This window comes from Melanotaenia boesemani, chromosome 12, assembly GCF_017639745.1.
Source record: "Melanotaenia boesemani isolate fMelBoe1 chromosome 12, fMelBoe1.pri, whole genome shotgun sequence".
NCBI classification, from domain to species: Eukaryota; Metazoa; Chordata; class Actinopteri; order Atheriniformes; family Melanotaeniidae; genus Melanotaenia; species Melanotaenia boesemani.
In genome coordinates, this window is record NC_055693.1 from 5351889 (window position 1) to 5478249 (window position 126361).

General features: G+C 39.9%; 2 protein-coding genes across 2 annotated transcripts; both read left to right on the forward strand.

Annotated features, from left to right (window-relative positions):
• Nucleotides 1–16344: 16344 nt before the first annotated feature.
• Nucleotides 16345–73425, forward strand: LOC121650223 (SH3 domain-binding protein 4). The gene is made up of 5 exons (XM_042001620.1): nucleotides 16345–16831; nucleotides 47050–47269; nucleotides 49096–51461; nucleotides 68900–69088; nucleotides 69710–73425. Exons 2-5 carry the CDS (start codon nucleotides 47149–47151, stop codon nucleotides 69932–69934), a joined length of 2901 nt encoding a protein of 966 aa, XP_041857554.1. The 5' UTR covers nucleotides 16345–16831; nucleotides 47050–47148; the 3' UTR covers nucleotides 69935–73425.
• Nucleotides 73426–103740: 30315 nt separating this feature from the next.
• Nucleotides 103741–106908, forward strand: LOC121650243 (ADP-ribosylation factor-like protein 4C). Its single transcript, XM_042001640.1, has one exon. The coding sequence runs from the start codon at nucleotides 104276–104278 to the stop codon at nucleotides 104852–104854; it is 579 nt and encodes a 192-aa protein (XP_041857574.1). The 5' UTR covers nucleotides 103741–104275; the 3' UTR covers nucleotides 104855–106908.
• Nucleotides 106909–126361: the final 19453 nt, after the last annotated feature.

The following is a 126361-nucleotide window of genomic DNA, read 5'->3' on the forward strand; positions in this document are numbered from 1 at the left end:
GGGAGACATAATGATAGTTTATGTATGTTCACAGCAGAAATCCTTCTAGGTTTACTATGAAGAAGAGGTGCAGCTTGTAAAAGACCAAGAAATATTGAAAGTTTCCTTCAGAAAAGAAGATGCCAAATTACTCATAAGAAAAGAAGCAGTTAGGAGGAGAAATGGGATACAGATATCAAAGGAGGACATTATTATAGTCATACAGAAATCAGCTCAGTGAAATATTTTAGAGGAAAATGCTGGAGAGATGAAGTAATAACTTGTAAGATTGAAGCTTGGTACTGGGTTAAATCAACCTTATATTTAATATGAAGTGTGAATCAGATAAATGTGATGTTTTTAATGTTCATGAAAGTGTGAGACACATCATAATGAAATATTTTTATATTCTGGAGAAAGGGAGAGCTTGGAATTTGGATGAATTCTAGCCATAAGGATTACTTTCCCCAGAGAAACAAGAGTTCAGGAAGTGTACCAAAAGGGTTTTATTTGTTCTGTTTTTACCTTGATGTATGAACGCCCTGACGTTACACACTCCAGTACAGTAGGTGGCGGTGTGCACTTAGTTGTTGGTTTACAATCCACCATAATGTAAGAAGGTGAATCTCTTGTATAAGATTATACACATATACACTCACCCGCCTTTTTATTAGGTACACCTAATTACAGGTTAACAGAACTATCTAACCAGCCAATCACAGGTCAGCAACTCAGCACATCTAATCATGCAGACAGACGATTTGCTGAAGTTCAAACTGAGCATCAGAATGAGGACGAAAGGAGATTTAAGTGACTGAATATGTCATGGTTGTTGGTCTGAGTATTTACTGGGATTTTCACACACAGCCGTCTCCAGGCTTTCCAGAGAATGGTCTGAAGGAGAGAAAATATCCAGTGAGCAGCAGTTCTCTGTACCAGAAAGTGTTGTTGATTTCAGAGGTCAGAGCAAAATGGGCAGACTGGTTGGAGATGATAGAAAGGCAACAGGAAGTCAAATCAGCACTGGTTCCAACCAAGGTCTGCAGAATAGCATTTTTATTATTATAGCAAATTTTCTTGGCCCACTATGGGCCTCTTGTACCAACGTGGCCTGGTTTTACCACAACAGCCTACCTGAGTATTGTTGCTGATCATGTCCATCCCTTTATGACCACAGTGTAGCATCTTCTGATTTTACTTTCAGCCAATTCCAGGGTACATCCTGGAGAGGTTACCATTCCATCACCGGGCCAATGCAGAGAGACAAATAACCACTCATGATCACACTTTCTCCCAGGGAGACATGAGAAACGCCAGTCAACCTAACATGCATGTTTTTGGACTATAGGAAGAAGCTGACGTACCCAGAAGACTACATAGAAAGACCTCAGCCAAGGCTCGAACCAGCAAACTTTTTACTTCTATTCCACCGTGTCGCCCCAAAGCCAAAACCGTCCATCTTCAATGTCAGAGGACAGCTTCTGTCAGAGGACAGCACTTCAGCACCAGCTTACTTTTAGTTTTCAGTTATCATCAATGTCCAAACACCAACAATAAAATAATCAAATCCCTGCATTTGTGCATTATGTAATGATGTAAAAACACAGATGAATGTATGCAGTTTGCTTCCTGTGTGAGTCATGATGACCTTCACTACCACAGAGTGAAAATTGTTTGCATCTGGAGGCTCTTTGCTGTTTATGGGGAAATATTTATCATGGGTCATTGTTTCAAAATACTGCAGGTGACTTTTGGAAAACTAAAGCTTAAGCGGTGACTTTGTAGCTATCTCTCTTTATTTTACAATCAAGACTGTAAGAGGGGCAGATGTACTAGAGGCCAATTTAGATTGTTTGCTATTTATTTTGTCCTCTTTTTTGCATCTTTTCCTCATCTTTTAGCTCTTCCTATTGCGGATCTGAAACGAGAAAAAAACCTCTTTGCTCCAACATTTTAGGGACCAGTTTAGTTTGATTAGATTTAAATAGGTTATGTTGAGTTTGGTTTAAGTCATGTAGGTTGCGTTGAGCCCAGTAATCATGTTTTGTCTTATATAAGAGTTCCATACAAATAGAGCATTGCAGTTACTTATTAACTGTATTATTACACAATAAGAGAGCATCTTATGGTTCAGACATACTGGGGAAATTTTCATCCTTTTCACATGTTTTACAATACAACACATTTTCTGCTGACATTTTTCTTTCATTTCACATCACTTTATGTTATAAAAAGACAATGATTTATATACACAACAGAGTGTGTTATGTTTTATGGATGTGGGCTGATGACATGGGAACATATTATATAGAATAATATTACAGTCCCAATTTGATGGTCTCAGGTGTTATAACAGAGAAATAGACTGGAGATAGACCTGTATAAAAACCCAGAGGAAAAGTTACATTTCTCATACCATCATAAAGCAGAATATAACACTACAAGCTGTGATGATGTTCTGGTAGACAGATTACATGGTTGAAAATATTTAATATGTATTTTTATTTATTCAAATATCAAAGCCTGATAAATTTTGCTCTATGTTTCAACCTGGTGTTATTTTGTAGCACTGGCAGCCATCCATTTGTTAAACTGCTTCGTCCATTAAGGGTCACAGGGAAGCTGAAGCCGGTGAGAGGCAGAGTACACCGTGGACAGGTCAGGGAAAGACAAGCAACCATTCACGCTCACACTCACTCCTAGGGAGAATTTAGAGTGACCAATTAACCTAACATGCATGTCTTTGGACGGTGGAAGGAAGCTGGAGTATCCGGAGAGAGCCCACGCACACGGAGAACATGCAGACTCCACACAGAAAGGCCGCTGGTCAAATACCCCCCAAGCCGGGACTCGGAGCAGTGACCTTCTTGCTGTGAGGCCACAGTGCTAACCACCACACCCGGTGCAGCCCGGGCTGCACAGGGAATAAATAATATTTACTAAACTAAACTAAATCAAATTAAATGAAATTGTATTGTTGTAAATTCAACAAAGATAAAGAAATTAATAGAATAAAAACAAAAAAAATGATTAATTGTTTAGTTTGTAGTATGGTAACATACGCAATAACTGGCTACTTTCTGCATCTCGAGGCATTTTTAGAGACGCAGTCCAAATCAATTCCATGAACTGTGGTCGAATTACAGTTCAATTACGACAAATCCGTTATGTGATCCACATTACTCAAACTTATGATAACTGTGTTCAAATAAACCATGAAAAATAATTAGGCCTACATAGCTAAGAAAACCATTCAGTTCCCCATCTTGAACATTAAACCTTACTAGTTCATGGCCCCTGGCGGTCTGATCCTCGGCTGCAAAAGCTAGCTCTAGGGACGTGGAATGTCACCTCTCTGGCGGGTAAGGAGCCTGAGCTGGTGCGCGAGGTTGAGCAGTTCCGGCTAGATATAGTTGGACTCACCTCGACGCATAGCTTGGGCTCTGGAACAACTGCCCTCGAGAGGGGCTGGACCCTCTTCCATTCTGGAGTTGCTCCCGGTGAGAGGCGCCGAGCAGGTGTAGGCCTGCTCATTGCCCCCCAACTTGGCGCCTGTACGTTGGGGTTTACCCCGGTGGACGAAAGGGTAGCCTCCCTCCGCCTTCGGGTGGGGGGACGGGTCCTGACTGTTGTTTGTGCCTATGCACCAAATAGCAGTTCAGAGTACCCACCCTTTTTGGAGTCCTTGGGGGGGGTGTTGGAGAGCACTCCTTCTGGGGACTCCCTCGTTCTGCTGGGGGACTTCAATGCTCACGTGGGCAATGACAGCGAGACCTGGAGGGGCGTGATTGGGAGGAACGGCCCCCCTGATCTGAATCCGAGTGGTGTTTTGTTGTTGGACTTCTGTGCTCGTCATGGATTGTCCATAACGAACACCTTGTTCAGACATAAGAGTGTCCACATGTGCACTTGGCACCAGGACACTCTAGGCCGCAGTTCGATGATCGACTTTGTAGTCGTGTCGTCGGACTTGCGGCCGCATGTCCTGGACACTCGGGTGAAGAGAGGGGCGGAGCTGTCAACTGATCACCACCTGGTGGTGAGTTGGCTCAGATGGTGGGGGAGGATGCCGGTCAGGCCTGGCAGGCCCAAGCGTGTTGTGAGGGTCTGCTGGGAACGTCTGGCAGAGTCCCCTGTCAGAAGGAGTTTCAACTCCCATCTCCGGCAGAGCTTCAACCAAGTCCCGGGTGAGGCGGGGGACATTGAGTCTGAATGGGCTGTGTTCCGTGCCTCTATTGTCGAGGCGGCCAGCCGCAGCTGTGGCCGTAAGGTCGTCGGTGCCTGTCGTGGCGGTAACCCCCGAACTCGTTGGTGGACACCGACAGTAAGGGATGCCGTCAAGCTGAAGAAGGAGTCCTATCGGGCCTTTTTGGCCTGTGGGACTCCAGAGGCAGCTGATGGGTATCGGCGGGCTAAGCGGAGTGCGGCTTCGGCGGTCGCTAAGGCAAAAGCTCGGGCGTGGGAGGAGTTTGGAGAGGCCATGGAGAATGACTTCCGGACGGCTTCGAGGAGATTCTGGTCCACCATCCGGCGGCTCAGGAGGGGAAAGCAGTGCTCCGTCAACACTGTGTACAGTGGGGATGGGGGGCTGCTGACCTCGACTCGAGACGTTGTGAGGCGGTGGAGGGAATACTTCGAAGACCTCCTCAATCCCACCAACACGTCTTCTGATGAGGAAGCAGAGTCTGGGGTAGCTGGTGCTGGCTCGCCTATCTCTGGGGCTGAGGTCGCTGAGGTGGTTAAAAATCTCCTTGGTGGCAAGGCCCCGGGGGTCCGCCCAGAGTTCCTTAAGGCTCTGGATTCCGTAGGGCTGTCTTGGTTGACACGCCTCTGCGGCATCGCGTGGACATCGGGGGCAGTCCCCCTGAACTGGCAGACTGGGGTGGTGGTACCCCTCTTCAAAAAGGGGGACCGGAGGGTGTGCTCCAACTACAGGGGGATCACACTCCTCAGCCTCCCCGGTAAGGTCTATTCAGGGGTGCTGCAGAGGAGGGTCCGTCGGATAGTCGAACCTCGAATTGAGGAGGAGCAGTGTGGTTTTCGTCCCGGTCGTGGAACAGTGGACCAGCTCTACACCCTCTTTGGGGTCCTCGAGGGGGCATGGGAGTTTGCCCAACCAATCTACATGTGTTTTGTGGATTTGGAGAAGGCATTTGACCGTGTTCCCCGGGGACTCCTGTGGGGGGTACTCCGGGAGTATGGAGTGCCGGACTCGCTTGTAAGAGCTGTCCGGTCCCTGTACGACCGGTGTCAGAGCTTGGTCCGCATTGCCGGCAGTAAATCAGAATCGTTTCCAGTGCGGGTTGGACTCCGCCAAGGCTGTCCTTTGTCACCGATTCTGTTCATAACTTTTATGGATAGAATTTCTAGGCGCAGCCGAGGTGTCGAGGGGATCCGGTTCGGTGGCCTCAGGATTGGGTCTCTGCTCTTTGCAGATGACGTGGTTCTGTTGGCTTCATCGGGACGTGATCTTCAGCTCGCACTGGAGCGATTCGGAGCCGAGTGTGAAGCGGCTGGGATGAGAATCAGCACCTCCAAATCCGAGACCATGGTCCTCAGCCGGAAAAGGGTGGAGTGCTCTCTCCGGGTCTGCGATGGGGTCCTGCCCCAAGTGGAGGAGTTTACATATCTCGGGGTCTTGTTCACGAGTGAGGGAAGGATGGAGCGAGAGATCGACAGGCGGATCGGTGCGGCGTCCGCAGTGATGCGGGCTCTGCATCGGTCTGTCGTGGTGAAGAGAGAGCTGAGCCGAAAGGCAAAGCTCTCGATTTACCGGTCGATCTACATTCCTACCCTCACCTATGGTCATGAGCTGTGGGTAATGACCGAAAGAACGAGATCTCGAATACAAGCGGCCGAAATGAGTTTCCTCCGCAGGGTGGCCGGGCTCTCCCTTAGAGATAGGGTGAGAAGCTCGGTGATCCGGGAGGGGCTCAGAGTAGAGCCGCTTCTCCTCCACATCGAGAGGAGCCAGATGAGGTGGCTCGGGCATCTGGTTAGGATGCCTCCTGGACGCCTCCCTGGTGAGGTGTTCCGGGCACGTCCCACCGGAAGGAGGCCCCGGGGCAGACCCAGGACACGCTGGACAGACTACATCTCTCGGCTGGCCTGGGAACGCCTCGGGATCCCTTCGGATGAGCTGGTGAATGTGGCCGGGGAGAGGGAAGTCTGGGTTTCCCTGCTTAGGCAGCTGCCCCCGCGACCCGACTCCGGATAAGCGGAAGAGAATGGATGGATGGATGGATAGTTCATGGCTGGACCCCTTTTTCCTTCAAAACTGCCTTAGTTCGTGGTGTCAGATTCAACAAGGTGTTGGAAAGATTCTTTAGAGGTTTTGCTCCATATCGACATGACAGCCTCACATATTTGCTGCAGATTTGTCGGTTGTATCCTTGATGAAGGGATTAATAAAGTATTTCTGATTTCTGAGAATCTCTCATTCCACCACATCCCAAAGCTGCTCTACTGGACTGAGATCTGGTGACTGTGGAGGCCGTTGGAGACCAGAGAACTCATTGTTATGTTCCAGAAAGCAGGTGGAGATGATCTGAGCTTTGTGACATGGTGCATTATCCTGCTGGAAGAAGCATCAGAACACTGTGGTCATAAAGGGATGGATGTGGTCAGCAACAACACTCAGGTAGGCTGTGGTAGTTGAACTAGTCTGTGTTGGTACTAAGAGGCCCAAAGTGGGCCAAGTAAACATCCCCGACTCCATTATCAGCCTGAAACACTAATACAAGTCAGGATAGGTCCATGCTTGGAATGTGGCAGCTGAAATTGTGACTCAACAATGTTTTTTCAATCTTCTATTTTCAAGTTGTAGTGAGAGAGATTGGAGGAAAAACTCAGAACTTTTAGTTGACAATCACATGAGCAACCTGCAAACAGACTGTTCCTGTTAAAGTTGCTCTACTACGACCTCTATCTCACATCCCGTCTCTTCTCTGAGCTCTGTCCAGCCTGTAAAAGTCAGTCTGATGTTGACTCTAATTTATTGTTCTATCACTTTCTCCCTTTCAATTCTTCTCATTGTGCCATCAAAATGAGTCAGTAACAAATATTTTTCAATTAGAAAATTACCTAGTGCCTCTTTAGAGTTGATAATCATTCCCTTTTAGGCATTTTAATGAAATGCAGTGAGAATGTTTTGTTATTGTTATTTTGTTGCCAAGGTGCATGAAAATAGATGCATTTATCTCTCAGAACATGTTAGAGATGGTTTGACTGTAAGTTTGTCTTAAATGGAGACAGACTGCTTGTTTATGAATAAGTATAGTTTTATAAATCACTGTTAAGTTAAGCTTGAGATATTTTGCAGTTTGTGTTAAGCAGCATTAGAGAAGGATATCTGCCTGAGAAATTTAAAGCTCCAACTTCAAGTATTTATACAGAAGCCGATCTAACAGGGGAGAGAAATTCATTTTTACTCCTGAGCTTCATGTCTAAGGCAGACTTGCCTTCAAGCCAGGCTGCTTTCACCATCTTTTACATTCATTATCTGTGTTTTTAAAGTCTTACACTTGAATTTCAATACAGCTGCAGCTGCATGTTTGCTCATAATGTGATGTGTCACACTTCTGTGCTGTAAGCATTTTCATTTGAAGCCACACAAATCTTAAATGTCAACATCACTTGAAGTAGAACTACAAAGTTAGGCTCAGATGAGTGTATGCATTTGAAAACATGTAATTATAAGAGTGTGAGGTTGTAATTTCATGCTGGCAGGCTTCTGGAGTGATGAGCCCTGACAGCAAAGATGAAGCGCTGTGTGTGTTGACCTTTGAGAAACGCAGTTCAACGTGGTGGAATATCTCATGTCACCTCATTTTCAGCAGCATGGTTCCCCACGGCTCAAATACCCAGTAAAGACGCCAGGAGCTGAGTCATGATCAGTTGTTATGAGAGGAGACAGACTCTGCTACCACTTGCTGCTCATGACGCTGTCACTCCAGGCTCCGACCAGATCTGTGCGGGAAAAAAGACCCGTTTTAGTAACTGCCATGTGTAGACAATCAGCTACAGCAGTGATTTGTTTTCTTCGTTCCTATACTGTGTTGATTCTATTGCTACTTGGCACAATCGAGCTGTAGTGATACTTCTTACTGCAGGACACTTTGTCCACAATAACAATAACGCCTGACATTGTACATTACTTCATTGTCGCTTTATCTCATTTGTTTCATCTGTTTGTTTTCTCAGCATTTAGTACAATGTGCTGTGCTCTGTTAACTCATCTGGCTTCGGAGAGGATCCTCTATTCATTTTCAACACATTAAACAACTTTTTCAACAAAAAAAACCCAAATTCAGCACATTTTTAAAAGCAATCAAGTTATTTTCATATCTATAATGAGCTTAATTCAGGACATGAGTGAATGGTTGCTTTGAAAACTAAAATCTGAGACAGTTTTTGGATAGTCTGTAAACAGTCAGCACAACGTGTTTACAGTTGCTTTACACTTCCAGCAGAAGTGATTGCTGCTGGATCACTTGTTAAATATTTTATGCTGTGCACAGCACATTTCCTTTCATGCAGACGCTCCTTCTGCACTCGCCACTGCTGATGAAAAGTTCATCAGACCAGTACTGTCTCAATGAAAGTTTTTACACAGCCTCCTAACTGTAGCGCTATCACAGCCGGAGATTTTCCTCGCTTGAATCGTCGCTTTGATCAAATCAAATCAAACTTTATTTATATAGCACCTTTCATACATAAAAATAGCAACTCAAGGTGCTTTACAGAGAGTAAAATCCCCCAGAACCCCAACCCAAGAGCAGCAAGCCCACCCCCCACCCCTTCCCATCAAACACACACACAACACAGAGGGTAAAAGCAAGTTAAAAGGACTGATCCAGAACATTTACATGCAGTCTTGTCTGTCCTGCAGCTGTGAGAGTGGGCTTCCAGTACGAAAAAGCAAAATGTGTGCAACTGAACACATGCTGCTCTAAAGTGAGTGGGACACTTTACACATCTGTCATCAAGGGAACCTTCATATCCTGTCCAAACTACTACTACTGATCTACATGGATGCTACGGTAACTATAAACTGATGTTGCAGATATAGCATCCAGACAGAAGATAAAAACTAACTTTTTGTGGGAAGTTTAGGCAAATGAAGTGTTTGTCACATGTCAAAAGCAGCTCAGAGGTTGGTGTTCCTTCCTTTGTTACACTACTTCCACCATTTCTTTCAGAGGAACAGCTGGCTGTTGGGAGTTGAGTTTTAGTACGTATTAGTGAGATAAACTGTTGGTTTATAGTGAGAATTCATCGGCGCCTTCACTGTTACAGTATGTTCACTCTGCTTCTACATATTTTCCAGTCAGCAGCTTTTATTGTTTTGAACGATAAAGCAAGATAATTTATCTGTTTACACTTTTATCAGCGGTTGCTCGTGACAGTGTGTCTAAACTGCAGAGCTACAGTGAAAGATGCAAAGGTTTGGTGTTTCTTACTCGTTAACAAACTAGAAATCCTGCATGATATTATAGTATTGTGTAAATATTTAGAGCTACTCGTCATTTCTTTGTATGCTGTATTGCCGTAAAGAGGGAAAGATGGGGTTATTTAATGAAACATACACAAACATAAATAGAAAATCAGTAAATGAGAAAAGTCAGAATTTGGTCTGAGCAGCTTTATTTGTCAGAACTTCCATGTCATTTCTTTAAATAGTCTTCAGGAATAATTCTCCAGGCTTCTTCAATGATTTTCCAAAGTTTTTCTTTAGAAGTTTTGTTCAGTTCTCCTTCCAGATGATCCCATACTCCTTTAATAATGTTGATGTCCGGGCTCTGGGGGGATTCATCCTATGACCTGTTGCCACTGATTTTCAGTCCAGTTCTTGTGGCATACCTCAGCCTTTTCTCCTTGTTTCCCTTCTAAAGAATAACTTCTTGACAGCCACCTTTCTATAAAGACCATTTCCTCTCATGTTTTAAGGACACACTGCACACCATGCTGAGATGTGCCAGGTTGCCAAGCTACAAAAATGCTGTTTTCAGTCAGATTGTTTTATCTTTGGCATTTTTTAAAGATGCAACAAAAGAAATGGGAACAAATAGTGTGTCTTTGTGACAGGTAGCTTAAAACAAAAGCCTAAAGATACCATTTAAAATTGATTCTTTCCTAAGAAGTTTATTATGTATCAACACGGCACTGGTTAACCCTTTTTTTACATTTATATAATGGAAGGATTTTTACATCAGGGTGAGGAAACTTGCACAAGAAAGTCATTACTCTGAAAATGTTCGGGTACAATGACTTGCCTGAAAGAGCGAAGAATCAGCCAAAGTCATTAGAGCCCAAAGACTTTTTAAAGAAGCACTACTTAACTTTGGCAGAGTTTCTCAGGGACGTACAACCTAATGCTTCAATTCAGCATTCATCTAGGCAGCCACACACTGAGCCTGGTCTGGTAACCTTTTTTCTTTCAGTTAAATCATTTTATTTGTAATATTTACCATTTCCTTTATATTTCACATTTTTCTTAGCAAGTTTGGCAGGGGGGGTTAACTGATTGGGTGCACACTTTTAGTTGACTCATTCTTGTCACCTTGTTAATTTGGCTTATTTTCAGTTAATATGCATTTTCTTTGAGTTACTAGTTCCTGGGGAAGTTGCTGTGTGGGAGGCCCAAGCCTGCTAAGAGTCCCAGCTGAGGTGGATCTCCATTGACGAGGCTACAGCCTAATTGGATTCATCCATCTTGCAAAAAGATAGTGGGAGAGGGGTTTAGATTTTCTGTTGTTTTGTATTACTTTGTTTATTCTTTATGTAGAAGTATGATTATTTAGATTTCTGTTTCCCTAATGAGTTATGAGTCTAAATTGTTTAAGTTCTGTTGTGAATTAAGTTTATTAAGTTAGCTGAAGATGGTTATGTTATGTATTTCCCTCTTGTGTCAAAATGGTCTGATCAGCCAGTGTATATAGTTTCCCTTGTGCGTCAGTTTGTTAGGTCAGTTAGTTTTCAGTTCCTTATGTTGATGTTCTGTTTATTTGACCTCTTTTATGGGCCCAGAACTTTTACTTAGGAATTTGTATTTTTGTTGTTTTTTTGTAAAATTAAATGTCAAAAGACTTTTTCTTTAAAAAAACCTCCTGTGCTCTCGTCATCCTTGGCCTCGGTCCCTCACAGAGCCCAAAGACTTTTTAAAGAAGCACTACTTAACTTTGGCAGAGTTTCTCAGGGACGTACAACCTAATGCTTCAATTCAGCATTCATCTTCATCCCGTCTCTTTAGTCATACTTGAAATAAAGCAGTTTGTTTGGGTCTTGTTTTGGTCTTGGAAAACTTTGAAACAGGGTTTACGTCTGTCTTATGCCTCTTCATGTAATCCCAGTTTGAGTTAAGTTCAGGGCTGTGGAAGGTCCAGACTTCCTGCTGCAGGACTCCTTGGTCTTCCTGTGGCTGAAGCCAGATATTTATGGCTGTGTTTGTTTTCCTACTGCAGAATAAATTTAAAAACAATCAGACGCCTCCTTGTTGGCAATAGATCAGAAAATGAAGTGTTGAAATTTTCTCCATAGCTCAGTAAATGTTATGAAAGTCACAACATTTTATGAAGAATATGACGTTCATTGAATAAAAAACCTCTTTATTTCTGCTGCTCACTTGTGGCACAGCTGCTCCTCTGGGTTTGCAGAAATGGACGCTTGCTTTTATTTGTGAAACATAAAACAACGCCTAAGGTGTTGTGAGTGATTATACAGGGAATATTAGCTGCCAGCTCTGTCATCTGTAAGGTAATCTGGTTTCCAAGGTGCACTTTGCCTGCTTGTTAATCTCTCAGAATGCGGCGCCAGGTGTGAATCCAAACTCTGCATCTCACTGATTGATTTTGCAAACCGGCTGTCATCATATGCCTTTCAATCTGTCTGATGCAGCTTTTGTTCCCTTCCATGTGTTTATTTTTAGCTTCATTGCCAACTCATTATTCACCGATACTTGATCCAGGAAGTTTTGCATCATTTTATAACACATGCAAACTCTGTTTATCCTCAATTTCTAACATATGGGAACTGCTCTTCAAATGCATACCACCAGTGATCCATCTGTGGTGGTGAGTGAAGTTCAGACTGAGCCGGTAGTAAACAGTGACAGGAAATGTCACTCTGCAGGACACCGCAATCAGAAACTAAAACAAACTTAAGTTTGAGACTCCTGATTGAGAACAATCTGGAGACATTTTTCTTACGTTTTCATGTTTAACCTGTATTTCTTTTTAAGGTGGGGAGGTCATCATGGTTTGATGCTAAATGTACAATAAAAACATTAACTCATGCAACTGCAGAAAGTTTCTCCAAAATTTTCCACATCATCATGGTAACAAATCTTGCATCTGTCATACAAACTCAGGAAATCGTGTACATTCAGTAATGATGCTGTGTAGGTACCCAGTATGTTTAAAACTGGCACAACAGGCTAATGACTATCTTAAAATTTTAACTCAGCTTTTTAATGCAATGAATCTTTCAAAAATAAGGATAACTCTTTGTTTGCAAGTACTTATTTTGAAAGAGAACCTCAAAATTTTTTATTTTGTTTTTGGTTGTTTTATACCAGTGGCTCAGTTAAGCTTCAGACATTTTACATGTGGTTTATGAAACACAGAAAAAACTTTTGCATAAGTCATTTATGAGCTTTTCCAACTTTGTTTAACAAATATCTGTCTGGTGATTTCCTGCTGTTTGTGTTCCATCAACTAAAAGGTCATAATCATAATCTGTACACTGTTTAAAAGTGGATGTAAGGTTGCGTTTCCCAGCATGGAAAACAAATTTGAAGGTTATACACCAGCATTTCCAGAAGTTTCTATTACCCAGATTTTATTTACCAGGGTAAAATATTCCTGATTATCTGCATGGGGAAAGTTTGGGGATGAAAGAAAGTTATTTTTACCAGGTAATGTTGGTGGAAGTACATTGAGGTTTTTTAATATCTGGGTAAATGAAAAAAGTTCCTGCAGTTGAAAAAGTGCTTTATTGAATTGTAGTGAAGTAATATGACTAAATATTGTTCTTCAAGTATAAAACTGATGTTTGTGTGATTTATCTGAGTATTCCCAGCATTTGATATTGCTTCAAATCCACCACATTTGAGGAAAAAAATCTTTTACTTCACTAAATATAGTTACCGGTCACTTTATGTCACATGTGGCGGCGGAGGTGAGGACCCAAATGCAGGCAGTTCAGGCAGGAGGCAGAAAGGTGCTGGTATCAAGATTTATTTCCCAACAACTCAGGAACAGGGAAACACATGTTACAGGGGATGAACCACATATAAGGATCTGACAACCAACATTGAAAACCGTGGGGTATTTATACAGAGTGGGAAAAGTCAGGAGCAGGTGAATGAGGGAAAGCTACCAACAGGAAACTAAACCAAACATGACCAACACCTAAACCATGATACTAACAGAAACTAAAGATGACAAAAACCAGAACGATAAACCAAAATCATGACAAACTAACACATGACACAAACCATGATCATGATAGAACCCAAACCCAAAGACAGCCCATGATCATGACACTTTATGGTTCAGGAAAGAGTTGATTACAATCTGCAGGCCTAATAGTGAAGGTCCCATTACATCCCACACACTGGACGCTTTAATACGGGACTCATATTAGACTTTAAAAAGTTAAAAATTACATTTCTCATTATTTTTAGAAATAATAAAATCAAATTTTTGCGAAGTTTGAGCAATAACTTTTCAAACTTTGTAATGAACCTACAGTTTTATATATATATATATATATATATATATATATATATATATATATATATATATATATATATATATATATATATATATATATATATATTAACAGTCATATATATATAATCAGCAGTTAAAAGCAAATCTTTGCAAACCTTGAGAAGGGCCGTTTCTGTGCTGTGACAAGACTTACAACCAGACTGAAACTTCTCATGGAGATCATGTAGTTCTAGACGATCCTGTAACTGAAAATAAACCACCTTCTCTAAAATCTTAGAAAGAAAAGGCAGCTTAGAAATTGGCCTAAAGTTTGAGAGGACGTTAGGAACCAAGTTAGTCTTTTTAAGAAGACGTTGTACAGCAGCATGTTTAAAAGCAGCTGGAATGCAACCCAGGAGAAGGCCGGCATTAACAAACCTGATTACCAGGGACCTACAGCACAAATACCTCCATCAAGAGTCTGGGAGGAATAGTGTCACCTGGAAAGTATGAAGACATTTCATGATTAAGTAGATGCATGAAAACAACAACAGTTTCACCTTCATGCTTGAAAGAGGAGGGTGATGAACCACTAGATGTTACTGGATCCTTCTGTGTCTGCAACTCACATTCCATTAATACTTAAGAAAACAATAAATAATAATAATAATAAAAAAATAGATTTTATTATGTGGTAGAACTACAAACATGAACAGACTTACTGTAGTGGTGCTTATTACCATGGGATAGAGGATTGCTTGGGGAGTTTAGCAGGTACTGTAAATGTAAATGTTCATATAAAAAGTTTACTTTTAATACATCAAACTTTACTACAAGATTTAAAAGCTTTCTCTATTGTTGTTGTAGTGTTTGGTGATTCCTAAAGATCTGTTTTACTGAACTTAGTTTGACAGTTAACAGCAGATGCTGACAGTTGCTTCAGTCTGTTCGTGTCTGTCTGTGGACTTCCATATAAGGATATTTGACTGTCAGTAAAAGGGCTATGTAGAGCTACAGAATGTTGGCAAAAGTCTGAAGAGTCGTCTTTTTTGGGACAAGGTACAGCAGAAGAATGGGCTTGTGTGTGTTTAAACAGTCCTAGTCCCAGTCTGGGGCAAAAACAAGAGCAGAGGTTCCTCCATCCTGATTTACAATCTCTCCAGACGTAAGAGCACTTGAGTTAAAATTCTGATGCCTGATTAAAAAAAATAAAGTCTGCTTTTTGTTGAGCAAGTTTGTGTCAGCTGAGTCATGTCCTGGGAGCATTTTCACGTCGGCTGTTTAAAGGTCACCAACCCCTAGAAATTACATTATCAAGTCTTGGTTAAATTTTAGCTACAACTGCAACCATAACTCCAGCTATTCACTATTTGTGTAAACAAGCTGGACAGTCGAGTGCTGCTGCAGGAGGGCCGTCCATATGATTTGTATGTCTGCTTGTTGCAAGGATTATGCAACATGTTATGCACATTCACATGGTGAAGGTGGGTCATGGCCTAAAGAAATAAAACTTTATAGTCTGAAAGGTAATTGGGAAAATTAAGTTTTCCAATCTAGAAAGCAAGGTAAGTCTTACCCAGACTCTGTTACCATAGTAACTGACTCTGTGAAGTGAGCCTCCTCGCTGGCAGTATCACCATAAGTTAACCTTTTCTTTTTAGACTCAGTTAGTCAAACCTCCTTTCTGGAACAGGCCCCAAATCTTCCCAACATCTACAGTTCTTATTGTTACTGAATTACTCCAAGAATATAATCTATAGCATAATCTTTAGAGCACTGACTGATAATATAATAGACACAGATGTTTTTACCAGCACTCTCCAAAACCACTTTCCAGCTTGCTGTCTTGCAAAGAGAAGCTCAGAAAAGTTGCTTACACTCTTAGTTCATAGGGACTGATGAGCCTGATGTGCAACAGAAACAGGACATTACATCATCCTGTTGCAAAAGATTTATATTCTGTCAAATCACAAGTAAGGCTGAAAATATACTTGTTTTAAATTACATGTAAGTATGGTTATCATGGCTGCCCCAAGTATTTTGTGTTTGTTTGAAGGGTTGTTTGTGTATGTACTGAGAATTTATCGCTCTGCATTTGCAAGCTGCAATATGCAAGTAACCGCTAGAAGCAGTGTAGAGACCAATTTGACTGAATGTGTGGTCACAGGGTCGAAGATGGTACGAATGACGGGCTAACATACCATCTATGACATCACTGCTGTTGTTTTGCCTGGCTTAATCTCAAAATGAACCAAATGGTAACCTCTTTTATTGTTGCCAATAAACCGTTTTGTTTACACCCTAAAAATTCTGAGTTGTCCAACACAGTGTTTCTCAATCCTGCTCTGCTTGTTTGAGATGTAGCAATGCTTTGACACATCTGACTCAGATGACTGGCTCGTCAATGGGTTTTAAAACTTTTTTTTTTTTTTTTTTTTTGCAAAATTATGTTTTGTCTTATGTTGTTGTGTTTTGCACCTCGGGACAGATATACATTGTCCAAATTAAAGGTTTTGTATCAGGTTTCTTATCTTATTTTAGCTCGTGAAACAGAAACATTTACAAATAATGACTAATAAGTCCAAGAAAAGACATGTTTCTGATGCTTGAAATGAGATTTTACAGTTTATTTGTGAATGGTACGTGACTGAAACTAGTTTTTGGTACTGTTTTACAAAGAAACTACTTATTATGAAAGAGTTGAAATATTTAACTGAGCTTTAACTAAAGCAGTGTCATGGTGAGTGTGGGTGCTTGCAAAGTGAAAGCCAAGATCAGCTGTAGTACAAGCTTGTTAAAGCCTGCTGGTCCGAATAAAGTGAACTTACACAAAGATAAAAATTACGTTTTGGTGCTAGGAGCATTTTACCATCAAATATTAGTTTAAGGTAACCTTTTTAAAGTAATAGCTAACGTGTGAGGAAAATGAGTGACAACGTGACATCACACCCTTATGGAAATATGCCCCGGTGAGGCCCCTCCCCACCCGGGTGACATCAGCCGGAGCTCCGCTGCTTTCCTCCAGGATCCGCGCACACATCCAGCACCGCCACCGGGAGAGCTCGACGGAAAACGGCGACTGCTCGGCTGTTGTCGCTTCTCTTCTTTCATGGGACAAAACAAGACTTCTCATTTGTCAGGTAGGGCTGCCATCTTCCTCTTGTCCTCATCTTCCTCAGAGTGTGCGGGGTTAGGTGGATTATTTCTCTCTTTTTTGTCTGAGGGAGGAGAAAATTGACTCCACCTGGGAGCGACAGTAACTTTTCACTGTGGGAAAGGCAGCGCATTTTTCAGCTGTAGCTGGAAAAACGACAGTTGACCGACGTCTGTTATATTTCCACCGTCTTTCTGAGTCCTGTATGCGTTCTGACTTTAACAAAGAGTCTTTATTTGGTTTATTGTTCCAGTGCCGATGTGAGTTGGACCGTTGGCTGCAACTGTACCCTACCTGCTGTAAAACTACAGTAACGGTTGTTTTCTCTCGAAAGCAGCTGGTGTTTTTATTTTTTTGCCTCGACGCCCTCAAACTATTTTCTAAATCCTTCTTAAGCTTAAAAACCCGATTGTAAGAGAGCTTAACCCCCGCAGATCTGTAATAAATGCCAGCTGTGGTAGGGTGTCACAAACTGATGGTCTCTGTATGCTAATGGTCTGTCCGTAGCTCAAGTAAGACTGTTGAGGGGGGGCGACGACACTGGTTGCCATGACAACGACTGAAACATTAGACTCATTTCAAGTGACGACTTAAAATAATCAGCATCTTTTCCACCATCATCATCATGGTATCAACAATATGCTGGTTTCTATGTGAGTTTTCACAATCCTTGTAGCTGGCTTGCCCACCCACCCAAGTCTCAGTCCCCCAGGGGCCCTAAATGCCCCAGCATTACTCTGCTTTATCTAAACATGATTTAATCTGGCAGATATTATGCCAAGTCCTCCACCCTCCCATCTTCAGGGCTTTTAAAAACTACTTTTTCTTCTATTTATTGACAAAGCTATTTTGGAGCAAAATATCGCAAAATTGAAATAAGTACAATATCAGTCAAAAGTTCGGACACACTTTCCCATTAATTCAGCGTGAAAGTGTGTCAAAAACTTTATATGTGTGTATTTAACACCGTTGTCACAATGCTAAAATTTTAAACTTGATACAGATACTAGGGATGGTCCTTGATGCTAGATTCCATTTAAACTGCATAAACTTTACTTTTTAAAAAAATCTAAGCGAGAACACCACAAAAAACAGCACAAACAACACAGTAACATGATATTAATGTATATTAGAAGATACATTAACATTGTGAAATAAATAGGTTATTTTAAAACTATTAGCTCTTGCAAAAAGATACATTATCCTCAGGCTGTTTGCTCATTGTAGAGCAAAAAATACAAAACTAGAAAAACTTTAACCACTAGTTAGTGTACCTATTAACATAAGTGTCCTTTTCCTCCATAATACTGGAGAACAGATGAAGTAAACAACAGAACAAACAAGCTAGTTTATTTATTTATTTATTTTGCTTAGATTAATTAATTAATAAACACTTAAAGGATTAACTTTAAATGTTTTTTGTCTACAGTTTACATTATTAGGCATTAATATCTGACTGTAAGCCAGGGTGGGACCAGTCGCCAATAACACCAGAAAAAGATGCTAGATTTGTTTCTAGTCGCTTTTGTGTGTGTGTGTGTGTGTGTGTGGCTACAGGGGTTTGAACACTTGCTAAAGTCGCTAAGTTTTAAACAATGGGTCCACGTGGTAGCTGCTGTAGGGGAGGGGCTTCCTGCTGCAGTGCCTGTTGAAAATGGCTAAAGGCGAATGGTCCCGTCTGTGAACCAGCAGACGCCAATGCAGCTTCTCAGTATTGATACCCGTGCTAATTAATGTATAACTAGATACTAAACTTAGTAAGTCTCGATTACTATCTGAGAATTGATTTTGTTGACAGCACTAGTGTATATTGCTTCTATTTTTTTCTTTTAAAGGCAAAAGAGGTGCTGTCTCGGAAATTACAATGGCTGAAAGTTAGATGAAACACAAACTACCGTAATATGTGAGAAATACTTTTTCTACAAAGTTAACCTGAGTTCAAAATAAAATTTTGTGGAAATACTTTCAAATTAAGTATTGGACAGCTGCTCATGTGTAGCTGGACCGAATCCAAATCTAAATTCAAGCCTCAACTTATTTATCACTACAAAGAAAAAACAAGGTAGTGCAAGACATGAGTCCCAGTAAGGTTGTTTGTCCTCCTCGTGTTCACTAGCACATATGTTGTTGCAGCTTGTTGCTGCCACCAGGGGGCAGTCTAAAGTATGTGATTCAATCTGAGGTTTAGGCTAATTTTTCTTGTGATGGAGTAATTATTTCTTTAGCTTTGCCTTGCTGTGAAATACACAACGGTAACAGTGGATAAGGAGCTGCTTCGTCTCTGCTTTTGGCTCAAGCTAACTTTAAGTCATCATACGAACATTTGACCAGCATTTTTCAGGACCACATACTGTTAGGTTGGATTTCCACAATTCCCCACCCTGCAAAGTAGTAAAAGATGGATATGCACATAAATAAAAAACAAAACAAAACAACTGTACTGACTGAAATGCACAAGTGTTACAAGTGTAAATTGAAATGATAAACTATTAATATAAATTTCAAAGATGTCTATTTATTATTATAACAAATACTTTAAAGATAGTGCTGAAACTTCATTTTGGGATTAAAAGAGTTTTTCAGTTCAGTTTAATTGAATTCAGATAAATGGCAAACATAGTCTATATCAGCTGAATGATTACTTTTTTATGGTGGTATTGCATTTGGCCCAGAATTCTTGCAGCAAGTCTTTGAATAAGTGTGAATTTTCCTGGAATGTAAACGGCTTTTCCAACATTAAAGTGACGTGTTACTACAAGTAGAACATGCCTGAACGTTGCTGACAGTTTCATCTCTGCAGAGGCAGATTTGGATGCTGATGCTTTTTATGCTTATTGAACATCATACCCGTCAATGCACATTTTCTAAGAAGCATCTTCAGTATTTACATCATTATAGTGCAGGAACTGCTGCAGTGTTTGCTCTGTGTCCTGGTGCATACAAAGAGAAAGATTATCTCTAAAGACTAAAGCTTGTATATATTTTTTTATTTGTGTGTGTGTGTCTTTTTCATATTGCCAACAGATTCCATGAATTTAGCAAATCCAACAATCTTTCTGTAAATACTTTGTGACACCACTGACATGTTTGCATCTCTGTGAGCTTTGATCCAGCTGTTTCCTAGAGGAAATCAGTCACAAATATGCAGCTTAACTTTTAAGAGACACAAACTGTGTCTGTTGGGGCCTTTTTACCATATTGTTTAAGTACAGTATTTATTTGGCTCTGTCCTACATGCATTTTTAACAGAAATGCTCAGTGTTTCCCCTGGGTTTATAGCTTTGAGATGGTCAGACACCACACTCAGATATAGTACATTAATTTAGGGTTGTCACAATTTTAAAATTTCATACTCAATACTGTTGTTAAGGATGCTGCTCAATACCATTTTCAATAGTATAGAGGGACAAAAAAAACTTTTTTTAAAATCAAAGTCAGAACACCACAAAAACAGAATTATTTAAAAACTCTATTAGCTCTGGCAAAGATGCTTCCTCTCAGATTGTTTGCTCATTGTAGAGCAAAAAATACAAAATTAGAAAAACTTTAACCACCAGTCAGTGTACTCATTAACATAAGTGTCCTTTTCCTCCATAATACTGGAGAACAGATGAAGTGAACAACAGAACAAGCAAACTAGTTAAGATGACCTAGTTTTTAGTTGCTCTAGACTAAATTTTATATATATATATATATATATATATATATATATATATATATATATATATATATATATATATATATATATATAAATATGACTGTGATGATGGTGGAAAACTGAATGTTGGTATAAACTGTGTTTGTCAAGACTTTTCTAGTACTGGCTCTTTATCACAAAGTAATAAGATTGATGCTTATAATAAATGCTATAACAGTCAGTTAAGCAGACTGAAGGATAGCAACAGGATGTTGAAGAGGTATCCTTGAATACAGAAATTACATAATGTACTTTTTCCTCTGCAGCTACAAAACTAGGAGAACAGTTCCTTCATCAAGCAGCTGTATCAGTTAAGTTACCGTGACGATTACATGTTGTCTGTTATTAGTTGGACCATTTCTTGCTTCTTTTGATGCATCTGTCTCCAAGCTGTCCTTCCCTGGTAACGACATACTGAGCTCTCCAGCGACAGTCTCGTGGTTGATTGAAAAATAAATTTGATTAACGCAGCTGGTGGCTGAGCCCGAGGCCGAGCTGTAGCTGCAGGTTTGTAAGAATCTGTTTGCAGACAACTAGGCATCTTATCATCCTTACTTCATCGAAGGCCTCATCTTGTGTTTCAGCTGAACTTGAATGGACTTCTTTGTGTGAATGAGTGCATGTGATTCCAGATAAGCACCCCCACCCCCTCCCCCTTCCTTTTACTTCACAACCTCCAGGGGTGAACGTGCGGGTCCTGGTGTCGCTGAAACTCTGTTCCAGCTGATTACAGCAGCAGTTATGACAGCGAGGGCACGGCTGCTGATGGCATCAGACCAGCAGCTGGTCCCCGTCCCACCACCATCGCCATCACCCAACCCCCAGCTCAGGGCTACCCTCATCAACTTTATTTGCCAGGAAAAGAATCCTGCCATTATACCCAGAGTGAGTCATCCTGGAGTTCAGTCTTTTCCCCACCAGCCTTTCCCCCTTCCTTCACATTCAGTCTGTCAGCTGACTGTTGCCTGATGCCTGCGAGTCACCACTACCTGCTTTCAGGAAGGAAACAGGCTGTTTATCAGTTTGATTTGCATCCCTGATGGGCAGTGAGCATCACTTTCCCTGCACAGTTGTCTTAACAGCAGCTTTATTTTCAGCATGTTAGCAGTGTGACTCCAGGACCAGGAGTATGATGATGTTTCTGGCACAACTTCAGCTAAATTTCAAGTTCCTGTAATGGAGAAAATGGGTCTAAGACCCAGTTGATACATCCCTAGCATTTGATTTTCCTCGGCATGTGTCTGCTGTCTATTGATTATCTGTGTTGCTCTCTACAGCTCTCTGCTAATAGCAGCCTCGATTGTGCTCAGCAGTAATGTCACTCTCAGTTGTTGTCACTTTTGTGTGTCGCATTGCGAGTGAAGCAAAAGACACTTTGATTTTGGGCATCCAGAGCTTCCAGTTTACGATGCATCTGCAGAAATAAGCTCCAAACAGCATTTTAAACAACTGCTTTGATTTAGTTTGCAAAAACTAGACGTCATGTAGTTTCTTTTGTCCAGGTTATTCATTTGAGTTGAGTTTGAGCAGTCTGACCCAGAACATAGAGATTAATTCTTACACTGACTTAGCCCAGAGAAATATCAAGTTAAGATTCATTATAGTTCATCTTGTCTTGCATGTAGATTGGATTAAAGATGAAAGTATTCACTCGATCTGAGACATGAAGCCAGGAAAGGCCTAGCTTGATAACATCTTTCCCATTAAATACTAAAAGAAATATATTTTTCCCACAAGCAATGATCAGTGTGGTGGTCTTTCTGAAAATAATTCTATGTTTAAATAGATATTAGTTCTTTAAGGTTCAACTTTTAGTCAAATCAGTTGTAAAGTAAGACTTCAGCTTCATCCTCCTCTTCAAATACGATCACTTCTGCTTTCAAAATGACCAAAATGCTGAAGGCGAAGTCACAGATGCTACATACCGTCTTTCACACACACTGTAGATGAGCATTATGCTTGTAGGAATAAAGATGCAGGGTTCAAGCATAAAACAAGAATATAAACATACAGGTGAAATTCAGAAAAAAAATTTTTCAGTAATTTCAGTAATTTAACTTAAAAAGGGAAACTAATGTACATAGACTCATTACATCCAAAGTGAGATATTTCAAGCATTTATTTGTTATAATTTTGATGATTATGTCTTAAAGCCTATAAAAACTTAAAAATCAAAACATCAGAAAATTAGAATATTAGATAAAATTAATAATAAAAAAAGGATTTTTACAACAAATCTTTGAAGAGTGCAGTCGTGCATATGAACTCAGTACTTGGTTTTGACCCCTTTTTTCATGAATTACTGCCTCACTGCCTTTTCCTGACAGTCCTCTCCAGGCTGCTTCATCCGTGCTGGTTGTTCCACCTTTTTCTTCCACACGTTTCCCTTCCAGTCAACTTTTTATTCATGTGCTTTGATGCAGCACTTTGACAGCATCCAACTTCTTTTGCAATTACCTTGTGAGGCTTTCCCTCCTTGTGGAGGGTGTCAGTGATGGTTTTCTGCACAACCGTCAGGTCAGCAACCTTCCCCATGATTGTAAATTCTAATGAAATAGACTGACCCCAGATTTCCACCGGGTGTGTGTGCGCCACATTTTGGCCGCACCACGGTTTTGTTCCGACCTCCATGGCGTTGCAGTCTACACCGTTAGCATGTCAGGTGTGGAGCGCCCGCGAGTGCTGTCCACCTAGAAGGATCCACGAGATCACGAAATTACAGGAGAATTGGAGAATCTTGTGATTCTCCACTTCCAGGATAAACATCTCCTCATCCATGATGGTAAAAAAAAAACAAAAAACAAAAAACGACCCCCCTGACCAGCTAAACACGTAATGTTTTCATGGTTCAGCAGCGCACATCAGCACAGGGCTTTTATTTTGAAAAATACTGGAAGCTTTTACACTGCTCCCGTGTCTGATTTTCTGTTTGCCCCTATCTGAACTGTGGAAATGAATGCATTCTGGGTGCGTGGAGCATCAAAAAGAGACTTGGCGCGTAAATTTAGTGGAGCGCCGTGACAACGTGCTTCTGGGACGCTTCTGATACACCCGGTGGAAATGAAAACCATTTACTAAAACGGCCGCCAATAGCAGCGGAGGCGGCGACGCAGCCGTAACATGCCACACACTCAGCCAGTGGAAATTGGGGTGAGAGACAATTTAAATGCTCAGGAGTCCTTTGCAGGTGTCTTGTAGTAATTAGTTGATTAGTGTGGCACTTAGATGCTACAACATTGAACCTTTTCACTCTTTAAATTTACTGAGATTTAGATTTTTGGGTTTTCATAAGCGGTAAGCCATAATCATCAAAATTATAACAAATAAATGTTTGAAATATCTCACTTGGCATGTAATGAATCTATGATATATTAGTTTACCTTTTTAAGTTCAATTACTTAAATGAAGTTTTTCGCAATATTTAAATTTTTTGAGTTTCACCTCTACCGTGTTGCCTCGTTTCTACCAATCATTCCAGTCAGTACATGTTTTTTTTACCTTTCCACTGGCAGAAACTGGGAAGTTTTGTGAGTTAAACTTGTTTAAAGTTGAAGCAGCGCTCTTTAAATTTTTTTTCTCATACAGAGTCGTCCCATATGTCTGCCTCTAAGTGTCTGTTACACAGTTTGTAACCACAGAGCTGTTTGTGCCAGTTGCAGACATGACCTTCCTAATATCATCCAGCCCCTATTGTTCCCTCTACTCGAAACAAACTGTATCAATCAAGCTAAATGTTTGTAATAAAGAGCTCTTATTAATGGTTCTGAGTTATTAATGAGAGGTATACCAAGCGGGTCATGTCTGCAACTGGCACAAACAGCTCTGTGTAACAGAGACACTTAGAGGCAGACATACGGCAGCCTGTCTGTAATAAAGTTCTGCAACCAAACAAAATGCCCTCTCTCAGGAGTGTTGAAGGCAAACAAAACATTGTGAGTATGACATGCATTTATCCCACAAAATTAATTTCCAGAGGGCACAGAGGATGTTGAAGTAGATGCTGGGAAGCCAGTCATTCAGCAGGTTTCATACTCGTTTTGGTTACATGTACAGTAAAGATGACCTGGCAGTTCCTGCCTCTGTGCAGGAATGTTTGTTGCTGATATAATTCTGCATTTCTTTTATGTCTTAGTTAATTTAAGAGGGGACTCTGACGCTATGGGAACCACCCCTTCCTGTCCCAGTAAAGAAAAGGAGAGTTTTGCCAATTTGTTGGTATGTTTTCTGATGAGTAATGAAGACGTGTTTCACATCTCGCTGTCAGCTGGAGTTCAGATGGTGGACATGTTCATGAGAGCAGAGGGAGTGAAGCGTGGGTTTGTATATGAGTGGGATAGATGGGTGTGTGTATGTGTCTGTGGGTGTGTACGTAGTGTAATTGTCTTTATGTTCGTGACAAGACTGGCAACACTCAAAGGAGCCCAATGAATTTCCTGATAAAGGCTCAGAGTAGCAGTTGAATATGATCTCTAACCTCGTCTTTGTCATCGCAGGAATGATTAAGTTTTCCCTTCTTTTTCTTCTTTTTTCCCAGCTCCTTCACTTGAATAATGCAGGATTTCATTTGGGGGGCTGTGCATTCCTCACATTCCTCCTCTCTTATTCCCCGCAGCCCAATTTCACCTCGGTGTGTTTACATAGTGAAGTAAAAGGATGAGTGATGGCTGCGGCAGCACAGTCCAAAACCACACAAAATACATCTCTGGCTCAAGAAGGAGAACATTTCAGGTGAAAACATCTAGTATTTGTGCTACAGTCTAAGCAAAGGCACTTTTTAAATGGTGTAAATTGATCAAAAAGGGCTAAATGTCCCACACTTACCATTGCCTCTTTCATATTTCTGTTTTCACTTCATCTAACAAATGATGAGGAGAAATTAGACAGCAGCAGTTTTCACGCTCAAGGAAACAGACTGTTTTACTGCTGTTTGATTACTTGTTCATTACACTCATTCAAATATCTGTTTACTGCTAATCTGCTTTAGATGGTAACTGCAATGAAAACCAGCAGCTTTCTTCCTATGCTTCCATCTCCAGCTCCACTCCTCCTTTAACTACTCTTTATTGAAGCTATACACAAGCTGCAGCAGCTGCGTTAGGAGCGTTTAATCAGAAATAGCTGTTTTAATAGCAGATTTTCTGTATTTATTAAAAGGTTCTGTTTCCAGGAAGTGATTGATAAAAACTGACTGTTTTTAGTTTTTTTTTATTAAGTGAGGTATTTTCGATTGGTATTGGGAAAAAGCATGAACTACAAGTTTTTGCCATGTTATTATACATTGTTTTCATATTCTATTTTACATCGACTCACATGGAGTATCACATAATTAAATATAACTTATATTGGGTGTAAAAGGTTAACAGATCTCAAGGACACAGAACATAAAAAAGGTTGGTTAAGATGAGTTGATCAGGGCATATCAGACTGAAACGCATAATAAACATGTTACTCAGGACTCTTCACATGAACAATCAGCTGTTTCTGCTTCAAGAGAAGAAACATCTCTAATTCTTTACATCAGAGCGTTGTTAAAGGAACTGGTAGTTTGTTCAGAAATGGGTCAGTAACAGTGAACAACTTCCTAAAAACCCCTCTCCATCCTGGGTATGCTCAGTCAGGAAGGTTATTTTAACAAATATGTTCGAACTCCTGGATCAAGCAGGATCCTTACCATTAGTTTTACCGTTAAACTCTGGTTGAATCAGGTTGGCTGTAGATCCTGCAGATAGTCTTCAGATTGAACATAAGAGTGGGTCCACACTTAATTTACTGGCACCTGTTTAGAGTCTGACCACACTGGCACTGTTCAAAATACAACATCAAGTTTAATGTCAGGAAATCATTTGGATTTTATAAGAAGCAAGAAACATCAGACAAAGGAGTATTAATTAAGCATTAATTAAATGGAGGCATGGCACATCTGGACACTCATTTGGCAAGACACTATGGAGACACCTGGACGCTAAAACTACTAGCACATGCAACAAAAACACAAGACAAAGGCCTGGATGTTGGCGACTGTTTCCACCCACAACTCAGCAAAGTCACAGGTGATCACAGTGTCTATTTTCTGATTTACTGCACAAGATTTACAAACTTAGTGTGTGTTTAAGACTGAGATCATTACACTGCACATATATCAGAGCCAAGGAACAATATATTATTATTATTTCAGTGGCAAATATGTTTGCCAGACTAGTATATAAAAAACAAATAAAACAACTATCAAATTCTTAAGAGGCACCAAAACAACCCTCTCGATTGTAGCTGATGGCCTGAATTGTAAGAAGCAGGTCTGGGAAAGGGATGAATAAATAAGCATCTCTGCATTTAGAGGGATGGCTTTGTTTAATTTAGAATAAATATTTGTGAACTGTATCAAAATCCATCAAACCAAAGCAAACCGGTGAATTTAAAAATAGTCTGAATCATAAATAAATTTTGATAAGTGACATTTCAACTCTATAAACAGCTTCACCAGTGATCCTTTTGTCTCCATGTTTCCACGTAACACTCAAGTATATTAAAAGTTTTACTTTTTCTTTACCTTGGTGTTTTTGTGCAAGATAAAGAAATATACATCATGCAATAAAATGAGTTAACATCTGCATCCTTGTCAGATCTTCTTAAAGGTGTGGTTGTGAGTATGCAGATGCACTGAAACGTTCTGTGTGACGTGGGTGTTTGCTCTGCAGCGTAGCTCCGCTTCGCTGCAGGACACGAGATTGTGGAGCTTTGCTTTTGAACACTGGAGGCCTTGGCGGTGTTGACTCAGTGTGGGACTATTTGTGTTCTTATGTTTCTCACTGGGCTGCTGCTCGAGAACGCAGCATCTGGGTTTATCTCATTAGCTGACGAATTCACCAGATAATTCACTCTGAGAGCTTGTTTAGCAGCTGAGAGTAGTCCGTTGCTGAAACCTCCCTCCCTCGCTGGAGACAATCTGCATGCTAAGTTGTAAGATATGAATCAGCTCTGGGATCTGTTTAACTTTTGTCCTTTAGTGTCTCCAAAACAAATAATATGAGTTAGTTTATTATTGCTGCCTGTAGTGATTCTGTTTCTCTTTTCTGCTATCTTTTGTTGAGGTTGAAGCAATCTTCTCGACTGTGAGGAAGCAGATGAGAACAATGTGTTGAAGGTGGTGCTTTGAAGGAAATGTAGCAGGCAGGGAGAGTCAGCAGAGATCTAGCAGCTTCTCATCACAAAGGCATTTCCTCCTCAGCCACTTCCTGTTAAGGCACTGTTGTCCTTTACACTCGCGGCAGAAGCCCGGCCTGTTCTGGAGGCTAATGCGAAGGCAGTCGTTTGGTCCTCAGGATGCTTTTATTGCTACAGGAGGAACGTTGGTGTGCCTTTGACCTTGTAGAGTGAGCAGCTTTAAAGCCTGAGCTTCATCGCTGTCTCTCACTGTAATCTTCTGCTCTGCACAGATACACACTATGCATCCTGTTGAAATAAGCAAGAGCGTGACCTGAACATAATGTGTAAGCAGAAATGTAATGAACTAAAATCTTATCACTGGCACAAGACAACAAGTTACCTAAATTATTTATTTACTCTTATGCTATTATATAAAATGTTTGCCATTGAATGATTTAAATACCTTGCTGACAGCTTTTATTAAGTGTCATGTTTGCATGAGGCACTTTTTTGTTACCTGGGGCCTGTGCCATGGAGCAGAATTAGTGGCTTATTGAGGTAGCTTCAGGTTTAGCTCTGGATGTTTGGTATTGTAAAGTTGGCTCACTCCTTAGGGCTCATTTATGTTCCCTTTATGAGCGTAAATTGGTGTGTCCATTTCAAATGTTGTCAAGCATCACTGCCCACATGCTTCCCTGTGTCCTTTATGGTTGTTAGGCAATACATCCACTAGAGGGCAGTGTTCAGAGTTCACTTCCGAGTTCCAATGTCAGTCTGGGACAATAGCAAACGCTGTGACATCGGAGATCGTAATAACGTACGTTCTTAGAAAGAGACATAAAAAGAAACAGCCCAGTTAAATATTAACACAATTAAATATGTCACAGCTGCATCTTTGTGCTTTTCGCTGGTCGCAAGTGAGCTATACTTCGCAACATTGTCCCCCATGGTTCATGCTGATACTGTCCCGTTTGCTATGTCTGGTTTTCTGCAAGCTCACTGAAAACAGACTGAAATATGCAGAAAATGAACGCAGAAGACGGACAAAAGACTCCATCCGTATGTGAGCGCTTACTGGGTTTTATCACCATGGCAACTCCTGCTGAAAACCTAACCTGCTCCAGTGTTGAGACTGATTACTCAAACATTTTCCTCTTGACTTTTAATGATTCAAATTTGACATTTTAGATATTTAAAAACACTTCCCGTTTTTTCTCTCAAAGTAAGTACTCAGTGTCTCAAAGTCACAGAATTCCACCAAAACATGTTTGTATGTTTACTTTAATATGCATTAATCTAATAATGTGCTTTAAAACTAGGCTAATTAAACTTGTTGGGACTATGAAACTCTTTTCTGTTGTTTTAGAGCCTGAATGACAGAAAATAGACTTGAATATTTACATTAACCGACTCCTTTCAATCACATTTCTCTCTGTGCTAGTCTCAGAATAAGACTGGAACTTGCCACAATAATGAACCTGCAGCACAATCGTTTAAGAAAATACACAACGATAAATCATCAGATCTGCTTTTCATGAGGTGACACCTGTATTGATCAGATGATTGATTCATGTGTTTACATAGTTGGCATTCTGGTTTTTGTATTTTTTTTGTCATTGTCAGCTTTTCTTCCTGTCTTGGCTACAGCAGCTGTGTTACTTTTCAACCTGCTAAAATATTTGATTGTAATCGGGTCGTTTGCTGCCAACTCTGCTGATGTTACATGAAGCTGCACATACCCAGAGTCAGACGACCTGGCTGGACTTACAGAGTTTATAACCAGCGTGCACTCATAGCTACCTTTTTTTTTGCTTTTATTCTTCAAGATTGCAGTTGCTGAGCAAGAATCCAATAAAACCCACGTGTTGAACTAGAGCTAATTTAACTTAAGCTACTCTTTTTTCTTCCTTCCGTAGGATTCCCCAACAATCTTTAGGATGATGACATAAGGGTGTTTTCCACCAACACTTCCAGGAATTTTTATTACCTGGATTTTATTAATCGGGGTAAAAGAATTCCTGGTAGTCTGCGTGATTTGCATTTCCACCACAACACAAAGTTCCAGAAAATGTATTCCCATGTCTGTAACCACTTGTTGGTACGGCGGTCTGATCCCCTTCAGGTGTTGTGGTCCTTCAGCTTCTTTAATCTGGTTTCAGTTTCCCGGATTTGCTTCTGTGTTTGCCCTACATTCAGCTCTGCCAGCTTGTCGACTTTTCTTCTAAACACTCCATCATTTTGAGTTGCTGACTTGAAACTTGAAGTTACACTGAATGTTGTCCTTCATAAATATGCTCAAAGGAGCCTGGACCTTGTTGTCCGTCCACTTTTCATAGCTCCATTTTTAAAAGAGTCAAGATGAAGTTAAATTTGTTGGAGTTGTTTGTTTCTTGAAGTAAAATGTTTGACATGTTTGCAGCTGCACTCTGGCTTAAACACCACCTCCAATCAGAGTTCTTCAGCACACAGCCCCACCCATCAAGAGTTCCAGTCCCTCATTCCCAAACGTTTAGAGAAAGTTTGGGGATCAGGAAAAGTTGTTTTTATTCAGGTTATGGTTCTGGAAATGCACCAAGCTTTATTAAAATCCTGGGTTAATGAAAGAAGTTCCCAAGTTGGAAAAGGGGTCACAGACTGGGTTCCCAAATCTTCTCCAATGACATCTTTAGGAATAGACTTTCTTTAACACATGCAAGTGTGCCATCATAACGAGTCAGAAGGACAGAATTTTAAGGTTGTAAAGTTATACAAAGTTACATAAAACTGCATGGGAAGATCGGTTTATTAAGTTTATTTTAACACAAAAGCAAACAAAGTAAAATGAGAAGAAAAAAGAAAGTTCACACTTAATAACAAATAGACAAAACAAATACGAACAAATACTTAATATTTTCAGACATTTCCATTTAAATTTTTGTGGTTTGACAAAAGGAATAGGCAGAAGTAAGAACTTTTCGAGGCCAACCCCTATTTCTATATTAAAAGTGTGTCCTTATAAATGAATAGCTAAAATTAGCTTCTAAACAAATACATGTTCCTATGTTGAACACTAGGGAGCATAATCTATTTTTAAGATGGAGTTGCAACTAAAAACATGTGAAAGAGAGGCTTGAGTGTGTTGTCACACCTGACAGGCTGTGAATGTTATCATCTGAGCCTTTTCCACACCAAACAAGCGATACACTCACAATTTGATTGAAATGCAAACACAACATTGACCAAAGACATTTAAACTTAGACTTTTTATTTAGTCTCAAACTCATCCAGTTATTTTACATGTGATGGCTCTATTGGTCGTTAGTGTTCACTAGTCTAATGTTTAGGTTAGGTTTATTGGTCACTCTAAATTCTCCCAAAGAGTGAGTGTGAATGGTTTTATCTCTGTGTTGGCCCTGTGATGGACTCCAGACCTGTCCATGACCTACTAATTTCTGGGATAGTTTCAAGCTCCCCCATGACCCTGACTTAAATAAGAATAAGAGTTCTAGAAAATAAATGGATGGATGGATGAATGGATGGATGAATGGATGGATGGATGGAAAAATTCTGTAAAACTGTCCAATCAGGGGCGTGAGTCTCCTAATCTTTTATAAGATTTTAAAAAATGACATTGTGAGTGAAAATATAAACCCAGATTGAAAGGTGGGGCAGGTTTCTATTTTCACAAGATTGTGGTGTTTGCTGAAATGAGACCTGAAGGGACATCTAATCAGTAGGGATGTCTTTAAGTATACACTGCTGGTTGAGGTACATGATGATTGTTGAACATCATCTCATGCTTTGGTCAGATTGGTCAAACCTGACGACCTTCCTATGGTTCAGTGTTTTTCTCTGTGCGGTTACGCTTGGCTGCCTGTTAGTACAGCGTAAATTATTGATCATCTTTAGGTCGGATGATCCCCAGACCTTGTACCAACCTCATGAGAGATAAAGAATTAGAGAAAGCAGAAAGAACTAAATGCTCGTTTCATAACTAAAACCTGTTAGAACGGATTAGAAGCTCTTGTCTGTCCTCTTACATGAAGGTGAACGCCTACTGTGCCCTGTCAGCTGTTCAAAGGGGCTTTACGTTCTCCTCGTGAGTCTGTAATAAAACCCATTTGCCACCAGCCTTGTCCTGGGGGGCATCCACCCGACGGTAAGTGGACAGCTGAATGAAAGGAGGGGCACGGATGACAGCCTCACAGCGCACTTCCTCTGTGGGGACCGTAAAGGAAAGGCTTCTTTTTTTTTTTTCTCTACTAAAACCTGGGACGTTCTCCTACAGCTTTTCCGGTGAATTGAAGTGTGGAAATTGGTTTACTGTGTCTCAACAGGGTCAACTGGCTGTTGCTCCTTCTGCCACCTGACAGTGACCACCTCACAGCCCAGACAGGAAATGAGGACAGAAGGTGGACAGTGACAAACCTGATTCTAATTTTATATTCATAGCTTTCGTTTATTGGGAGGCCCTTTTCAGTCCTGTGGTGGGGTTAACTCAGCAGGGCCTCTCTTCTTTTCTTCCTCTTCTTGCTGCACATAATTTAAGAGGCAGAGTTACATCCAGCCTCAGGCTGTCTGAGCGTAAATCCATATTGACCTGATGTCTCCATGTTTATGTCTGAAGCCTGCTTCCAGTTTTAATGGGTTAACAGGGCCGTTGGTGGATCTGTACCGTTTAATAACTGCAGATAAAAGCAGCAAACAAAAGATATGACCAAATTATCAAGCAGCAGCCTGCAGCACACTCCTCTGCAGCAAAGTTATTGTACAATCAGGCTGCTGTTAAACGTTCTGTGTAAATAATTTAAGGTTTATTGCTTCTTTTTCCAACTGTGAAGATGTATTTGTTGTGCTTGAGTCCTAAAGAGAGAGGGCAAACTATTGTTGAAGGGATAACGAGTCGTTCTAGAGAACAGGTGTGATTATGGTGATCAGCCAGAAAATTTGAGCCACCAGTACATTAACTTTTCAGGTCTCCATTGCTTCATCAAAACAATTCTCACCCCTTGTGGGCATGGACACAGGGCCTCCAAATGGTGCTTGGCACTGGGACATGGGGGTTGTGGAATGGGGCCTCCATGGGCTGGACTTGTTCCAGCACATCCAAGAAATATTTGATCAAATTGGAATCTGGAGAGTTGGGAGGCTGGACTCTTTTGTTATGTCCCTTTAAGCTCCTGTTCAGTTTTACGCTAGTGTGGGGGAAACAATTTGAAGAGGCCTTTCCTGTCAGATCACTGTGATGGGGCCAAAATCTACTGTAGGGTGATTTCTATGTACAGCCTCAGGGTCATGCTTAAATGTACTAGAAGAATTGAAGGTTAAGAGTTTAAAAACTCTAATGTACATTTGTCACTAATAAATGGCTGACTGTGAAAGTGCATTAAAATACATCATTTAATTCAACTGCTGTGAATCGATTCGATTTGATTTTAATTAAATTTGATTCAATATTGATTCATTTACAGCTAATTGTGTAACACCACTTGCTTTTCTTAAATATTAAAGACATTCTCAGGTAAATATTTTTATAGAATAATCAGTGCATATACTTGAAAATAAAAAATCAGTTATCTGGTAGTAATCAGATTACTGTAATAATCTGATTTGACACATCTACATACATTTTTGAAATATAAACAATAGTGTTTCCCAAGATTCAGAGCCAGAAATGCTGTAATGAAGAAGAAAAAAAAAAGATGAAAGCATTTCATTCTGTGGAGTCGCTCTAAATATTCTTAAAGTTCAGATCTCAGATAACGCGTTGATGTTAAAATCTACAAAGAATATTGGATCCATTTAAAGCTGTGGTAGTATGACTAAAATTCCTACAATGGCGTAGATTCAGCTTGTTCAGCTGTGCACGTTGCCGTGACGACCGTGACTATCGGAGTTACACCGGAGCAAGAGAAATACTCCGTCTCCTCCTCAATGGAGCAAGATGCTTCTATCTCCACCTGCCTGAGAGAATTTAGAAAACTCTCATATTTTTGTATGATTTTCAGCTGGTTGACGTGTTTTCCGACACACTCTGTGTGTGTGCTTGTGTCTGTGTGTGTGTGCTTGCTGCTGTGGACACAGAGAGCAGCTATGACATGCCGTCATGTAAACCAGATAAATAGCATCAGACTGTTTACTGTTTGATAAAAGGACAAAGTGGAAACCTGTTCTAGAGGAAATGTGACTTTAAATAACCATATCTGTTTTTTTTTAAACTACATGCCTGGTGACATCACTTCCTGTTGTTATAGGTGACGGCACCTGTTAGCGTTAGTTGCTAATATGAGTGCCGCAGTCTTAGTGCTAGTTGCTAATATGAGCGGTAATACACTGCAACATAGTTTACAGGTGAATATAATCCACACCGGTGAATGAAAACATCTGAACTCGACATTATCTCAGCAAGAGAAGTTGATTTTGGACAGAGGCAACACAGGAAACCAGTTGTGTGTATATATGCTAAGATCTCGCCGAGCCTCTGTAAGTCAAGCAAGAGTAGGATCACGTTACTAGAAAAGAGGGCATATAAAAAATTGATCTCCAACTTTTATTAATCGATATTGTATTTAATCTTAATCAATTCAAATCAATTAATTGTACTTTTTTCAAACCCAGCCCTACAGATAAGTGAGATTTTCATGCAGCACAAGCTAGTAGAAAGTCTGAAACTGCATGAATAAGAAGCTTAGTGGAGCATTGAGGCGCTTTTTAGTCTTATTCTACTTTGATGTCTTAGTTCCTAGAAATCATCATCTACACCCTCTCTCTGCAAATTAACTTATCTTGGCATAGCTGAGTGAAGCCAGATTCCTCATAAGAGCCTCATTTCTCCCAGATAAGCTGTCTCCGGGCTGCAACATAAAATCTAATACAAAGCATGTTTTAGTTTAATAGTTTTTCTGATAATCTATCATGTTGTGGTTGTAAGAAAGTCTAAGTCAGTTGAGAGCCTCCTGATGAAAGATGAGAAGTTGTATTAACAGTTAATTCCACAAGTTATGAAACTAATAGCAGCTGAGTGATTACACGCTACAGCAATGTTATTAGCAAAGTCAGGAGGGAGAGTTTTTGACGTGCTTTTAGCAGTGAAGCTGGCTGAGCCTCATTACAGCCTCTCCAAGCCCCTTATTACCAGGCAACATGCGGTGATTTGCATTACAGAGTTTTCTTCTTGTTGTGCTTTCTCTGATTAACATACCAGAAGAACCCCACCCAGCATTGTTCTACAGGGCAGTTAAACAGTACGGGGTGGTCAGGCCAAGCTTTGGATATCTGCTTCTGCAGACCACCCAGAGTTTACATCTGACCTCTCCTCACCCCTGCACCTCCCCCGACTCTCTTTGGCTTCAAAGAGATGATCCAGACGTCGGTCAATGCAATGAGTAAAGCATGCTAACATTAGGACTGAGTTAACAGTGACAGAGCTTTCTTTACGTGGATTACTGAATACACTACTCACAACTGTGGTTTAAAGCTGCAGATAACACATTGTGTTGTTGATTTATGTTTCATCTATATGTTCAGCAGCCTTTAATCAGCAATTAAAAGCACTTGGGTGTCTAAAAAACAGTTTTAACGCAGCAGAAGCCAGTCTTATGTCAAAGAAAGTACACCTTTCAGTTCAAGGTTTTTGGTATCAGGCTAAATAAAAATCTGTTCCTTGTCAAGTATTAATTAAAATGAGCTAACTACAGCCTGATACAGCAAACACAGCAGGTGTGACTTCGCAAGAAAACATTTAAAATTGTTGCCAATTTTCTCAGGAGTGGATGTTTGAGCAAGTTCACCCCAAGATCAAAGGAACTGATAAAATAATAAAAAAACAAAAAAGACATGTCTCAGTCTCTACATGCTTCATTTAGCAAGATAAATGTTAAACTTCTCTCTAAAAAGGTAACACAGCTTAGTTTGTAAATCTGCATCTGAACAAACTACAAGACTTCTGAAACAATGTCCTTTGGACAGACCAGACCAAAGTGGAGATGTTTGGAGAACACAGCATATCAGCATACCATCTGTCAGCACGGTGGTGGAGGGATGATGAGTTGGGATTGTTTGCAGCCACAGGACCAGGACTGCAGTCATTGAGTGGACCATGAACTCCTCTGGACACCAAATTATTCAGGAGTTGAGACAGCTCGTACTTGGCTGAAATTGATTCCTTCATCAGGACAATGATCCCAAACACAGCTGGAAAAAGAAAATGTTTAAGGAGTTGCAATGGTCCAGTTACATTCCAGACCTCAAGCTGATGGAAAATGTGCTCATAAATGGAACTTTAAGAGACCTGTGTGTAAAAGATTGTATTATAAATTTCAATAAGCTGAAGCAGTATAAAGGAGAGTGGGCCAGATTTTTCTCCTCAGAAATCTGAGAGACTGATAACATCAAGCAGAAAACCATCAACTCAGGTTGTTCCTGCTAAAGGTGGTTCTAAAACATTTTTTTTTCAAATACTTCTATGTTTTTGTTAAATTAATACTGACAGACTAATATGTCACGTGTTGCTTTTTGTTTAAGGTTGTATTTACCTCATTTTAGCTTCCAGAAGCTTAATGAATTGATTAATTAAATCAATTCATTAATTAAAAAATGTTCTGACACATTAAGTCTTAAAATGAAAAGGGAGTGCACTCTGTTTTTCACATGACTGTCAAATATATGGTTAAAAATAAATGACATCTAAATAAATAATAATAGATAAAGATACAAAAACAATATCAAAATGATTAAAGAGCAATAAAACTTCCAAAGGAAAAACCTAAATAAATAAATATGCTCTGAAAGTGTGTACATGTCATCCTCTCAGATCCTCAGACTGCTCCAGCAGCTCAGAACATAGAAGCTAAAATCTGCAGCAGCAGGGCTTTCTGGCTTTCACTGCAGGAAAAACAGAGACTTGTGCAGAGGACCTAAGGGGCCCTCATTCAACAAAAACACCTCTTTAGTGTGGCAGAAGTCATGTAGAACCAATGCAGTCAGTCCAAAAGGCTTTACTTTGAAATCAAGTGCATGCGCGGTAGTGCTCGTCTTTAAGCAGTAGTGTGTTTAATTGATAACCTGCAGCCATAGAGTGTGTCACCCTGTCCCTTCTAAATATCAGTAATGATTCATGTCCATGTTGACATGACCATCATTTAACTGATGTTTTTACATGAAAAACCATTTTCACAGTAAACATTTTTAGTTATCACAGCATGAAAAGCATAGTTGTAATTAGGGCTGCAACTAATGACTATTCTGATGGTCGACTAGTCACCGACTATTAAAAGGACTATTAAAAGGACTATTAAAACGACTAGTCCACCAATCAGATTATGTTTCTCATAATTATTAAATGGTTCTTATTTCACTTTCAGCTTTGAAATCTTGCATGAGGTTGTTGTGTAAGTCCGACGTGCCTCCTCTTTAAATGTTCGAGCATTGCAGACGTACTTCTGTGGTACGCAAGGTCCGCTTTACAAACCTCACATGTAATTAATTTATTTCGTAAGTTTAACTTGAAGTTATTTCAGACTTTTGACGTCCTCTGTCGCCATTTTATTCCCTGGTTGGCCGTGATATTTTTTCCCTGGCAGACTTTACTGCACATGTGCAACTCTCAGCAGAGATAAGAAAAGAAGACGATGTCTCGCTCTGTAGGTTTTTTTTTTATTTTTTTTTGCTGACAGTAGTCGACAGGTACAGGCTCTGGCTCTGTTTTCACACATGCACTGCAGCCATGAAACTTTGAAGAGGTTTTCAGGAGGGGCTGCATGTGAAAACAAACATATTGCAACATCAAATACTGATTACCTGGAGATTTTCCAGCTAGCTCCTGAGTAATAAATTGAAAATATATCATTTTCAGTTCCCATAACCAGAAATACTCACTCCTAAAACCTCCTGTAATATGCAGGCATTAAAGGAAAACTCTGGGGGAAGTTCTCTGGTTTTGCAGACATTCTTTGGCCTTGTGAAATGGTGTAGCAGTCAGCAACACAGAGCTTTTTCTCTGAAAACTCTTGCTAGCTGCGGTAGAAAGCAACACTAAGTTACACAGAGGTGAACCACAACAATACAGCTACATCCACACGGAGACTAAACCGTTCCGTCAGGACGGAATCGTCTCAAGAAATGTGTGCTTCCACACAAAACCACAGAAAACCCTCTAATATAGATGCCAGCCCAGTAAGTGGAGCTATAATGCTTCCACAAGGCATGAAGCATTTACATAAACTTGTGTAATGTAAACAGACATATGAAGAAGATGATGGTTGAGAGACAAGCTGAAGAGGAGACCCTTGCATTGATTTTGGATTTCTGCAGCACAAACACAACACTGTAATCCTCTGTTGTTGTAGCTGTTGGTGGAGTTAGTGTAGGTTAACGGAGAGGTGGGGCTGTGGCGCTAGCAGTTCAGAAAAGATGCGTATGCATTTTAAACACGGAAATGAAACTGGAGCTTTCAGACAGATTGACTTTGAGACCCGAGCTTCCAAAAAGCCCATTCCTTGGAGACAAAATGACCTAATAACTCCTCCTGGTGTTGACCTTGCCAAACAGTGTTTCCAAACACCTATTATAAAGAAAAATAAAAGAGAATTTTAACATTTTCAAAGCAGTCCGTGACAGACAAAGCATGAAGGATGAAGAATATGAAGATTTTGCTTGAATTGACAGAAATCTTACTGTTGACTCTATTGTACAAAAGAGAAAGACAAACTTGAATTCATCCAATTTTACAAACAAGGAAACAGCATGGTGAATATTGTCATTTGATGGCGGACCTCAAGGCTGATCCAGATAAATCCCGGACCTACGTTCAGATAAATTCACCCTGGTCCCGTGCGGCTGCCTTTTTATTTACATCTCTGTGATCTTTGCATGAAATATTGTAAAGTATGGGAAAGTCAAACACAGCTAAAATGATAAGTGTTTACAGACTGCACTGTCTAGCCTGCTCTCAGCTCATTGGTCTGTCAGTGAAACCCTCGCTGGTTGGTTTTAGTGCCATGCGACAGCGACAAAAATTGAACACTTTCCTATTTTCTTGCGTTGCAAGCCCGTGTGTGCGTCTACATGAACGAGTGAAACATTTCACATGCACGAATGTCGCCTGGTGCTCGGCTGGAGGAGGGCAGCGATTTTTGCTCCATGAAATGAGAAGGAGCGATGTCGCCTCCCTGTTTTTCGAGCACCTTTGTCTGTTCAAATGTATAATTTCTACTTGACAGCAGAGCTTCTTGTAGTGAACTGTTTTATTTGTAAATGACACAAAACAATATTCACGTGCAGTAAATATGAAAATGTGTAAATCTACCTGTTCAAGTTCTTTCATTTTCATCTTTTCTACCTATGAATAATTTTAAATTGAGTTGAAGTAGTCCTGCTAGAGAACACCATAGTAATGAGTATGATTCACAGGAGTGCAGTGGTTCTACCAGGTTATCGGGCCTTCCAGCCTGGAGTTTCCATGTTCTTCTTGTGCCTGCATGGACTTCATCAGGGTTCAGCACCTCAAGCAACCTTAAGCCTGGTACAAACATAACGATTTTTTAAATCTTATGAGATTCTTTATTGGTTCGAGACCTCACACGTGAATATAAAACATCAGGCATTAAACAGTTTTGATCATAATGTGTGTGGTGTGCGCCGATAATCTAATCGCAGAGCAACACACACATGACGATGCTGTCCTGCAACTCATCCACAATCTAGTCCTCTGAGCCGGACGAACGTTGAAACGTAGAAGAAGAAACATAGCAACAACCGGCAAACAACGAATAAGAAGAAACATAGTAAGGCAAGGCAAGGCAGTTTATTTGTATAGCACATTTGATCTACAGGACAATTCAAAGTGCTTTACATAAAACAAAGATATTACAGATATTTAGAATAGTAAAAGGCATCAACACATAATCACAATAAAATAATAAATTACATTAAAATGATTAAAAGCAAGATAAGTTAAAAAAAGTTACCGTGCAGATTTCATGCATAGGCGCATGAGAAAAGAAATGTTTTTAACCTGGATTTAAAAATGTCTACATTTGGGGAAAGTTTAATCTCCACTGGCAGTTTGTTCCATTTGTTTGCAGCATAACAGCTAAATGCTGCTTCTCCATGTTTAGCCTGGACTCTGGTCTGGACTAGTTGACCAGAGTCTTTGGACCTAAGAGCTCTGCTAGGTTTATATTCTCTGAACATATCACAGATGTATAGTAACAATCAGAAAACACAACACACAGCATGGAAGAGGATATAAAGGACGAGGGAATGATGGGGGTCTTGGGACAATTGTTAACAGAAAAAGCCATAACTGAAAAAAATAATTGACTGGAGGCGGTGTGAACACAGACTTTATTTACGTCCTTGTTCCCCAGCCAGCTCGCGCTCTGATTGGCTACATTCCGTACCATGTCACCATTCACACAGTCACAATGCACGAGTTGTCAGCGTTCCTCAGAAATCCGCTCTGAAATATTGAACATGTTCAATATTCCCGATTGTCGGCTACGACCCGTTTCGGAGCGAATTATCGGGACAAATCGGCTCGTAACACACCACACACCGCATGATGATTGGACAGGGAAATCTCACGATGATCGGGCGTTTGCCATCCGAGGTCGGGAAGAGGCAAAAATCGGGACAAAAACAGCCCAGAAATCGTTGTGTGTGTACCAGGCTTAAAATGAACCAAACCACATTTTAAGGAAGAAAAAGCTGTACATTTGAAACTACATTACACTTTTATAAGAACAATGAAGGTTAAACATTTAAGCTCTCTGCCAACTTGCAAGTGAAAACAGATTAATCACAAACAACTGATATCAGACAGTGGGGTTGTTTTTGTCGTCTAATAATGCTCCAGCACTTTGCCGCAAGTTTATGAAGAGTCATATACAATAAAGAAGCTGATGCCGCAGGTCTTATATGCCAGAATAATAATTCAGCTTCAGTTAATGGGCCGTTTACAGTTTTAAAAGCATAAGGGGAACATTTTTGCTGAAGTGCTAAATGTCAACAGAAGACAATGGGAAGTTGGAAGATGGTGTGTTCATGTTTTACAGCTGGAAACAAACTCAAAGCTGAGCAGCCGTTTATTCCAACCTCAGTCTGTCTGAGTCTGTGTGTGTGTTTTTACAGCAGCAGGAACTACTAACAGCAATGTGGCTGCAGTATCACATTGTTCTCCTTTTATACAGAGGAACAAAATGATTCATCATAGATAAAAAGGAAGAAATACACATAAACATCCTAAATTTAAAGTAGAACTGGCTGATAATGTCAAATCATTATCAAGGTATTGGTATGGTATGCCTCCTGAATATTAATGATTTGGATCACCAGCTAAGGAGTCTCAGAGAGTTTGGATATAAAAAGAAGTAGTGCCGTGGGGGATGCTGCTGGCAGAGTTTGATGCTGCAGAAGTGTGTCTGTAGTAAACAATCTGCAGCTTCCTGTGCAGCATGTTGCCTACAGCACTGATGTTGCTATGAATTATAGACTGAAGTGAAAACCCTGGTATCTCTCAAACTGCCACGTTCCACTGACCCACATCTGCTGATTATATTTTTTTATTTTTTTTATTGTTTGAGCTTTGTGTTTACATGGCTTGTGAAAGGTGTAAGGCACAGATGACATTAAACATTGCAAGACGAAGTTACATGTGCGTACAGTGTGAGATGCATCCCTGTCCTTCTACTGAAGGTGACTGGACATTAAATATGTGGAGCAGCCAAACTGTCCAAAGTTCAAAGCTGCAGCAGTGCTGAGCATAAGGTGGACAACATGGAGGACAACAGAGTCTTTCCTCAAATCTGGAGTTAAATTTCACTTTTGTTCAGGCAAATCAGGATGGAACATGCTCATGACAAGCCACATTGCCAGGGTATCTGCTTGACCCCCATGTTGTTACCACAGCAACCCATGCAGATACACTGATGTTTGAAATGCAGACCCAATCTGATCACATACAAATAAGACTGTGGACAATTTGTCTCAAAGATCTGATTTAAGAATCAAGTCTGTTTTTCCTGCAGTCTGGACAGCCTGCAGCTTATAATCTTTCCATCAGTCTTTTCCTGCATCGGGTGACCTCATACTATCAAAAGTATAAAAAAGGCTCACCCTAAATTGTCACGGTTGAAGCTAGGACCCAAGAAGAGAGATTACGGTAGGAATTTAGTGGATAGTTTATTGAGACAAGTGGTGACAGGTCGAATGGGTTCCTTGTAGGTCGAGGCGGAGAGCGGGCAGACTGGATGAGGCGGAGAGCGGGCAGACAGGGTCCGTGTGAGTCAGCTGCAGTTTCCAGGCAGGGTGCTTGGGAGAGAAACACAGGCAGGTCAGAACACAGGTAAAGTGACTTCAGACTCAGAAGAGAAATCGGCTGGTTACCACTAGTAGTAGCAACGATCCAGCGAAGACTGAAGTTCAGCCAGGAATCTTTATGCAGGTGACGTGATGAGCCCGATTCTCCTCAGCTGCGCAGCCTTAATCATAGGATCCGCCTCACATCCATATAAGGGAAAAGGGGCGGAGGAAGCCCCAACGTGTGGAAACCCATGACACTAAATAATGACAAGACTTTTGTATCAAGTCGACTGATCTGATGTTTATGCAGTTTCTTCTGGTCATCTGTACTGAACATTAGTATCAATTGAGTCAGATAACATACATGTATAAATTTCTGAAACTTTACTAAAGAATGATTGAAGTTTGGCATCTAGGTTCGGATCTCATCACTCTCTGTGAACATATTGAAGTGAAGAGTGAATTCCTGCCAGGAGGTGGATGCTGGGTAATGAAGCTGCTGTAAAAGCCAGAGGTGTGCAGTGTTGAGGGGCAGCAGCAACAGGGACGAGGCAGGAATTCTGCTGCTTAAACAGACAGGCAGATCATGTTAGGGGTGAAAATCTTTGGGCACATCACGATTGGATTTAAGAAGAGGATGTCTTCTATATATATATATATATATATATATATATTTATATATGTATATATATACACATGTAGAAAACTGACCTTCAATGAAGTTTAATTATTTGCTTATTTTTTCTCTTGCTTTTTATTTTTTAACATGTTAAATTTGGTAAAAGGAACAGCCAATGGTATTTTTCATTTTTGATGTAGAACAACATATAGAAGTGCATTGCTGCTTCTATAGTCATGAAGTAGATATAAATTTCTGTAAAGAAGTGATGGTTAAATTTAATTGTTAGACATGTGGCAAATTTCAGCCTTTGTCAGACTTGATAGAAGTTAGGGCTGGGCGATTAATCGATAAAATCGATAAATCGAATTTTCCATTTCTGGAGATTAATTTTTTTGAAAATCGGGATTTTTTTCCATAGTTAGTTAGCAGCAGACTTAGCCCTCCCTCCACACCAGAACGGTGTTTGACAGATTTTCAGTAAAGTGACCGTCACTCACTCCTGGAATTTAGCTGTGCGTATAACTGCAGTGAGAAATGCTGCTCTCTATGAGGTGCAGAAATCAACTTAACCCACAAACACTAGTTAAGAGACAACCTTCATCAGGGGAATTATTTCTGCAGTGGATCCTGTATGATAAGGATCCAGATGGAAAGAGATCACGGATGCATTGTGTCGCATATTTCCATGTAAGATATGAAGTCGTTTATATGGTGGAAGAGCTATGACATTATATGCTTTATTTTTGCTAGCATTCATCTATATAAACAAATGAATGTTTTAATAAGTTTATTTATGTTTGTAAAAGAAAAGGAAAAAAATCGATTAAAATCGGAAATCGGTTTTGGTTATAAAAAATCGGAGATTTTATTTTTAGGCCAAATCAGATGTATTGATCAGTGATGGATGTTCCCCTGTCTGACCTGAACTTGCATCCACTGCTGGCTTGACTGTACTGAGGCATTCCAGTACAGGACAGCTACTGATTATTTGACCCAATTACTTGCATTGGTGTTAGCACTATATTTGTGAGTCTATATTTAGACTGAACTGTTAACGTGCCAAACCATGCAGCCATTACGTAAATGATGATGGTACAGCATTTTAGAAAAGGAGCATGATCTCAGGTCGGACCCCACAACCTGAGTCTGTGTAAGAAATGAAGCCTTTGAGCCGGTCTGCAGCACAGATAATTAACATGGACATTCCAACACAGGGTAGTATAGTCAGCTTCTATGCTCCACATGTCTGGAACAAACTCCCAGAAAGCCTCAGATCAGCTGGAACACTCAGTTTATTTAAATTCAGGTTAAAGCCCCACCTGTTCTCTGCTGCATTTAAATCATATATGAATGTCCAAATCTGCATCTGTTTCTTTTAAGGTTGAACTTTTTTAAACTTGATTATGTTTTAATACTGTTTTTATCCAGTGTCCTTTTTTTTTCCTTGTTCTTTTGTTTTTAATGTTAAATTATGCTTCTTGTATTCTGTAAAGCACTGAATCACCCTGCTGTTGAGTTGTATTATACAGATAAATTTGCCTTGACAACTTGGAAAATAGAGTATTACTATTACTATATATATATATATATATATATATATATATACATATATATATATATATATATATATTATTATTATTTTTTTTTTTTTTCTTTACCATAACTACAAATCTGGCTCTGCCAAAGAAAGTAGTTAAAGTTATTTTTAAAATAATCTCTTGCACATTTTAAAGTGGACATATCATGCTTTTAAATCCTTCCTTTTCACATGTAAATCATTAATTTATGATCTATATAAAGGAGAACCCTAATGATTTGGTCTGAATTCCTGGTTATTGTAGCTCCACACACCCTTTATTAACCCTGTTCTGAGGCGCGTCTTTAGAGCGACTCGTTTTGGTCTCTTTAAATGTGAATGAGGCATTTCATGCCCCGCCTCCCTCCGGGTCCAGAGATTTCCACTCCACCCCATTCGGCCATATTTGCAGAGATTGCTGAAGCACTTGTCCTTAAAGTGCTTCGTGCAAACAAATGACTTTCCCCACTGATGTCGGTACATTTCCGAGAAAAATTAAATCCAACCTGGCACTTCGAAGAGGCTCTGATGCTGGGGGGCGATGTAAGGAATTGTGTGGGCTGATACACCCAGTAACCGCACATTTTGACTTGACTACTGGTAACTTCTGCATAACTAAACATGGACTACAGAATTGCTTTGAGAAAAATAAATAAATAAAAATAAATTAAATTGAAGATTCACAACACTGGATACCCGGAAGTCCATGACCTTATTTAGCAGAGCCACCGCAAATACTGTGACGTAATAGATAAGGAAACGTAATAGAAAACAGAAAAAACTAAACAGACTGAAAAAATGACCCAAAAAAAATATAAAGATATATATACACAACATCAGGAGTGAATGTATTTAAATTTTGTGCATTGATAAACACTAATAGTGCACAAAAACATGTATTTAAAGGCTAAAAAAGATATATATGATATATCCCCTTTAAAAGTGTGTAATTTTTTGATTGTAGGAAATGTTTTTAATATAGAAATAGTTTTGGATTCAACATGAAGTTATTGTGGGGAAATGTGTGATGTGTTACATACTATTGATACTATTGTCCAAAAATTTCACATCAATTTTAGTGGTGTCCATTCAGGAATACTTTCTTTTGCCATCTTCCCTGTGTATTTGGTTCACTTGAAGCAAACTGAGTGCTACGTTTGTAGGCGGACCAGAGTCGTCTTCTTTGATCAGCAGCAGAGTTTTGTTGTACATTCAGAACTCCCTAACGAACCGGAGCAAATGAAGCCATACACAACAGCTGAAGTACTTCTACTCGCTAGCTGTTAATGCAGATGGTGTAGGTTGAATTTCATTGTGAAAGTCATTGTGTCTGCTATGTGAACGTCGCTGATTGTCCATGCACTGCTCTTCCACAAATTCAAGCCCCGACTGTTCTGTTCCTGAACGTTTTGTTAACAATTTTTAAAAGTGCATTTTAAACTTTTGTGCATTGATTCTGAATCGTCGTCACCTTATCTAACTAACAACCCCCCACAGATCATGCGAGAAGCAGCAGAGCAGCTCGAGTTGCTCTTTTAAGTTGATTAAATCTCTTTTATTCATTTAAACTCTCAGTGGTTCCAGCCCCTCAGATGTATGAATTTGTTGTATCCTCTTCTCACACAAATTTTCATACTGTTGGTTAAAATAAATGGAATACAACTTCCAAGCCCTTTGTAATATAAAATATCCTGCTCTTGCAATAGTTAATTCAAAGCACTATGAATTGCCTTGTACATGAAATGAAATGAAATGAAATTACAATAGTGTTAACTACCATCTGTTAGGCAATGTTTAGCTGACATGGTGGACTGTTTTTTATGAGTGGAATTTCAAGACAGTTGGACAAAAATAAATCTTAGAATTTCCATCAGTCTGAGAATTTTTAAGGAATCAGTAATCAAGTCTTTTTTAGGGTTTTTAAAGTTCTGCAGACACCTTGTTAGAGGACCAAACTGTGGCTAATTCCAACACTGAAAATAGACCTTGTACAATTTGTTGGTGAAGTATTTTAAAATCAGTGAGCTGCTCTGTGGTCCAAAAATATATATTTATCCCAATCTGATCACAACATGGCCATTCCCATCTACATCTTCACACAAAAGGGGAAAATAGGGCCCAGATTAAAAATAAAACAGTTTTCCTCTCAGGAGCTTGGAAAAAATAAAGGAAGACTCTACTGACCAGGTTTTCCAGATTCATTTCTTTGACAGGACTAAAAGCTCCATAGAGGTCAGGAATGGACTAATAACTATTTGCTTTTGTTTTTTCAGAGAACTTGTTAAGGATTGTCATCCGCCTGAAGCCTTCATAGTTTTAGAGCTGTGACTAAGCTCTGAACTAAAAATGTGCATTAGTCATTGAGCAGTAAATCAGTTTAAACACGCATCATACCTGTTACTGAGTTATCAAACGCATTGATGTCCTGACTTTACCCATGTTTTATTTATTGCAGAACTTGTGTATCAGTCAGAGGGGAATTTGTCAGAATAAACTAATATCTAAAAGCATGAATCAGACATGTGATTCTGCAAGATTTCTTTAATTTTTTATTCTGTTTAGTTTGACTCTCTAACTCTCATGTTGTTCTGATTTTGTACACAAACATGAAAACTTCTGAAAGAGAGTCCCAGTTATATGAAATACTTAAATCACGCTCACATTAAACCACTTTTTATAAGTAGAGTTGTGTGCATTGCGAAGTTAATGTTTATCTTTAATACATAAAAGAAGCAGAAAACCAAAAATATTCTGGTTGGTAGAAGTCGTGCAACAGCCCAGAGAGAATCTTTCATCAAGTAGAGTTTTAAACTGAAAACTGTATTTTATATAGTAAATAACAGTAACTATCACTTTGTGTAACTGAATATTTTTTATGCTTTTCAGAGATCATGAACAGCTGTTGACATCTGACTTCACATTTAAATAAAAAGTCCATCGGAGCAGCCTGAACTCACTGAGTGGTGCACAGTGACAGGCCCCAACATGGCCGCCCATCGGATCAGAACCACCACCAACAATACTTCTCTGCCTCGCTGCAAATCTGAGGGGACGCTCATCGATCTCAGTGAAGGCGTGTCTGAAGCCAGTCTCACTGATGTCAAAGGTCAGCAGTTCAGTGGCTGTTAAATGGTTTTAACATTTACTTCCTTAGTGACTCATCGGAATTTCAGACTAGGGAAAGACATCTTTCACACATCTTTACTTTGGGTTTGAACTAATTGCTGGACAGAGGGCTACCTCTGGTTACAGAAAGGAAATAGAACCACAATATTAGTGTTTTTGTGATTGTTTAAAGCCAAAATCAACATTCTGTATTTTGCACAGCCATACTCAACACTGCTTTGCTCTGCCATATTTCCTTGTTCACTCCCTCAGCTGAGCTTGCCTGTGCTGCATTATTTGAGGTGCCATTCAATTACGTCATTGGATCAGAAATGTGTGATCATGTGTTATCATGATGTTACATTTTCTACTGGGTTCAAAAATCTACTGGTATTATCGTGGATTATATGATATTGCACACCCCTAGTCTGTAATTTACTGGTTAAGTGAGAAGAATGGCCACTACTTTGAAGTGAAAACTCGTAGCTGGATGGGACAGTCGGCACTTTTATGAAAATGTTTTGTGGCATGGTAATAAAGTGAAGCAGCTGTTTAGCTTGAAAAATACATGCTTCAGAAATGATAGAATTTGCAAGAAATATCGAAGTTGGATGGCTGCAAGGTTGCATGGAGGTTATCAAAGTCTCCTCACATTAAGAAGGAACATGCAAACTGCACAGCAAATCTCCAACCACTAGGCTACCACTCCCCCCTTGCTTGGTAACTGGCTTGCTAGGTCAGTTTGAGTCTCTAAATTCTCCCTAGTAGTGAGTATGACTGTGAGTGTTTTTTTTTTTTGTTTGTTTTTTTTAGTCTTCTGATGTATTGATGACATTTCCAGGGTGTACCCAGCCTCTCACCTCTTAGCTGCTGGAATACACTCCAGACCCCCATGGCCCTGCACTGGACTAAGTGTACATAGACAATGGGTGGATGAATTTCGAAGTTGGATTTCAAGAGCAGAAAAAAATAAATAAACTAGTGAGAATTTATAGAAACATTGTAATAAACAACGATTTGATCCAGAGATATTGTAAAAGGCCAAATTCAGTTAACAGTTTTAACCCATCTATGATATCTGGACCTAAAAAGTCACTGCGGGATTGTGTGAATAATGATATTAATAATAATAATAATCAGTTCCTGCAAACCTAGCTCCTATAATGCAAGGCTTATTAATTAAGCAATAACAGGTCCATAGTAACGGATGAATCCACCCTAAATAACACCAAGTTACTCATTCAGATACTTACATAATAACTGTTAAGGAAGTCTGTATGCTGAGTCCATGTTAACACAATTTAAAGGAAAAAAGTCTCAGTATAAAACAAACCTCACCAGTCTGATGCTTATTTCAGAGTTTGATTCTCCCCAAGACAAGTTTGATTTTACTGGAACTCTTATGGAGGAGACAGAGGATAGAATATAGTATGGAGGGATGTGAGTCATTACACTGATGCAGCTGAAAGACTCAACAAATTACAGCAATGAATACAGTTTTTCTACTAAGTCGGCAATAACTATTATGTGAGCAGGTTAAGAGAACATGGAGATGAGATGAAAGAGTTATCTGAGATAACAAGAAAGGAGAAAGTGTCGACAAAGCTGTATTTTAATGTAAGGTATGAGTAGGATACCGCAAGACATGTAGTTAAGCTCACTGGTAATATCCCCCAAAAGTTTATAAATTCCCCATATGGGAAGCATGTAAGGAGGTAATTCTCCCCCATTCTGTAAAATTAATTTCAGGCTCTGGATATTATGTTATGGATTTCTACATATACAAATAAAGATCATCCACCTCTGACATTATTCTTTGTTTTCCAGTGCCTTCTCCAAGTGCCTTGCGACTGGACACCACTGCCTCCTTTGGCGCTGCCAGGGAAGTCATCGCCATTAAAGACTACTGCCCATCCAGCTTCACCACCCTCAAGTTCTCTAAGGGCGACCGTCTTTATGTTCTCGATTCCTCTGGAGGAGAATGGTGGTATGCCCATAACAACACAGAGATGGGTTACATCCCTGCAGCTTATGTGCAGCCCATCAACTACAGAGACTCGTCCTTCAGCGACAGCGGAATGATCGACACCATGGGAGAATGTAATGAGGAGGCGGCCAAAGAAATTGACCTCTTGGGAGAGTGGGCAGGAGTGATTCTAAAACCAACCACCTTCCAAAATGGAAATCCTTTTGCAACAAACCATACCTCTACAAACCCTTTTCTAAATGGAGGTCCTCAGAGTTCGCTTGATCAGAACAGTAATGAGAAATCGGTCGACCTCCTCCTGTTTGATACGCTCACTCCGTCTATGCCCAACTCCACCAGCAGCACTGCCGATAATGGATTTGGCAGTGGTGTTCTTAACTTGAACCTTCTCAGTCCCACTATGGGGGCAGGTCAAACGTTCCGCAGAGACAACCCGTTTTTTAGAAGCAAACGTTCCTACAGTTTGTCTGAGTTGTCCATCCTGCAGGCCCAGACCGACACCCCTCAGGCCTCCACCGGTTTCTTTGGAGGCCTCAAAGCACCTGCGCCAGAGCAGTTTCAGAGCAGGGAGGATTTCCGTACAGCATGGCTTAACCATCGCAAGCTGGCCAGGTCTTGCCACGATCTGGATTCACTGGGTCAGAATCCTGGCTGGGGCCAAACACAGCCAGTGGAGACCAATATTGTCTGTCGGTTGGACAGCTCAGGAGGTGCCGTCCAGCTTCCGGACACCAACATTAGCATCCACATACCCGAGGGCCACGTGGTACCAGGGGACACCCAACAGATCTCAATTAAAGCTCTGCTTGACCCACCGCTAGAACTCAACAATGACCGCTGCACCACTGTCAGCCCTGTGGTGGAGATCAAACTCAGCAACATGGAGATCAAATCCACCATCACCCTGGAGATGAAGGTGTCGGTCGTGGTAAAAATGGAGAGCAGGCAAACAACTCAAGTCTTATGTGTAAGGAGTGATTGTAAGGAAGGACCTTATACTCCTATTCCTCAAGCGTACATGTACGGGGACACAGTCCAGGTGTGTCTGGACAACCTTGAACCATGCATGTATGTGTGTGTGGTGGCCCAGGCCCATGCCCAGTCCATCCCTCCAGACTCCACAGTTTGGGAGCATGTACTCAAAAAGATCACGTTAGGAGTGTATGGTCCCAAACACATTCACCCGTCATTCAAGACAGTCGTGGCCATGTTTGGCCATGACTGCGCCCCAAAGACGTTGTTGGTAAGTGAGGTTGGAAAGCAGGTACAGTCTGCGCCACCAGTTGCGCTCCAGCTGTGGGGTAAACACCAGTTTGTGTTATCCAGACCGCAAGATCTTCGTGTTGGCGTTTACTCCAACATGGCCAACTATGAGGTAAAGGCTAGCGAGCAAGCCAGAGTAGTTCGCGGCTTCCAGGTTAAACTCGGCAAAGTGAGCCGTCTTGTCTACATCATTTCCTCACGTAACGCTGAAGATGTTTCAGATTTCACCTTAAGAATCCAGGTTAAAGATGACCAAGACTGTATACTAGCTCAATTCTGCGTCCAGACACCAACACCGCCACCTAAAGCTGGCCCAAAGACATCGGTGCAACGGCGTTTCCTGAAAAAGAAGGAAGTGGGAAAGATTGTCTTGTCTCCTCTTGCTGTTGCCACAAAGTATCCTGTTTTCCAGGACAGGAGAATAAACAACCTGAAGTTTGGGAAATTAATTAAAACTGTCATCCGTCAAACAAAAAATCAGTACCTGCTCGAGTACAAAAAAGGAGACTTTGTTGCTCTGTTGAGCGAGGAGAAGATCAAGCTGAAGGGCCAGCTGTGGACAAAAGAATGGTACATTGGATACTATCAGGGTAAAATAGGACTTGTTCATGCTAAAAATGTGCTAGTGGTTGGCAAAGTAAAGCCCATTTACTTCAGTGGGCCCGACCTTACGACATCATTGTTATTAGAGCAGATACTGAAACCCTGCAAGTTCCTCACGTACATCTACGCCTCTGTAAGAACTATACTGATGGAGAACATCGGCAACTGGCGGGCGTTTGCAGACGCCCTCGGATATGTCAACCTGCCCTTGACACATTTCTGCCGCACAGAGTTGGACGGTGAGCCAGAGAAGGTGGCATCAGTCCTGGAGAAGCTGAAGGAGGACTGCAACAATGCAGATAGCAAAGACAGGAAGTCCTTCCAGAAGGAGCTCCTGACAGTAAGTTACAGCTTTGGCATCCTCTTCTGTTGCTTTGACTTAGCGTTTCCCCCCTGAGGCACTGATTTTGAAACAACTGCTCTGCCCTGTTTTAAGTCTCAGTTGGATGTGTTTTATCCTTCATGCGTCCAGTTAAATGGGCATATGTTTCAGTTCAGTTGTAATGTGTATCCTCGTGATACATTTCTTTCTCAGAGCACAGTCTACCCCCAGCTGCTTTGGTTTTCAGGCTCTGGTCCAGTCTGTAAAACCAGCTGGGAGTGCAGTCGATAACTGCTGTGTTGGCATCAAGGTCTAATAAGGAACTGAGAAGCTGTGGAGAACAGCAGAACACTGCCTCGATAACTGTGTGTTGTGAGAGATGCAGCGTGTGCACTGTGAATACAATATGCTGATCTGATAAATCGATTGGCTTGATTTATTTGTCCATAAAGATCATAGGGCAGCAAAACCAGGCTGTGAAACAGCTTAAAGAAACAGACCCTTACTCGTGCAGTGCTCAAGGTTATATTAAAACCAGTTTAGTGTACTGGTGTTATGATATGCAGTGTTTCCCCCAGGTCCACAGCCTTGGGAGAGGCTTGTAATAATATAACAGCTTCATGCGTTTAACTTCCACACAGGCTTAATAAACTGGATGTAAATATCAACAACCTTAAAATCAGTACTTCTGAATTGCGAAGGTATTCATGAACTCTGCAACAGGTAACCTTCCCATTACAGCATTACAGTGTTAATATGACACCTGATGATGACGACATAATTCAAACATCACACGACAGCTACACGCTGTGAAGTCACGCACATCCAAACTTTATCACGGACTAGTTTTCTGTAAATGACTGAAATGCGGTGATAAAAAAGAAAAACATTCAGAACAGAACAAAGTAAAACTTTTAAAATGTCCTGATGAAGCCGTTTCATTCGGTGGAGTCGCTCCAAACGTGTTGATGTTAATAAAACCTATAAATAATATTGGATCAGTTTTAAACCGTAATACGACTCAGAAATCACTACAATGACGGTGGGGGTTCAGCTGTGCGCATTCCTGCGATGTACACGTCGTTCTCGGCTTAACATCGCAGCAGGAGAAATACTTCGGCTGCTGGATCGAGTGTGTCCATCTTCACCTCCCTGGTAGAGTTTTAAAAAACGCTGATATTTGTCTCTGATTTTCAGCTAGTTGACGTGTCTTCTGATGCTTGCTCTGTCCGTGGTGGAAGCATGCTCACATGTGTGTATGCGCACGTGTGTGTGTGGTTGCATCAGACTGTTTTTAATAAAAGAACAAAGTAGAAACCTGTTCTAGAGGAAATGGAGCCTGAAATGACTTTGCTGCGACTTGGCGCCGTTTAGAAAACCAGATCAAAATGAATTAACTTCACCTGGGAGGCAGGGTGGTGGGTCTCGTAGTGAGGACGGGGTGCGATGCCAATACAATGACTGATCTGATCTGATCAATATAACACAGATGTGATTGCTGAATGGAGTCATGTTTACTCATGGTAAACTTTTTCCTGTTTTATTTACCAGCAATTATTAATAATGTAATTGTAAGATGGATGTTCTTTAGTCAAGTTTGACACAAGTTTGTATTTTGTTGCCTTCCTAAGTAAACTGATACTAGTACAGTTCTGTGGTTTTAACCACCTTTATGTTTTTTTAGAACATTTTGATTCTGAGCAGCCAGACCAAAGCCTCTTGTAGTCTTTTGAAGTGGTCTAGCAATCATTCTCCTGGTTTTCTGAAGGCTTTTTTTAAAGTTTTTCTATAGGAATTTGCTGCTTTCTCCCCATTTTCAGTCCAGTTCTTGTAACTGATCATTTCCAGAGGACTGCGTTGGTTTGTTAAGCCTCTTAACACTGACCTATTAAACATTCAAGCATAAAGAAGGCTCCCAACTCAAGGGATGAACCAGTGTTGTGTCAACACATAACAGAAAACTTAGCAAAGAAATAATTTTAAAATGGGTCTTTGGGCACTTTGTCATGGACATACAGAATTTGTTCCAATTTCTTTTGGAAAAACAACTAAGTTAACACAATTTGACAGTCAGAAATAGTATTTTTCCAGCAACATGGTTATTCCCAAAGAGCTACTAGTGTAAAACTCAGTATATCTCAGCATAGTGTGCAGTGTGTCCTTTCAAGGAAAATGGAGAGGTGGAGGACAAAAGAATAAATGTTTAAAAGGACTGTTAAACTACAGCAGATGAACAGTATCTGAAAATCATTTCATTGAGAAATAGGAACAAATCCAGCAAAGACCTGACATACGCATCTGAATCTTCAGCTGATCTATCTACTGCTGGCCGAAGCCTCCTCAGCAAAGGTCTCCATGGAGGGGCGGCTTCAAAAAACCTGGAGAACTATTCCTGAAGACAACTTAAAGAAATGACAAGAAAGCTTTTCTCAAGTTCCCGACAAAAGGTGCTAAATATTGCTGTTTTGGCTCATTACTTATATAAACTAACTTCTTGAAATAGAGTACTTTTCATTTTTAGTTTTCTTTGCATTTGTTTCAGTAAATTGCTTCGCCGTCCTCACCCTTTTTGGTGATATATAAAGAAATATGGGGTGGGAGAAGACAACATAGCACCGTACTTTATATTCAAGCTTTTCCTCACAGACGGCTGATCATGTTTTCGCCATATAGGTGCAAACCAGCCCTCTCTAGCATTTGGTTGTCTATCTTCTGTCATGGAAATGTGAATTTTCAGCACTGCCTCAGGCAGGTAGTAAGTCCCCCCCACAGTAAAAGCTCCTGTCATATCCAGTCTCCACTCTGACAGCTCAGTGTGATTTAACATGTCACGTTTTTTATAGTGTGTACTTAATGTGTGTGTGCCCGTTTTAAGTCTGCAGCCTTTTTAGAGCGTTCATCTTCTTGTGTCTTTACCCACCGTTTCTACACACTGTTTCTGTGTGAGTTTATAATCCTCCTGAGTCTCCGTCAGAGGTCACAGACGTATACAGCTGAAGTAACACAGAACAGAAACACTGTAATTTACACAAGGTTGTAAACACTAGTTAGAACCATTTATAGAGCGAGAAACTGCAGTATGAAAGTGGACATAATAAAAGGTGGTGAATGAAAATATGCCTCGTTGGAAAGTTTGACTATGGGACGGTTTTTATGTTATTTCTGTCTGCATTACTCCTGAGGACTGTGGAGACAATCACTGCAAGCAGTAATCCAGCTATTTTGAAAAAGAAAAAAAAAAATCATGCTTTTTGTTTAACCAACACAAATACCCTGTTTCTATTATGCTGAAATGTGTTTTTTTTTTTCGATTTTACCAAGTGTGTGGGCTTCAGAATAAAGAGAAATGACTATAAAGACTGTCAAATGGAGCCGGCCTCTCTGCTGAAGAAGAACAGGTTTCTATGTCAGTGAGGACGGTCTCTAACAATTTGCTTGTGTGTCTTTTGACACAGACGGAAGTCTGTTTGTGGAAGAAAGAGAGCCAAATCAAAAGCACTCTGGTGTCTCTAAAAGAGCCGCCTTTGTGTAGAAATTGTCTGAACCCATTCTGGTCTGCTTTGATTGTCAGTGGAAAATGGAAACATCAGAAGTGTGTGCACATGTATGCACTAAACACTAGACCGTTCCTGCCTCTGTCTGCTCGGTTAAATACCAACCTGTTTATGCAATGCACTTAGGTTACACCTTATCTTCAATATTTGGCAGCGCTATTAAAACAATTACAGTATGTGAAAAACAGATTCATTAATGGTTAAAGTCATTATCTGCTGCAGCCCAAACTTTAACACACAGAAGCTGCTGAGAGGATGAAGCCTTTTAATTTTAATGAAGCCATAAACCTTTTAGCTCGGAAACTGATAAGACCCTGATAGCAAAACTGTCAGTCTGTTTTTTTTATCACATTTCTGAGCATCGCTTGATGTAGAAAGTGTGTCCTGTGATGACATGGCTTCATCAAATTATTAATTACGGGTTATATGTTCAATTCTATGTGATTATTAATTGTGCTTCTATAAGATCTGCATATGGCTTGTTTTTTAGTTTGTGACACATCAGCACGTGCTTGCAGTGCTTGTACGGCGGAGTTTGTTTTTCAGCAGCAGGCAGGTTCAGGCCTGAAATATCAGTGGAAACCTCAGGAAGGTTTTTCGTCACCGTGTGGCATGTGTGAACAGTTACCTGTCGGGTTCAGCCTCTACCATCTTTAGTCTGTAGAAAAGCTGAACAGAAGCAACAGAGTGCTTCCTCTGTGGTTTAATGTGTGATTGTGCTTTATTTAGGGCTTTTTTCACAAGTTGGCTCAATTTACTGAGTAAACACAGAGAGATTAATAAATAAAGTGTAAATTTAGTGCATTTGTGTGATAACAAATAGGGAGTGGCTTCTCACTTTTCATCAGGCTTAGCTGCCAAGACATTATTAAAATCTACATTTTTACTAAAGAATCCTTTTTACTGTAATTATTTGGAGACATTTTTTCTTCGAAGCTCTGACAGAAGCACCAGAACAGCTGTAAATGTGTAGTTATATCAACGTACACAGAATCCATGTTGCAGAGATATTTTGTCTTGAAACAGGATGGGCACAGGGCTGCATTCCAGTTAGAGGACATTCTGTTTGTGTGCATGTTCTACAGCTAACTAGCATGTGCAGGTGCAGAAGGGGAATGCAGCACCTGTGGCATACAGCCTTCATGTAGCGTGTTACATTAAAAGTCATATGACTGCATTGTTTACCAGTGATGTTGCATGACAGCTCTGGTAAACTGAAAATTCATGACTCAGTTCTTCATTAAGTAGAACTGAAACTCGAGGTCATTCAAGCATAATTATTTTTCTGCTAAATGTCACATTTTCAGACGCTTCAGATGAGCAGGGAGAAAAAAAATATATATATATAAAACTGCTTTTTCATAATAGAGGTGTCACAGTTACTTAATTTCACAGTTAAATTGAGATTGAATTATAGTTAAATTGTGTTATTAAATGACACTATTAAATAATCAAAATTCCTCGGGAATGTTTGTACCATTTAAATTGCAGAAGAGGCTTGCTGGAGTGGGAAGGTATGGCAGAGGAAGAGTTATTCCCTCAACGAATGAATTAAGTCATGCGTGTGGAATTTTTATGGTTAGAAAAAAAATGACCAAGGTGTCACCGTGAAGGACGGCTCGTCATTTAAAAGTTGCAGTGAAAGCATGAAATACATCAAATATGCCGGGAAAACTGGCTTTGTACCCCAAAGTAAAAGCAAATGCTAAATAACTGGGTTACATTTAATTATGTTAATGTCTAATGTAGCATGTTAGTCGTTTTCAGTTTTACACTTGTGTGTGACTCAGGTTGGTCTTACAAAGTTACCTTTACATCACAATATACAGATGTGAAAAACCAAAAAAAACCAACAGAAAACTCAAAGATAGTTTCACTGTGAAAACGTGTGTGTGAGGCTGATACCTTTTTCTGTCGTCAGTGTGCAGTGGTCTGTAGAAGAAAACATTTAATTTAAGGCATATGGCCTCATTTGTTTTCAATGTTTAGGTATTTTTTTTTTGTTTCAAAAGATATAAAGAAATAGAACTTAAAGATCTATAAGTAATGTTCTTGTGCTTTTACACATTACACACAATATACACTACCGTTCAAAAGTTTGGGGTCACTTTTCCATGGGATTCAATAGGGAAGTGACCCCAAACTTTTGAACTGTAGTGTAGTTGTGAAATTGACCGAAAATAATTGTAAAATTGTGTTTATCTCTGATAATAACTGTAGCAAGAAAGTCTATAATCTTCACGTGTCAAATCCAGAGACGCTTTTGAACAAGTTCCTTTTCACTCTGATCTGTAGACAAGTCTGTGCAGGAACTGCCTAAATCTGTTGAATCAGTATATGTGGAATTCCTTCTGGAAGTTAGGTAAGAATACCTGGAGTGAACAGATGTCCGGCAGCATGGAGCTGCAGAGGAGGGAGGCGTGTCGCTGCTTTGTGAGGAGGCTTTGTTGTTGTTGTTGGCGGATGGTGGCGAGCATCCAGGTTGTGTCTGTTGGATCTCAGGCCTGCAGATGTTTCCTGCCTTATTGTTCAGTAACTAAACAGAGACTCCAGTCGTGGACCTGCAGGCGCCTACAGACCCATAATCCTTCTTGACCCAGGCCCATACCACACCGAGGACCAATCACAGGCTCTGAACCACCACAGGTCAATCTTTTACATAACACTTAATGATTTCTGTAACGCAGCTGCACTGCAGTTGTAATTAAGTGATTATTAATTTTATGATTATAAGGATGTATTAATACTCTTGATTTTAGTGCAGAATTAAATTGAGAGATAGAAATTGTTTTTAAATCTGCACAGAAACCTCCGTCAGTGCAGCATGTTCTGCTTTTTCTTGAGTAAAACATTTTAATATTCATCCAGAACTCTGGCTCATTGATCTCTAAGCTGGACTTGTTATTAAGAGCAACTTACAGAAATCCTTTTCAGGTCTCCTTGATGCAGTGTTACACATTTTCTACCCATAAAATTAAGCAAAAAGTTTTCAGCTGATAAATGCGTCAAGTATCAAACTCAGAAAGCTACTTTAATTCACTGGTGGTGTTGGCAAAAGAAGCGATGCATGGAAGCGCTTTTGTTTTCGTTAGAAGAGATAATCTGTAACAATAGTACAGGTGTTTGTAGTAGCTTAGAAAATATGTTCGCTAGACGGATGAGTTAGCTGATTAACTGTCTACATCAGTAGTTATCTGTTTTTGGCCGTTTGAAAAACACCATGTGCAAGGATTTCAGTCAGTGTTGCTTAAAGAAAGGATTTCTGGCAGTTTTTTTTTCTTTTTGTGAAATTACACAATATTAAGACAAGTTTGGTTTTGATCTGGCTGTTAGCAGGAACATCTGGGCAAGTCCTTGCATGTCTTCTCCATTTTGCATTCCCTCTAATGCTCCTGCAGGTTTGCGTTGTCAAACATTAATAACACAAAACAAAAATGTAAACCAGCCTGCAGGCTGCTCATGACAGTCACTGGTGTCCCCTACAGATGCACATTTTAACGGTCAACGAGTGAAGCACAGAAAGTCTCTGAAAGCCACTTTTAAGAATTGGTCAGCACAGGTTCTTTATATGTTATTCTGACAAATCAGTGACATAGACCTGCTGTTCTGTTGAAAACTAAAATGTCATCAAAACTGATGTCATTTGTTACGGGAAATATAAATGGTATAAAGAGTAATGAGGCACTGATGTTTCTCTTCAGTTCATCTTCTACATGAGGAATACAAAACTTTATTCAGGAAAACTTTAACTGAAACAGAAAATTAATTTTGCTCTGGGATATGAAGAAAGATACAGACCTGAAACATAAAACTCTGCCTGCCCCCCAGTCATCTACTGGATTTAAGTAAGGAAACGGATCAAGGGTCACTTAAACAGTAGAACTCACGGCTACGTTTAATAGTGAAAGTAAGAACATTTCCACATGCACAGTGTAAAGGGAACTTGAGGGACTGGGATCGAACAGCTGTGTAGCCATAAGAAAACCACTAATCAGTGAGGCTAACCAGAGAAAAAGGCTTCAATTTGCTAAGGAGCATAAAGACTGGACTCTGGAGCACTGGAAGGTCATGTGGTCTGATGAGTCCAGATTTACCTTGTTCCAGAGTGATGGGAGCATCGGGGTAAGAACAGAGGCGGATGAAGTGATGCAGCCACCATGCCTAGTACCTACTGTACAGATGGTCTATGATCTGGGGTTGCAGCAGTTGGTCAGGTCTAGGTTCAGGTCTAGGTTCAGCAACATTATGTGTCCAAAGAATGACGTCAGCTATTACCTGAATATACTGAATGAGCAGGTTTTTTAATCTTCCCTGACATATGAACATATTCCAAGATCACAGAATTAATTAAATTTAGATTCAGTGGGTGAAAATTATGCTAAAATACACAAGTAAGCTTCACAGCCAAGTGAAGTATACAAGTTGGTTGATTTCCTTATATTTTTAAATGTGATATAAACTTGTTATAGTATCCATTATACAGTGATCTTAGACTTTTAGCCCTCCATCTTTGTAAAGACAAGATGTAGTTTGGAAAAGTCGTGTAGTATGTCCTGCTCAGCATGGATGAGGTGAGCTCTGGTATTTGTCCATATTAATCAGGTTCAGCTCCTTTTTCCCTGAAAAAATATATTTGCATGACAAGAGTAAAGAAAGCGCTATTGTGTTTGGCCAAAACTTGATTTTTGAAAATGCATATTAACCCTTTAATGTTTGCACTAAGAAAAAAGCTGTGGAAAAATATTTCTTTGCACTTTTTCATTTTCTTGGGAAAGTAATAAGTAGAATCAGTTTTCTTTAACAAATGGTTGAAGTAACAGTTAATAATGAAGAAACAATAGTTAAATGCTGAAAACTGGAAACAGGAATTTGATAGCAAATTAAATATCCAAGCCAAGTGGTGGTGACGACTCAGGCAGGTTCACGTCCACAAATCAATAAGATCCATTACAGTCACTGAAAACTTTTCTCTTCCTAACAGTACAACAGGCAGTTATTTGCACGAAATTCAAGCTTTCCAAACCAGACTAACGCACACAGATAACAGTGTTTGATTAAATCCTGCATGTATACACTCACATGGTGTTAGGATAGTTTCACATACTTTGTTGTTGCTTTCGTTGGACAGCTAAAACATCAGAGCCTTTCTAGCTAGTTTCTTTTAAGCTTGAAGTTTCAAACTTGATATTGTTTTAGTACTGTTTTCATCCCATGTTCTTTCCTTTTCCTTTCTCTTTTGTTTTTAATGCTTATTTTCTGTAGCACTCTGAGTGACTCTGTCATTGAATGGTGCATACAAGTAAACCTGCCTTGCCTAGAGACGACAGTCAAACACCATCTTACAGGTTAATGTTAAAGTTAACTGTACATGAGACTGTATCAGTAACATTGAAAACAAACCAGCTTTTGTCTTTAGCTGCTCTAGGCAGCGGCAGGTCTAGAACATCTTTGATGGTGGAGGGGTCATGCAAGGGCAGAGACTGGGAAAAAAAGGTGTCAGATGTAAGTGAGACCTTAACTAGAGAGGCAGCGTTGAGTTTTTATGCTCCTCACATGTGGAACAAAGTCCCAAACAACAACAAACTCTTATTCTTTTTAGCTTTTTCTGTTTATTAAATTTCTTTTATTCTTTTTTAAGTTTGTTTGCTTCTGCTGCACCCCACTGTAATGCTTTCAATGTTTTATGTAAAACACTGAATTGTCTTGTACATGAATGTGATAGGACGTCTATGTGTGCTATATACATGACTTGCCTTAAAAATAAATAAGTAAATGGAAAAAAGTCTAGATTTCAGGAAATAATTACCTGATTATTGCAGCTAGATGGTTATCTAATATAAAGAATATAAGAAAGAATATAAAGCAAAATTTGTAAACTCAAACAGCCAATGAGATTTTGTTTACTTATGATCCTGCATTGTGTGGCTTGCATCACGGCCCCACAGACACTCATACTTCACTGATAACAAGAAAGACTTCACGGGTTTTATCAGCCAGTTATTTGTGCACAGTCGTCAGATCTGGTGTTTTTTTTACTTGTACATCGGCTTCATGAAATGTAAACAGTTTGGACGGACAGATGTCTGTATGAGTTATTATACACAGCAAATCCCATTTGACCCCTTTTCAGAACTTATTCAAATTTTACTATTTCTATTGATTTCCTATATTAAACTTCAAAATCCACATAAAGTATTTTGGTGGAAACCGGTCAGCTTTGGTTCTGAATCCGTCCTCCTCACGCTGCTCACACACTGTTTTACCGACACTAGAATCCATAGTGTTGAGGTCTGAGACCATGGAGGGGGAGTCTTTGTTGTATGTCTGGGCTAAAAGGGGATTTTCATTTCAAAGCTCTCACTCAGCTCTGCAGCCGAGTGTCTGACCCTTGTGAATTATGTGCAGTGATATCAGTGTGGCAGATAGATCCTGGGAATAATAATAACATCCTATTTCTGGAGGAGGACTCTGCAAACTAGAGAGGCCCATTATCTGCGATTAGCTCTTTGCTTTGCCCTTTTTGTACACAGATCAGCTTTTTTTTTTTTTTTCTTAAAGATTCTTGGCCTCCTTTGCTTCCTCCTCTCCCTCCTCCAGTGGCAGGGTGTGGCGATCTGCTGCTTTTGGAATAATTGACTGAACAACAGATCGCTGACTCTCAGGAGATTCTGGCTGGTTTTGGAGTCGTTCCAGAGCCACTTCACGAGGAACGAGAAGAGTTCACAGCATGCTGCGATCTTTAATCTCTCCAAGGTTTTGGTTTTGAGGTCACAAAACAGTAAAGAAGGTTGAACACAAACATGGGGAATAAAATTGCACAGCTACAGAGCAGCTGAGATGGAGTGAAGAAGCTGCAAATGGGAGAGATGGAGGGAGTCTGATGGAAAATGAAGATGGGATTGAGAAATAATAAAGAGGAGATTGAAGTGGGGAGATTGTCTGTTTTGTTGCTGAGAGGAAAAGAAGAAACAAGTAATTTATCAGAAGCCTAAACTGCAGGTCATACTGAGGCCTCACTTTCCTGTTTTTTGCTAATGTGAATGTAGAGAAAGTATGTGCATGTTTTGGTTTCAGAGACATGATTGAGCCACCCGCTTCGTTAATTCCCTCACCAACGTTATCTCTGAAAATATGCCTGTAGGAATTTACTTCTGGTTTTGACAAGCAGATTATTTTTGCAGTGGTGGAGCTGCAGGGCTTCAGAGTGCTGATTGCTGAGCTGGTGTAACAAACTCTTTGGCATTTAACCAACACACACATATAGACACACATCCTCAGCTAGTCCTGTAATATGTAGACCAGCTGACATTTGGAAAAACCCAGCGCGGCGTATAATTCCTCCAGTTGTAGTGTATTGTTGTGGAAGCTGTGTAAGTGGCAGTAATCACTGAGCTGAGCTCGGCTGCAGCACGAGAAAAATAAGTTTTAAACCGGACTCAGACACTCACAGAGGACCTGGGTCAGTGATTAATACTTCATAAGAAGACATCAAAGATTTACAGCAGCCCGAATGTTTCCGACCACCAAGATGAGCCTGGAAAAGAGACAACAGCAGCTTCAGGCAGGTTTTCTCCTGCAGCCGAGACTTAAATGAAACCAGGAGAGACCTTAATCCAAAATTTAATCCAGAATTTTTCCCAAATGAGCTTTGTGTCTGTACATTTGTTCCACCTTCTGTTGATGTGTTGTAGATGGATATTTGAAAGAACAGAAACAAAAGAACAGTTTGATCCTATGGTGGCTGGATCACGGGTTCAAACAGCTCTGACTGAACTCATGCTGTCCTCAACTCTGTGTTTATGAACAGCCGAAAAAATAAATAATTTATTTATTTCTATGCATTTTCATAGAAATAGTGTATAATGAATTATTTAAAATATGAATTTGTCATATTACATCACAAATCAATAATTTCATTCATTCATTCATTCATTCATTCATTCATACTGTCGCATCATACCTGAAGAAGTTTATTCACATTTTGATTTTTGAACACCATTTCTTGAGGCCATACCTCTGTATATTAATGATCTTCAAACTAGGTTTGATAGTGTCGTAGATAAATTCTTTATCAAAAGGGCTTGCTGATATTAAGAGTCTGCAGACAGAGGTCTTTGATGATCTTCCTTTATTCGGCCGAACAGGGGGACACCCCTTCAGGATAAAAGACCACGTTCATCCATTTCTTCAAGCTTATATAGTCTCCCTGTCACTATTTTCAGACACACAGCATCCAGGCACGCAGCCTTGTAGGGGGGCTGGTTGACATCATTTTGATATCATGTTATAATGTCATACTATTAATATTTTGCTGACCAGGGCCACTGCACCTGTTGTTTTTCAACTCTGCTATATTAATACTTCCACATTTCCCCCTTTCAAATATTTCAGAGTAATCGGCCCTAAGACGATACTCTGAAACTTACAATAGGGAAACCTTTTGTCCACACACGCAGGTCTCAAGCATAACATAGGAGCCAATCTGAACCTCCCGTACGAGGGCGAAAAAAGCCCCGAAGGGAGAAAAAATTCCCCCGTGCCCCCCCTCTGGGCGAGCACCGGTAACTTTTGATCTTACTTGACACTCAGGCACGGGTAGGCCAGTGGACCCCTGCATGAGACCTTCTAAGTACTATGACAGAAAGTAATCATTATACATTACAATCCGTTTTCACAAGGATAACCTATTACATAAGATTTCTGACTACAAAAACCACACGTGAATAACACAAGATAGAGTCTTTTTCCAGTCCGGAGGCAACCAGGAGCGTTGGGTCACCAGCCTTTCGTCACAGGCTGCCGCCCCTTTGTCCAACCGACTGTAGTTCTATTGAGACGTCACAGGTCCAACTCAGTACGGACCAATTGGGCAGCCATGATGACAGAGGTCTGTTTCTTGAGACTCGTACTCCATGCTTTCCTCAGGGCAGGAACGATGCACATGCCAAACAAGAAAAGAAGGATCAGAACCAAAGCTGACCCAACTCCCACCTTTATCAATACATTTTTCCAGTCAGCCATTAACTGGTCCAACCAATCAAGAGACCAGTCTCTCTTCCCAGCATGCCCCCGCACCTCCCCCCCCACCCGCATTATCTCGTCCATGGCAGATGTAAAGGAATCATCTGGCGCTGTGTTAGCTGGAATAAAAGTGCAACATCTGTCTGAAATACCGAGTTACGGGTAGTGTGTAGATGTGTGCGGGTGCATGCTGGCAAGAGACCTGACTGATAATGACATTTGGCATGTGAGTCGTACTCCCCTTGGTCACTGAGGTCGCTCCCTCGTTGCGCAGTTGCCCCTCTGTTTCCTTGAGAAGGCCCTGGTGATGGGACGACGTGGTGGCTGCTGCTTCGGGTCCGGATTGGTTGAATTGGCCCTGCCGAGATCCCTGTCCCGCCCAGAAGAAGAAACCAAAGGAATGTCAAACTCAACATCATCGGGCGGCAACTCTGAATCTGCCCTGACAGGACTATCTTCGTCAGCTGCATGCGAAGCGATACTTCCCCTTTTGGGGGACTGGTCATTTGAGAACGCTGTACAATCCGACCAGTCCCCAGGGCCCGTCGGGGTTTTTTCGCCCTCGTACGGGAGGTTCAGATTGGCTCCTATGTTATGCTTGAGACCTGCGTGTGTGGACAAGTGTGCGTAAAAAGGTTTCCCTATTGTAAGTTTCAGAGTATCGTCTTAGGGCCGATTACTCTGAAATATTTGAAAGGGGGAAATGTGGAAGTATTAATACATCAGAGTTGAAAAACAACAGGTGCAGTGGCCCTGGTCAGCACAATATTAATAGTATGACATTATAACATGATATCAAAGTGATGTCAACTAATTACCAGTCAGCCCTAAAAGGCTGTGTGTGTGTATACAGAAATAGTAACAGGCAGGCTATATAAGCACGGAGAAATGAATGTACGTGGTCTTTATCCTGAAGGGGTGTCCCCCTGTTCGGCCGAATAAAGGAAGATCGTTAAAGACCTCTGTCTGCAGACTCTTAATATCAGCAGCCCTTTTTATAAAGAATTTATCTACAACAATAGCAGAAAACTCAACTGAGTTGGACCCACTTTTACCATCAGAACCGCCTTAATTCTTGGTGTCATAGATCCAACAAGGTATCGGAATCATTACTCAGAGGTTTTGCTCCATATTGAAATGACTCCATCACACAGTTGCTGCATCCATCATGAGAATCTCCCGTTCCACCACATCCCAAAGCTGCTCTACTGGACTGAGATCTGGTGGCTGTGGAGGCCGTTGGAGTTCAGTGAACTCATCGTCATGTTCTAGAAAGCAGGTGGAGATGATCTGAGCTTTGTGAGATGGTGTATGATCCTGCTGGAAGTAGCATCAGAAGATGCTCCACTGTGGTCATAAAGGGAAGGATGTGGTCAGCAACAATACTCAGGTAGACTGTGGTGGTTAAACTTTTCCACGTTGGTACTAAGGGGCCCAAAGTGGGCCAAATAAATATCCCTCACACACCAGCAGCCTGAACCATTTATAGATCTGTGCTTTCATGTTGTTTCCACCAAATTCTGACACCTGAACGTGGAGCTAAATGGAGACTCATCAGACCAGCAACGTTTCTCCATCTTCTATTGTCCAGTGTTGGTGAGTCTGTGTGAAATGTAGCCTCAGTTTCCTGTTCTTAGCTGACAGGAGGCACCCGGTGGGGTCTTCTGCTGCTGTCGTCCCCATTCTCCTCTGACCTCTGACATCAAGACATGTGGTCTAGACAACTGCTGCTCACTGGATATTTTCTCTTCTTCAGTCCATTCTCTGGAAACCCTAGAGTTGGTTGTGTGTAAAAATCCCAGTAAATACTCAGACCAACAACAACGCCATGTTCAAAGTCACTTCAATCTCCTTTCTTCCTCAGTTTGATCTTCGTTAAGTCGTCTTGACCATGTCTACATGACGAAATGTGTTGATCTGCAGCCATGTTATTGGCTGATTAGATATGAGATCTGCTTCAAGGTTGGACGTGTTGTGTGTTCAGAGATGCTATTCTGTAGACCTTGGTTGGAACCAGTGATGATTTGACTTCCAGTTTCCTAATCTGCCCATTTTCCTCTGACCTCTAACATCAACAAGACATTCTGACCCAGAGAACTGCTGTTCACTGTATATTTTTCTCTTTTTCAGACCATTCTCTGGAAACCATAGAGATGGTTGTGTGTGAAAATTCCAGTAGATCAGCAGTTTCTGAAATACTCAGACCAACAACCATGCCACTTTCAGAGTCACTTAAATCCCATTTTCTCCCTTCACTGCCACATAGAAGTGAAATGTTAATACAACTAGCATGAAGGTTATTTACATAAAAACAGAAAAGAAAATATAAAGGTGAAAATTATGACTGAAGATAAGAAAGTACTGCTTAAAACGGCTTGTTAAAACTGATAATGTCCAAAATTGAACATGAAGTTGTTTACTCTAATCCACAAAAATGTCTTCAGTTCTGATGTTTAGTCCTATCCTCAGAGACTGATGATACCTGTTCACAAGATATGAATAATGGTAACTCTAACGAGACGTCAGGATAGACACGACTTTCATCTACAGTCGTAAACTCTGAACTAGGCCTGGGTATCGTCACTAATTTCCTGAATCTATTCGATTCACAACAGCCTGTTTCAATTCGATTTCAATTACATCCGACTGGATATTGATTCATTTTACAGCTAATTATGTAAGACCACCATTTTTTTAAATATTAAAGACGTTCTTAGATAACTTTTTTTTAAAACACTGAGTGCATTTACTTGAAAATCTAAATTTGAGTATCTGGGAGTAATCAGATTACTTAAATATCTGATCTAACACATCTACATACATCTACTTTCTGAAGTACCATAACAGTATGGTGTTTTTTTTTTTGCTTGTTTGTTTTTTTTTTCAAACTTGGCATTTTGAATGTCTTTGCTAAGAATCAGATGTCTAAAGGCAAACCCAAGTGCTATAAAAGCTACCCAGTGGTTCTTCTTCTGCACAGGTTTTCCTGCTCATCTCAATGAGGAATAAGTCCTGGTTAACATTCAGAAATTAAAAAAAGAAAGAAAATTCAGTGTTTCCTAAAGATTCATCCAGAAAATGCTCTGAACAGCAGCACTGTTTACCCTGCATGTTTGAGGTTCAATCGGCTAAAATCGTGTCTCACAGAAGGAGTTTTTATCGTTTCTGTTGAGGACCATATTCATAATTTTTTATTTGTCCAACTGTGTCTGCTTTGTAAACAGGTTTCTGTTATTGTTCCACAGTAACACTTGTGTCCGGTGACAGACTTCAAGTAGAGTTGGGACAGAAGGTGATGTCCTTTATTTTGGCAGGAACTTCCTGTCCAGCTATTCAGTAAGGAAATAGAGAACAGAAACAGCTCCTTCCTCTCAGCATCCTCATCAAGAAACAAATAAAACTTCAGTCGTCACTCAAAGTCTGAACTTTTTTTGCACCGTTTCTGCAGAGTAAGAAATGGCATCTGATTGGCTCCCAGTTTCCACTATCTCATCCTGTGGTCTGGCTGCTGGATCATGGAGTCTGCATTCCTCACCTCCTCCCCTGACCTCCCCCGTCCTCACTCCTCCTTCATATCCTGTCATTCCACACATTTCTTCACATTCTGCCGAAGCCCAAAGCCGAGCCGTGTGATCACCTTTCCTTTGTTGACTTTAAAGCTGTATCCGAATGCGTGTCTCCACCTCCGTCTGCGTCAGGATCAGTTTTTCTTGTACACACTGAATATTTTTAGAAGAGCCATTTTTGGGAAGTTTTGGCCAGTGGGGAAGGGATGGTGTATGTAAATCTTAATAAAGTTGGACATTTTGTGTGTCCTTCTTCGAAAAGACTCTGATGGTTTAGACTTGTAATTTAATATTTATTTTAGGTTTGTAGTTGTATCGGGATGTTTTCATGATGTCTATGCTTTAAATGAAGGGACATAACTGCAGTGATCGGCGCCAAGAGTCTGGCTCAAACTAACTTAGCATTTCCTGTTTAATATCGTGTTTCATTTTTGTTTGTTGCTGTTTGAGAGCTAAACAAATAAAGACAGACTGTGCCATGCAGTTTGTCGTTACATGCATACACGTACAGATGTGTGTGCACCTGTAAATGTGTTGCATGGGGGAATACATGTATGGCAGTGTTAAATGACTTAAATTTGCACGAGACACATTTATATGTGCAAATCCGCGATGACACCGTGCAGGTCGTCTCTGCTGCAGGAACAGCCCGAGTCTTCGCAGCATTTTCTTTTCCCACCATCAGCAGTCATCTGGGCAGAATTGACAGAGACAGAAAGGTTACGGGGGCCGAGGGGAGGAGCCGGCTCCTGTCCAGACCAGTTAAACCCAAACAAACAGGAGCCACTTTGGCACGACTCATTGTTCTATTTTTTCCTTGCATGCAGCAAGATGATGTTGAGATGTCCAAAACTTCTCCAAAAGAGCTGTAGAAGACTAAATCCTGAGTAATCTCAGGAGAATCTGCACATTTATCCTTTTTTTCATGTTGGGCAAAACGTCTGGATGTTTTAGTGCTCTGCATCTCCTCAGTTGTGTCTGTCAGTGTTAATTAACTGTTTTCTTTCCCTCAGTTCAGATGTCAACACCAGGTTTTTCCTTTTGTTTCCAGCAGGAAACATTTGAAAAATGCACAAGGCTGAGATTTGTGGAGGCAGGATGTAGGAAATAATAGGATGAAGTCAGAGGAATGAAACCTGCTGATGTTCGTTTATTAGTCTCTTTGATGTGCATGCTTTCAAGAAAAGTTCCATCTTCTTTCTATTCCCCTTCATCCTGTCTTACCTGGTCTGCTGACTGCTGTGAGAGCTCACGTTGGGCTTGTTCAGGCCACATCTTTTCCAGAACCAGAATTGATTGTGTTCTTTCTCTGCAGGCTCTGTTGAAGATGGACTGTCAGGGCCTGGTGGCCAGACTGGTCATGGACTTCGTCCTCCTGACCACTGCCGTGGAGGTGGCCGGACGCTGGAGGGAGCTGGCTGAGAGGCTCGCCAAGGTTTCACGCCAGCAGATGGACGCTTATGAGGCGCCGCACAGGGACAAGAACGGGGTGGTGGACAGCGAGGTACACCTGCCTTGCAGCAGATAACTGCTGTCCCAGATTACCGGGCATGTTTTATCATATTTTATTAGTATTTCCATGTGCATCACCAGTGCTTCCAACTGAAAATATGAGGAGATTCACTTATATGAACTATTTTTTGAGCTTTACTGAATTAATGAAAAATAAGTGATTCAGTCATCAACAGAAAACAAACTTTCCAACAAATGTCAGGCTTTCTTTGGGATATTTTCACATCAACCTCTTCTTGAGGCCTATTTTTCTGCCTCTTGTTTGAAATGAGATAAAATAAATGTGTCTTCACAGCCAGAAAGGCCATATGTGTTACTGTGTCAGAGCAAATACACCTGGAACACAGTACAACAGTACAAATTTCATGTAAGAATTAGTAATGTTTAAGGAATTGTGCAAAAATAAGAGATAAAAAAGTGAACCTGAGCAGTTTCACAGATGCTTAAATAGGAGGAGAAGAGGACATCATCAACTAATTCTATATCCTGTCCTACATCATAGAAGTTGGACTGGAGTATAACAATACGGTCTACATGAGCTTATATATTTTTTCAAAAATTCCAAAAAATGTTGTACATTAGTGGATTGTTAAGGTTTGTTTCTTGTCTGCAGGCCATGTGGAAGCCGGCGTACGACTTCCTGGTCACATGGGCCGCTCAGATCGGCGACAGCTACAGAGACGTGATCCAGGAGCTGCACATGGGCCTGGATAAGATGAAGAGCCCCATCACCAAACGCTGGAAGCATCTGACCGGCACGCTCATCCTGGTCAACTGCCTGGATGCGCTGCGGAGCTCCGCCTTCAGCCCCGCTGCTCAGGAAGACTACGCCATCTGAACTGTGTTTTAGCCCAAACCAGCTCACCTCAGTCCTCTGGAACATCCCTCAAAACATGACGCGGTCTGAAATGCTGCTTTTCAGCTGTCAGTTGGCCCTGAACCAGCGTTGTGGTTTTGCTCCTGCTGCGTTGCCTTCAGCTCTTCAGGGGGAGACCACCTGACTGCCCCCCTAACAACACAGCACTGTTTGCGCCTCACTGTTACCCCCAGACTCCCAGCAGCTCTCATCTTGCACAGTTATGTATTTTTGTACTCCAGTTATGGCACAGCATTTTCGTACAGCAACACTTTTGGTTAAAAACTGTGGGTTGATCACTAAGAAAGACATTTTTACAAAAACAGACATTTTCTTAGATATCGTATCTTAACTGTAACCTCATCACACATGTCAAACCTGTTTTATTTATTTGTAAGTCAAGTGTCACCTTCCTGTTTTTTTAGGTTCTTGTCGCTGTGGTCCTCCGTATTTCACGGAACCAAATATTTTCATGTCAGTTGCTAGTTTTCAGATCAGGGACTGAATATAAAAAGTTTGAATCCGAATTTTACTGAACCCGACAGACATCCATTTTCTGTATCGCTTCGTCCAATTCAGGGTCCCGGGGAAGCTGTAGTCTATCCCAGCAGTTAGCAGGCGAGAGGCAGGTCTATCATGGACAGGAAGCTGAAGTACCCGGAAAGAATCCACGCATGCACAGGAATAACATGCAAACTCCACACAGAAAGGCCACTGTTTGAACCGCCCCAAAGCCGGGGCTCAAACCAGTGACCTTCTTGCTGTGACGCCACAGTGCTAACCACCACACCACCGTTAAACTAATTCAGTAAAATCGGAGTAAAATTAGCCACTCGTCTCATCGTGAATGGACATCTTTTGGTTTCAGACTTCAGTTTTCTGCAAGTTTGACCCTGTAAGCATTCATTTTCAGAAGGTCCTCTTACTTTGTTCTGAAGGTTTTGTGTAGTTAAAAAATGTTATTTTATTAAAACCCAACACCATTAGTGAAATGACATTTAAGCTGCAGCTTCACCTCACAGTAAAACTGCAAATGCTGCATTTCCAGCTGCACCAAACAGTGACAGATCAGGCGGTGCTCACTACAATAAGTGGGAATTATTTCCTACACAAAATGAAGGGATGGAAATAAATGTCATACAGAAAGTATTTTAATGGCTAATTTGAACTGGCAGGCTAATGATGGACTTAATGTGGCATCTTAACTTTGAAGTTAAGGCTTAATTGCACCAAAAACTTAATTATGAAACTGAAGAAAGTAAACTTTAATGGGGACATGTTAAGAAAAAGAGACTTGCTGGAGAGCACATACTACCAGAGGTAACACAACCACTTCCATTCATATCACGTCACAAAATGCAACCAAATGTATAATATATCATTTTATTCCTGAGCTCAGACATTTAAATGACAAGTATGGACCAGGATTTAATTTGGATTGATGCTACATTTATATGTTGATTCAATGTTATGTTACAACCTTAGTTAATACCAATTAAAATACAAAAATAAAACAAATGTTACCTCGTTCAGATCTGCAATTCAGAATGATTTCATTTAGTGGGGTGCTTATATTTGCAGGGTCACAATACCAGAGTAAATTAGACTCATCCAGCCTCCCAGCTTTATCTTCACCATAGCTTCACACCATGCTGCAAATTCTCATCAGCAGTTATGCAGCTCAGTTAACTGAGAAAGAAAATAGCTAATGCTGCACTAACTGTGCTGTGTTTAATGTTTTATGAGATAGAGACTGTCAGCTGGAGACTTTACATTCTGTTGGTAAGCTACCGTTGGAAGGAAGTTAGACCTGATAAAGTCTAACCTTGTTCCCAACAAGGAAATATGACTTCTCGTTGGGGTTCTCTTGGTTTTTTTCCCAGTTAGAAATGGGAAATCCCAAGTTCTCCTACAGAATATTAAAACTGAAGCATCTAGGACCACAGCACTGGAAACATTATATAAACAGTGAATTGGCCTTGTAATCAGCATTTTTTAACAGGCCTCAAAACTTGAAATGCAGATGGACCAACGGTGAAGGCCAGACTTTACTGACCTGCTGTGCGTCTGAAGAATTACGATGCTCTGTTAGCTGCCAGCTAGCTAGCTGTTAACTTAAGCCTTCTAATCTGTGATGCTGAGTTTTAACAACACAGTTCAACCGATGCCGATGCCCTGCAGATTTTAGATGTTTCCCTGCTTCAACACACCTGACTGAAATGAATGGGTCATTAAGCAGAACTTGAAAACAAGCTGCTGGATACATTTAATTTGAATCAGGTGTGTTTGAGCAGTAAAACGTCTAAAACCTGAAGGACATCGGCCCTCAAGGACTGGCGTCTGACATCCCTGCAGTCGTCTAGCTCATGAATTCATTCCATGCTTTGAGCTAATGAGGTGGACTTTTCCTCACCTTACACCTTTTACACACCTTACAAGTGGAGTCCTTCCCTGGTTTATTTGTTAAAAAGTCAGAAGTCAGCAGGATGATTTGAAAGCTGTGTGATGCTTGTAAACACTGAGGACACAATATGTGATGAATTTCCAGCCATCACGTGTGTTTCCCGGCTGGAACAAACTGCCTGCGTTTCTACATTGTGACAGAAAGTCCACAGAATCTCTATGAAACCAGTGCAGTACATGGACGACTAGTTTTCATGCTTCTTTCAGAGATTCGGCGAAAGTGGCTACATACCAAGTCAGTAAGCCACAGACTAAAGAAAGATTGTGTTAATGGCCAATGAAATAATAATCTGCGTTAATTAGCGCATACTACATGCCCACCCCTGATTAAAACTGAAAATAGTGAAACAAGAGGTTCCGGATCTGCTCTGTCACCGTTTTTTGTCCACACACAGCAGCTATTGTGGTTGTAGCTTCTTTCTGGATCTGCTGGGTACATTTGCAGAACTGGTTTTTGACAAACAATTTTTTTCCATTTCATGTGCGATTTTTAGCTTGGATCATTTTGAGCCGTCTCAGCCAGACGTGTCAACCACATCACATCATTTTTGCCAGCTGCTGCAGTTTGCTCAGCTGTGTCTCACCCCCTCCAACACCTCCATACGTACATATTTACTCACGTTCAGTCTCCTGATGAAGCCACTTCACCATGGTTAAAAACTTCAGAACAAGTATAAGCTGACTGGAAGTTAAATTTACTTCATCAAAGATTATTTATAGTATTGATCATAAATATTTTTCATCCACATGAAACTCCCTGCCATCTCCTGTCTGTATTCTAATAGCCTGATAAAATGTATGTTTGTACCAAAGCTGGCCAAAAATGAATGGAGCGCTTCACAGATGTTCACTGTTGTAATGAGACTGTCCATCAAGGCTTGTGGCTGCTTTGTCTCAGTGCTGCGTGCTGTATGATGTGGTAGTAACAGCCAGCGCTAAGCCTGAAAACCTTTTCTGACTGCATACTTTTGTGGAAAGGACTCTAAATAAAATGTAAATATTTGTACACAGCATTTGTGAGAATCTTCCCTGCTGTTGGCTGCACACATAAACACACTTTATCTGAAGTGGAGGCATCAGGCCGTGGTGTTTCATGTCTTATCAGTGCGCCGTTTATAGAAAACAAGATGAGAAAGCCGGCAGTGGAAGGTGGACGGAAGCTGTGAAAGGCTTGCTTTTAATAACAAATGTGACGTCAGAAAAAAAACAAGCCGATTAAAGAAAACCAGGTTCCTGCTGTATGACCTTGAGCAGATTCTCACTTCTTTTCAGACGTCCCTCAGCAGTGCACGAGTGGCATTTGAACAATGAAGTTTCCACTGCCTTTAAAATGGCTTTATATTCAGAGTTGATTGTGTGATGTTCCCAACAGTCCCAGTAAAGCCACTTCATCGCCTTTCAGGTCACAGTTCTCTAAAAGTTAATTAGTCCTGATCAACAGCGTGCAGAATAAGAAAACTCTTGTAGTTTAAGTGACCTCAAAGCGCTCTTAATTAAACTGTACATCACTGGAAGGCAGAATTACCCCAATTCAGATTCAGTAAATTGGTAGTTTTGTCAGCTTTTCTGTCATTGGGACTTTTGTTGAATAAATGGAGGATGGATTTTATGGGGCAAAGCATAGCATCATATCATCCCTCTCTGCTGGGCTTCAGCTCTGCGTCCAGAGCCTGCAGCCTGCAGGGGAAGCTTTGTGCAGATAAAGGCAGCAACTGAAGAGGCAGAGAGCGACAGTGAATAGACTTTTCCAGCTCTAGTAGCTTCTGACACGGTCGATTCTTTAAAAAGCATTTGTTCCATTGACTCAGCTTTAGACTGGAAACTATTTTTAAAGGCCTGTGACTTTTGAATCATTTGGGGTATTTCCCTCCAGATTTTTATCTTTTTTTTCTTTAAAAAAAAAGAAAAAAAAAGATAAACTTCCAATGAAGGGAGAGTGTAAGCAACTGGTTGGATAAAAAATGAAACAAAAAATAAAATGAAATGCAACCATGTTTGTTTTCAGAGTATTCCACATTTGTATGTGGACACTTTTAGTTCTTTAAGTTAAATGTCTGAACTTTTCAGAAAGTGGGCGGAGTCATCGCGGTTGCTGCTTTTTAGCCAAACAATCAAATGGGTAAAAAGTGTCACCGTGGTAACCAAGAAAATGAAGAAGTAGTTTAACTAGAGAGGACTGCTCTGAACCATCAAAACAAACATAGAAAAGAGTCCATTTGTAAGAACTGATCACCAAAGCGCTAAATGCTGCTGATGAAGAGTTGTTTTTGTTTTTCTGATTTTAAATCACCAAACAAGAGAAGAAAAACTAAAACAGGCCATGTGGAGCCATGTTCTAACTGTATTTCTAAATAATGGGATAAACTATTGATACTCGTGACAACTGACAGCTACATAAAACGAAAGTCGGTCTTTCACGTCTGGTTCAATCTGTGCTGCAGTGAAATGTAAAAATGGGTCTTTTGGACTTTAAAGGTTCTATCATGTTTAGGAAGTCATCAAATTGAAATAGTGTGAAGGTGTGTTATGGAAAACAGCTTTTCAGAAAAAAAGAATGAAAGCAAGGATTGTAAAACCGCCACAGTTCAGTGAATACAAGACTGAAACTGAGAAATCACACGAGAAAAAGGGAAAACATGAGAAAAATCCAGTAAACATAAAAAGCAAAGAGATAAATATTTATGAACAGAACATTTTAGATCAAACCAGAAACCACATCACTCAGAACGATTAAAACAACAGAAAATGTGCTTCAGAAAACAGGTTTCATGCTGATGTGATGGTCACCTCCCATCACATCCAGGTTCCTGGCGCCTTCTCTCCAGTCATGTTAACTGGTAGTGGGCACAACAGATGGATATTTTACACAACGTAAAACAAACCAACATTAAAAGAGAAAACATTATTTCAGAAAGCATCTTTAAAAACATAATGGACTACATTTAAACCAAAAACATACATTAAAAAATAAAACATTTTGATAAATGTGTTTTCTTATCTGGTGGTTTCGGCCTGAAATGTATTGGATTTGTCCTGTTTTCTGAATTCTTTGTGTTTTTCTCCTAATTTTTTTTTGTCATTCTGTTTGATTACCTGTTGCATTTTGCATCTCAGTCTTAGTAAAACGATAAAAACAACATTTAAATGAATTAAATCACAGGAGCACTTCTGTTGTTTGGAAAAGCATAAATGAAGCAAGTTACAAAGAAGCTGAAAAGTCTGCTTATTACCAGAGTTCAACATGAATATTCAAATGTTTGCTTCTTCAGACACGACTGAAATGATATGAAACCAGTATCTCAGTCAGGGGGGAGTCCATTTTTTTCTTACACTAACTGGACGATTTTTAAGTAGAACTCTAGTAGAGTTTTATTTTCTGCCTCTTGCTCTCTGCACTACTAAAGCAAGCAGACCTTAATTAAATACACAGATTAACGGAGGAGGAAAATAGGGGGCCAAAAGGAGTGAAATTAATAACAGAAGAGAGCAGGCTGACAGGCTTCAAATCACAGCCTGAAGTGCCGGTAATGAGCTCCCCCAGGGTGGCGGGGTTTACAGAACGGCACACAGCTCTGTTCTCAGCTTCAAAAATCCAGGATAATCTGCACAAACGGGGACTCGGGGGCCGCCCATTCAACGTGTTGACTTTTCATCGTCGCATCAAACGTCTTCGGCAGGTTCGCTCCCCGGGATTCAAGTTTTTATTCCGTATACTCAGTAGGCTCGAGGCTTTAGTTAAAAATATCTAGTTGTAGGTGATGCTGCACGAGTTTGAGTCTCATTAACTGGAGGTGTAACAGTGCAGGAACCTGCATCCACACACACAACTCACAAACATCTATACAGTAATAATGAAAGAAAAATTGTTTCCATTTACTTTGTTCCAGCAACCACAAAATGCTGATACAAAAAGGTGTGTGTTTATTTTTTAACCTGTCCTGTGCAGCATCATGGCAGCAGAATGATGGTCTACCTGCCGTATTGTGCTGAGCAAAGAGGAGTCTTTTGGATACCTCCTTGGCTCCCCTTGAGTCTTAAATGTTATTCTTTATTTTTATATTAAAATTAGTTTATGCCAATTCTGCTTATAACTGCTGGACCAGACCGGAGGAAAAGCAGGAGAAAGGATAGAGGAGAATAGGAAGAGATTAAAAAAGGGAGGACATAAAGTGGTTCAGTCTTTTTTTGTTAAAAGATTAGATTGAACTCATGAAGAAAATTGTATTTTTATAGTTTAGTTGACTTTTGTGATTTGATATAAATACTTCCATCGCACAAGCACTTCTGACTGTGTTGCCATTTTACCCTTTACCTTAATCTTCACTAACACGAGAATAGATAAAAAAAAAACATAGATTGAAAGAACAGAAAGGTACTGACTCTTAGAGCAGCCATCCCTCAAGTTATTTAACTTTTATGCGTCTGTTCAAGAATTAGAGCTTGTCTTGGATAACTGAAACTCACCATCACGACATACTGCTTTGTTTTCTCAAGATCACAAGATGATCAAGGTGAACTCAGAATGTGTTGATAATGTGTTAGCAACTCATTTAATTGGTTTTTATCAAAGCTGGGCAGAGCTGAGCAGTGCATGTGTTTTCTGGTAATAGCTTTCCTGAACTCCCGAACGAAAGAACATCATCATGTCCTAATTTTTCAAAGTAATGAACCCACTATCCTAAAATAGTTCTTGTTATCTTGAGATAAAAAGATAGTTGCACAACTGCAGGTAATGAGAAAATTTACCAAACACAGACATTTGGAATTTAAAGTGACGTCGTGCTCAAAAGTTTAGCTTTTGTTCAGAGTAGACTGGCAACTGAATTTGTGCATGTTCACAGTTCACTGTCTTCACCATCATTATCCAAGATTAAGAATGAAATACTGGTAATGATCATGACTAGTCCACCTACTGTTTCTCCCACATACAGTCTGTTTTCACAGGTGATTTAGTCTTCATGTCTCCGGGTCTCTTTCTGCTGCTGCTCACTGATGTGCTTTGTTTTAAATTTCTGCCTCTAAATCCAGCTTTTTGCAGGGATGGAACATGAAGCAGGAGGTCGAAGCTGCACTGAAATGTGGAGGCGCCATCATGTCAGATGGTTCTCTTAATCTTTATTTGAACTCAGACAGAACTCAAGATGACCAAGCCTCATAAATATATGTTACCAAGTTGAGACAAAGACAATGTCAAACTGCATTTGAGTCCAATATTCATCAGTAAGGTTGCTCATTGTTATCAGATCAGCAGGTTCTTTAAATAAGATCCGTAAATCCGTAGTCAGTCGGTCACTGATAAAGTCAAACAAGTGTTTTCCATCATGTTTTATCACATCTCACATTTGTCTCAAAGAGTTTTCTTTTCTTTCTGCTTTTTTTATTGCTCCAAATAATAATGAAAAAATGATGGAATGGGGAAGGACTGCACTCTCTTCCCTCATCATATGCTCAAAGAAGCGATACCACTGCTGTGTGCATCGATCTGCTTGAAGCCTGTAAGTTGTGTTGTGTGAAGGCGGTGCATAAAGATTGCTTCAACTTTTTTACGCTCTCACTACGTACGTAAATAAGTACGTCCATTTCAAACGTCACCACCCTCTTTTTTCATGCGTCGTTTACGTTGACATGGTTGTTAGCCAATACATCCACCAGAGGGCAGTGCACAGTTCCTCTCTGAGTTCTGAAGTCGGTTTCAGACAGCTGCAAACATGGCGACGGGTGGAGGAGATCATGACTACGAACATTCTCAGAAAGAGACATAGAAAGAAGCAGCGCAACGGTGGTCTGTGTAGTTGTTAAATACGTTGCAGCTGCTTTTTCTTTGTTCCTCTCTCTGTTTGTATATCAGCTTTTCCGCTCTACACTGCCCCCCTCCCCAAGGTTATTTGGTGGTTGTGGGCTCCTAGAGAGATTCTGAAGAAATTCTTATTCTTCTATCCTCTATTCTCTTCTATTTTCTTTGCATATTCTGCACCCTTCATACAAATATGGGATGATTTAACCACCACATCCTACCTGAATTTTGTTAGATCTCAATCCAGTAGAGCAGCTTTGGGATGTGGTGGAACGTGAGATTCTCATCATAAGCCGACAAATCTGCAGCAGCTGTGTGATGCTGTCACACAGTCCTGAGTCCTGTATTTCACACCATCTTTAATGTGATGCTTTTGAAGTTTGCAGGTCCAGTTTCTTATTAACACCTGCAAAGAAAAATTTGCTTTGCCAGCACAGCAGCTCTCACAGTTGGGATTAAAGCAGCTGGATTCTCGTTAAAAACAATGCTGACATGTTCAAATGCTGTCACATTAATGGAAAGCATGTCAGAACATTCCAGATGATATCAGAAAAAACAGATGTTTTACCCTGCCATACCCAGTGCGACTGAATGAATTTATATTACATGTTAAAGTATTTAACACAAATTCTAGTAGTGAGATGACCAGCAGAGACAGTTACTAATTACTAGTTACTTACTTTATTGAGTAGCAACAAGGTCTATCACTTATGAGCGCTGGTTCCCACTGGTTAGATCCGTTGCTGACTAACTAGCTGCTTCAGTCTCCTGATCCAATCACGACTGAAACGCAGAAACCCGACCAGGAAAAACCGCCCCAAGGAAATGCTCATAACCACTGTTTGCCCACATACTTCTACTGTGTGTTGAAATACTTCATACAGACAATGTGAAATTTCCAACTTTCTATCATAAGACAGTTTAGTCAAAGGAATAGTCTTGACAGCCGTATAGAGTTTTCTGTAATGTGAATTTTAATGTAGTTTTCCTCCCAGCTAAACACAAAGACATGAAATGAGGAACTCTAGCCCTTTCTGACAGCATAAATGTGGTGTTCTGTTTCTCATGAGGCGCGATGGCTCAACATCAGCAGCCAAATGTCAGCCTGACTGCTGCTGAGAGTGTGGCCAAAGCTTTGACACCCCCGACAGCTGAGGACCTGCTTTGGTTATTTGAGTCTTTTTTCTTTCTTTGGTCATTGAGCTGTCATTTCTTCCGTGGCAGCTATGAGCAGAAAAGGTCAAGGTCTGAGTGAACCACTCAGCCCCAGATCCTCAGAGACACCTAATGGATTCATTTTCTTGTGTCTGTGAAAATCTGGCCCTGAAAAGAAGTGGCATGACTTTCATCTTTCTGCTAAGAGCTATAGATCTAATCTTCTGTTAGAGGTGAGATGAACAGGTTTTTGTAAACATCTCATCTCTTCTGATTCTTCTTGCTAATACTAGTGAGACAATCTGTGCAAAGCACATTTTAAAAACAGTCGTTTAAATGTAAAAGCTCTTCATGCCGGTCTGTAGATGAATGGTGAGAAACAAGGTTACACTTGGTAATTTCCTGTGATAGAGTGCAGTGTTGTCCACTATCTATCTATCTATCTATCTATCTATCTATCTATCTATCTATCTATCTATCTATCTATCTATCTATCTATCTATCTATCTATCTATCTATCTATCCATCCATCCATCCATCCATCCATCCATCCATCCATCCAGTCATCCATCCACCTACCTACCTACCTATCTACCTACCTATCCAATCCATCCATCCATCCTCCGCTTATCTGGGGCTGGGTTGCTTTGGCAGCTGCCTAAGCAGGAAACACCTCCTCTCTCTCTCTCTCTCTCTCTCTCTCTCTCTCTCTCTCTCTCTCTATATATATATATATATATATATATATATATATATTTATATATATATTACTTGACATGTATAGGTCGCCACAGTGAATCATCGGCTTCTACCTGACCTGGTATGGAAGTTGTAGGCTGTATTCACACGTTCATTTGGCATGCTTTATGCTGGATGCCCTTCCTGGTGCAACCCTCTGCGTTCATCCAGGCATCTGCCATCTAGCAGTAGGAAGCAGGTTTCATTTCTCTGTCCTGGTGCTTGTGGCAAGTTTGCTCTAAAAGGGTTCAAACATTTAAAAAGTCACGAAGAGCACACACATAGATTCACTTATTTATTTTAGACATTTTAAACAAAGTTTACACCTTACACCCAAACACATGGTGAATCAGAACTGTTCTTTTTAACTGCAAATTGTCTGGGAATATGACCATGACAAAACTGTGCTACATCTAGAAGTCATTTATTTCCTATCGGCCACAGACTTGAACAAACAAAATGTTTGTATACAAGACATCTTTCTTCTTTCAGAAGAAACTTCTCTTAAAAAAGAAATCCTGGCACAAGCAACTCTGGGAAGAGATAAAAAATCTACATTTTTCTATAGGCATGTCCTCTGCTAGCTGTTTTTGTGAACATATTAGTTTATTTTGGTTTAGAAACAGACTTACAGCACACATTACTCAGACTTGCATAAATGTAATCAGTTTCCTTTGCCTGCTAAATGTTTTGGGACATGAATGATCTAAAAAGAGGTGCATCATACTGCTGCAGCTGAGGTTAGCCTCTGCTGACACAAGTGGAACAGAAACCTGTTTGTTCTCAGAACATCTCACTGATGAGAAAGGTGAACACGATCGAAACCTGGCAGCAAGACCGAGGCTCTCTGTTTACCCGGCACCAGTCACCCCCCTTCCACAAACCAGAACCTCCTCCTTCTGTGTGATGTACTAAACACACTCAGGTATGAGTAGATAAAGAGGGCTGAGAGGAGCAAGTAAAGGGAAAAACAGACATGGGTGCAGAATAGATTTTATCAGCTTTTTAACTCACTTCAGATGTTGTGCTAACTGTTCACAAAGCACAGGTATTTCAGTAGCCAGCCACACATTTTTATATGTGTTTGTTTCTATTATCCACAGACGAACATTTTTGGAAACTGAAACCAAACATTTTGGAGAACAGACTCAAGATTTTCACTGACTTGGACTGTAATGTACAATATGGCTGCAAAGCACTTTGAATAGTCTTGTAAATAATATGTGCTACACAAATATATGTGCCTTATCTAATGTTTGTGTGGACTGAATAACCAGGATTTTTAAGCTTGCGGCATCAGATTGTGCTGCTACTCTCACCTTAGTTATGGACCCCTTGATTCTTATGCCTCTAAAACACATTGGTTCATATTCCAGTCTGTCAAATGGATCTGGGTGACCTTGAATTCTACATGAAAGTAGAAAAGAAATTATGTGTATAATAGCTAGCCTCAGTATGTATTTCTGTAAAATCATTATTACTTGGAAAGGGTATTACATGTTCTTATCCCCTCCAAATGACACTATTACACTACTCCTAAATGTAGTTGTTATAGGACCACTGGCCACTATGAAGTGCCTTCCAGGTCACTCAGATCTGATTGTTTGCTTTTTATTGACATTTGTACAGAATTAATGTTTGTTTTCCATATTTGCTGTACAGCACTAAATAATAATTTTGCTCCCAGATCACTAACCTTTTGCCCAATGATACAAACCAGCCACAAATTAACTCAGAAATCAATAGCAGTGGCAATAAAACAGTTAGAAGTCTACCTCTGCTCATTCAGCTACCCGGTTATTGGTCCTCACTCTCTAATATAGTTTTAAAGCAACACTACACTACAAAGGTTTCTGACCATAAAACTATGCTTCTGACTAGTTTTGATGGCACACTGACGTTCGTTATGCACATTTCTGAAGCCACTGTTACCCTGCATCATCCCAGAGCACTTTACAGCTATTTTTCCAGCCCAGTGCATCACATGACACCTGCGTTATGCTTTATAGCACTGTGTCACATGCCAGCAACTGGATATCAACACTCCGCTGAATCAGCCATGGTGTGCGTTCAAAACGACCAAAGACATGCAAAAGGATGTTATTGGGGGAAGAGAAGAACAAAAAAGTGATAAAGCAAGAGTCAACGTGGGACTGATTTACTGGCTGGAAAAAAAGAGATAAGATAGATTCTGAATCAGCTGTCCTGATGGGAAGACAAAAAGTGACATGATCTACCAAAATTTAGTGTTGCTGCTTTAAAATAGTTGTTTTTGGTAAGTGGACTTTCTCCACAAAAAAAGCTCATTAGCTATTTCCAACAAGAACAACAAGAAAAAGGAAACCAAGAGGTGTTTCCATTTCTAGCACCTAAATTCTTGAAGTTAACACCTGATGAGAACCCCATCACATCTCTCATGAATGTGTTCTTAAAACTGTGAAACTATTCACATCTTTGCTCTTAGATTGATGAATGCCAGCTGTCCCTAAAAAGCCCACGTTGGAGAGAAACTGCACATGTGGTGGAAAAGGGTTGGATTGCTGTATATGGCTCTGTAGTGCTGACTCCAAAAGACTGGATGCTTTAGGCTAACAAGAGCTGTTCTCATGAACCATAGTAAGTAGCTACTCACTCTCTGTCAATAAATCTGCAGGCTCATGAAAGATTAATTCCCTCTGTAGGACAAAATCTGCAAGATCTTGCAGCAACAGTAAATATGTTGTACTGTGAACAAGATGGAAAGAGGCTGCGTTTGATGTTAAAAAAAAGGGTGAAAACACTAATTGATTTCAGTGTTCTGTAAATTAGATCATATTCACACCAGGATAATCTGGGTGACTATTTTAACCTTAATTTGTTTTGGTTTCACGTCCCACTTTAACTCAGGTGCACCGAACTGCCTGAACAATGTCATGCAGTCACAACAACCGCTTGCTAGGGGCGATATTCCCTGAAACGACCAACCACTGAGAAAAAATAGGAAAATCCAGGTCATTGATTGTCTAGGACTGAAAACAGCTCGTTCACCACCTAGAAGTTAATTCCGATTTGGGATTTACATTGGTGTTCAAAGCTAATGTGGTTGGAAGTTTTACTTCTTTTGAAGACGTGGCTCTTCAGTTGAAAGTTTATTATAAAATAATATATCTAAATTTCTATAGACCACCGGGGCACTGCGCAGAATTTTATGATGAGTTTAATAAATTGCTGACTACAATCTGTGTAGACTTTGACTGTGTAATTATCAGTGTTGGGAAAGTTACTTCCCAAGTGTAATATATTTCACATTACCAGTTACTTTCAATTTTAAGTAATACATTTCTTTACAATATTACTCTCTGTATAAAGTAATAAGTAACATATTACTTTTCAGTTACTTTTCACCAAAATAAGCATTTAGGACAAGGCATTACGCAATGAAGGTGCGCAATATTTTGTCATGGTGAATAGTTCTCATTTAAATGTAGTTCCTCATTATTATAGTATGTGTGTGGCAACAAAGTCTAATGAGGTTGCATCAGAAAGTAGTTGTTAATATGAACTGCTGAATTACAATAATGTAATGATATGGAAGAATTAAACGACATGATGTGATACAAACTCTTGTTCTACACCTCATTGTTCTTTTCGATTTCTCTGATGTATTCAAAATAGTGACAGTAAACCCACTTAGAAAATGTCGAGTCGGTTGCCATCATTCCTCGTCCTTTTCTTCTTCTTCTTCTGTTAATTTAAAGCCGCCGCCCTCGTCTTCTTCTTCTTCCTCTTCTTCTTCTTCTTCTACTTCATATTTATTTTCGGCTGTTGCGCGATGGTTGTTTTATTATTTATTTGTCTGATGTTTATACTGACAGTTGGGATTGTAACGCATTACCGGACTCATTTACTGTAATAATATTACCAAAATATAGTTAGTAACGCGTTGTATTACTTCGTTACTGCCAAACGTAGTATATTAGAGTAACGAGTTACCTTTGTAACGCGTTACCCCCAACACTGGTAATTATTGTTGGTGATTTTAACATCCATATAGACAACCCTCAGGACAAAGCAACTAAAGATCTGGGTAACAGTCTGGAGAACTTTGGGCTGACTCAGCATATAGCAGAAGCCACACACATTAAAAGACACACTCTACTTAGTGATTTCTAAAGGTTTGGATGTTTCCAAGGTAACTGTGTGCGATGTGGGCCTATCTGATCATTTCTGTGTTTTCTTTGAGTGTACAGTTTCTGTTCACACGTCTCAATAGAGATAATCACAAAACAGTGAATAACTGAAAACACGAGTGGGATGTTTAACCAGGTCTTCTCTTTTACACATGCAGGGGGTTCAGCCAATGAGCTTGTCACTAGTTTTAATGCTAAAATGTTAAGTATTATGGATGTCATTGCTCCTATTAAGGTGAAAGTTGTCTCTGGAAAGAAAAAGTCTCCATGGAGAAATTCCACACTGGTAAAGCATGGAAAAAGAGAGCGTCGGAAAGCTGAGCGTAGATGGAGAAAAACAATTCTACAGGTTCATTATGACATGTATAAAGAGAAACTTCACTCTTACAATTTACAACTAAGGAATACAAGAAAGTCCTATTTCTCTGACATTATTAGCAAAAACTATCATAAAGCTCGGGTCTTATTTGCTATTGTTGACAGGTTAACAAACCCTCCTGTGGTCAGTAGCACCTGAACTTTATTCCACCAAGGCCTGCAATGAGTTTGCAATGAGCCAAATTTTTCATGGAAAAAAATCCAACATATCAGACAAGTAGTTGGTTTATCAACAGCAGGTTAAACAGACAAACTGTGTCCATTGAAAACCAGTTTAAGCACCATGACACAGTTTAATCCCATTAACAGCAAAGATCTGGGCGACACCATATGTCAGCTGAACTTCTCCTCTTGCTGCTTGGACATCCTGCCCACAGGTTTCTTCAAAGATGTCTCAAAGACTCTGGAGCCAGTTCTGTTACAGATTGTGAGCTTGTCTTTAATTTTGGGCGTCTTCCCAGAACTTCTAAAAACAGCTGTAATCAAACCCCTGCTAAAAAGGGACAATCTAGACAAGACACACATGAACAACTACAGGGTGATCTCAAATCTTCCTTTTCTAAGATAATCGATAAAAAGCCGTTTTTCATCAGTTAAACGACTTTTTAACACAAAACAACTGCTACGATGTCTTCCAGTCAGGATTTAGACAGCACCACAGCACTGAGATGCTCTGACCAAAGTCATTAATGACATATGTTTGAATACAGATGATGGAAAAATGTCAGTCTTAGTCTTACTGGACCTCAGTGCTGCATTTGATACAGTTGACCACAATATATTGCTTAAATGACTGGAGAACTGGGTGGGCCTCTCTGGCTCTGCACTACTCTGGTTTAAATCTTATTTAGAGAACAGAAAGTACTTGGTGTCAATAGGTAATTTTAAATCTGAGCAGACAAGAATTACATGTGGAGTTCCCCAAGGTTCCATCCTGGGGCCTCTTCTGTTTAACATCTATATGCTCCCACTGGCACAGATTATAAAGAAAAACAACATTAGTTACCATAGCTACGCAGATGACACACAGATATATATTACAATGTCACCAGGAGACCGAGGCCCCGTACAGGCTCTTGGTAAATGCATTGAGGAGATTAATGACTGGATGTGTCTGAACTTTCTTCAGTTAAACAAAAACAAAACTGAGGTGATTGTATTTGGAGCCAAAGAGAAACGATTAAAGGTCACCACAGAGCTTCAGTCTATACACCTAAAAACCACCAACCAGACCAAAAATCTGGGTGTATTGATGGACTCAGACCGTAACTTTGAAAAACACATTAAGGGAATTACAAATTCAGCCTACTATCAGCTTAAGAATATATCAAGTGTAAAAGATCTGATGTCTCAGCAAGACTTGGAAAAACTAGTCCACGCTTTCATCTTTAGTCGGCTTGATTATTGTAACAGTGTTTGCTGCTCTGCTCTGCTGCTCGAGTCCTCACTAAGACCAAGAGAGTGGTCCACATCAGTCCAGCTCTGAGGTCTTTACACTGGCTGCCTGTTCGTCAGAGAATAGACTTTAAAGTTCTGCTGCTGGTCTATAAAGCTCTGAATGGTTTAGGACCAAAATACATCAGAAACCTCTTGACCCATTATGAACCTACCAGAACCCTCAGGTCATCTGGTTCCAGTTCCTTATCAGTTCCCAGAGTCAGAACCAGACATGGAGAAGCTGCATTCAGCTTCTATGCTCCACATGTCTGGAACAAACTCCCAGAAAGCCTCAGATCAGCTGAAACACTCAGTTTATTTAAATCAAGGTTGAAGACCCACCTGTTCTCTGCTGCATTTCACTAGTTTTTATTTAGAAGTCAAAATCTACATCTGGTTCTTTTAAGTTGGAATTATGTTTTAATATTGTCTTTCCCCACACTGGAGCTTTATTTCTTGCATTTTATCCATTCTATTTTAGCGTCTTCATTCTGTTTTTATTTCATTAATTGCATTTCTTTGTTTTTTTTAATGCACTTGTATTGCTTTCTGCACCCTGCTGTAATTTTTTATGTAAAGCACTTTGAATTGTCTTGTACGTGAAATGTGCTATACAAATAAATTTGCCTTTCCTTGCCTTGATGTAGATTTCATCAGAATCGGTCCAGTATGAGCAGCAAGAGAGGCAGCGAGTTATCCAACAGGTGGCGCTATGACACAGTCTACATCACTTCCTCTCTCTGGTTCACTGGATGGTCCGTTTGCTTTCACACTGCAAGCAAACCACCTCAGGGTTCACTTTTTGAAGTGAAGTGATATCACCGGTTTTCAAGCAAGCCATTGTTAGCATCTTTGGGCCGCAGCAGAAAGGAAACAAGCGTTTAAAGAGAACCAAACAACACTAGAGTGATTGCACCCTTAAAGACTATTTTAGTTTAAAACAACAAAATGCCTTGTAAATGACCAACTGTTAAATAAAGTCTGAAAGAAATATGACACTAATTTTATTATTATAATGAACTGCTAAACAAAAGATAACACAGATGCTTATTTTGTTCAGAAATGTCAGCAATCAAGCGTTTGTAGGATTTGTTTTTACCTTAAAAGAAATCCTTGATCAATGCATTTGTGAATCCCATTAACTTTATAGAAAGAGTGTAAGTAGGATTTAACTGCTGCCCCATAGACACCACCATCACCTTGACTGGATCAAACTGAAAGTGGGCCTTGTGATAGTCGTTTGTGCAGGTTGTCAGCCTTGAAGTGAAGCATCTTGGTGCGAAGGCTGGTATGTTGTTCTGTCTTTTTCAACATTTATGGCTGGATGTGTCATTCCTCTGCACTGGGACATTCTCCAACATAAACCTTATTTTATTATTATTATCTTTGTTAGACTATTAGTATTAGTATAATTTGTTCTTTATACTTTTTTTGTTTTGTTAACCATTTGTTAAGTTGAGAAATGCCGACAGTGCTGCTGCCAGGTTTTGTTTCATTAGTTTATCAGCATTAGTTTATTGGAGAGGTCTGAGTCAGATGGATCATTGTGTGGTTGCTTTAAGGCTGTCTCCATCTTGATTGTTTGGTTTGGGGGTCCAGTTAATGTCTGATTTTCTATCAAAAACTTCAGACTTCTGCAGTTTAATTGTATTTAATTAAATTACAGGGTACATGGTCAAATTTAGGGGCTGTAAAGGCATCACTGTATTTGGTGTAAAATAAAAATGCACCTCTAGCATTGGACAGAATTCCTTTTTTACTGGTGACTAATGCTGCAGATCAGTGACGGTTGCCTTTTCCCTTTCTTTCAAACATCAAAAAACCACTCCGTGGGTGACGTTAGCCGTTTGTCTCCTAGGAAACCTCAAAGGTTTGAAACCTACTTGGTTTCAAGGAGGATTGGTTTGCCAGAGATAAGAGCATTTCATCAGCATTACACTGGAGGCCAAGCCACAGCAACTCTGCCTTTTATCATCTGTAAGTAACAGAACTGAACATTCCACCATTAGACTTCCATCAACTAACTTAGTTTTCTGGATAGGTTTTTTTTCAGTGCAGGCAAGTTTTTGACTGAACAAAGTTGCAAACAGAATAAAATATCACAGAGTTTGAGTGAAACATCAAGACAAGAGGAAGCGTTGTTTTGCCATTATCTGAAACTGAGACATTGTGTCTTGCTGCTTATTCAGATGATTTCTCTGTTACCTCTGCAGGCTTCTCCGAGCTGCCTTTTTAATGTCCGCAACAATACAAAAAAGAGAGTAGGTTCAGACTTTTGTTGTTGTTGCATGAACTGTTTTAAAAGGGCTGAGATGGAAAACCAGTATCCATTCTCCCTTTTCTAGCTCAGCACATGGTTGCTTCCTCTAATACGTCCTCAGCGTTCTGCTCTTCAGGGTTGTTTCCAATCAGCCTGATCATAGATCATCTCAATAACACACCCATTTCTCTCAATTCATCTCGCTCACATCCTCATCTTCCATGTCAGTCATTATGATCCTTTTCAGGAGACGGTAAACAGACAGACATCGTTGCACCAACAAAACTGTTCACTCTCACAGCTGCTGGAGGAGGCAGAGGCACCACTGCGCCAACAAAGCACTCTACTCCTGGTAAACACTGGTGCCATGACAACCATCAGACCACATGCAAATCTCCATGGTAACCTCTACATATTTGTCTCTGTGTGTGTGCATGTGTGTATACACACCAAGGAGAAAAAGAAAGGTGAGAGACATCAAGACAAATGACAAATATATTTTTGTGTTTGCCGACAGGGAGTCTGCACCTCGGCTTCAGGAGATGAATAATGTGAGAGCTGGAAGGGAACAAGGAGATAAACAACAACATCATCACGGTAGCAAACAGCTGACAAGACTCACGCCACATCTTTTTGTGATAAATGATCGTACAGTGCATTTATCTTTTATGAGCTCATTTTTGCACCAAGTTAAGACTGAAATAATAAACATTACAAGGAGAGTGGTGAAGACAGCACCCTGCTGAGACATTACATACTTCTACTGTCATCTGAAGAATGATGGTGAATTTGGTAAATATATAAATGACACACTAACTGCAATTTTTCAATAAAAGTAACTACATTTCCTAATATGTCCACAAAAGGTTGTCTTGTTACATTTAACATAATAGATTTATAAGGTGGGGGATAACTTGTTATATGTTTTATCTTCCATCTTTCTTATGTGATGCATCTCATTTGTTTTTTTTTCCTTGAGTTGAGTCAGTTCAGATGGTCTGGAGGACCTTAAAAGCTCAGGTATGTACAAGGTACTGTTTGTTAGAATTACTGACATCTAGGGGTAAAGATGGGCATAGACATGATGCATTCAAATGCCAAGAACGGTTGTGAATGTACGGTGGCCATCAGTGGCCAAAACCCTTCTAGATATAAATATGTTGTCATCTGCAAGCGGATCCAGTGACTTTTAAGGTGTACCTTATCTCAAACGGTGCTCTAGCACCTATCAAACAAATATATAAATTGCTCATTCTTAGTGAATAAAAACAAAGTTTAAAACATATTTTAATAAAGTGATTAGATATTAATAGAAATAGTTTTTAATGATGTATTAAGTTTTTTCTGTCAATGACTTGATTTTGTTTACACTGTACCTTTAAAATAACTTAATGACAAATTACAATAATCATTAGGTGAAATGCTGTTTTTTTCAGCTTCAGATGTGAAGGATTGTTATTTAAGTATAAACATCTGGATAATGTATGCCAGAGTTTGATACCCCTGACTGAGACGTGAGGCAGAGGAAGAGAATACTTATTAGACGTATTATGACCTCCGCTAATGATCTCACACATTCTCATAAGTAAAGAATGTTAGATTTGTTTATACACATGACGGGCAGTACCATGACGGTCTGCCATGTTGAAACTACAGCTGCCAGCAAGGGACAAATAGCACTAACTATGTGTTTTTCCTGTGAGCCAGTGTACAGTGAGACGTGGAAGGAGAAGATCAACGAGAGTAGCTCACTACCCCGGCAAGTTTGAAAATCTGTTAAATTGTTATTCACAAAAATACAGGACCATGCATATGTAGCAGCAGAACGGGAGCTGTTTTATCATCACCAAAACAGCCTGACCAGACGATACAAACAGGACAAATATAAAAAGGAAAAACATTGGGATAGCCTTCCCCAGACAGAAGGAGCTCAAGAAGTAGAAAGATCTTAAATGGATGCTGAAGTTGCCAGCTTTCTCCTCAACAAATAAAAACTACTGCCTAAGATGAGTCTAAAGCTAACTTTTTTCATTTGGTTTTGTTAGACAATATTGCTTGTTACCATGGTTACCATGAACAGCAAACAGGAGATCCTGCTAAAATACACCCGCCTCGTTTGTACAGAATTGTATGTTTACATGGTTTCAGTCACTTTCATAGTCACGGTAAACGGTGGCTTTCAGCTGCGGTAAAGCCGGACTAAAAGCCAGCAGCAAGGCTTTATAAACTGGAATTACTGTGATAAAAAGCCGGTGCAGTGTCTAGGCCAGTTTCCCCACCAAGATCCGTTCCCCCTCTGAGAACCATTCTTTCTTCTAAACACAGAGGAACAATATGACAATGAATTTCCCTCCACAAGATGTTTTCATCCTGACCAATTATGATCCAGGGGGAACTTCTTTGCCTGAGTGTGTTAAGTTACAAATACAGTAACTGTGTTAAGGCCCATTTATGCTCGACGCAGAAAATGGACACGCAGACTGATAGACAGTTTCATCTGTCTTCGTCAGTTACGCACATAATTTGGTCTGTTTTCAGAGAGCTTAGCTATCCATTGCTTGACGCAGAAGACGGAACAATATCACTCTAAATCATGGGGGCAGTGTTGAACTAACACGCAACCAGTGAAAGGAACAAACAAGAGAAGAAGAGGAACAGGAAGAAGATGACACAGAACTGCCAAATAAAAAGCACCTGAAGAAGAAGAAGACACAAATGAAGAAAAAGAAGAATATCTTGGTGGTTTTCTTCTTCTTTTGGTGTTTTTGGATGGCTCTAAACAACTTTATAGCAGTGCATTACCGCTACCAACTGGGATCAAAACGCAGAAATGAACTCTGAACTCAGCACTGCCCCCTGGTGGATGAACTGATGTATTACCCATGGAAATGCAGATGCAGTGAAGTGTGAGGGTGGCGACGTATGACAAAACTGTGCATCTTCAGTGTATCCGTCTTCTGCGTTGAGCATAAATGGGGTTTTACAGGTTAATACATACTTTGGTACATGATGGTCATGTATGTATACTGTTATACTGGTTGCTGGTATTGATAAACTGAAGTAGGCGATCTTCGTTATGCCGTACCATTGTTGCAATATGTGTTTGAGAAAGTGAAGTGCTAGAATGCACTATATGTTAGAATGCCACACACGATTCCAACGTAATTCTTACACAATGTCCCTTTAATTAGGAAAAACTTTCTAAGAGCTCTTCTATTCATGCCTCTGCTCACATAACCAGATAATTACTTATCCAAAGATTTTATAACATTATCTCCACGTTCAGACTTTAGATTTATGTTTCAAGTTTATTTTAAAGGTAAAAAAAGAGATGTCACCCACAAATAATGTCCTCATATGTCCAGTCTCTTGCCCTACTCGCCTCCTGTGTACAACCCCTCATTCAGGAAGGGGTAACCCTTTAGACACCCATGTTAAATCACTGGTTAGCTCTTGTTTATATCATTTAATAAATATTGCTAAGCTAAGCCCTATTGTGTCACATTCTGAGCTGGAAATGATCATACAGGCTTTTATATCTTTATGCCAGGACTACTGTAACTCTATTTTCACTTGCCTCAGTAAGAAATCACTGGAATGTCTTGTACAGAATGCTGCTGCAAGGCTCCTAACTAAATTTTTAAAATTCTCATGTTACCCCATTGTTAGCTCAGCTACATTTGGTGCCAAGCCAATTACAGAGTGCACTACAAAATTCTGGTTTTAATATATAGAACACTGCATTATCAAGCCTCATATCTGACCTTTTGCCCCAACATGTCCCAAGCAGATCCCTGAGGTCCTGTGATCAGGGCCTGCTAGCTGTGCAGCATACGTGGTTAATAACCAAAGGTGACGGAGCTTTTGCAGCAGTGGCTTCTACCCTCTGAAACTCCCTTTCTCTAGATCTTCTTATCTTTTAAAAACCAGCTATGATCTTATCTTTTTAAACTTGCTTTAATCTAAACTTTTGTTTTAATGTTTTTGTTTTAATATTTGTTTTATTGTGAAACTGTGATTTTTTTTTCTTAAAAGGTGCTAAATCAGTAAAAGTTTACTTAATTATTCATTTTATTGTATATGTTTCCAAACTTTATGGGTTTAATTCTGTAAACAACATTTCAAGACATCACATTGCTGTACAAGGGAACACAAATGTCCTGTGGCCATGATTAAAATCACTGAGCTATAAATGTCTTACTTGTCTAAAGTCAATGAGCAAACTTTTGTTTCCCTTAGAGCCTGAATGACAGAAAACGAGCTTGCGTATCAACAGAAATCCTGCTTTTAGTTGTTTTTTTAGTAAGTGCTGCAGCCAGTGTTTCATCTGAGAAAAAAAAAAAAAGACCAAAACTTTCTCACATGCTGCAATAATACACCTACAGCACATTTATTAATAAAATACGGAGTCGTACTTTAAAGTTAAAACATTTCACCTCTTGATGACTGGTGTCACAAATTTGGGACAAACCACTTTTGGGCTTTGTTAATTTTATTTCACAACTAATTTATTGTATTAATTTATTTTCTTTATTTATATATTATTTATTTTTAATTATTATTCATTTATTTAACGTTCAGTTGTGCTTTATTTTATTCCAGTCTGTTATTTTTTCCCATATTTCTTTCTATATTTATTTTGTTTTTGTATAATTGCAAATAAATTCAGGCATTAAGAGGTTAATGATGTTGCCATAATATTGCTCAGAACCAATTAAGACATTTCACATTCTTTTATTCACCTTTCCTTTTGCTTTGGCTCCAGCTGTGATGCTTTTCAATCTGAAATAAATAATCTGATTAATCATTTGCTGCCAACTCAGCATAATGGGGCGGCTTGAAATTTTAATAATATTGTTTGGATTAGTTAAACCAGATCACCTGAAGATATCCTCAAAATGCTGCATCTGCTTCGTAGTGCAGAATAGTGATGCGCGGGTCGGGGTTTTTTCCGACCCGCGGGTCCCGCTCTTTTAAAAAAATTGGACCGCACCAAACCGCCCCACACCTCCGCTTCTATTTTTTTTAACCCGCCCCGCCCCATTAAAACACGTTATGACATTGACGAATGCTTTTATTTAGTCTGAGAAAGGTGCATATGGTCTCCTAAATTGGCAGTGGAAACTGGCAACACAAAATGCATTTTCATTTAAACGTTAAGCCTATAAACATAAATAGGCAAACAAATAAAGTGTTTTAAAGCGTTTAAGCGTTTAAGTGTTATAAAGCCAATGCTGCTGCTGTTGTCTGCACTGATTACCTCGTTGAACCTGCCCCAAACCTGTGATTTAGCCATTTGACCCTCCTTCTTCTTTTTAAGGACGTAAACTCCCGAACGAAAGTTATTCAACACTTCTTCCATCTTTTGTTGCTTGTCTGCTTGGCGCTTTCTGCACCTGCGTAGCCTACTACGCGCCTACGTGGACATTACGTTATAAAACGTGACCTGTGTTTAAATAACTGATAAATATTTTGTCTTACATATTATAGTAACAAAATGTAGACACTGATTAAGGTCTTTATTTTCAGTTTGACAAAAAATAAAATTAATAGATAGAACTAGATATTTCAGAATAGTAAACCACACCAACCCGCCCCGCAGTGAAGCGAAAATTCTTTGACCCGCCCCAACCCGAACCGCGGGTAACCCGCGAGACCCGCGGGTTAGGGGGCGGCCCGCGCATCACTAGTGCAGAACCCAGGAGACCAGAGTCACTCTACTCTGATAACTCTATGTACCACAAGATATAATCTATCATTACAAAAACAAAAAAAACAAACAAACACAAACAAACAAACAAACAAACAAACAAACACAAAAAAAACAAACAAAAAAAAAACAACAAAAACAGTGGAATGAAAACTATATCTCTGTAGGAGAAAATGCAAAGCAGACCAGAAATGATGTAGTGCATATGTCAGGCCTGTAGTGGGCAGTGAAACCTGCGTCGACACACCCATTTACAGCATCCTCATATGACAACTGAAGCATTATGAGTCAACTGCTTGTTATCTGCCATGTGTAACATCTGCTTCTTTGATGACGGCATAAATACTCAACCAGAAAAAGGTTTTGCTTCAACAGACCAAAAAAATAAAGTGTAACTTCACTCACGACTTTTTACGCCCACTGACAAATTTAGAAAAATGCCTGAAACTGCAAGGGTTGGGGTGGGAGGTGTGGGGTGATAAGAGGGCGGAGAATGGGTGGGACGGGATACACAGGCAGAAATGATTGACAGACAGCAGCTCAGCAGCCACTAGCAAGATGGAAGGCGAGATTCACAAAGCACCTACATCACAGAGCGCCTTTGAGGTGGAAAACTTTCCCCCTCCAGAATCTCCTCAGCTACACATAAACAAAGTGGTCCTGAACCGTATCAGTCTGAGCCATTAGCGCTGTTAGCTGGCCTGCCAGCAGCTCCAGCAGCTCTGGAAAGCTGTGGAGATTCGTGGCAGGTTGTGGCAGCTGCAGGAAGTGTCGCTGTGAGTTTCTGCTGCTATGATTAGAGCTGTCACCAGATGAGGATCAGCAGGTAAAAAATAAAATCCGGTGTTACTTTTACACCCCTCAAAAGCACAAATCTGTCCCATTGCAGGAATATTTAATCAGAAACACATCCGTTCATGCTCGTTTTCTATGCCTGCACGACAAGGACCCCTCTATCGGCATCTGGATGCCATGGCTGTGAGGTTGTTAAAATTTTCTTGTGATGTACAGAAGCCCCAAGTACGGCTCTGCATCACGTAAAACATAACCTAGTTTCATCCTGTAGGGGGAGTTATGAGCCATTTTTGACCCACAATATCCTGTTTTAAAAAAAATGTTAAAATTACTCATTTTATCAACAGTATAGGTGGTTTTCATCACAATTATGCAATACTGTGTTGTTTACAGCTAAAAAAAACACATTTTAGTGTGCACTACCCCTTTAAAATGATGTAACGGCACAAACAGGATGCAGAGTTTCACCACTGTTGTTGTGCTTTTTGCGCATTAAGCAGATTCTGAGTGCGCAAGTGCAAGATGACGTGAAATATGTCGCCAAAAGATTCCACTTCCAGTTTACACTGACAGGACTCGCCTTGTGTTTTGAGAAAATTTCACCCTGGAGGCTGTTTTTTCCACCCAAAGCTCTGTTAACGTGTAAACAAGAGGCCAGAACTCAACAAAACTTTAGTGTTTTACTGTCTCAGCATTGTGGTGTAAAACAGGGCCTTAGAGCCTCAGTCTACTCCAAACTGGTCTAGTATTCATCCCTAATTCAGAGAGAAACTATGACAACACCAGTTGTCATAATCACAACCGAAAAATTCAAACTTATGTAGCTTCTTTGAATAAACTGTGGACATCAGCCAACACAGCAGGACACATAATATATTTTTACTGTCCATAAGACAGCTAGTGTCTCAGTCTTGTCTCTTTGGGTGAATTGTTTCTGTCCATTTCAACGACTTCATATAAGACCTAACAGGTGGTATGTGTGCCTTTCTATAAAGAAAAGACTGAGCTGTGCTGACCTCATTAAAAATTTGGTGTGTCCACCCAGTTGTAATTTAGATGATATTCCTGCTATGTCTTTATCCGAGGAATTTCTGGTGTCCAAATGTCTCCACTACATCTCAGTGCAGACTGCTACAGGCCCACTGATGCTTCTATCTCCACAGAGCAGTGTGTGTGAGCCATTATGACAGAGCTCACTGGTCTATCGGTTTGGATTTACATAGGACCTGCCATGCTCATCCACCACCAGCAGCCTTCATTGTGCTCTGTCAACAGTCTCCTGCAGGCTGTTCTGGGATGTTTATAGTCATCTGAATGGGAAAAAAATGTGACTGCATGATTTTTCCTTCAGGCAAAACTTTCTTCAACAAAAATAAAAAAAAAAAAAGTTTTATGTGTGCAGTGTGTCTTGTAGGCTTTAAAACCGTAATAATAAATGTACTCATAACTACAACTATTCCCAGTGGATGCAGGGAAGTTAGATTTTCCTGATGCATTTTATTTGCAGAGTTTTGAATGAAATCCGACTGGCCTGGAGTCATTTAGCAGAATTTCACAGCCAAAGACCTTTGTTGCATCAGTCATCTTCCGTGACTGCAGCAGTCTAATTATCTGTAGTCGTTTGTCAAATTTTAAGGAAGACTCTTTTTTCAACTTGTGGATCATTAGTATGTCTGGATGTGACATCCTGTAGATCAGACTGTGCAGTCAAAACAATGTGATATGACATCACATTTCCCCAATTTATCAAATGGACACAATTCCCAGTTCTTTGTCCTTTTCGGAGAGTTCCTCCATTTTTCCATTTTGCACTTTTATCTGTAATTTGCATTTTGTTCTGATTTACTGATTCAAGGCAACTGCACATAATTCATTTAGGAAACATTCATCCTCTCATGGCTGGATCTATACTTCATATGCTAATTTCCTCAGACAGCTCTAACGTACGATGGGCACAAAATTTACATAACCCTTTACAGATATGCAGAGGAGACGGATTTGGACACACAAACAAACATGCCCACAAAATATAAATTACTTTCATGAACAGATTAGAAAACTTCTACTGAAAACATAGATTCTTCTGGAAATTATGTCTTGTAAAATGAATAAATAATGATTTAAATATCTAGTTCATACACATGAACCAGATATCTGAAATGAATTTAGCTGCATCTTTAGCCCTGTGGGAATGTGGTATCTCACAGCTCTGCAGCCAGTTATTAGCATGCAAAATATATAAATCAATTTTAGTGCATTATTGGTGAAAATATATAAAAGATTAAAAAATCTACAAAATTTTGGTGAAAAGATTTATGCAAGTATTAAAAATGGACCAGTGAAATGGATTTAAATTGGGGCAAAAGTGACAAATTTAGGACTTAATCATTAGATGGTTTTACAGGTAAGTGCAGACTATACACAAAAAAAAATTTAAATGGTTGACAATGCTTAATGGCACTAACAAAACATCATTAAGTTGTATTAGGGTGTGAAATTGTGAGCTATTTGATAAATTTAGCATGTACAGTTAAAAACACATACAGTAGCTGAGAGAAAGCAATGGCTGTAAATAAAGCAAATTCCTTTGTTCATGACTTTTCCATTTAAAATCCTTTTCACTGTTCTGTTTAACTCAAAACACTTTCTCACTTACATATTTAATCATTTAAATGTTGTCACCTCCACCCATCCTTTTATGTGCTAATCAATAGGTTAGTATATTAGCGTTCTAATGTTTAGCCCTAAGTTTAATCACTAATGTAAGCGTGATATTATGCCGAGTGTTTTCCACAATACAATTCTTTAAAGTGATAAATGTGTGCATTTATACCACAATGTAATCACCTACAGTGAGAAATGTGTGTATTTTATCATGCTAAATGTTACAGGCTAATATTAGCATTTAGCTCCACACAGTTAGCTTACATGTTCACTGCACAGAGGCTAAACTCACGGAATTAAAGGCAACAACATGAGAATAGGAAATATATTAATTTTTTTTAACATTCAAACGTAATATATATATATATATATATATATATATATATATATATATATATATATATATATATATTATCATAAACAGTTTGCAAGATGTGTTTCAGTAGACAAATCACCTCTACTAATAAGGCCATTTTGATCGACCAGTTAAAAAAAAAGAAATAAAAAAGTATGTAAAATATTCATAAAAAATGTACTAGTTTGCATCGTGTGTGAATAGTGGGTTGGTAGCGCTTCTGTGCCATGCTGAAAAAATCTGACAACACATATGAATACGATTTCAGTGTTGAGAGGAAGGTAAATGGAGTTTATTTACCTCCAGCATTCTACCGGTAATGACATCCCTGGAAGGGAATCAGGCTTCAGGGACCAAATGCAGTCAGCTGAGGGACCTCACACCGGCAGTAAAATGAATGCGTGTGTGTGAAGAGGCAGATTTATGTGTGTGTTCTGTGTGTGTGCGCATTAGATTAGAGAGAAGAGGAGGCAGACTGCATGTTGGTGTTGCAGGTATCCTCTCTGGAATAGTGATGGAAGAGAATTAAACAAGTACCAAAACGTGTACACATCAACTCTAATTACATGAACAGGTAACTCCCACTTACTCGAACTGTAAGTGAGTAAGATGGGTATTCTCAGATTTCTCCCTTCTCATTTACCTTGATTTTATCTCCACACCTCTATCATGACATGTACCCCCTCTTGTCTTATTTGGGAATGAAGGTTAAAATAGGACTAAAGTTCCTAAAACATTTTTTTTCCTGCATTTTTGCTTTTTGTTTTGCATTTTAGGTACTCGATTTATTTTCTGAATCTTTGTTTTAATATTAATGTCTCCTTTTGTGTGATTTGTGACATTAGCAGCTTATTCAGAACTGTGCTGCTCGAGTCCTCACTGAGACCAAGAAAGTGGACCACATCAGTCCAGCTCTGAGGTCTTTACACTGGCTGCCTGTTCGTCAGAGGATAGACTTTAAAGTTCTGCTGCTGGTCTATAAAGCTCTGAATGGACCAAAATACATCAGAAAACCTCTTGACCCATTATGAACCTACCAGAACACTCAGGTCATCTGGTTCCAGTTTCTTATCAGTTCCCAGAGTCAGAACCAGACATGGAGAAGCTGCATTCAGCTTCTATGCTCCACATGTCTGGAACAAACTCCCAGAAAGCCTCAGATCAGCTGAAACACTCCTTTTATTTAAATCCAGGTTAAAAACCCACCTGTTCTCTGCTGCATTTCAATAGTTTTTATTTAGAAGTCAAAATCTGCATCTGGTTCTTTTAAGTTGGAAATTTTAAAATTGATCATGTTTAATACTGTTTTCATCCCATGTTCTTTCCTCTTCCCCTTTCTTTTGTCTTTAGTGTTAAATTATGCTTCTTGTATTCTGTAAAGCGCTTTGAATAACCCTGCTGTCGAGCTGTGCTATACAAATAAACTTGCCTTGCTCAGCTCCATGGCTTTAAAACAGGAAACATTGTTAATAGTAGCTCAGACATCTCAGTCCCAATGAGCTGGAACCATGTTCAGTAAAAATGTGACAGCTGGATGTGGAAGAGAAAGTCTTTTGCTGTTTAACTTTGCCATCTAGTGGACAAATTAAGTTCAGCATATAATGTTTAAATCTGTTGGCATACAGGTTAGTGACTACATCTCTCCGCTGGCCTGGGAATGTCTCGGGATCCCTCTGGATCCCAAGGCGGTGAATGTGGCTGTGGAGAGGGAAGTCTGCGCTTCCCAGCTTAGGCAGCTGCCGCCGTGCCCCAACTCCAGATATGAGGTAGAAAATGAATATATCTTTGTTGGTGTATTTTAAATGTTAGAGCATTACAAAATAATGTAATCATACTAAATAGATAAAAAACCAAAAACAAACAAACAAAAAAACAAAAAAAAAAAAAACAAAAAAACAAAGAAGGAACAAAGCAATTCAAAGCATAAATATGGAGAATCGTCACCTCTTCTTGAATTTATGTATTCTGTATATGTATGAATAGTGAACCACTTCTGTTATTGATACAGATTTTAGAGGCAGGGTGTTAGAAAGCACGCAAAACTACAAAAATGTGTTCCAACACCACAGTAACACTTAGGAGGCACTAACTACATCTTTGCATGAGACCAGCTGGACCCCTGAGGTTCTTTTTTGCATGCAGAGACCCTGCACATTAAAACCATCAATCCATCTTCATTTATAAAGCACTTTTCATACAAACAAAATGCAACACAAAGTGCTTTACATTAAAAACATAATGAACAAACTAAAAACAAGACAAGACACATTTTTACCCATCAAATCATGAGCCCACAGATCACACATATACACAACATACAACACACGCTTACACATGATCAGACACGTACATGAAATTTTGCCTCTAGAAGTGCCGTCCTAACCCCCACTAACCACATTGGAGAAGCTAAGACACTGGAAAAACAAAAGATGTTAAGATGAAACAAAAAATAGGATTTAAAAACAATTAAAATCCCAAAAATAATTAATGAAAAGCTTTACTAAAAAGATAAGTGTTTCATTTCATTTCTTATACAAACTGTTTCTGAGTGTCGGGGATTTGTAGCTTAAATTCACTGAGTGCACTGAAGCAATCTTAAATGATTTCTGACCTTCATCGGTACCTTTGACTCTGACCCAGTGGAGGTAGTGAGGTTCAAAATTGTAGTCTGCTAGTGTATATGGGTTTAAGTTGTTTATTTTACATTCCAGTGCAGTCATTTAGTAGAAGCTTTTCTCCAAAGACTAACATCTGAGAGTGGACAGTAGTGTTAAGGGTCTTGCCCATGGACCCAACTGGAAGGTCTTCATATTTGTCTTCTGTGGGATTCGAGCTCGGGTTTCCCGCAGGGGAGACGGATTCCCAGAGCTGTCAAACTGAACTGTCCAGCTGTGTATTTTTTGATCGGCCACTTCTGCCAGCAAAGCCCCCCTTCCACTTTGTTAGGGCTTCCATTGTGTCCATTTTATCTATTTTTCTTTCATCTATAGTTGTTGTTACGTTTTGGTTTGAATTTCATGTTCTTCGTAAAACATTTTGAATTACCCCGCTGTCGAGGCCATACTCTTCAACCTTCCCAAAAAGGGGGAACAGCTGGTAGAAACTGGTGAAAGGAAAGGACTGATCACTGTTTAATAGGAGGACAGTGAGTTGGTGTATTAACAAAATCTGTTGGAACAAGTATGAAATGATGATGATATAATGTTTATGAAGTATGTAGAGGAGGATATTGGTATTGTTAAAATTAGTAAATAATCAGTGGATTAAAGATAAAGGACTAAAGGAAATAGACCCTTTATCAAGGGTTATTCTTGGATAATAACATCATCATTTGGTGATGTAAGTAAATTTGTAATGGAAATTTTGGTTTTACTGTTATGGTTATACAGTATATGGTTATGGTAAAATGTATACGGTGAGGTGATTAAGTTTTGATAGTAATACTGTTTGGTTTGGAGGACAAATGTATACTAATGTAAATTTTATAATCAATTTTGTGTGTGTTCAATCAATTGATATTGGATATTTTACATTATTGGTGTAATTTTTGGTGAGTGGGTATTGGCTTGAACACCAGGAAAATAGCTGATGGGTATCCACAATAATAAACAATAAACAACAGATCAGGTTTCTTTTAAAATGTCATCAGCTCTGTGATACGAAGAGACTAAAATGGTATGATGTGCTACGACAAGATGCAGGAACTCTTTCCTGTCTCTGTGATAACTAAAAAAGAGAAAATAAAAAGGTTTCGAACCATTTTTTTTCCTTCATTGTAAAGTCAATTTAATGAACAGTATGAGAAATTTGTCCTGGAGGATAAATCTTTTGTTTGGAATTCAGATGACATCAGTCTTTATTATTATTGCTAAATTTAGGAAAGTCTTTTCATTGCAATGAGAGGAACCAGAAGACGTGATTCGGGCATCTGGTTAGTATGCCTCCTCTGTTAGGTGGTCCAGGCACGCCCCACCAGGAGGAGACCAGGGACACAAAGGGGGCTCCTTTTAGTGGGATGCTGGAGGACTCTTGGCTGGCCTGGGAATGCCTCGGGATTCGTCCAGATGAGCTGGAAGAAGTGGCTGTGGAAAATAAAGCCTAGGCTTATCTACTTAAGCAGCTGACTTCCGTGACCAAATCTTGGACAAGTAGCAGATGATGGATGGATGGATGGATGGATGGATGGATGGATGTTTATGTGAAAAACACAAGGTTCTACACTGCCACTTGTCCAGTGGCAGCTGGGATGGGCATCTGCCCCCTGAAGGATAAAGCAGGTAGAGAAAATGAACAGATAGATGATGTCATTCATCCTCCAAAAGACTTTTGAACACTAACACAGATTATATAGAAATGACCAAATTTAAGAGTCTCCTGGGACCATGACACTCTGGGCAAGAACGTTTTATGTGACAGTCATCTTTAAACTAATTAAAACACGATGGCTTTAATTTGTCTACGTGGGGAAGCCTGTTTCATAATATATTAATGCTTTAAATCATCAAACTGGTTCCACATCATATAAACTATGTCTTGATTAACAGGGGCAGAGCTAGAGGGGTGGTCAGGGTGACACTGGCCACAACTAGAGGAAAATAATAATAATTATCATTCTATTCATCTTAATTGTGAAATTAGGCTCTGCATTTTATCCATCTCTAATAGATTTCACATGATGTTGGTACCCAGGGAGCAGTTAGGGGTTAGGGGGTAAAGCTCCTCACTCAAGGGCCCACAGTGGTTCACCTTTGCTGCCACACTTGGGACTTGACATCCTGGAAAGAGAAAGCTTGAAGAGAACGGGAGACACACTGCCTTTTTTCTGAAGAGGAAGGACACCAATCAGGTCCAGAGAGACTCCAGTCCCAGTCCCAGCAGCCCCTAAGACATTCAGGATCCCCCTACTACCACATCAAGTGACACATACTTCACCCCCAAAACAACAGACTTACTGTGGACTATGGACCTTTTTTTCAACTTGTTGCAAATATTTCTACTTGAATACCCAGATTTTATTCATGTACAGATGTTTTATTTTTCATATCTCATGCAAGGATGTCCAGCTCTGGTTCCTAATGGCCGCAATCCTGCAGGTGTTAGATGTCCCCCTGTTTCAACATGCTTGATTCAAATTAAAGGCCCTCCTCACCAGCTTGTTGTCAAGTGCCACCGAAGCATATTAACCTATTAATCTGATTCAGCAGGAAACAAAGAAACCTGTAGGACAGTGGCCCTCGAGGACCAACTTTGGACAACCCTACTCCAATGTGCCTGCAGTTATCACAGAAGTGTATGTGTGCGTCTGTATGTTAGAGAGAGGAACACAATCATTTTCTTTGGTCAGGTCCTCTGATAAGTCTAAGTCTAGCTCCGCCAGTATGGTTTAACAGTTCTAGGCTTTTTGATGTCACCACAGCAGAAACGCATTTTTGGGACCTTTTTTTCTTTTCTTTTCTTTTTTTTTTTACAGCTGAAGTCGTTTCTTTAAGACTGTTTACTGTGTTTACTGATGTCCCGATAAAACTAAACTTTGCATCTCCTTTCTTTAAAGCCAATCTGTACCAGACGGTGGCGCCGTTGGCCATGACTGATTCAGGAGGTTCACTGAGATTTTAAAACAAAACACTTCCGGTTTGTTAAATACGGTTTAAATCTCATTCAGCATAGACAACAATATAAATAACGATTTTCTTATATTAATTCGATTAGTTAGACTAATATTTTTTAGCAGCGTGTTGGCATGAAACATTGCACGTGAAGTATTTAGTGTTTGGGTCTTTGGATCCTGCAGCATCCTCATTGGCGCACGTCCTGGCGGGGTGGAGCGTAGCGGGGCTGGCTCTTGTTTTGCGGTCCTGCTTTGTAAGCTTCACATCAGTGCGGCTGCAGCGACCAACACAAGAGGAGGGCAGCGTAAGACACGAGCCGGTCAAGGACGCTGTGGGTGGTTTTTTTTTTTTTTTTTTCGTACAAGAGCGGATCGCAGTCCGAATCCTGAAAGGTTGTGAAACATAGTGAGCAGGGGACGTGATTGTGGACGTCAGAAGGCACAGTGGAGGTTTTCTGCTCTGACGCTTGAACGGAGAAGTGTTTAGACTGTGGAGCTTCCTTGTTATCAAATGGATGCGTGCGCGTGAGGAGAATACTAATCAGCGGCGCGCTGCGTCCTGCCAAGGCGCACCGCTTGCCTCTCTGCTGCTGCTGCTGAGGGCCACAGCAGAACCGATCAATCATCCAGAGCGCACCAGGACCTGCGCAGTCCCCCCACTTTCTCGACCTGAGGAATTTTACGCCTTTAGCCTCGGAATTAATGAGCCGGATCTGAGCTTTAAAGCATTTTTATTTACATATTCAGGGCGTGTGTGAAAATCCTCCTGGAGTTTCAGGGAAAATAAAAACGCCAAAATGGGTAACAGCTTCTCCAACATCTCTGCCTTCCAGTCTCTTCACATCGTCATGCTGGGTTTGGACTCTGCTGGGAAAACCACGGTTCTTTACAGACTCAAATTCAATGAATTTGTCAACACGGTTCCCACGATCGGATTTAACACAGAGAAGATCAAGCTGAGCAATGGTACCGCGAAGGGCATCAGCTGTCACTTCTGGGATGTAGGGGGCCAGGAGAAGTTGAGGCCCCTGTGGAAGTCCTACAGCCGATGCACCGACGGGATCATCTACGTCGTGGACTCCGTGGATGTGGACAGGCTGGAGGAGGCAAAGACTGAACTGCACAAAGTCACCAAGTTTGCGGAGAACCAAGGCACGCCGCTGCTCGTTATTGCCAACAAACAGGACCTACCCAAATCTCTCCCGGTGGTGGACATTGAGAAGCAGCTGGCCCTGCACGAGCTCACCCCCTCCACCACCTACCACATCCAGCCCGCCTGTGCCATTATTGGCGAGGGGCTTCACGAGGGCATGGACAAGCTGTATGAAATGATAGTGAAGAGGAGGAAATCTCTTAAACAGAAGAAGAAGCGGTAACGTCCGCAAAGTCTGGACACGATCTTACTGTGAGGAATCCGGGTTCTACCAGTGTTGCCCAAACATTTTTACTTTGCAGTGTTTATTATTTTCCCCTCATCCTCTGGATTAAAGCTCTTTGACCTGTGAAGCCCTGCTGAATGATGCTTTTGTGCACAGGAGGCTGCAGGGTTTGGGTAAGGGTTATGTTAACCAAAAAAAAAAAAAAAAAAAAAAAAAAAAGAAAGACAAATTAAGACAAGACTTGATAGAGGTACAGCACTGAAGGAGAGAAACGGGCTGGCCTGTTTATCTGCTGCTTCATCTTAGACTTTGAACACAGAAGAAGCTGTAAACTCACTGAGGACTTCTTTTATGGACTCACATTGTTTTTATTTCCAGGATGTCTTTATTGAATCACAAGTTTGATTTTGCACGTAGCCAGGGTCACTTGTGTCCCTGCTCTTTTTTTTATTTTTTCCTTTAGACATCTGTACTATCAGCTCTTTATTATGGGTGTCATGCAGACTGTTTTATGGAGCATTGAAGTAGCCTTTCCTCTACATTGTGGACTGAGGACAGCGTCCACTACTTTGCACTTTTCATTTAATAACAAACAGTAGGAAAACTACACTGTATTAATAGAGGAGCAGATCCAGGTTGTTTATGTACTAAGAAGCCAAAATTGAAGTATTTTTTGAATATTAAAAAAAGATTTTAAATGCATGGTTTGGGTGACTGGTCTTCCTTTTTCTTGTGGCCAAGAAGTGGCAGCATGAAAAGACAAAAAGCTCATTAGTGACCTAAGTTATTTCTTCATGAAGATGCAGTCACAGGTGAGGGTCAAAAGGGTCACAGCTCACACAGGAGGTTGACTGGAGATGTGGAAAAATAAAAGGCCTCAACTCAGGTCTCCGTTGTATCATCTGCACATGAAGACAACGTTTAGAGCAAAGCTGGAGCCCATTTGTGAAATTTATGGATCTGCATTGCAGTGCTGTATTTACAGCAACAGCAGAGCTAAAATTGGGCCAGTACATTATAGATTTTTATCCTGTAGCATTTACTCTTACTTACCACTCTGCAATAAAGTGGGCATGGTTAAATAGTTATATCTGACCTTCTCAGATGAGGCAAAATGCTGCATCTCTGACTTGATGCCAGACAGCTGCAGAATTGAAGTGCTGTAAATCCAATCAATATATTTTGAGGTAAATGTTTAGTGATGTCTTGCTTCACAACATTTAGGGGGCTAAATGAACCTTTTTACGGCCTTTTAATAACTGACAGCTGCAGTTACCTTGAAGATTTCCCATAAAATGTTCAAAACTAATAATACAAGAAATAAACATCCAGATTAAAGGTATAAAAATAACTGCAGGTATAAATCATTAACTCTTAAGATGAAGTTACACTAATGATGCAGTTTTATTTTTTCAGCTCTTTTAGAAGGTGACATGTCCATGCTCCGATGAAGGATCCTGTCCCCCAACACTGGGAATACTCTGTTTAAATGAGACCACAAGATTCTTTTTGCAGTAAAGCTGTATACATAAGAACACAGCGCTGCGCCCTTCTAAGTGTTGACCAACCTTTTCACATAAGATCCAACGTGGCGTTTATCAGCTGAGATAAAGAGCACTGTGATGGAGCAGATTTAAAGGTGGAGCAGAGGATGCAAAAAGGTTAAAAATGTACTGATCTCTTCCTGCTGCCATTAATCATTATCTCATGACTCCATCAGATTAATCAGGTAAGGATCAGAGAGCATGAGCCAGAGGTTGGGAACCATTTACTATTTAAAATTACAATCCTGCTTTTAAGACTTCTGCACTTGTTTGGATATTAAATAAACTTAATGTCATTTGAATCAATGATCTGAACACTTCCACAGCTGTTCAGGCCAACTGAGGGTTTTACATTCCTGTTGTGTGACTCATTCATCTAAATTTTATCACCATATCTCACCTCTGTTTAGCTCATATTTAAGAATTTAACTAGAAGCATGCAATAAATTATGAAAAAATTTAGGTGATTAGATAACACAACATGGATATAATGCATGCAGCTAAATGGACCGTTGATTTGTCATTCAGTAGATTAAAAAAAAAAACAAAAAAAAACAAAAAACAAAAAAAAAACAAAAACAAAAAAAACAAAACAAAAACAAAACAAACAAACAAAAAAAATTTAACAAAAAAAACAAATAAAAAAACAAAAACAAAAAACAAACAAACAAACAAAAAAAAACGTTTTAAAAGCCCTAAAATAGCTGAAAATTTTTCTTGGACACATACAGAATCTATGCGACTATGAACCAAGTTAAGACTTGTTTCACATCCTTAATGTTTCACATTGAAATTTGCTTATTGTGTTCTTCTTGTTTAGTATAATGTGTTCAAAAGCAGAACCAACATTAAAATAACCAAGCAACTATTTTAATAAAAACCATATTCAAGTTATTTTCTAAAGATACAGCTTAAAGAAAATAATGTCAGTTGTGAAAATCTACACATTTATTTGCTTTCTTTTGAATTACATTTTGGGTGTTGGACAAAACATTGTTTGGAGGAAATTTTTCACATTTTTGGTGAATTATTTTATATAAAAACTCCACAGAAATCAGAAAGACAAGAATCTGTGTAAACCCCCACAAAATACTGTCTCTGACTCCACTGAAGACAGACAAGTTATTTGTTGTCTTTAAGATACTGGACTGAAATAATCTGATATCTTAGCCTTAAAAAAGTCACACTGATGTTTTTCTATGATCTTTAAGCACGCTGATGTATTTTTAGATGTTGTTTAACGGGGCATAACTTTGTTTCCAGCACAGATTTCCCCAGAAAAAGCTGTTCACAAGAATTGAGTCACCTTTTGGCACAGGACCTGAGTTACTTGGAATCTCCTTATAAGTTATCTAGATAATGAATTTGGATCAAACCTGCAGATTTTCTGCTGTTTGGGACCCAAAACCAGCCACCAAAAAAGGAGATAGAATTTATCAAACATCTAGCTGCAGCTACGTTGCTGTTTAACCATGAAGACTCATGATTGCTTTCATTTGAACCAAAACTGATTTTGATAAATTTAGGAAACATTTGTGGTTGGGTTTAAAATGCAGCATCATTATGTTAATCCAGCTCCTCTGAAGATGGCATATAAATACAAAAAATAGTTAAAAATTTAGGTGAGGCCCATAAATCTCAAACACAAACTTAATATGATTTTTAAATAAAAGTTGAGTTTTACACTCTCCTGCCACTTTATTACATCCACCTGTTCAATTTCTTCTTAATACAAATATATAATTAGCCAATAACATGGTAGCAACTCAGTGCATCTAGTCATGTAGACATGGTGAAGGCGACTTGATGAAGTTCACACTGAACATCAGAATGAGGAACAAAGAGGATTTAAGAGACTTTGAATGTGACATGGTTGTTGGTCTGAGTATTTACTGGGATTTTCACACACAACCATCTCCAGGGTTTCCAGAGAATGTTCTGAAGAAGAGGAAATATCCAGAGCAGCAGTTGTCTGGACCAGAATGTCTGATTGATGTCAAAGGTCAGAGGAGAATGGGCAGACTGGTTGGAGATGATAGAAAGACAACAGGGAGCCAAATAAGCACTGGTTCCAACCAAGTATGCAGAATAGCATCTCTGAACACACAACACGTCCAGCCTTGAAGCAGATGGGCTACAGCAGCAGAAGACACACCGGGTGCCTCCTGTCAGCTAAGAACAGGAAACTGAGGCTACAATTCACACACACTCACCAACACTGGACAATAGAAGATGGAGAAACGTTGTTGGTCTGATGAGTCTCCATTTCAGCTCCACATTCAAGATGGTAGGCTCAGAATTTGGTGAAAACATAAAAACATGGATCCATCCTGCTTTGGTTGAGGCTGTTGGTGGTGTAGTGGTGTACCAACGTGGCCTGGTTTTACCACCACAGCCTGCCTGGGTGTTGTTGCTGACCATGTCCACCCCTTTATGACCACAGTGTAACATCTTCTGATGCTTCTTCCAGCAGGGTAATGCACCATGTGACAGAGCTCAGATCATCTCCACCTGCTTTCTAGAACATGACGATGAGTTCACTGGACTCCAACGGCCTCCACAGCCATCAGATCTCAGTCCAGTAGAGCAGCTTTAGGATGTGGTGGAACGGGAGATTGTCATGATGGATGCAACCGACTAACCTGCAGCAACTGTGTGATGCTGTCATGTCAATATGGTGCAAAACCTTTGAGAAATGTTTCCGTTACCTTGATGAATCTATAACACCAAGAATTAAGGCGGTTCTGAAGGAGAAAGGGGGTCCAACTAGTCCAGATGAAGTGTCTGGTGAGTGTAGACGGCAGCCACTTTCAAAAAGGAGACAAAGGTGTAGGAATTACAACTTAATATATATATATATAAAATATTTCTAAAGCCAGCTGGATATGTTCATCTTATAAATAAAATGCTAAATTTATATAAAGTTTGTGAAGCAATGACATCAAATTTTTCCATTTGAGGATTTCATTGTATGTCACTTGTCAAAGTAACAAATATACTGTGTAAACAAAAATGTTTTTATTGTGATCTATATGTGATGTAAGATTGGTTTTCATCATTGCAGACTAGTCTGACTGAATGAATGTCAGACTGATGTGCCCCATTTTGTTACTGAACCAATAGCAGGTTATCTCCGGTGCATTTACTGTCTGCTGATTCAATTGTGTGCATTCAAACATAAATCTGTACAGACTGGTGGAGTGTAGGAGCCCATATGGGTCTTTTAGAGAGAGTGTTGCTTCCAGCCTGTAACTGAACGGCTACGCTACAACTCTCAGGTGGGTTTCTGATGGTATAGTCACAACTGCAGCAGCACAATTATCTGCAGGTTTTTATTGCATTTACTGCCACTGCAGAGGAATAATTCTGTTTTATGTTGACTGTAACATTAAAACCACCTGTGCAGCTCTGTGTAGATCCCCCTCATGCCACCAAAAGACTTTACCAGTCAGGTTATGGACAAAGAACATCTGATGGTGTCCTGGGGTGTTTGGTTCCAAGAAATTAACAGTAAATCCATTTGGATTCATGGTGCAGTGTCTTTCTAGATTAGACTTACAGTACTTCCCACAGATGCCATCAGAGTAGTTTTTGGAAAATTTGGAGGCCAGGAAAACACCTCAGACTCTGGAGACTGTCCTCCCCAAAACATGACCATGTAACCTTGAAGATTAAAAAACACACTGCTAGTGGCAGTGAGACCAAACAGCATGTGACAAGGAAACATGGCACTCATGTCTGTGACGGTCATGTTGTAATATCATCTATTTTAGGTCAATCAATGTCCATTTTTATAGTAAGGTTTTCATCAATAAGTTGCTCCACCCAGACCCCCGCCGTTATCTTTGTGGCTTGTTAGGTGATACTTTACATCGACTTCCGACATTATGAGGAAAAGCTTGAGGCGTAATTCAGGCTGCTTGTAGGGGCGGTACGTAGGGATGTGCGATACCACTCGTTTTCTTTCCGATCTGATACCAAGTAAAATACAAGCCAGTATCACCCACACCAATCCGATACCAAGTAAAATACAAGCCAGTATCAGCGATACCGATTCGATACCAAGTAAAATACTAGCCAGTATCAGCGATACCGATTCGATACCAAGTAAAATATAAGCCAGTATCACCCACACCAATCCGATACCAAGTAAAATACAAGCCAGTATCAGCGATACCGATTCGATACCAAGTAAAATACTAGCCAGTATCAGCGATACCGATTCGATACCAAGTAAAATATAAGCCAGTATCACCCACACCAATCCGATACCAAGTAAAATACAAGCCAGTATCAGCGATACCGATTCGATACCAAGTAAAATATAAGCCAGTATCACCCACACCAATCCGATACCAAGTAAAATACAAGCCAGTATCAGCGATACCGATTCGATACCAAGTAAAATACTAGCCAGTATCAGCGATACCGATTCGATACCAAGTAACATATAAGCCAGTATCGGCCACACAGATCCGATACCGATACTTTGTACAAAAACATAATGTGTTTGGAAAATCATTTTTAAAGCAGCTATGCTAAGAAGAAAGCAAGTAAGAGTTACATTTTTACTTTACTTTGTGGCTCAAAGCCAAATTACCAGTCAAATGCATAAATAACTATATAAATGCCTATCTATTCTATCTATGAAATGTTTATCAGCTGTATTTTTATTTTTTAAATCCACCACTATGGCTGAACATTTCATTGACACCCACTCTCTGCAGCATCTTTACCTGACTCAATCTAGGTCTGTTCAACGGAAGTCCACTTTATTGGTTAGTACATATCTTGTGAAACACACCAAAATTCGTCGTCTGCTTTTAACCCATCACTAGTCACACTAGGAGCAGTGGGCTGCCAGATTCAGTGTTCAGGGAGCAGTCAGGGGCTAAAGGCCTCAGGGACCCATAGTGGTTTTTACCTTAGTTGCCAGCACGGGGAATCAAACCCAGGACCCAAGCACACCCACCAATTTACACAATGATGCAATGAGCCATTAGGTTACAAGGTTGCTTATTCCATTGACGCTAAATTATGAGAAAACAGCCCGTTAGCATTGGTTAGCAGTCAGCATGGCAGCATGGATCTTTCTCAGGCCTAAAGTAAACACAGATGTCTGAGAAGGCAGCAGATGTTTGGTAATAGTGGAAATTAAGAAAAGCAACAGTAAAAACTTAACCTTCCAGTTAGAATCCATTATTGTGTATTTACATTTTGCTGATTGTTGCAACAATTTTGGATTATTGGAATAAGAACTTAATATAACCTAAGATTTATTTAGAGGATAAAGGAATTTTAACCAAAAATAACACATTTCCTTCACATTTCAACAAGCCCAACTCGGAGAGCGGTGACATGTAGACATTAGATGCTTCTAACACTAAAAATAAGTCCATTAAATGTAAACAGCTTCAAATACACAATACACAGTGTTTCATGAACATCGTCTGAAATAAAATCTTACTTTTGAGGAGGATGATTGATGCTGCTATGAAAACAGTGTGGTTTAAAAAAAAAAAAGCCATCATCTCAGGACTACCCATCACCATGGAAACAGCAGAGAACAACCAACTCAGTGTATCTTCAGTGGTTCAAGACAAAAAGAAAAGAAGAGACGGTGCTACTTCCTGGTTATGTCTTCAGTGTTAACATCTACTTATTCTGACAAGAAGTCAGAAATTATGTCTTTTTTAGCTGATTTGCTGCTTACATTAATCTATCTATATACAGAAAACAAAGCTGACTTTTTCACGGCTTTAAATATTCTGTATTATCTTGTTGCGGCTCCTCTTTGAAGCTATACTATGTTTACACTGAGTTAAATATTAAGAGACATGGCACATTTTGCCTGCAGTGTTCCAGATATTCCACATTCTCCATCTTGTACTTTATTTCTTGCAAATCAGCCTCACAGCCAGAGGTCTCATTTAAAATTAACAAGCATGGGTTCAAATAATTAAAACTTAAGTGCCATGTCTGGTGTGACCCTACTCATTGATACCCATTACTTTGAATACATTATCTTAACTTGAGGAAGAATAACAAATAGAATATTAAATGACTTTTAACATGATTATGTTGGCAGTGCCTTTCTACATCATATGTGTCTGCAGGTGTTTTTCAGGCTGCATGTCTTCCCGTTATCTCAGTCTTTAGGCAGTAAAGACTTGATAGAACTCAGCTTTTCTGGTACATGGAAGCCTCGTTGGCTAATAATTACACTGAACAGGGTCAATTTATTCATCTCATTTCAACATTGTTGGGTCCTCTCACCTCAGTTTTCCTGCCTGTAACTTTCAATTCATTCACAGTAAAATATTTTTAAGGGGATCTTGTTTACTAAATTGGACTCAAAGGAGAGAGGAGACTATGAATGAGGCCACATTGCAGTATCTTTAGGTTTTTTCCACCATGTAATGTCTCACTCAGGGCAATGGTTCAAGCTTTTTTAACATTGTACCCCTGTAGAATAATTTTCAACCAAGTACCCCCTTATCCAGGGGTGTCAGTTTACATTTTGGTTCAGGTTCCACATTCAACACAATCTAAACTCCAGGGCGTTGGACCAGTAAAATAACAGCATAATAACCTATAAGTCATTTTTTAGCACACAGAAATACAAGTATGTCATCAAGATGTTTACATTTAATAAACTAGCCTTTTAGAAAACATAATATTCACTCAAAATGTAGCTTCAGTATGATTAGAGTAACTTTTTAAGATCTAGAAGAATTTACATGTACATGTACATTTATATATATAAGTATATATATATAAGTATATATATATATATATATATATATATATATATATATATATATTAGTGCTGGGCACTAATTAAAATTTTTTAATCGCGATTAATCACATTGTTACGTGCAAAATGTCTGTTTCCTTTAAAAGAAGGCCTACAGCTATATAAAGAAAATGCAGGAAATTTTGGTTTACAAACATCAGGGGTCTCCAACCTGCGTCTCTGGAGCCGCAAGTGTCTCTCTGGACCTTCCACATGTTCTGCCATCTGCATGGATTTGGATAGACAAAGATAAACGTCAGTTCTTCTTTTTCTTTCTTAAGTTAAAGACAGAAAACGTCTCTTCATTTTAATAAACTCGCTCTCTCCTGATTACATCAGATGCACCGCTGCAGCAGGGAAGCGAGACATGGACGCCATGTTTCAGTCATCAAAGCCAGCGGCCAGAAAAAAAAAAAAAAAAAAAACCCCCAAAAAACGTTAATTAATCTTTGCGTTAACGCGCAATTAACGCCTTAATGTGCCCAGCACTAATTTATATATATATATGTATTTATATATATATATTTTTTACTGTTTTATTTTGGTGTGAAGCACCAACTGTGATGCTTTAAATAAAGTGGAGTGGGAGCCTCTCCATTGCTAACACTAGTATATTGGTGCTAATGGATAGCAAAGGGAGCATACAATCCACTGGGTGACCAGCCTAGGTGTACTAGTCCTTAGCCTCTCCACTGCTAACACACATCGGGGACAACAGATGATCCAGTGAGTTGAGGTGCTTGACACTGAAGTTACCACCCAAATAACGCGAGTAGTTGTCTTCTCAATTTGTCAGCGCTGGCAGCTCAGTTCCCAGTGCAGGCCTATCAGTAATCAGATCAGTAGGTGGCTTCAGATTTGATATGGCTTCCTGAAATCATTAGGACCTGAAACAAGGAACAGGAAGGTCGACCATCTGCCTTGACCAGTCAGGGTGTGGAAAGGACAGGAAACAGGGGTCAGCAAGCACCATAACAGGGGATACCTGCTGAGAAAGAAAAAGAGGCACAAGTTAATGACAACAACAGTGTCATCTTTATACATGAAAAATGGAGGGAAGTGTTCACTGCATCATGGGATGTCCCCCAGCAGTCTAAGCCTACAGCAGCAAAACAGAACTACTATCAGAAAGGACATCTTGAAACCTTAACGGTGGAGAGGATGTCTGCTTCCAGAGCCCAAACTAGGGGCTGGTTCCATAAGAGGGATCTGAAAACTTAAGGTTTGTACTTTTAGAAACAGGGCCCATTTTCTATCACAATGCCATAATTTCAGATTAATAAGTTTTAAGTCTTGTCTTAATACTTGGAAATGTTTGTGTCCTGCACTCAAATCGGCAGCTGGTTCCATAAAAGAAGGTTCTGCAAACTAAAGGCTCTGCTTCCCAGTTTAGTCCTAATAATTCTAGGAATTACAAGGAGGCCAGTACTCTGGGAACGGAGATTTTGTTGTGGTTGACACGGAACAATGAAATTAATAAAATAAGATGGGGCAGAACCGTTAAGGGATTTACAAGTAATAATTATATTAAGCTCTGAAGTTTTACAGGGAGCCAGTGAAAGGAGGTTCAAACTGAAGAAATGTGATCAGTCTTGGGCGTGCTAGTCAGAAATAAGGCTGCTGAACTCCACATCAACCAAAAGCTGTCACACAATATTTAACTGAATCTTAGAAGCAGAGAACCTAATTATGTGAAATGCTTATCACCTCAGATCCTCTCTCCTCGTATCTACTTTCAATTCCTCTGAATGTATCTTGCATGGTGGACGAATCTAAGATTAGAAAACATGAAATATCCTACAGATTTTCTAGCTTTTTTCTAGCAATTTTATTTTTTAATTACTTTTATTATACATCAATGGTTCTCGATAATACTTAATGTCTAGAAAAAAAGAAAGACTTTATCCTGCTGATGATATCTGTGTTTTCTTTTTATTATTAAACATCTGAAAAGAAGAAAGGAAAGGAACCTTGTCAGAGCATTTTTAAAAGAAACATGCCCCAGAAGTTGCATGAATTGCTCATGTATGCATCTATATTTACCAGAAAGGTGGGGCAGGCCATATTTGGCCTCAAAGGCAATGCTCAGATCATCTTCATGAAGTCATCTCCACTTCCCTCTAATTTGATCACTGTTGGTTTATACAGTAACAACCCAGCTGAAAGCTAAAGACGACACGTGTAAGCAGAGAGGAAAGTCGGCCAGCGAGGTCTGTCTGAAGTTGAGTTCTTTGAAGTGCTGTGTGTCATTTGAAGGCTGTTACACACCTTGTGTTTTTTGCTGAATATTCACAATGTTTCTGCAAGCAAATTGTTTTTGGAGATATAAATCTTTAATTATATAGTTACCATATTGCATTTTTCATGTCAAATATTGTCAGGAATAACAGGAGTAATTAAATCCAGCCATCTATTTGCTCAGTTGAGTGGCAGAACTCTTAATTTAACCCAAATGTCAGTTTGAGACGTGCTGAAGCTGCAACTCAGATCTTCATACCCACGTGTAGAGCACATTTGGCTAACAAACAAGGCGCCACCAACACAGCAAAGTCAGGGGTTTTGTCATCCTGAAAGCTTCACCGTCTTCAGAGAAGAGGTATGTCAGAAAAAGACCATAAAGAAACAAATTGCATCAAATCTCATTTGGTTTCAAACGGACCTACTTCTCTCATTAGGTTGACACTTTTTTGGTGCCTCCCACAACCAGAATAAATGAGTTTTAAAATGCTGATGACTGCGTTTTTAACACAAAAACCTCTTTAGAGCTCCAAAAACTTTTACATTTGTGTTTTATTTTTAAGTTGGTCATTTTTGCCTTATGTCAAATATGACATTGCACAGCTGTTGAATCCTAAAAAAAAAGCTTATGTATGAAGCAGAAGTAAGACATACTGTGGCGTTGTATGTTAGGTCATGCAAAAGAACCAAATCTGACTCCCATTAGATCCAATATTGACCAACAGCTTTCTACTGTAGCTGTATGTTGCTTAGGACTGGTTATGACTAGGCATGAAAAGTTTTAACATTAAGAATTAAGATTAGCACTGAAGATAAAAAACAGTATTTAGTCGTTATTATATACAGACAGGTTTGGGATCAGGCAGTCTTTTCCTGACCAACTTGAGATTTCTGTATCGGACATACCTTTTACCAGCAAGACTGGAATTGAAATCATTACAGCTGCCATTGGGCAAGAGGCAGAGTACAGCCTGGATAGGTCCTCAGTGCATCACAGGGGTAACAGAGAGACAAACCACACATGCTCACTCCTAGGGAGAATTTAGAAACACCAATTAACCAAGCACATGTTTTTCAACTATGGGAGAAAGCTGGAGAGAACAAGCAAACTCCACACATAAAGGCCCAAGTCGAGGTCCCAAACAAGAACCTCCTTGCAGGGAAGTGCCCCATTCAACCACTACAAGGCAGTAATATAACTGGTTTAAGTTGTCTGTTTAATGACAGGATTACAAAATATATCAAGATATATCTTATGAAACTTAGTGGAGAGTTGGAGCAGGGGAAATTAAAAACTTCTGTGCAGATTGGGATTATGTTTATTCATAGTAAATGGTAAAATACATCATTATCCACACAGTCGTAGAGAAATAAAGTGAAATTATAAATTTTTTATCTACTAATTTGTCCCAAAAATTTACTGCTACCGCTTGTGGACAGAAAAATAACTGCACAGAAGAATATAATCTCTGGGCATTTCATGAAATTATATTTAAACAAGTGAAATCTCTTCATCGGAGATTGGCGGGTTAAACATAACACGTACGTTTCTGACCTTGAAGACTCGTTTTGATGGAACAGTGACATTTATTATGTACAGTCCCAGAGCTGTCGTTGCCCTGAAGCGTGCTGTGGCTGAGAAAACACACTTGTTTTCCAGCCTGGTGCATTACATAGCAGCTGAGTTTCGTTTTATCTTCATTCAAATTATGAGAAAATTATCAGTAGAATATCAAAATTTTTATTTTTATTTTTACAGCCATTGCGTTTGTGTTAGGGCTCATTGTGTAGCTAAATGTGCATACAGACAGATGCATCTGGAGAAAATGCAGCAGTACCATCAGAAACTGTGGGGGCAGTGTTGTGCAGTGTAGCTCACGTTCAACCAGTGAAAGGAACAAAGCAGCACCCATAATGAATTTAAGGGCCACACAGACCATCTTCTTTCTTTGAGTGTGCATTATGTTATGCATTACGTTATGCCAAATCGCTATTGAAACTGGCGTTGGAACTAAAAAGTGAACTCTGAACTCTCCACTGTCCTCTAGTGGATGTACTGTCTAACATCCATGTCAACGTAAAATATGTATGGAAGTACTGTATGATGGCAGTGACATTTGACAAAGTTTGACAGATGTAGCTATTTACCTACGTAAAAGGAACAAACATTTACCTTTAGGTGGAGTTATCTTGGTGAATGTCAACCCATGAGGCAAAACATGACAAATGGTTTCAGTTTATGCAGTTTTTATGCTCCACTGTAAAAATACCATGATGTCACCATTTCTGTAAAAGATTCAGATTTATTCAGAGGTGGAAAACTTAATATCTTGTGAATTAATAAAAGAAAGAGCCTTAGCCTGATGTATTAAAAAAATGCTAGTTAGCTAGCTAGTGATACTAACATCAAAGCTAGATTTCAGAACCTGGATCACAGTTAGCTGGAGTACAGTGTATATGCATCTGGTCAGGTGAGTCTTTTAAACCACTACAGAAGACAAGTCTGTCACATTTCTTACAGCTTCTGTATCAGCATCAGCTCCATACATTTCCCCCTCCTCCCCCTCCTCCTCCAGCCTTTGTTGTCATCTTCCTCAGCTCTCCAATTATCTACTTAAAGCAGGAACAAAGCTGTGTGCTGTTGCAAAACAAACTGCTGATTACAGAGCAGAGAATCTTTGTGCTGCTTCAGTCACTGCAGAAATAAGATGATAAGCTGACGCTATGAAAGCCATCAACCTCAGCCTCCGTCAGTTTTGCCCATAAGCCACATGTCAACTTAAAACATACAGCATGCTATTGTAGATAATTTGTGATACTTGCATAGTGAAGCAAATTTAACTGAAAAATCCAACAAACCCAGATCAGAATTATGTGCTGATCTATTGATGAACTAGAGAGAAAGTAGGCTGAGTTCACCTCCCTGGTTTATGAAACACATTTGGACTTTGTGTAGGAGGTTTATCTGAGAAAGCTTCTGTCCCTGGTGGATCAGCTCTTTCTTGCTCCTGCAGCTGTTACTCTGTTCTGAGGGTTGATAAGCCACCATTGTTCGGGCATCCCTGGCATATATAGGTCATGCTCTTATTGTTCTGCCTCCTCCTCGCTCTGTACGTGCTGCATGTGTGGGTATGTGTCACCGTTTTCTAAACAATATACAACAGCAGGGTGAGATTTTCTTCATCTGAAGGGATGAAGCTGCTGTCACTCGGTAACGGCCTCTAACTGTCTCTGCCAGCGGGAAAAACAAGACAGTATTGTGGGGAGGTGCCTCTACATCAGAGCTGAATGCAACCCACATTTCAGTGCTTGGTCAGATGCATGATAAAGGCATGCTGTTCAATGTGATGTAAAATAATGTAATATTGTAAAGTTTGACTTTTAAAACTTTGGTCATTAAAAGTTTCCATGTTTAACATTTGGTAATATCTGGTGGAATTAACATCTACCTCACACTCTGCTATCAGATGTGTAGGAGAAACTATTGGATTCCTGTACGTAAAAGGTCCGTCGCATGTGCAGTCATATCCCTTATGTAGCAATGCAGACGTAGCCAAGATTATGCTGATGCTAATATTGGTAACCAGACTTTTGTTTGCAAATAAATTTACAGTTTGCTGCTAAAAGCAGCCATATTTGGCCAGCCTTTTGATGGTCGACATGGAGTTAGAGGCGGGGCTAGATTGCTACCTTTTGCTTTGGCTTCTAACTGGGTTTTAAATCGTGTCTGTGCATTTAAACTGTGCACAGACACGATTTTTTTTTTTTTTTGAGGGAGGGGAAGGCTCCATTTTGCAAATTAACCTCATTCATACATTCATGTGAGTAAAACCAATGTCTGCTTTTCAGTTGTAGCTGCTACTGTCAAGAAGCACAAAAAAAAAAATGATGTGCCACGCTACAAATCCTTTTTAATTCTGTGATGCTGTAATATGTTGTGAAAGCACACATCAGCTTGTTTGCTATATGTGTGAAGAAACAAAGTGGGTTAAATAGTTCTAAACCTCACTGGGGGTACCTGTCTACAATGCCAACTCCTCCAGGTGCGGTTTTTGTCAAAGCAGAAAGATCTGTGGTCTCAAAAAGCTAAACTGTGAGTAGACAGAGATGCTACAGTTTAAATTTAGTGAACAAAAAAGCACAATTGTAAAGCTCTGGACAACGTTGGCTACTTAAGTCACCACAAAAGAGTTTTACCCCACAAAGCTATAAAAGAACCAAGCAACAGCACCAACACAACCCAGAGCCCTTTATTTTATCTTAAAAACTGCCCCATTGTGACAACGAAATGTAGTGACACAGATTTTAGATTTTGAAGCCCAGCAAAGAAAGCCTCTTAAATTCTGTTCTAAACTTGAGAGGCTTTTATTTTTGCAGCTATATGGTGCAACTACTACATGAAAAAGGCTTTAGAGACGCAATTGAGTTTAAGCAGATCTTCTCAGTGACGCACCCTCTATCGACGACTAATTCAGCATCTCTTAAAGCAAGCAGAAGTGTTGACATCTTAAATTTTCTCTTTGAAACTTGTGTAATGACTCACAGTCTTGCCTGTTCTGCAGGACACAGGATGTGGCTACAACTGCTCTTCATGATAAAGGCTATGAAATGATGAATGCTGTGTTTTTCCATTTTGACCTGCTTCATGACCTGGTTCATGTAATTTGAATAATCTGCATAATAAAAAAGAGTTGACACCAGATACCCTCTGAGTGCTGAACCACTGTCTCTCCCCATCGCGATGTTAAAAGCCTCAACCTGAGTTCTTTGTGTCTTATTTCTTGATAGAAAAATACCCATCAACATCCATCTTGTATCCTACCTGTACTGTGAACTCTCTCTAGCCAGTAAGACAGTCTTATTTTGACTCTTGTCTTATCTCTTGGACTGTCCCCTTCTCCATTTTGTCTTCTCACTTCCTCAGATAACCTCTTTTTGTGTTTCTTTGCTGAATCAACCATGGTGTGTATTGGAAACGACCGGTGTTTATATATCGGCCTGCTAGTGTGTGATGTAAAGCAAAATTCAGCTGCATTCAGTACTTGTAGATGTTACTGTGCCATCAAACAAGTTTTAAAGGTGGGAAAGTTACGTTGTGTATCTTTAAGATGCGTTTATCCATCCAGTTGAAATTACTTTTAAAATCACTAGGATCGTTTAGTTTTTGTACAGTCAGTGCAACTGAAAAGATTACTAAGGATTCGGATGGTTGAACTAATATGCCATCTTGTAAACTAGCCCGTATTTGCACTAATACTTCGCCAAATAGACGAGCACAGGAAAAGAAGTTTATACATCTTTTATCATAGTTCAACACTTCAAAAAATTTAGTTTGCATCAGCAGAAATTGTTGGTATTTTCCCTTTAAAATAGTGGAAATCTTTTTAAACATACAATGAATAAATACACGAAACCAATATTTCAAGAATTTACTTCCAGCTTTACCCATAGAACAGGTAAAGCTGGAAGTAAAGATGTCGTTTTGCTTGACTTTCACTGTTTCATACTGAGTGCTTCATCTTCAGGAAATATTATTTCCAAGTAAATAAGAAGGTTCAGTAGTAGGTGTATGAGGCTTTTCATTTAATCACACATGTATCATGTGAGATTTAAGACAGGTGGTGAATGACATACTGGAGGGTTTTCACACAGTATGCCTTGTTGCCTTTATTCCCGCAGGACTGTGATGTGCTCTGCAGCAGACTGATGAATGCGTCGCCCTGCTGCTGCAGTTTAGTCTAAGAGCTAAACATGCCTCTATATGGAGACAAGGCCTTCAGGGACACACAGGCTCCTGCATCCACTGCTGTAACCAGACCAGACTATTCATCTTGGCACCAGGACTTGTCCTTCCCAGTACCACACACATATGCACACACAGGAAACAGCAATCTATTCTTTTTGCTTCCTGCCTAGTAAAGTGTAGATGAATTATGCATTTTATCAGATGACAAAAGAGGCCTGTCCGGCTGCGCATAATCAAACAGCAACTCAGTGAGGCAGCCATGGTACATCCATCATCTTAAATGCTTATACTGCAGCTAATATACAGGCTTGCTTTTCAAAAAACTGAAACCGAACACAGCTAAAGCAGAACGACATAAGCCCGTCTGCTGGTCATGAAACCATTGCTCTTGCAGTCTCGAGAACAAGAACAAACTTCTCACAGAGTATGTAACAAGCTTTATGGTGTTTATTGAACCCTCTTGTCTTCTCCACATCCAACCGGTTGAGGAAGACAATCATCTTTTCTGAGCCTGGTTTTTCTTTTCCACTCTCAACGTGTGCATGCTCAGGATGGGAGAGTGAATCTAGGAGAAGAATTATTGTTGCTTGATGGTTTATCGAGGCATCTTTGTTTTTTCAAATGAATTGGTATTACATGAAAATTTGGGTTATAACTGAATTACAATGCAGCAGATTATAACTGGATTGGATGACTTTTTCATAAATTGGTGCTGTACAAATAGAGCTACATCAAATTAACGTGAGTAAAATGATTCCCCATCCAGGCTTATATACCGGTGTTAGAATGGTAGCTCAGCCTGACAATGTTAATGTGACACAAAAGAAAAGTTTTAAAGCAAATCTATTTGACTTTCATTTAAAATCAAAACTTCAAAGAAACCATGAGGGATATTTTAGGAGACTTCTTGCTGCCCAAGAGCTAAAACTGGAACAAGCTCTTGTGTAGTTCCTTAAAAGCGCCTTTGCTCTGGGAAATGGTGACCTGCTAACTCCTGGAGAAACTAGAGCGTGTTTTATAGCTACACTGCAGTGTGAAGGGAAAACCCAACAGAGCACTCACGCTTGTCTGCATAATGCCTGTGCTTCGTTGAGTTTGGATTAAACCTGAAGTAAACCTGCCTGGGCTGAAAGTCTTCCAGCTACTCTGGCTATAGCTTTAGATTATTTATCATACAGAACAGATGTTTGTTGAGGCAGACATCTATGGCTTCAACTCTGCCACCATTAATAATTTTCATTGCTCTTCCAGAGACTGAATAGCATAAGATGAATGAGATATTAGTTTTGTATTGGTTGAATTACTTATCTCAGCTTTGAGATTGTGTCTTTGATGTGAGAGTGCACAGCAGTGTTGGGGATATCTGGAAGTCAGAGAGGGCAGATCAAAGTGTGATACAGTGGAGCAGAGGGGAGGGATGTCCCTGTCCAACCTGCCCCTCAGCAGACACCCTGAAAGGACTTCCTTCTTCAAGGGGAAACACCTTTCAGATGGAAATGCAGCAGGTTTTTTTGTTGCCCCAGTTTTTGTTCACTCAGCCTCCTTCCACTTACCATCTCACTGTCTCTTTCTGTTATGTCTTTCACTACCGCTTCCCAGAAACACTCATAATGTCTACAGTTGTTTCTGAAAGCTGCTCCCAACTACTTGAACATGTTTACATGTAGGAACTGGAAGACAATGATCTGCTATAGTTGGAAACAAAACAGCTGGATGTTCTCATGCATCTTTACAGTCAAACACTGTGAGGACGATGAGCGAGTTCTTCTTCTTAAAAAATGTGTATGGATACCTGTCTTTAAACCAGACAGCAAGTTTGCTGTGTATAAAAGATGGATGTAGTCACTTGCTGGACAAAGCAGAATGCTCCTAAAGCAACACATTTACAACCATAAAACTCTGCTTCCAACTTGTTTTGATGGTACACTGATGATGGTATTCATTATGCACAGTCCTGGAGGCTGCAGCGAGCCTATTTACATGCACACTAAAATCTGATCATTACCTGATTTCTTGAGTTATTAGATAATCAAGTGATAATGTAGACAGCATAATCTGATATTCTTGATCAACTTATGGTAGTTATCTGATTATAAGATATTAGATTAACACATCTAGATTTCTCTGTAATGCCTTTACACATGTATATCTGAATTATTCAGTTTTTCTTTTCTTTTTTTCCCCCCGTCTGCATACATGCAAAAATTTGTGTAGCTGATTTTTATGGTCATGCTAATGGGCTTAGTGCATCAGGGGTGAGAAACCACACAACACAACTGTGTGTCCCAACCTGGAGGATCACATTGCAGCTAGGTTTTGTTTTACAGCACTGTGTCACTCTAGTAACTGGATATCAACACATCGGTCTTGTTGGATGAGCACCATAGCTGACTCAACAAAGACACACAAGAGGAATAAAATGCAAAATGTTTCAATCTTATGACCTAATTGGCTGCTATAAATGTAAATAAATGTACAGTATGAGAAATATGTCAGCTGTTCCAAACCTTGAGCTCAATGCAATAGAGTTGACAACACTGCTTTAGCTCAGAAATGAGCGAAGTGCTAATTTAGCAAGCTACCTACTGACATAAAAACGTAGTGCTAACCATCTTATTTTGTATTTGTAAGAAAACATTTGCCAATTAGCTCTAAAACACCAAGTTAAGTGTTACAGTTAAAACTCATGGACATGTTTTCTACCAAAATATTTATTAAATTGCTTAAAGGGGCCAGAGTATTTTTTTAACAGTGCAGTGTTAGATAATGCTAAACTGAGCTCTTTGAAAAGGATTTACAACTTAAATTCACATACTTAATATTATGTGGAAACCAATTTAAAGTGCATCAGCTTTAGTAATTTAATCCAGCTTTTGGGTCTCTATGGAGTTTATCTTGCTACTTAGCATTGTGATTCAGTTTCTAACACTATGGACTCTTTTTCTTTGATTTCCATCTTAATTTCTTCCCCTCTCCATCAGATTTAACAGTTTTGTTTGTTTTATCAGTTTAGCTCAACAAAACAACAGATAGCCATGCTATCGCAGAAGTTCAGGCTACATATGGGTTGCGGGCACAGCTAACAGAGATTTATCCTATTTCCACATCAACATGAAACATGCTGTGACATATCTTCAGATACTGTTTAGATACTTTGTAGTTAGCCACCATCCTGCCGCTGCTTTCCTCTCTCACATCCACTCTGCAACTGTCAACTATAAAACCAGTATTGCCACTCCTGAAGCTATGCAGTTAATGAGGCTAAAAATGACTCTCTGTGAGAAACCCTGGAGCTGACAGGGACTGCAGTCAATCACTTTAGTTTTATGACTGGCTGCAGAGCAATCAACTGCCTTGAACACTCAGATCTCCTCTAAGATGTCACACTCCTTTAAATCTAAGTTAATGTAAGCAAAACATGTTTACACTGGAATTCTTTCAGAAGTTAATTCAGGCTTTTGGACATTACCTACATCACAAGTTTCCTAATTTTAGACAAAGACTTTTTGTGTTTATGACCTGTTTTTTGGCACACCTGGTTTGTGCCCCAACTCTTTGAAGACTTGCATCCATTACCTTTGCAGGTGTTGGCTTAACAACAGGAAGTGTGTTTTACTAATTGCCCCCCTCTGTTCAACAAAGCCATGAGAAAGCTTTCTTCTTCTGCCAAGGCTTTGGCTAACGTTTGCTAGCAGTGCTGTTTGTCTTTCAGCAGAATTGAATTTACCAAACCCAAAAACCAAATGTCAGGAAACACAGTGGAAAGTTGGAGCATGGCACAATGAAGAACCCGTTATATTTAATGCTGATCTGAATGCATTTAAAATGACTAGATAGAGCATTAGCCTCCACTGAATGCCCTCCTAAATTAAATTAGACATAACATGCTGTCCAGACATTAATCAAAAACAAATCCTTTCATTCACTTTTTAAGAGCTCTTAAGTGTGGCTCATATTCCTCTTTAGATCTTTCATTTCTTCATTTGTCACAGCTGGATTAAATGTAGAACTTCACATTAGAATATAGCCGTAAGCATTTTTGCAAGAGGCTCTATTCCTCTGCTTTATGCACACTTAACTTCATCTGTTCATTAAATATCTCTCTAAAATGGGAAGCTCTCCTGTGTCAGAGGCTCTTCTGTTTGTTGTATGGACATGGCTCCGACAGAGACGTTTCAGATTTTGTAGGCGTTCGACATGTGGAGTGGGGGTACGCTTCACAGAGACATTCTTGCAATCCTATCTCTGCCCCAGTGGTCACAACTTGTAAATCTGTGATAACTGCTGGAAGCCAACAGCTTCTGTAGATATCTTTATCCCAAGAGGGGGAAATGAGGCAAATAGGAGCAAAACATCTAACCTAAAAATCTTAACTTGTGTCTGATTACAGCCCACATACTGAAAATAGAACCATATAAATTTGTAAACTACAAGACTATTTGTATGTAAGTCATATCCAGTTTGGTACTTCTGGGAAATTAGATAAATATATGCATGGGAGGTGAAGACCCAACACAATTTCCTAGAGAAATAACAAATGCTTTGGGTACAAAAAACAAAAACAGGGACCTTTCAGCATGGGGTGGGGGCTAGACCATGGTAGAAGCTATGGTACTGAGAGGATTTCTCTGGAAGTCTCTGACCTGCTAATCATGGGGGGAAGGGTAAGGTCGAAGGTCAAAGCACACTGAGGCTCAACCTGGCAGAGTAAACAGTGACTTTAACTGCAGCTAGTTGTTTTTCTTTCAGTCAATGGAGAAGTGTTGAACATTAACTACTGAATGTTTCAGCAGATTGTAACTCAGAAGAGTCAACAGGCAAACACTATGCCTGTACAGACTCTTTGAACAATAACTATAAAGTTTTGAGACTAATTGATGTTTTGGGTTTAAAGACATTTTATACTTTCTTAACAAAATAGTTAGCCCACTCATGAAAGTCCAGAAATGTCAGCAGTGGGTAAATGACTTAATGAAATGCAGCAAAAGGGGCTGGTTGAGCTTCATCTAATCACGACCCATCTCGTGTTCTTATGTAACGAGCAGAGCTGGAATCTATTAAAAGCCACATGAAACGGGACGTTTTGAACTTAATCTCACTGAACAACATGAAGGCTGAAGCCCATAAAGAAAGGCTTTACAAGTGAACAGCAACTTTTCATCTGGTAATGGAACAAACTT

What these genes read in the sequence shown, in the direction of transcription:
- LOC121650243 (XM_042001640.1), top strand. Translation starts at nt 104,276, where the DNA reads ATGGGTAACAGCTTCTCCAACATCTCTGCCTTCCAGTCTCTTCACATC.
- LOC121650223 (XM_042001620.1), top strand. Translation starts at nt 47,149, where the DNA reads ATGGCCGCCCATCGGATCAGAACCACCACCAACAATACTTCTCTGCCT. An exon ending in CAGTCTCACTGATGTCAAAG is followed by an intron (nt 47,270 to 49,095) that starts GTCAGCAGTTCA and finishes TTTGTTTTCCAG; the next exon opens with TGCCTTCTCCAAGTGCCTTG. An exon ending in ACGGGGTGGTGGACAGCGAG is followed by an intron (nt 69,089 to 69,709) that starts GTACACCTGCCT and finishes TCTTGTCTGCAG; the next exon opens with GCCATGTGGAAGCCGGCGTA.